A 144,179-nucleotide genomic window follows, 5' to 3' on the forward strand; every position below is an offset into this window, starting at 1 on the left:
ATGCATGTTTTCTTCCCGCCGTTAAAGCCTACACGCCGATCATTTTTCACAACGTGAAAAACGGCAACGTGAAAAACGACGCAAAAATTTAGAGCATGTTCTAAATTTTTTATGGACATTTTTCACGTCGAGAGAAATGCTCTGGAGCCCACGCACAATAGTTTTTAATGACATTTAAAAAAAAAAGCCATTTTTCACGTCATGAAAAACGGTCGTGTGTACGCGGCATCAGTCTGTTTAACATGTCAAATTCACATCACAAACCAGGGCTCCCAGAGATTACTCCCAGATGCAACCAAGGGCAGAGACAGAGTGAAAGGACAATCCCAGACGACCGAGGGGCACGAGGGGGCACCACAAGGTCCAAAGTTAGGCCCCACTGTACCTATACAATGACACATGGCAACGTAAAGATCTACAATATGAATTATTAAAACAAATATTTACACTCCCAAAGCTCCTAGCTTCCAAAGAATGGGTTTAATTAATGGTATCCATATACTTACTAAAAACAAAATTAATATTAACAATATCTATCTATCTATCTATCTATCTATCTATCTATCTATCTATCTATCTATCTATCTATCTATCTATCTATCTATCGATCTATCTATCTATCTATCTATCTATCTATCTCTGTACCTATCTTCTTTCCTTAATGTCTCCCACTAGATAACTATTCATACCTTCTGTACCTGTATGATTTACATGTACATTTTAGATAAAAGGGAATGATATACCTGGATACTTATTATTTGTATAAATAACTCTGTATAAAGCTGACAAGGACATTTTCTGACATTCTGGTTTCCTTTTTGTCTGTTCAGCTAGCGATCTTAGAAAATAAAATGATAAATTGATTTGGTATGTAGGACAAATAAAAACATTTATTTTTCATAGGCATTCCAAACAAAAAATGTGCATTTCTGAATGCTGTAGAAATTGGAGGAACCACAGGACCATAGCTTTAAACAAACTTTATTTGGGCGCTTGACTGACTGGCAATTGTGTGCAATCATTTTAGCTGTCACAGAGCCCAGAGAAATGTGTGCGAGCTCTACCATGAAATGTTTATATTTCATAAACAAAATGATGTGCTTAACAGTCAGAGCAATGGGAGGATTTCGGTTAATGCATTTTCCAATGTATGTGTCAGATTATTAATGCGCTCCAGTAGCTGTTAATTTCAGTTTGCGGGAATGATTTATGGGGAGGTAAAGGAGAGAGACATAATCTAATTGAGATCAGAATCACTGTTCTAGCAAAAGAGCACAACATGGGGCCCAGCCACAGATGAAAGATTAATTCCTAATAGGCAAATCATCTCTTAAATTATTATAAACATTGCAGCTGACGACACTTCTGCCGTGCCAATACAATAAAAAATGCAACAAAATGTAAAGATTTAAAAGAAAATCACGCTGACTTACGCCATGGCTAAGATGAAGAAGCTGGGTGACTAGACAGTGCATCCTGATCAGGTCCAGAGAAAGCACTTTGAAGCATTATGTAGTTCTATGAACAACAATTGAAAGATCAGGGCAAGATCAATCACAATAGAAATAAAAGACGAGCAGTGTCTGGCAGATATGCATCAGACCTCAAAGTGTGTCACCATCTCTCTAGCTGCCCCTGGTTCGACTTTCCCCTGATAATTACCATTCTCCATCAGACAGCTTCCTTGCCTGTCTGTCGCACACTCTCTTATTTCTTCTTTATTTGGGAAGTGTTTAACTTCTGTCTAATGTAGACATCTTGGAAAGCTTTAAAGCTGCTACTTTCAATTTTACAGTTGACATGCAGCAAGATCTTCTACATGATTGTCTTGATATCTTGAAATAGGCCTCTAGAACAGGTTGACACTAGGGACCATGCTCAATTTCAGTGTTCAGTGTGAAATTTTGCCTTGTGGGATGATGTACTTAGATGTGCATAAAGCTCATGCAAAATACTAGTATAGAATTGCAGCTCTTGCCAGCATAGAAGCATTCTTTTTTTCCACCTAAGACAATACCCTGCAACCCCTATTCCCCATCTTTGCCATAGCTGAATATAACCCGTACTCACCAAAAAAAAAACACAAATGAGCTCTAAAGTATTTCTATGTGGTCTTGTATCAAACCTTAAGGTGAACCTCAATACATAGCTGAAATACATATGTTTATAGTTTTTCCTAAAAAGAAAAAATGGTAAACAACCTCTCTTGGGAACCATACACAATTTCCAAAATGCACAGGCGTGAAAGATGACACACATAGTTCCTGATAAAGCAATTTATCATCATGAGTCAGCAAGTCAGCTTATTAAGTCACTTCTGCCTTCAATGGACAGTGAGAAGGGAGTTGACCTAGAAAGCCATAGAGCTTACCAAGAAAGTAGTAATGCTAAGCTACGTAACAGAGTGAGATCTTATTGACTAGCACTGCACCCCCACAACAGGCATGACCTTCCTTAAGGTATATTTAAGGGCAAAGCATTTTTCCTTGGTTTGGATGGAGTGGAGAAGGGATTAGAATGCTTGTCAGTTTTTATTGCAGTCTGTGTCCTGGTTAAGGATATCTCCCCCCTCTATTTGTCTTGTTTACCATTATCAATTAAAGCCAACACAAAAGAAAATCCTAAATTGTGGGTTGTCCCTAGAAAGTAATAGAAGAGAAAGCTTCCAATGAGGACACTAGTTCTGGTGATCTGGGATACCCAAGGAATTCCCTTAATGAGACAGAAACTGAAGAGAAATCTCTGCAATGGGACACAGATGGCAAAAAAAAACAATCTGACAACCCTCCCTTGCTCTATCCAAAATTAAAAAAAAAACGTTTTTCCACTTTAAACGTTGGCTTCGGTGGTGGTGTAGAAACGGCTAAGCAGCCAAGGAACACAACATTCTGCCTTGTTTCCACAGTGTCTGTACTAACAGCAGAAAGATGGGTAACATGAAACAAACCAATAAGTTTATATCATGCTACCCTATTGGTGGTGGCACCTGAAGCCTCGTACACACGACCGAGGAACTCTGACGGGCGGAACACATCGTTTTCCTCGTCGAGTTCCTTGTTAGGCTGTCGAGGAACTCGACAAGCCAATTTTCTCCATTCCCGTCAAGGAAATAGAGAACATGCTCTCTTTTTGGCTCGTCAAGTTTCTCGACAGTTTCCTCGACGAAAATGTACACACGACCGGTTTCCTCTGCAAAAAAATATCTCCCAGCAAGTTTCTTGCTGGTTTTTGCCGAGAAACTCGGTCGTGTGTACGAGGCCTGAGACAAAGAATGAAAACCTGAAAAGCTGATTATCTCAAATAATGCACGGCTAAATATTTATTTAGTTGACTGCAAAAATATAAATTTAGCCTTACATTTTTCAATTAATTATACAAGGAAAAATATGACAGTATATACGTAGTTCAATTATCTATAACTTTTTTTACATGTAAGTGAATCTGTACTTTGTTAATGCAGGCCAAACCAACAAATCCACTTCAAAGCTCAACTGTTCTGCCCAGGGGTCATACCTCCAGGTATGAAGTGCACGTGTATCACCTTTGGTGACTGGCCACTTTCAATATTGTCACATGGAGTGGTAAGAGAGTCTTTATCCCTTGTGTAGGCTTAGAGTCACGACTTGGAGCTCCAGTAGAGCATCCTCTATTCCAGGGATATGCAATTAGCGGACTTCCAGCTGTTGCAGAACTACAAGTCCCATGAGGGATAGCAAGACTCTAACAGCCACAAGCATGACACCCAGAGGCAGAGGCATGATGGGACATGCTGGAGGTCCACTAATTGCATATCCCTGCTCTATTCTATCCCCGTGGACTAATGGAGTGACATGGGAAGGAATAGTATGTATAACTGGTGAGGCTGCAAAACTGCTCCTTTACCTTGTTTGAGCAAAGTAGATGTTAATTTTAAGGTATATAAAGTAAGCATTTATTCAAATTGAATTAAAGTATATTTCATTTTATATATGGCGCACTTCTGTCTTTGTTATTATATTGGTAAATGGTTGCAGCCATATTTCTTCACCTTCTATTATAGTTAAATTAATATATATTAGCTACAGGCTGTACAGTACTTTCAGGTTAGTGGTAGGATACAAAGATTGTGGTTTACTGCATCACTTATCTCAGTCCGAATCTATGTTTATTACAGAGTTGACAGATTTTTCACTTAAAGCAATGCATGGGAAAGGCATTTTTCTATAGTTGACATTTTGTAGAACAGCCATTCAGCATGGATACCAATTGCATTGTCTAAATACTGCCAGAACGAGCACCCATTATTTGGGGTTTGATATTAAATAAATGTGAAAATAAATGATATGAGATACATTAATGAATTCAACAGATCTCTGAACTGGTTGGCTACTCAAGGGGCACCCAATCTTCCACATTTTCATTATGTAACGCTATATTTCAGCAAAAGCATTTCTTCAGCTTTCCATGAAGGATTGGCAGAGCTGGAAGGAGTTCTCGTTGCTTGAGTCCCCAAGAAATATGTGAAACCAGTGGGTCGTCCAACTCACCTGGGAGCGATTTAAGAATATAAAGGACTTCTTAGTCTGCAATGCCTGTGCTTGTATGCCCTGTACACACGATCAGAATTTCCGATGGGATAAAATCTGATGGAATTTTCCATTGGAATTCCGCTCAAGATGTCTTGCATACACACTGTCAGACCAAATTCCAACCGTCCAAAACGCGGTAACGTAAAACATTACGACGAGCCAAGAAAAATTAAGTTCAATGCTTCTGAGCATGTGTCAAATTGATTCTGAGCATGCATGTTTTTTTCTCCATTGGAGTTCCACACAGACAATCGAAAAAAAAGAAAAATTTTCTATTTTTAAACTCCAGGTAGGCATTTTAACATTTCTTAAAGGAAATCTATAATGGTTGTTGATCCTTTTATTTATTTTTAATGGATAGGATTATACATTATACATGGCAACATGATTCCTAATTTTTTTTTTAAATAAAATACCCTGCATACAGAAGGAAAGAAGAACAATCAGCTTAACAAAAAAATTGCACATAGTCATAAGGCTTGGAAACCACGAGAATATGCAGCACTTCTGTGCTAAGGAAAGCTCTGCACACGCTAAAGCCTACCTGACATTTCACCATTAGTGTTTTTACTTGATCTAAAGATAATGGAGCTTTAAAAATATGTACACATAGTAATACAAGATATTTAAAGATGGCTTGATGGTTTAAAGTTTGGATGTACTGTTTTTTTTTCCAAAGTAGGATATCATCTTTACTTTATGTTAGACAATAAAATCCTTACTTTCTTCATTTTGTTGTGCCAAATATATTTTACAATTAATTTGGCAAATAACATTGCATTGTGTATTTCTGCTCAGCAATGGATTTACAATGAGGCTGCACTGAGAATAAACGACAGTGTTTTTTGTTATGCCAACAGAAATTCCTGATGGCGATTCGTTGTCCGGCAGCTGTAAATTATTGCAAGCTACATGGTGTCTGCAGTGGTATAACTAAACTATTCATTGCTCATATTGATTTACAAGCAGTACTGTTAGGAACATACAATTAATAGTTGGCTTCATTGGCAGCCAGCTGTTATCACCATAATTTACAAGTCAAACAGTTTGTTTTAGGAGAAGAAAGAAAAAAGAATTATATTGGTTACTGTAGTTTTCAGTGACTTGAAAGGTCAAATTCATGTGCCATCAATCTCAACCAATATTATAATGTTGCTGAAGTGAGAAAGATATAATTTAGCTACATAATTTTCAATAGTTAATCAAACAATAGGGCTGATTTGTGATTTGAGTAATGCGTAAATTGAGGAAGTTATTCATAGTTTGTTTAAAAATCCTAATAAGTGAACTTTTCTTCATTATAAATTCAGAGACAATTTATGGTAGACCAAGAGACTGGGGATTGATATAGAAAAAGAGATATCATTCTTATAAGCCCTTCCTCATTGCTACATGGAAAAAGCTTACATACTTTATCCAAAGAGGCTTTTGTTAGACTGAAAGTTTTGGATGGCATAGAGAAGGATCAAAACCCCTGACATGTTGTTTTTTTTTGTTTGTTTTTTTGCCGATTGTGTATCATTGAGAACATTTCTCTTCACTTACAGTTCCCCTGGAGGATTTCCCCTCACCTCTTTTTCTGAGGACAACTTTAAAATTTTGGAATTCCCCCTCACTTTTCCAGTAACGATGGTCATCAGTACAGAAAAGGGTTAATCTCTCCGATGGAGACAATAGTAAAAACCTGACATGAGGTGTAACCCTCTCCCACACTGCAAGGCTAATGAAAAGTTTTGTCTAGAGATACATTTCTTAATAACCTTTTAATAACATATGGATACACTTTGAATAACACAATGACTTAAAGATGTCACTAGGTCCCCTCCTACGCATTTAATTGTCAGACTTCATCAGGCCCCTGGAGGAAACACTTTGAGGCTGATTAAAAAAAGGTTGAAATACCTCACTCAAAAACGATGTGAATATTCACTTTAATTATCCAATCATGTAAAATTCCTGTTCACTTTGAATATCTAATCATCTAGTTTTCATACAATTGGATAATTTAAGTGAATATCTACACATTCTTTTTAATGAAGATTCTAAACTTCTTTAGTAAATCAGCCTTCTTATGTCACTTTCCAGCTACCAGCTTGCTCCTGCCTTTCCTGTTGTTGTAGTTTTAGCCTCTTTTAGTTATTATATATTGAACAAAATGGTACAGTGGTTCAAATCATTGAAATTTCTATTGAAGATTATTTTGTTTTCTATGAAAATTAATCAGTGCTATACAGAAGAAAACAATCTCCTTTGCCCCCCCCGCCCCCCCCCCCCCATTAATGGTATAACAGTAAACTAGACTTTAGATATCTCACTCACTCTCCCTGGTGCCTGTACACTTCACTGTTTGCACAATGACATCACTGGCCCCGCCTGATACGTTGCGTCACACCCACGTGACTTCTTATTGGCATTGGAGTCTGAGTACACTAGCCGACATTTAATATTACTTTGTGTTTTACTGTTACCATAATAACACTAAATTGCAGAATGTTTGTTTTCCTCCATATCTTTCTAAAATATCTGTTTCTTAACTTAAAATTGTCTACATTACTATATCTATGGAATGGCAGGCCAAACCTCTGCTATAAATCAATGTGTGCTCTTATAAAAAGTGGTCATGCAATTCGGCTGAAGGTGTGCACCGCTTGATTTTTGTGCAGAACTGTTTTCACTGCCCACTGTGTCATTGGCACTATATGTCCAAATAGCTTTTTTTACAAATTAGAGTTGGCAAATTTGCAGGATCAGTGGGATTGGCCAGAGAGGGGTCACTATGACGCAGTTGGCCACTTTTAACATGTTTTTCTATATATAGTAGTAACTAAGCAACCTCATTTTATAAGCAATAGTTTGTTAGTGGAAAGAGTTAACAAGTGGCAACACCTCCATGTCTTGTATGTGTGAAGCTATTTGGACCTGAGCATTCATTACTCCATTTCTACTGCATGGTGCAGGCTGGTAACTATAAAGGGCAGGGATGCCTGAAGTTGCTATATTACCGGCTACAATTGTATGCTTACTGTGCTGTAACTCCTTTGTATGATATTTTATAAAGACACCAGCCTGGCTGAAACATCCTTATTGTAACTGCAAAGACCTAAATGTAAAGGGGTAATCAGATCTTATTCTTTATAATCCAATTGCATTTAGAGATTTGTAATCACAAGAAGCTGTATATGAGAGTTCAATCTATGTATTTGTTTAAAGGAGTTGTAAAGGTAGATTTTTTTTATATTAATGCATTCTATGCATTAAGAGAAAAAACCTTCTGTGTGTAGCAGCCGCCCCAGCACCCCCTAATACTTACTTGAGCCCCATCTCTGTCCAGCGATGTCCACAAATCCCTCGGTCATCCAGGACTCTCCCTTCTGATTGGCTGAGACACAGCAATGACGCCATTGGCTCCCGCAGCTATCAATCAAAGGTAGTTAGCCAATCAGGGAGAGAGGGGGCGGGGCCGAATGGCAGCTCCGTGTCTGAATGGACACACGGAGCTGCAGCTCGGCCCAGGTGCCCCCGTAGAAAGCTGCTTGCTGTGGGGGCATGCGACAGCAGGGAGGGGCCAGAAGCAGTAAAGAGTCACCTGAGAAGAGGAGGATCCGGGCTGCTCTTTGTAAAACCATCTGCATAGAGCAGGTTTTTGAGCACGACTTTACAATCACTTAAATTATTTCTTTAAAACAAAATCAATTACAAACAAGTATTTTTTTGTTTTTTTTGCAGATTTGATTTATTCTGAACTGGAAAATGTTTTCTCAGCATTCATTAAAACTCTGTTTTCTAAAAAATATAGAGACTTTCAATGAGATAAGTGATATTAGTGTGTATTGGTTAGGTCACAAAACACATAAACTGAACAAACATTTCAGCTACCATGTTCTAACTATATGGTAAATAATTATACAAATCTGCTATCACATTAAGAAGAATATAAATTGCGTAAGCTGTGCACAAAAAAAGGCAGGCAGAGGGAAAAGAACTAGTCACCAATATTCAGATACAGTTCCAAAGAGAAATAAGGTGCACCTGATCAAACAGCTCTCAGGCTAAGGCCTTGTACACACGACCGAACATGTCCGCTGAAACTGGTCAGTCGGACCAGTTTCCGCGGACATGTCCGACCGTGTGTAGGGCCTACCGGACAGTTTTCCGGGAGAGCGGATAGGTTTCCAGCGGACAAAAGTTTCTTAGCATGCTTAGAAACTTGTCCGCCGGAAGCCTGTTCGTCGGACATGTCCGATGGTTAGTACGACTCATCGGACATGTCCGCTGGGCCGAAATCCCTTGCATGCATCAAAGTTATTCGACGCATGCGTGGAAGCATTGAACTTCCTGGTTCGCGCACGTCATCGCGTCATCGTCGCCGCCACGTCGCCACCACGTCATCGCGTTTTCTGTCCGCGGGGAATTTGGTCTGATGGTGTGTACACACATCAGACCAAAATCTCCCAGCAGACATGTCCGATGAAAACGGTCCGTGTGTCGTGTGTACGAGGCCTTAGACTCAAAATATAAAAGCATCTTCTTTATTATTTGCAAGGAGAAAAATATTCCATAGAGCAACCAACGCTAATGCTTAATTTTGAGGCTTTCATCTGTAACCAAGGAATCAAAAGTCTTGGTGCAAATGTTCAAGTGACAATATTTTCATGTTTTAACCCCACAGGCATACAGTAAGAACCTCTACATGACAACCAAGTGGAAGATTTTTTTCTCGAGCTGAACAAGCTCGGGGAAAGGAGTGAACCTAGAGTAGACCCTCTCCAACTTGGAAATCTACAACCTTGTTCTAATATACTGTAATATGTATTTTTTTGTATACAAAATAGAAAGATTTATATTTATATAAATAATCAGTGCAGCGCTAAGATGTATCAAAATACAATGTCAATGATGACAAAAAATGTCACATAAATTACAATAATTGTGACTCAATAATTAAGTCCATGTGCAAGGACCAGATATCACAAATAATGTGATACTGGAAGAATAGGACACTATGTGTGAAGTAGTCCGTAAATAAACAAATATGTGACTCTCCAATCGCTGACATGGACTGATGAATGTCTAGTTGTCTGCAGGGATCACCAAAGCATCAAAATGTAAATGATAGGGTACTCTTACCATGTGTTGTGCACTCAAACTGCTTTACAACAGTGAGTCTAAAACGCTTAGTGGCCTCTTAAGGACCTGGGTCACTGCAACAAGGACTCCCCGGATGGTGGTGCGTTTCTCGATCACTCAGGTGAAATGAATACCAGGAACAGCAGGAACGACAGGAACCAAACCAATGGGCCTTCAGATGCAGGAAAAGAGGGAACAAATAGTTCCAGCAAACTCGGAGAAGCAAAAAGAAAAAGTGCTCCAAATGGTGCAGGTCAAAAATAAACCATGACAGGTTTTATTAAAAGGTCATACAAAATGACAAAAAAATATATGAATAAAAAAAGTGATCACATGAATAAAAGCAGTATGGGGTGCTGTAATGCGAAACCCAACGCGTTTCGGCTCAGAAAGCCCCGTTGACGGCTTTTTGAGCCGCAACGCGTCTGGTTTATGTCACATTTTATGTCACATTTTTTGTCATCATTGACATTGTATTTTGATACATCTTAGCGCTGCACTAATTATTTATATTTTCCATTTACTTTGTTTGTTTGGGTGCTGGCTGCTCTTCCTCTTTCTCTGTGGTTTAGCTCAGTTTTTTTTCCATTTTTTAGATTTATATTTATATTTATGATGTTTGCATATAATTATATTCTTTAGAAAAAGTTGTAACAAATGTAACCTTATTTACTTCATGATTCTTCTTCCTATTAAAGCGCATCCCACTCCTATACTGTGTGTTACACTCGCTTAAAGAGGAAGTAAACTCACTGGTAAACTCCCATACTGTGTGTTACACTCTCTTAAACTCCCTGGCGGTATGATTATTTCAGATTTTGGGTGCTGAAAGCGGTACCATTATTTTGCAAGGAAATTTGGTGTTTTACATTGTAGGCCTGTAATCCTTAGGAATAACTCACTTAAATCTGTCCAAACAAGAGTCTAGTAGGCATCCCAGATATGAAAAAGTTTGAAAAACAAAATCATAAATTATAATATAATAAATAATTATAAATAATTATAACAAATAATAATATAATTATAATAAAAATTACTCAATAATGTAATCAACTCAAAATCACTGAAATGTGCTCAGTTGCAGAATTGTCGCTGTAATTACTTTTATTTTTTTATGACGAATTTCCCAAAAAATTGCTATCGCTCAATTCTGCAAGTGATTATAATTTATTATCACTATTTTCTAGCTCCTCTAAAACCACTTTTGACATAAAGGGACACTTTTGGTTGCTATGGACAATATAGTTTCCAGGCAGAAAGAACAGTTTTTTTTATATAAAAGTACATGTAGGGCACTGGGCAGACCACTAGGGACAAAGGGGGTGTGTATTTTTTACATACAGTACTGTAATCTGTAAGATTACAGTATACTGTATGTAATGTGTTTATTTACTTTTTTTAATTTGGCGCCGTTCTCCGCCCCCGTGTGTCGTAACGTCGCAGGGAACGGAGATCGGCGGTACACAGGGACACTGTGTGAATCGAGCGAGGACCCGCTCACTCACACAGCGGGGAGGCATTGCAGGATCCAGGGACAAGGTAAGTAACTTTGTCTGTGGCTGCTGTGAGGCGAGCCCGAGTCTGGCTCGGGGATACCGCTTTTGGTACAGAAATCTTACCCCGAGCCAGACTCAGGAATACCGCCAGGGGGGTTAAAGAGGAATACTAGCTCATTATGTAATACTCACCTCGGTCCTCGTTTACCGCTCTAGCGGCCGACATCTCTCCCTGCTGTTACTTTCGGGTATCGTGGGTCTGGTGCTGTGATTGGCTGGAGCCGCGATGACGTTGCATGCGCGCGAGAGTTGCCAGTCACGGCACGATCGCCGTTGCTAAAGTGACGTAAAGTAAAGAGACATTGTCGCATGTGATTTTTGTAAATATCTCCTAAACCGTGAAGGTTTAGGAGATATTTCAAGCACCTACAGGTAAGCCTTAATCTAGGCTTACCTGTAGGTTAAAGTGGTTGCAAAGGGTTTACAACCACTTTAATAAATGGTTCCCGATCTCCTTCCTTAGCAAGTTTCTGCCTCGCTCAATACTCCAAAAAGAAAAACCCCTATCCAAAAGTAAAATTTTTCTAGTCTCATATTCTTTGTCAAAAATGTTCTCTGTTGAACAATTTCTTCTCAAATTATCTCTCCTGCTGGTATTTCTTTTATAGTGTGGGAAGGGTGACAACTGGTTGCAAATAAAGTATGGCATACTAGCTCATTATGTAATACTCACCTCAGATCAGAGCCCCCGCAGCCGTCCAAATTTACCGTTCTAGCGGCCGACATCTCTCCCTGCTGTTACTTTCGGGTATCGCGGGTCTGGTGCTGTGATTGGCTGGAGCCGCGATGACGTTGCATGCGCGCAGGAGCCGCCAGTCACGGCACGGCCTCCATTAGGAAAGGCACGATCGCCGTTGCTAAAGTGACGTAAAGTAAAGAGACATTGTCGCACGTGATTTTTGTAAATATCTCCTAAACCGTGGAGGTTTAGGAGATATTTCAAGCACCTACAGGTAAGCCTTAATCTAGGCTTACCTGTAGGTTAAAGTGGTTGTAAAGGGTTTACAACCACTTTAATAAATGGTTCCTGATCTCCTTCCTTAGCAATTTTCTGCCACGCTCAATACTCCAAAAAGAAAAACCCCTATCCAAAAGTAAAATTTTTCTAGTCTCACAATCTTTGTCAAAAATGTTCTCTGTTGAACAATTTCTTCTCAAATTATCTCTCCTGCTGGTATTCCTTTTATAGTGTGGGAAGGGTGACAACTGGTTGCAAATTAAGTAATATTTTTTGCACATGATTTCCGAAAAGTTGTCAAAGTGACCAGTCCCTCCTCAGGATTTCTCTGTAAAGTAGCATCAAGAAAATCAATAGAAGTGGCATGATGATTATATGTAAGTTGAAGATTATAGTTGTAAGACCCCTTTCACACTGGGGTGCTTTTTTAGGCGTTTTAGAGCTAAAAATAGCGACTGTAAAGCGCCTAAAAAGTGCCTCTCATGCCTCCCCAGTGTGAAAGTCTGAATGCTTTCACACTGAGGTTGTGAGCTTGCAGGGCAGCATCTTTGGGGCGGTGCGGGAACAGTGTATACATCACTCCCAAAACGCCCTGTCCATTGAAATGAATGGGTAGCGACTGCAAAGTGATTTGGCAGTGACGTAATCCTTTCCTTAAAAGCACCCCGCTAGCTTCCAAAAAGCAGCATTATAACTGCTAACGCCGGCACTGCCTCCAGGTCTTATTGTTTAACCACCTCAATACCAGGCACTTTCACCCCCTTCCCGCCCAGGCCATTTTTCAGCTTTCAGCGCTGTCACACTTGAAATGACAATTGTGCGGCCATGCAAAACTGTAACCATGTGATATTTTTATGATGTTTTTTCACACAAATAGAGCTTTCTTTTGGTGGTATTTAATCAATGATGTTTTTGTTTTTGTTTTTAGGGGGGAAAAAGACAGAAAACTTTGAGAAAAATCATTTTTCTACGTTTCTGTCAGTAAATTTTGTAAATAAGTAATTTTTCCCCTTCACTGATGTGCGCTGATGGGAATTGATAGGCTGCACTGATGGGCACTGATGAGGTGGCACTTATGATAATTGTTTGCTGTTTCATATTGAATTTTTTTTTTTTTTTTTGCACATTGCACGTCCTTTTGGAGCACCGCTAGCAGTGGACTTTTCACTATTGGAACACTTTGTGAATTGATTTTTTCTTTGCTGTTCCATATTGATAACTGTTTGCTGTTTCATATTGAAATTCCTAGTATTTTGCATATTGCACATCTAAGGCCCCGTACACACGACCAAACATGTGTGGTCCGCGGACCAGTTTCAGCATACATGTTTGGTCGTGTGTAGGCGCGAGCGGGCAGATTTCCAGCAAACATTTGCCCGCCGGGCCTTTTCCCAGCAGACAAATATTCCTGGACGTGTTTTAAAACCGTCCGCTGGAATCCTGCCCGCTCGGACATGTACGGTCGTCAGTACAGACCTACTGTACATGTCCGAGTGCCCGCCGTCCCTCGCATGCGTCGAATGAGTTTGACGCATGCGTGGAAGCATTTAAATGGCAGGCCCGCACACGTCGCCGTGTCATCGCCGCGTCATCGTCGCGGCGACGACGCGGCCACGCCCCGCGTATTGTTTACGCGCGGACTGCTGTACGATGGTTAGTACAGCCATCGTACAGAAGCCCTCGGGCAGACATGTACGGTGAAAACGGTCCGACGGACCGGTTTCATCGTACATGTTTGCTCGTTAGTACCCGGCCTAAGGTGTTTTGAAGGCATTTATATTCTAATGGTCTTTTGTATTTACACATAGGTTTTACACATATATATTTTTTCCTGATTGTTTATCCATTTAGCATATTTATTAACAACTTTGCACTTAATCTAGCACGTTATTTGCAGCATGTGCACATAATTTAGCACTTAGTCTAATAGTACCTCATGAATTGCATTTTTCTTAATTGCAAAAAATTTTGTCTTGGATCAGCGCAGTAACACATTTTTCGCATATATATATTTTTTACCTCCTTGTTTGGAGGCACATACAGTACCGCAGCAGATCACTCATATATATATATAAAACTCCTTTGCGCCGGTGACATTCACAATACTTTATACCTTTTTTTTATAAGCATATGTTTATGTAGCACTACCCCCAGAGGAGCTGCTGGTTGTTTTGGGTGGCACATTTACCTTGTGGCTCTTCTGAATTCCTAGGGGTGCATGATGCATTTAGTAGAAGTAAAGGAATGTCCGCAACAGGTGCTCTTTGCTGTGCTCTTTATTACCCAGTCGGGTAAAAACAATAAACTCGTGATGAGGAAAGTAAAGTTGAAGGAAGAAAGGAAAAAAGCAAATTCAGGCGTAATGATAGAGAAACAGTCCTGCTCCCAAGCGTAACACTTCTCTGCGCCACTCCTGCTTAAAGTGGAGGTTCACCCAAAAAACTTTTTTTTAACATTAGATTGAGGCTCGTTTTGTCAAGGGCAATCGGGTGTTTTTTTTACAATCGAAGCAGTACTTAACATTTTAGAGATGCATCTTCTCCGCCACTTCCGGGTATGGGCTGCGGGACTGGGCGTTCCTACTTGATTGACAGGCTTCCGACGGTCGCATACATTGCGTCACGATTTTCCGAAAGTAGCCGAACGTCGGTGCGCAGGCGCCATATAGAGCCTCATCGACGTTCGGCTTTTTTCGGCTACTCGTGACGCGATGTATGCGAACGTCGGAAGCCTGTCAATCAAATAGGAATGCCCAGTCCCGAAGACCATACCCGGAAGCGGCGGAGAAGATCGCTCTCTAAAACGGTAAGTACTGCTTCGATTTTAAAAAAAACTACCCGATTCCCCTTGACAAAATGAGCATCAATCTAATGTTAAAAAAAAAAATTCGGATGAACTCACGCTTTAAGTGGGATTAATGTACCCGGACAGGCCTCTCTCACTGACCTGGCAGCCGGAGTATCACTCGAACATTTGTAGGATAAAGTCCCTGCCACAGACCCTCCTTGGTGAACTTGAACTTGAAGAAAAGTCTCTGCCACAGACCCTCCTTGGTGAACATCAGGGAGACACCTCTGCCACAGGCTCTCTCTGATTTTTAGTTACGGAGGGAATCCTTCTTAGGTGAATTACGCCTGGGTCTCCTTCAACTTGTCGCCCAGGTACCGACTGACAGGTGATCAATCCTTCAGTGTCCGGCTACCTTGATCCCCGGTGATTTGTTGAGGCCCTTTTGGATCACCAGCCTCTCAATGGCGCTCCTCAGACGGACTCCCCACCGAACAGCAGTACAGCTTGGGATCCTCGGAATCCAGTCGCTCACTGGGTCCCCGTTGCTGCTCAAATGTTCCAGGCCAACGTGGCCCCCGGGAACCAGGAACACTGCTCGGCATGCACGCCCCGGCCAGGTAGGCTATAACGCCGGGGCGCCATGATGTGGCCACCCTAAAGGTGGGTGCCACACTGGACGAAGGAGAACCCAGAACCAATGGCATCTGCCCGATAAATACCCTCCCCCAGCATGCACAGCGAGGCCAAAAACACTCCTGATTGGCTGCTGGGGAAGAGCACCCAAACCTTGACCCCACTGCTGCCACCTACTGCACAGGGGTAGGAAGAACACCCCAGCACAACAGAATGAGCCCACAATACAGCCAAGCTGAGACAGAGACCCTGTTTTGCACATAACAATTTGGATCGGAGTTCAACCATACTCTGATCTCCATCTAAATTTTAATAGCACCGGTACCTAAAGTAACCAGGCGCTACATTTATAATAAATATATATATATATATATATATATAAATATATATATATATATATATATATATATATATATATATATATATATATCAGGTCTCATTAAGTTTAATCTTCTATATTGCTTTTCCTATAAGTAGATCAGCGGAATAAAGCTCTGTTAAGCCCTGTACACACGGCCGGGAATCCCATCAGGAAAAAAACATTGGTTTTCCTGACAGGATTCCTGGCAAGAACACGGTGACGTCATCGACTACGAGAAAAAACAGTCGTGTGTACGAGGCTTATAAGTTCATATTATTAAGCATTTTGAGAAGTTGCTCGCAAAAAAAATCCTAAATAAAACAGATTTAAGTAATGATTCCGTATATAAACACGGTTCAAAAAATGGATGCACACTTTATTAATAAATAAGCTGCATTATAATTAATAATATACTGAATTATGTTTTACACCATTTAAAATGAACAAAGGCATTCTCAGGCATACACATCATGATGTATTATTTCATGATCTGTTCTACTAATTTAAATACATTAGTAGATTGTTTGTTAAAAGGAATGGTTCCAGAAGGAGCTAGCCTTTAATTGACTTTTGTCCTTATTATATAAAGCTTTCTTACTTGCAGAGAAATACTGAGCTATTAATTGATTTGCCTTCCCTTATGGGAAATAAATATAAAGCAATATTAGACGTATGTCTTTTTAATAGTACAAAGCAGCGACTCAAATGCGCTCTTTAGAGGCTCAGAACACCTGCTCAATATGACACCCAGTAAATATTTTAGTGTATGTCCGTCTGTGGCTGTTAGAGGGAAGTTGAGTAAAGTCTATTGTTGTTTTATGCAGTGATCTAATTAACCTTTTCCCAGAATTAAAATGACCTTGAAATGGGCATTGTGACCTAAAACGCTTAACGCTGTTGACTTTTAACATGCTTTTTTTGGGATGACTAGGAGCAGCATCTGCTGAAACGGGCAAAAGGTTGAATCCATTAATTTAGATGAGTCCCAACATTGTCCTGGCCTCCTTTTCAGAATGGGAACGTGGATATAAGCACCAACAGAAAACACAGACATTGACAGATTTCAAATAGAGTCTGCTGAGCAGTGAATGGCTGGGATGGTAGCAACAGCCAAATGTTTGTGACTGTTAAATGAGGCAGGACTGTGCCAATCCCACTTTGTCTTTCTTCCTTCTGTTATCATTTTAGTGCTTGTAGTTTATGCCACACAAAATGTACTGTATGACTAATTTAATGATTCTGAGTGTTTATCCAGCAACTGAGAACGACTCAAAAACATATGTTTTGTTGGTAAATACATTTCGCCTAGGTGTTTTTTTTTTTTTAGATGCGCAATATTTTAGCGCTTTATTATGGAGGAAAATATGTCAGTGGTAAATGACCTGTAAAGTTTCGCATTTTTACATCACTTTTGCATCATTAATAATTGAAATATTTTAGCTTAGCAATATTAATATCTTGTCCACTGGTTATTTTCATGTATGAAAAGCAAAACTTAAGAATTCACATGGCTTTATTTGTTTAACCAGGTATAAAATTTCTTTTGTTAAGAAAAAAAATATATGTATCAGTCATTTTCAATGCTAATATGTTAATGCTGTGAGATCCTGGCACAGAAGATGTACCGTATTTATCAGCGTATACCGCACACTTTTTTGCCCTGAATATCAGGGCAAAATCATGGGTGCGCGAAATACGCTGATACCCGCTTCCCGCGTACAGGACGTGACCGCGAGAGGAGCCGAGCCTGCCCGACTATACCCGAGTGTTCTGCGCTCGGTATATGCCGGCGCAGTGGTTCAAACTCAGCGCGGGAAGCGGGGATCGAGCGGGGAGGACACCGCAGAAGGACGCCGGACCCGACGAAGAGGACACCACTGAAGCCGCAGACGGACGCCGGACCCGACGAGGCCGCCGATGGACGCCAGGCAAGACACCAAAACTGTAAGTACTAAAATCTTTTTTTTACAGAATGCGGGTCCACTTTAGGGGTGCGCGCTATACGCCGAAGCGCGCAATACCCCGATAAATACGGTACTTTTTAGCTCTGACAAACAAGGTAATGGTTATGGGAATGTTTTCATGTTAAGTGAGGGGTTCATTTTATAGCTCAGTTAAGGTGTTTCATGGGAAAAAATAGCAAATTAAAAAATAAAAAAATAGTAATATAATAATAATATTGCATATACAATTGCAACATAAGACATATTGTAATTGCATGTTATTAAAATTCTTTTTTTTTAATCTGCATCACTGTAATTTTCTGTAAAATGCAATGCAACATGGCAACCTAGAGGCGTTCTGTAAACAGATGGTATACACAATGCCCCCATATAATTTCCTTCTTGTGCGATTGGTCTACTGATTTTCTCAGCAAGCTGCACAAAGATACAAGCCAGATTTTGGGCATCCCCTGAAACGAAAAATGTCATTTTTGGAGAGATACTCCCAAAGGGAAATCACTTCTAATCACTCTCTTTTACATTAAAAGGATTGTAAAGGTTCATGTCTTTTCACCTTAATGCATTCAATGCATTAGGGTGAAAAAACATCTGACGATTACCGCCCCCCATTTTACTTACCTGAGCCCTGGAAAGTCCTGCATCGTGAAAGCGCTCGATCGTTGGAGCAGAAAGTGGGGACCAGTGACCAAAGAGGACATGAAGTTTCTGGGCCTAATAATTCTTCAGGGAGTGGTGGGGAAACCCCTGCAGAAGTGGTATTGGACAACCAACAAAATAACTAGCCACTCCTTTTTTTGGCACAGTCATGTCGGAATACAAATTTTCTCTGATAATGAAATATTTGCACTTTGCAAATAATGAAGAATTTGATGAGACTTCTCATCCAGCTCCAAAACTCAAAAAGATTTGGGAGTTTTATCAAATTATTCTGAAAAATTTCCAGCAGACCTATGTACCAGACAGAGACATAAGTATCGAAAAAAGTCTAATGGCCTACAAAGGAAGATTCAGCTGGATACAGTATATGGCGTCAAAAAGAGCACAATTTGGCAAAAAATAATTCATGCTATCTGAATCGAGCACCGGTTACATATGGGATTTAGTCCTATACACTGGGAAAGGAACCAAATTTAACAAACGATTCACAAATTATGGAATGGCAACCGCTTTGGTTCTTACTTTGATTGAGCCATTGCTGAATCAGGGCAACAGTGAAACCACAGACAAATTTTACACTTCTCCAGAACTCTAAGGCCCCGTACACACGAGAGGATCGATCCGCTGGAATTGATCCGTGGACCGGTTTCAGCGGATAGATCCCCTGGTGTGTACGATCCAGCGGATCTTTTTCCGCTGATTTTTGTCCCCGGGGATGGATTTCCAGCGGATCAAAATTTCTTGACATGCTAAGAAATCGATCCGCTGGAATCCAGTCCAACGGATTGATCCGCTGGTCTGTACAGACTCACCGGATCAATCCGTCCGAATCCATCCCCCGCATGCGTCGTAATGATTCGACGCATGCGTGGAAGTCCTTATATCACAGCGTCACGCACGTCGCCACGTCATCATCGCGGCGACGGCGCGACACGTCACCGCGGACGGAATTCCACGGGGATTTTGATCTCATGGTTAGTACAACCATGAGATCAAAATCCGCCAGAGGATTTATCCACGGAAATGGGCCTCCGGACCGTTTCCGCGGATAAATCCTCTTGTGTGTACTAGGCCTTAGAGTTCCTTCTACACAACAAGACGGATGCATGTGGGACCGTTAGGGCTAATCGGCATGACATGCCGCCAAACTTTGGCAATAAAAATCAGGAAAAATAGTTGCCTGGCAGAAAGGCCAAATTATGGCACTGAGATGGCGTGACAAAAAAGATGTGTGCCTAATGAGTACTATTCACAACATACTGTCATGGTACACACCAAAGGTGGAAAAGACGTAATGAAACCACAAGTCGTGATGGACTACAACAACACCATGGGAGGTGTTGACAGAGCTGACAAGGCCATGACATTTTATCCATCGATGAGGAAACAACAAAAAAAATTACAAATAAATCTTCAGGCATCTTCTTGAACAGTGTTTGTGGAATGCCTTCATTTTGCTAAAAAAAAGAATGACAAACCTGTTGTATTTTATCTGTCCCTGTCTCTGAGAAACATACAGTACTGTTTCACAGCACAACATACAGCTTAAAGGCATCTTTAAAGCTCGTAATTTGAAGAAATTGTGTTTTGTGTTGCCCTCAAAGTTTTATTTTTTATTTTTTTTATTTAAAAAATGTTGTTTATTGCTATATGTCCCCCAGTTCCCTATGCCCTTTGTTTTACAATTCCTTGCCTATTAGCCTTGAAAATTACCAAAATTGATTTTCCAGACCAACATACACTTCAATAGGGTTTAGATTTACGTTTGCAATTTAGAATGGATTTAAAGAATGGCATGTGTACCAAACCCAATCACATTGGCTCATATCAAATCCCAGGATAAATGTTGCCATGCTGTGGTGCAGCTCATATGCCTGGGGCACAGCAGTCACACTGGGCGAGAGCTGCTGGCAACTCTCCATGTGGAGGCTGAGAGGTGGCTGACTCCATGCCATCTTTAGCCAGGCAAGGTCATATGGGAACACAGCATTAACCTACTGGCTGCCCTTCACCATGGAAAATTTGCAAATGTACCTTGCCTGGCACATATCCTCAGCCTGGTGGTGCAGCAAATTATCATGAAGTACCCTAGCTTCCGGGAGGTCCTTTGTCAGGCCAAAAGAGTTTGCGGCCACTTTACATGGTCATAAACAGCCAGTGTTCACCTGGCAGAAAAGTGGCTCCAGCATAAGTTACCTGACAACCACCTCATCTGTGACACCACTAGGCCATTTGATTCAACGTTGGCCATGCTACAGAGGTTGCACCAACAGCAGCATGTCATCAATAAGTATCTGTGAAATTATCACAAGTTCTGGAGAGTTGGGGTTCTTTTCATCACATAAGTCGATCATCATTTAGGACCTTTTGGCACCTTTTGGCAGCAAGAGGCAAGGGAGATAGCAACAAGGAGGAAGAGGGTTGGAGTGCTGGTGGGGAGGAGGAGGAGGAGAAGGAGAAAATGAGACAGGCTTCAAGGGGGATGTTTTACTTCTCCCAAAGCTCAGAAGTTGAATGTGGTTGGGGTGAGATTGTTTGGAGAAAGTAATGTACTTTTTGCATTTTGGTAGTTTGTTTTTTTCTGGTATTTTTTAATCAGTGTTATTTATTATATGTAGTGTTTTAGTAAGATGGTATGGCTTGTTGCAGTATAGTATTTATTTTGTTTTAATTTGTTTTATTAATTAATAATAATTTGCTGTTAACCTCCTGAGCGGTGTTCCCGAGTCTGACTCGGGGTGAGATTTTTGGGCTAAAATCGGTAACCCCGAGTCAGACTCGGGCTTGCCTCGCTGGATCCACAGGCACTGTTTACTTACCTTGTCCCTGGATCAAGCGATGCCACCGCGCTGTGTGAGCGAGCGGGACCTCGCTCGATTCACACAGCGTCCTCCTGTGCCGCCGATCTCCGTTCCCTGCGGCGTTACGACGCACGGGGACGGAGAACGGCGCCAAATTCAAAAAAGTAAACAAACACATTACATACAGTATACTGTAATCTTATAGATTACAGTACTGTATGTAAAAAAAACACACCCCCCTTGTCCCTAGTGGTCTGCCCAGTGTCCTACATGTCATTTTATATAATAAAAACATTTTTTTCTCCCTGCAAACTGTAGATTGTCCATAGCAACCAAAAGTGTCCCTTTATGTCAAAAATAGTTTTAGATCAGCTAGAAAACAGCGATAATAAATTATAATCACTTGCAGAATTGTGCGATAGCGATTTGTGGGGAAATTCGTCATAAAAAAAAAAATAATGACAGCGACAATTCTGCAACTGAGCAAATTTCAGTGATTTTGATTTGATTACATTATTGAATAATTTTTATTATAATTATATTATTATTTGTTATAATTATTTATAGTTATTTATTATATTATAATTTATAATTTTGTTTTTAAAAAAATGTCATACCCGGGATGCCTATTAGAATCTTGTTTGGTCAGATTTAAGTGAGTTATTTCTAAAAATTACAGGCCTACAGTATAAAACGCCAAATTTCCTTGCAAATAATGGTACCGCTTTCAGCATGTTTTTTCTGAAAGAATCATACCGCCAGGGAGGTTAATGGTAATTTTATTGTTTGATATTGTGTCTTGTTTCTGTTCGTTATTATGATTTTGGGTGTTTGTTCGAATGTAACTGTATGTTAATAATTTCCCTTGGGATTAAAGTATATGTAAACCCTCACCTTGTAAAAAAGAAACATTCTGGTTAAAATAGAAATGAAAGACAAATTACTTGTATAAATAAAAATAAAAAACATTATAAATACAGTTTTTTTTAAGTGATCACATACCCTCTGTTCTCAGCTGCATAAGAGTTTGGGGAGGAGAAGCAGCAGCACACTGATCTTCCCAGTGAATAGCTGTGAGGCAGGGCATCTTAGCACAACTAGAGGACTTACTACGCTGTGCTCTCATGCCTAGAGTGTTTTTGGATAGGAAAGCAGAGGGACTAGCAGGAACACTAGGTATTTCATAAAAAGGAAGCAATTTAAAGAGAACATAATACCTATTCATACACGTACATGATACAGCAGGCACATATCAGGAATATGAAGTATTTGAGTAACATATTATTTAATAAAATATTCTGGATTTGAACTCTGAATCTAAATTAAGGTCAGTGTTGTCCTTTGCAATACTATGGACTTGAGGTCCTATGCTGCAGGCAATTTGTGGGGAATTTGTTCAAATACTTGTGTATTAAGATAGAAAAAACTATTGAGTGGATACCCTACTAGACCACCGATACAAGGATAAAATGGCTGATCTATGCTCAATCCCAGAGGAAGCCCCTAATGCTGAACTTTAATCACTTGTGAGAGAGAGAGAGAGAGAGAGAGAGAGAGAGAGAGAGAGAGACTTGTAAAGCGCAACACATGCGAACTGAATCGCCTCTGGGCGCTGTATCCATTTCATGGGTAAGGAACCCCTTGACCTCAGAAGAGATGTGTTTTAATCTTTCTCCTGAAGGCCAAGTGGTCCGACTCCAGTCGGATGGTGGTTGGTAGTGCATTCCACAGGCGAGGTCCACTTGTCTGGTTAAAGACCAAGCCACTTTTTGTGATTCGGCATTGCGTTGCTTTAACTGAACTGTCGTGCGACGTGACTCCCAAACAAAAATGGTGTCCTTTTTTTCCCACAAAGAGAGCTTTCTTTTGGTGGTATTTGATCACCTCTGCGGTTTTTATTTTTTGCGCTATAAACAAAAATAGAGCGTCAATTTTGAAAAAAAATCAATAAATATCCCCCAAAAATATTAAAAAAAAAAGTTTTTTTTCCTCAGTTTAGGCCGATACGTATTCTTCTAAATATTTTAGGTAAAAAAAAAATCGCAATAAGCGTTTATTGATTGGTTCCCTGCAAAAGTTATAGCGTCTACAAAATAGGGGATAGTTTTACGGCATTTTTTTTTATATATTTTTTTTTACTAGTAATGGCGGCGATTAGCGATTTGTATCGCGACTGTGACATTATGGCAGACACATCGGACACTTTTGACACATTTTTGGGGCCATTGGCATTTTTACAGCGATCAGTGCTTTAAAAATGCACGGATTACTGTGAAAATGACACTGGCAGTGAAGGGGTTAACCACTAGGTGGCGCTGTAGGGGTTAAGTGTGCCCTGGTGAGTGATTCTTACTGTAGGGGGGATGGGCTGTGTGTGACAAGGCAGTGATCACCGCTTCCGATTACATGAAGCGATGATCACTGTCATTGTCACTAGGCAGAGCAGGGGGATGCTTGTTTACATTAGCATCTCCCTGCTCTATCTCTCCGTGAGACGATCATGGGTATCCCCACAGCGATCGAGTCTGCGGGACCCACGGTCGGGTTCATGGAGCTTGCGGCGGCGTGCACGTGTGCACAATGGTGCTTCCTTAAAGGGGACGTATATATACGTCCTTCTGCCCAGGAGTGCCATTGTGTCAACGTATATGTGCGTGCGGTTGGTCAGGAGGTGGTTAAGGAGGTTCTGTTTAATCACTTGATTACTGGGCACATATACCGCCCTCCTGCCCAGGTGAATTTTCAGCTTTCAGCACTGCGTCGCTTTAACTGACAATTGCGTGGTTGTGCGACGTGGCCCCCAAACAAAATTGACGTCCTTTTTTCCCCACAAGTAGAGCTTTCTTTTGGTGGTATTTGATCACCTCTGCGGTTTTTATTTTTTGCGCTATAAACAAAAAAGAACGACAATTTTGAAAAAAAATACAATATTTTTTACTTATATCAAAAAAATCCTAAGGAAAAAACCAAAGGAAAACACTGCGCTAATACGTGATGAAAAATTGTGAAAATAATAAGTGACAAAAGCAGCTGGTACCTATTGCTCTAAATACCCAAAGCAAAAAAATTACAACCAAAAAGAAGGTACAGCGCTGATGTGAATGAAACAAGTTGTGAGTGAACAATACAGTTATGAAAAATAATCTGTGACTGAATAAATAAATTAGATGTTGATAGTTCATAAAAATATCCAAAAGTGAATGTACTGATCCTTCACCAATCAAGAATAAAGTGTGAGTGACAAAAATAGCAAATATAAATCAGTGAAAAAAAGTCCAATGGTAAAAAAGGCAAATTTCTTTTTTCTTAATTCTTAATCTTCCACCAAATATAACACCCGAGTGATGGTATTCCAATCTGCTTACCAGATTAACTGACCGTGATTGCGGTCAGATAAAGCCCAGAGATCTTTTAGAGTCCTCTCAAGTGGACTAAATGACAACTGGTTATACAGATCATCTACTGCTCCAAAGCTCCAGATGGAATAGGGATACGCTCATATATTCAAAAAGAAGAAGAAACGAGAAAAAGCTCCATGGTGAAGTACTGTATGTAAGGTTGGTTTATTGAGGGAATGGTAACACTTACAATTCAGATGATATAGACAGGCTTGTCACAAATCCCAGCGCGTGCAACGCGAACTGACAATCGAATCCTAGGTAGCTGTGTTCAGTGTGTATAGCTCTCTCCGTACAAGCGATGACAAGGTACGCTTTAGGCCACTCCTACGCACGTTTCGTCGTAAGACGTCGTCGGGGATGGACCAATAGCGCGCCGGCCAACGCTAGAGCACTATATAGTGTCCGGCCGCCATTTTGGTTGTGGGCGAACGCTAAGGGCAAGCGGAAATAGCTGTATACACACTAGAAAGGAACTGATGGAGAATCGAATCAAGATGCAGATGACTGCCATCTTGTGGAAAGATAGGAGAAGAGTCTTACCACACACTGAAACACAGCATATAGGAAACGAATGGGACATAGTGTGCAAAATGGACTGGACAAATAAAAGTCCATTAATAAAAAAAGCATAAAAGACCTGAATATCTTAATGTAACAATATAAAATCTATAATAATATCTTTAATTGAATAAAATTAATTGAATTAATTAATTAAAACATTATTATATATGTCTCAATTATTATAATATATAAAAATATTGAAAAATATTATAAAAATATTATAAAAATATTTTAAAAATACGGTAAAAAATGGAGAGGCTATGTATTACTGAGGAAACAATTTATATCCCACTCTACATTCAACCCAAAGGGGACAAAACTTTTCATATTAAAAATCCATTGAGTTTCACACTTGGATATAGACCGTACTTTATTTGTTCCTCTCCAGGGAGCATTAAGTTTTTCGATAGGAAGAAATAGAGATCCTGCAATCTGTTTATTGTGATATTTGGCATAATGTTTAGACAGATTGTGTTTAGAAAATCCTCGCCCTACATTTCCAACATGTTCTTCCAATCTGACATGTAATGCCCGTTTTGTACGTCCTATATATTGTTTAGAACAAGGGCATTGTATAAGATAGACTACATGATCACTAGTACAAGTGATAAATGAGTCTATACTATATGTCCTTTTGGTCTGAGTGGACTGAAAAGACAAGAGCTTACGTCCGCGGAAAGAATTTATTTTGCAAATATTGCACTTTCTGCAAGGGTAGAAGCCTTTCATGTCTTGGAAAAACCCTATTGTGTTTGGTGGGTCAATTACATTCGGGGCAACTTTTAAACGCAATGGGGGTGCTCCTCTAAAGATGACAACTGGTTGATCCGGAATAACTGCCCCCAAAATGCGATCATTTTTTAAAATCTTCCAATGTTTCTTTAAGATTTTTTTAACAGAAAAGTGCTGATTGGAGTAACCGGTGATCATGGCATAACTAAATTTTGGGTCTATATTTTTTCTCGAAGCATTTTTGGTGCAAAGTAATTGATTTCTATCAATTGTTCCCACTTGTTGAATAGTATCGTCAATAATAGATTGGTCATAGCCTTTTTCCAAAAACTTAATTTTTAAAATATCAGCCTGTTGAAAATAATCTTCTGATGATGTGCAATTTCGCCTAATCCTTTGAAGTTGGCCCTTAGGTATGGCTTTAAGCCATTGGGCATGATGGCAACTATTCAGAGGAATATAGGCATTGCGATCTGTCGGTTTGAAATGGTACCGCGAAGCTTAAGATGGGAAGTTAGCCCACAGAAGGGGGAAACTGACCTTGATGGTTGGCATGTATATTTCAATGATACAGGTGTCAGATTTTTAGAGTTTTTGATTGATAAGAAAAAGGGGAAACTTAGATCACTTAATGAAGAGGTGATTTCATTGAAGGAGAAGCTTATCCCTTTTAAAGAACTCGACAGTTATAAATATAAATCCGATACCTTGAAAACTTATTTAGAGAAAGAAGATCATGAACAGAAATTAAAAAAGAAGAAAAAATACAATCGAGATTTTCTCGATTACTCCAACGGTTTGGTTTTCAAATGGCAGGCCAAGTTAGTCGAGGAAATGGAGGCCTCCTCTGCCCCTATTTTACCTTTGTGGATTGGCACCCCGGTGGTATTACCTTCTGAACAGGGAGATCAACGTTCAACGGTCTGCCCTGCCATGGACATGGCAGGACCGGCTGTTTTTAACCCTCCAACTCAGATCCCACCGGGTTACACCACGGTGAGACCTAAAAACAATAAAGGGAAAAAAAAGAAACCTGGCCCCCAATATAACCACGTATACTATAGTGAGAGCCCTCGGGCCACTCACGTTCGAGGAGCACCGAACAGTGATAGAGGATATTATGCCGAAAGGGGCAATGGGCGCCGTGGTCCTTCTGACTATGATGATCATCAGCGTAATAGAGGACACACAGATCATCGTGACGACCATGGCTCCTTTTATGGCAGACAGCCGGAATACAATCATCCCAGAGATGATCATAGAGATCGCTCTGGGGATCGTAATTCCAGGTTTTATCCCAGTGATAATAGAATCACCACGCATAATAGATTCTCACCTCTCATGCACCATCAAAGAGTTGAATCGACAATAGATCCAACTATTTCTAGACACCCGGTTCAATACATCAACCACTCCACTAGATTCAGACGTGAACATGACTCACCGTCTATATTGAATAGAAATGAGTCCGTTCATTTTTTTCCCAGGGCCAACGCCACCCCCAAAAGGGCTCACGACGACAGAGGGGCCTCAGAGGGGGGAGGCGCATCAGGGCCAAAGAGAAGAAAACGGTGAATATCAGCGGGGTGTTTAATTTGAGTTCAGCCCAATTAACTACAGGGGAACAGTCAGTGTTAAGCCATGGCCTCAAGTTTGCACCCCCACGAGCATTGAATAAATTTGAGACCTTTATCGATGCACATAAACTGATACGCAAATTGAATATAAAACGATATTTTATGCTCAATCCACAAGGGAGCTCAGTTACAACTCAACCTGTCTCCCATAACACAGGACTTCAGCCTAGGACTTTCACTTTGAACGATAACATTGTTCCAATTAGGCATTCACGTTTATCTAACGCGTCTGTGTTTAACCCTCCAGGATTCATTGCCCCATCCATTCAAACTTTTAAAGAGCTAGTTATGAAGGATATAATTGACCTTAAAATCCCGCGGATTAAAAATAATACTGAATTTCACAGCAATTTAAAATCAATTTGTGCACGTAATGACATCGTCATACGTCCGGCGGACAAAGGTGGTGGAGTCGTGATATTAAATAAAGCCGACTATATTTCTGAGATGGAAAGGTTGTTGTCTGATACTGCTACTTATAGCAAGCTCGCCATCAACCCCACAGTTAAATTTAAAAAGGAACTTAAAACTTTGATTAATGAGGGTTATTCTCTTGGAGTATTAAATAAGAAAGAGACAGCTTTTCTGGTGCCTTCAGCACCACGAATTCCTATTATGTACTACCTGCCCAAGGTGCATAAAAACTCCATCCATCCGCCAGGGCGCCCAATTATCAGTGGTTTGGACTCAGTAACGGCACGTCTGGGAAAATATATTGACGAGTTTTTACAACCTCTGGTCATCACCACACCATCGTATTTGCGGGACACAACACAAGTGATCAATTTGCTCAATGAATGTGGTTGGAAGGATGGTTATATCCTCGCAACTGCGGATGTAAATTCCTTATATACGATCATTTCGCATGATGATGGACTAGAGGCTGTTCGTTTTTATATTCAACAAGATTCCACTCTTTCTATTATCCAAAGAGATTTCATTATTAATTTGTTGATTTTTGCAACCACTCATAATTATTTTTGGTTCGGAAAGAATTTTTATTTACAAACAAGAGGCGTGGCTATGGGGGCTAAATTTGCCCCGAGCCTAGCGAACCTTTTCTTAGCTTTTTGGGAGAGGGATCTAATAGACACCAACCCCCCCAACGAGCTGAGGTTGTGGAAAAGATACATCGATGATGTTTTGATAATTTGGGAGGGAGATCTCCCTTCTTTGGAAAGTTTTTTTGCCAGACTAAATGGGAATAACAAGGGCATAATTTTAACGTATGAGGCCAGCAATTCTGAGATTCATTTTTTAGATCTAAATATTTTGGTTCACGATGGAGTTGTTAAAACCACAACCCATTTCAAACCGACAGATCGCAATGCCTATATTCCTCTGAATAGTTGCCATCATGCCCAATGGCTTAAAGCCATACCTAAGGGCCAACTTCAAAGGATTAGGCGAAATTGCACATCATCAGAAGATTATTTTCAACAGGCTGATATTTTAAAAATTAAGTTTTTGGAAAAAGGCTATGACCAATCTATTATTGACGATACTATTCAACAAGTGGGAACAATTGATAGAAATCAATTACTTTGCACCAAAAATGCTTCGAGAAAAAATATAGACCCAAAATTTAGTTATGCCATGATCACCGGTTACTCCAATCAGCACTTTTCTGTTAAAAAAATCTTAAAGAAACATTGGAAGATTTTAAAAAATGATCGCATTTTGGGGGCAGTTATTCCGGATCAACCAGTTGTCATCTTTAGAGGAGCACCCCCATTGCGTTTAAAAGTTGCCCCGAATGTAATTGACCCACCAAACACAATAGGGTTTTTCCAAGACATGAAAGGCTTCTACCCTTGCAGAAAGTGCAATATTTGCAAAATAAATTCTTTCCGCGGACGTAAGCTCTTGTCTTTTCAGTCCACTCAGACCAAAAGGACATATAGTATAGACTCATTTATCACTTGTACTAGTGATCATGTAGTCTATCTTATACAATGCCCTTGTTCTAAACAATATATAGGACGTACAAAACGGGCATTACATGTCAGATTGGAAGAACATGTTGGAAATGTAGGGCGAGGATTTTCTAAACACAATCTGTCTAAACATTATGCCAAATATCACAATAAACAGATTGCAGGATCTCTATTTCTTCCTATCGAAAAACTTAATGCTCCCTGGAGAGGAACAAATAAAGTACGGTCTATATCCAAGTGTGAAACTCAATGGATTTTTAATATGAAAAGTTTTGTCCCCTTTGGGTTGAATGTAGAGTGGGATATAAATTGTTTCCTCAGTAATACATAGCCTCTCCATTTTTTACCGTATTTTTAAAATATTTTTATAATATTTTTATAATATTTTTCAATATTTTTATATATTATAATAATTGAGACATATATAATAATGTTTTAATTAATTAATTCAATTAATTTTATTCAATTAAAGATATTATTATAGATTTTATATTGTTACATTAAGATATTCAGGTCTTTTATGCTTTTTTTATTAATGGACTTTTATTTGTCCAGTCCATTTTGCACACTATGTCCCATTCGTTTCCTATATGCTGTGTTTCAGTGTGTGGTAAGACTCTTCTCCTATCTTTCCACAAGATGGCAGTCATCTGCATCTTGATTCGATTCTCCATCAGTTCCTTTCTAGTGTGTATACAGCTATTTCCGCTTGCCCTTAGCGTTCGCCCACAACCAAAATGGCGGCCGGACACTATATAGTGCTCTAGCGTTGGCCGGCGCGCTATTGGTCCATCCCCGACGACGTCTTACGACGAAACGTGCGTAGGAGTGGCCTAAAGCGTACCTTGTCATCGCTTGTACGGAGAGAGCTATACACACTGAACACAGCTACCTAGGATTCGATTGTCAGTTCGCGTTGCACGCGCTGGGATTTGTGACAAGCCTGTCTATATCATCTGAATTGTAAGTGTTACCATTCCCTCAATAAACCAACCTTACATACAGTACTTCACCATGGAGCTTTTTCTCGTTTCTTCTTCTTTTTGAATATATGAGCGTATCCCTATTCCATCTGGAGCTTTGGAGCAGTAGATGATCTGTATAACCAGTTGTCATTTAGTCCACTTGAGAGGACTCTAAAAGATCTCTGGGCTTTATCTGACCGCAATCACGGTCAGTTAATCTGGTAAGCAGATTGGAATACCATCACTCGGGTGTTATATTTGGTGGAAGATTAAGAATTAAGAAAAAAGAAATTTGCCTTTTTTACCATTGGACTTTTTTTCACTGATTTATATTTGCTATTTTTGTCACTCACACTTTATTCTTGATTGGTGAAGGATCAGTACATTCACTTTTGGATATTTTTATGAACTATCAACATCTAATTTATTTATTCAGTCACAGATTATTTTTCATAACTGTATTGTTCACTCACAACTTGTTTCATTCACATCAGCGCTGTACCTTCTTTTTGGTTAATATTTTTTACTTGTTGCTATAATAAATATGCCATTTTTTTTTTTTTTTTTAAAAGATTTTTTTCAGTCTAGGCCGATATGTATTCTTCTACATATTTTTGGTAAAAAAATAAATAAAACAAATCGCAATAATCGTCTGGTTTGCGAAAATATTATAGCGCCTACAAAATAGGGGACAGAATTATTATTTTTTATTTTTATTTTTTACTAGTAATGGCGGCGATCTGCGATTTTTATTGGGACTGCGACATTATGGCAGGACATCGGACACTTTTGACACATTTTTGTCACCATTCACATTTATACTGCGATCAGTGCTATAAATATGCACTTACTGTATAAATGTGACTGGCGTTGAAGGGGTTAACACTAGGGGGTGAGGAAGGGGTTAAATGTTTATCCTTGCATAGTGTTCTAACTGTGGGGGAAAGGGGGTGACTGGGGGAGGTGACCGATCTGTGTCCCTATGTACAAGAGACACAGAACGGTCTCCTCTCTCCCCTGACAGCACCGCTGTCTGTGAGAGCCGGCAATGAGAAATGATCTCATATGTAAACATATGAGATCATCTCTCATTGGCCGCACAGATCGCCTACCGAACGGCCACTCCGATTGGCCGTTCACGGCGATCTGTGATTGGCTGTGTCCAAGGGACACGGCCAGCACAGAGTTTCCCCACTGTGCACTCGGGAGAGCGCGCGGGGAACGAGGAAAGGGACGGACGTCAATTGACGTCCTGTTGGATTTTCAGGTCCGCGCTGTAGCCGTCATTCGGCTATAGCGCGGGCCTCAGGTGGTTAAGAATCTCTTTGCTTCACGTGGGCAGTATCCCCTCTAATGACCAATGTGCCATTGGTGGTGGATGGTTCAGTGACATGTTTAAGAGTTTTTTTTAAACCACAGTGGCCATGCCCAGCTACAGTGCTTTTGCCTCTCAAAAAATACACTCTAATGTTTAATTTTAAAAAACCTGACTCGTCTCTATTTCCCCTCTTCCACTGCAACTTTGCCAAGCTGCCTACTGTTTAGTCACTGTACAATATTTGTGGCTATTGTCCTAAATAATACACTCTAATGTTTATTTAAAGAAATAAACAGCCTCGTCTCTCCTTCATTTTGTGGCCTAACCAAGCTACTTACACACTGTCTGACCATTAAACAATAGTTGTGTACTCACAAAGAAGTATCCAAATCTCCCAGGACAAGGACAAGGAAAGTCAGCAATTATAGAAGGAAGATCCACCATTGGAGTATCAAAGATTTATAAGAATCCAGGAGCTCACTCCACCATAATCTTCATATATACATAAAATACCAGTATGTTAGTCCTAGGCTGGCCATGTACGATTCATTTTATTTTTCCATTCAGTCAGTGGGTTGTCCTGGGTATGAGTCTGCCCATACAGTCTGGGTATGGACTAAAGCCCTTTGGCTGTCAACTGAACATTTTTTTTTATGTTAATTACATTTATTTTAAAAATATGCTTTTGTGAGTAAAAATCTATCTAAATATAGTTTTCTATTTAAGATACATTAATAATTGAGTTTATTCAGCATGAAATGGAGCTTAGTTATGTAGCATGAGGCTGTATATTCTGCAATATTTACAATTTTGGTAAACTCATTCAAAGAACCCAAGCTCTGCAAGCTCACAGTATTTCACAGTAACCATGAGATAAAACAAAGTTCAGGGATACTCCTTTATCCCATTGTTTTGAAAATCTATGTACACTACAAACTGTATGATTGAAGCGATTCTGATATCTCTGTTTTTCTAGGATGACAGCTTATTATTCTAAATAGGAAACCTTCATTTTGTTTGCAAATATTAAAGATTCTAACTACCAGCAAGAAAAAGTCCTTATATTTCAGATCCATAACAGCAGTGCCTGTTAGCGGGCATTCACCTGCTGCAGCCACTTCCCTCACCTTGTTGTGTCATTGCCGCATCACCAGCCGTCCAATTAAAGTGAATGGGACTGTCTGCGAGTTAGCAGCGGGCCAGAGATGGAGCCGCTGCGGCACACAGATAACAGTAGCTTTTTAAAATTATGATTTAAATTGAGTTTAAATCAAGCCTTTTTACTAGTGATTTAAATTGTGATTAAAATCGACTTGATTTAAATCAAATCCACCATGGAACTAACTGTATACAATATTAACCTTCTCCTGCCCACAATATAGCCCAATGATGGCTAAAGCGTGGGCCTTAATTGCCAGGAGGCCATCATATGACGTCCTCCCATGCATGATCTGCCTGCAAGCCCCCTGAGGGGGGTGAGCGGCGCATTCTGTGATCACTGAATCTATGAGACTTGGCTGATCACAGATCGGAGTAAGTGGCTGATCCTGGCCCCTTACCACGTGATCAGCTGTCAGCAAATGAGAGGTGATCACATGATGTAAACAGAAGATCAGTAATCTTTTTTTTTTCCCTCACACTCTCAGAGTGAGAAAAAGGAAAAGCCGATCACAGGCTTCTGTCAGAGGGACATCGGTCCCTCACACAAAGAGCTGCGGCTGCCTCATCTGCGCCTGCCAGTGCCACCTTCCAGTGCCACCTATCAGTACCCACCAGTGCTTCCTACCAGTGCCCACAGTACCACCTACCTTTGCCCAACAGTGCCACCTATCAATGCCCACCAGTGCTGCCAATCAATGCCCATCAGTGCCTCATCATCAGTGCCACCGATCAATGCTGCATCAGTGTCACCTACCAGTGCTTACCAGTGCCCATCAGTGCCACCCATCAGGGATCATCAGTGACTATTAGTGCCACCCATCAGTGCTGCCTATCAGTGCCACCTATTAGTGCCGCCCATTAGTGCCAACCATTAGTGCCCATCAGTGCCACCTCTCAGTGCCCATCAGTGCCACCTTATCATTTCCCATTAGTACAGCCTATCAATGCCCATCGGTGCAGCCTCATGAGCGCACATCAATGAAGGAGAAAAATTACCTGTTTTAAAAAAAAACAAAATAAAACAGGCTTTTCTCTTTCTGTTTTTTCAAAAAATATAAGCAGTGATTAAATATAACCAAAAGAATGTAAAAAGGGGGCACAATATGGGCCCACTTTCTTGAGATTGTGGTGACCCCCTTCCCAATTTATTCAATAAATTAAAGAGTTCAGCATTTAGCTACCGGTATATAGGTATTTAAGGGCACTGTCCCCTTTAATATAGGTTGTGTTGTGGGGCCAATGAGAATCCAGAGAATTTTCGGGAAGCCTGGACAGGCTTTTTAAGGACAGAATTAAAAAAACTTAGTTTTTCTCGACAGGATTCTTGTCAAGCTTGACGGGATTCTTGTCTAGCTTTCCTTGCATACACACTGTCAAGCCAAAAATCTTGTTGTTCTAAAATGTGGTAACGTACAACACGTACGACGGCAGTATAAAGGGGAAGTTCGATTCCATTGGCGCCACCCTTTGGGCTTTTTTTGCTAATCTCGTGTTATTCTCGTGTTCTCGGGCATGGCACAGTGGTGACAATTGATGGCACAGTGGTGACAATTGATGGCACAGTGGCTGCGTTTGATGGCATGGCACAGTGGTGACAATTGATGGTACAGTGGCTGCGTTTGATGGCATGGCACAGTGGCTGCGTTTGATGGCATGGCACAGTGGTGACAATTGATGGCACAGTGGTGACAATTGATGGCACAGTGGCTGCGTTTGATGGCATGGCACAGTGGTGACAATTGATGGCACAGTGGCTGCGTTTGATGGCATGGCACAGTGGCTGCGTTTGATGGCATGGCACAGTGGTGACAATTGATGGCACAGTGGTGACAATTGATGGCACAGTGGCTGCGTTTGATGGCATGGCACAGTGATGACAATTGATGGCACAGTGGCTGCGTTTGATGGCATGGCACAGTGGTGACAATTGATGGCACAGTGGCTGTGTTTGATGGCATGGCACAGTGGCTGTGTTTGATGGCACAATGGCTGCGTTTGATTACATGGCACAGTGGTGACAATTGATGGAAACAGTGGCTGCATACGATGGGCACAGTGAGGCTGCAATCTTTTTTTTTTTTTTTTTCGTTTGCGCCCCCCCCCCCCCCAAAAAAAATTGAGCACCAGCCGCCGGCCACTGGACAAACTACTGTAATGGATAATAGTTTGCAGACAGACTGTGCACAGCACTGTGCACATGATGCATACACAGTACCATGAGCAGGAAGTAAGAGCAGCCCAGGCCTCAGCACATTGCCACAGCTACTGGACTGGGTTGTGTAACTGTAAGTTACCTTTTCTTTCAGAAAGGCAGAGTCTGAGAGGCTGGCTCACACTGTCAGTCAGTCCGGTCGGTGGTCGGCCACAGCACAGCGCCGCACAGACAGCTCTCTCTCCTCCTTGTCCTTAACCCACACACTTCTCTCACGCTGCCGCAGGACTCGAGATAGAGGATGGAAGAGGTGGGCAGACTGCGGAGCAATTTGGCGCGGAGGCTGAGCAGCGCGCTGTGAATGCTGGGGCGGCCGCGACCTCCTCCTCCTGATGTCATCACTCACTGGTCTGGTTGCTAGGCGCCGGTCGCCACGGTCGGCACCGCTCTGCTCTCCGCAGAGCTCGGACTGCAACTTTCTACCGGCCGGATTGCCGCCCCCTCCTAGATGCCGCCTGGAAGCATGGTCCCATTGGGTCCCATGGTAGGGCCGGCCCTGTGTACGAGGCTTTACCCCGAAGGGTGTGGCCTGCAATCTCAAGCTCTATTTGTTTGAAAAAAAATTATAAAAATTTTACTTGGGTACAGAGTTGCATGACCGCGCAACTGTCATTCAGTGTGACAGCGCTGAAAGCTGAAAATTGGTCTAGGCAGGAAGGGGGTTTAGGTGCCTAATAAGCAAGTGGTTAAAAGACGAGAGAGCAACTTTCTTTTTAAAAAGTTAAAAGCGACTTGTCAAGGTATTTTAACCTATGATTCATAAAGCATCTGCTCCAAACAGATAATGTTTCTCCTCTCTCAAGGTAATTTAGAAGCTATTTAGTGGATATTTGGCTTTTACATTTGTGCTTACATTACCCAAAGCCCATTTTGTTCCTGAAATCATCATTGCACTGATGGCAATCATTCTGCAGACTGCTCATGTTAGCTAACCATTTAAATGCCTACATTAAGTTCATCCAATTATCATTTGTATCAGTTATTTGTTCATATGGTAGATGAAAGTCTGGTCACGTTCTGAGATGCAGAGAATAACCGTGCTTCTTATTTATCAGAAACTTGTATGAGTAGAGCACAGAGGCCTTTGGAAAGTCAGATCATGATGCAGGAGCCATTTGTAGTACATTAACATAGTACATTAACATTTGCAAGGCACCAATTATTTTACATAATCAATACAATCAAGTGCCTTTTCCTTGAGACCTCGTGTTTATTTACATCAATTCCACACACGTCACCTTCCATCAAGAGCAAAACCGATTTTCTTGTCCTACATATGCTCTCAAGATAACCTTAATTCCCCATAAAATAAATCTATGTGTGTTTATTATACTGAGGCTGCTTGTGCTCCTGAGTGAGCAGAATTTAATCTGCGCTCTGGCTGGAAAACAAGTCTGCTGAGGAGGCTCAGGCTTTTATTATTGTTTTTTTATTATTATTATTTTGCTGGGATCTCCATTTATGATGTGATGCATTTGAGCCTAAGCACATTAGGTACATTATTCATTGGCTACATTTTTCAGAACATGTGTGTGTATAAGAAACTAATGATCCATATTAAATTAATGATGTCATAAAGAAGAAAAATGGCACATACACGCGGCTATGACAGAAACGGCAGACTTTGATAAACCTATGGAAAAGTCCTAATCAGATGAAGCATTAGCCTATTCTGTCTAAGAAAATTACATTTGTGGGGAAAAAAAAAAGACTTGTATACAATGTTGGTTTTATTAAAACAAATTAATTCAGTCATTAAGGAATCATAAGGCAAGTGTCTCATAAGTCAGGACCTCCAGTGTAACAAATTGATTAAATGACTGTGTAATAGTCTCTTTAAACAAATCTAGTGTAACAAGTTAATAGATCTGCTCAATTACCATGCTGGGGTGATGAGGATTTGGGCCACTCTTTCATTAAATCTGTGAGATTGTTCGTGCTTTTTTTAACCTCTTGAAATTGATTGCCGAGCTGGCAATTAAAATAAAGAAACACCAATCTGATGTTTTTAGGTGACAGTGATCTGAATTCCGTTCATTGACAAAAACGTATATCTTATATAAGGCAATTCTTCTAATATTTTTAATTATTTTACATGTGTTTGACTGTTATGCTGGTGTCATACATATTGATATGATTGTTTAATACAATGATGGATTTGATTTCTTTATTAATCCTATTGCCCTGTACACACAATAGGTTAGTCTGATGAAAACGGTCTGATGGATTTTTTTTATGAAGCTGACTGATGATCAGTCTTGCCTACACACCATCAGTTAAAAAAACTATCGTGTCAGAACGCGGTGACGTAAAACGCAACGACGTGCTGAAAAAAACGAAGTTCAATGCTTCCAAGCATGCGTCGACTTGATTTTAAGCATGCGTGGATTTTTAACCGATGGACGTACCCACAGACGATCGTTTTTTTTTCTATAGGTTTTTTATCCATCAGATAATTTTAAAACAAGTTCCTATTTTTTTAACCTATGGATAAATAACTGATGGGGCCCACACGATCGGTTTGGTCTGATGAAAACGGTCCATCAGACCGTTTTCATTAGACTAACCTATCGTGGGTACGCAGCATATGAAGCTAGGCTCATTCTGGCTTTAGAAGGGAAAGGTCCACTTTGAATGTTAGGCATCATTATATCCACTCATGATTAATTATTAAACTTCCACCCCCACCCTTATAACAGTATAAATTTAGAGCACCAATAAGGGGTCAGCACGTTGCTGTAGGGGCACATTGATGGGCTTCTTTCCTTAAAGGGTCACTAAAGGAATTATTTTTTTTTGCTGAAATTACTGTTTACAGGGTATAGAGACATAAAAGTTAACTGATTCCTTTTAAAAATGATTAAAAATAGATTAAATTCAATCATATAATGTGCCTACAGTTTCACTTTCGTTTTTAAACTGGTTTCATGTTTATGTGAAGTAAAGAGACCCACAGAACAAAAACAAACAAATCCAGGGCAGTGTTTTGTTTTTAAAATTATTCTGATTGGTTCTGTTAAGTTTTAGACACACAGTAATGACAGCTTAGACCATCGTGAAAAGCTCCCAGTTTGATGGTTATAAGGAAACAGGCAACCAGGAAGTGTGAAGATCAGAGCAGTTTTACAGCAACATCAAAGCAAAAACAAGCAATAAGGACATGAAACCAGCACTGCAGTAAGCTATTTAGCAAAAAAAAAAAATTCCTTTAGTGATCCTTTAAGGCCTCTTTCTCTATGTGATTCTTTATACATTCTTTATACAGTTTGAAAAGAGGGCAAGTGACCTGATGGAGACCAAATAAACCTTGACCATTCCTCCATCCCTGTTAAATAGAAAAATTGAAAGAAATGGGCCATGGGACTTTGAATGAGGCATGGAAGGGCATATGGAATGGTTTAGGATATCAAAGGTGGATTGACTAACAACGTCCCATCAGGGAAATCTCTGTGGTTTAATGAAATTGCTAAATAATCAATCCGAGAAAAGAAAATCAAGGAGTCCAGTATACAATTCATAGTGTAATATGTATCATAATATATAATACAGAGATCATGCTATCAAAGGCATAATACATGTAGTAATAATCACATTGGTATAATTGATATTCAGAAACCAGGACATGACTAATAAAAGCAATCATAGTACATTGATATAACAAAAGAAAATCCAGTAAACATGATTATCCAAAAAAATAATAATTTAAGAGATAACAGTTGGATGAGAATACATTATTGGGCAAGCTTATCTTGGCATCCCTGAGCATAGACTCGACACGTTTCTTGGCGTTTAAAGCCAGTCATCAGGAGTAGGGTGCGGGCAAATTAGCTAGAAAAGAAGAGAGGAATTAATGAATAGACAGGTGAGTCAATGCGGCCTCAATGATTGGGTCATAGTTGCAAAAAAAAAGCATCAGAGGTGTGATACATTACCTACAGCCAAGCCCAAAATAAAATAGCCCAGGCGTTCCAAACAATGGATTGGGATGGTGGTCCTGGATAAACCATCTCCCCCGGGGTTACTCCAAAGTTGAGGAGAGCCACGGATAGGATGGCATGGGACGACAACCAGGAATATGACGGACAGCTTCAACACAGAGCCAAGAGGTGAGGTAGGCACATATGGGACACACATGTGAGTACTGGTAAAGGAAAAAGAGTGAAATGATAAGTATCAATCACTGAGTAAAATCATGTAGTGTAGCTCCTAGAGTAGGAATCCTTAATTACCAGTTAGTGTGGACAAATACACATGGAGCCTCTCATCAGATGGGATTGTGCATAGTGAAACCGCCAAGATCAAACCAGCTGAAGTACCCACATCATGGGGCGTGTCCCTATAAGTGTCATGCATTTGCGCATTGGCCATGGGAGGGGATGGAACGAGCACCTGCCCGAGGTACAGAGGACCTCAGCGGGAGTTCATCCCATCCAATTGGCCGTGCGGGATGGAAAAAGCCCTGAAGCACACAGCGGCGGCCAAGGGACACCGTGCGTGCAACGTGCTAGCATGGCGCCGATGCGCGAAGGTCCAACCCTGCCCCCATCGCCGTGAGGGGATGAGCGGAGGAGGAGGAGCTGGGTGCATCGCAACCCCGGGGAAGAGAGACCACAGGACAGTCAAACCCCCAAAAATCGCATTGGGTATGGGCGGACAAAAAGTGTATATAAAAAATCTAGACAAAATCACTGCTGCAAGCATACAATCAAAAATTGGAGACACACATTGGCCTAGTCACCTGCTAACTAAAAGGGATCTAAAAAAAAGAAAAGGTCATAGGTAGTAGAAAAAAATGAGAAAGGATGCCAATATATGTATCATCCCCGCCTCACCCCCGGGGAGATGGTTTATCCAGGACCACCATCCCAATCCATTGTTTGGAACGACTGGGCTATTTTATTTTGGGCTTGGCTGTAAGTAATGTATCACACCTTCTGATGCGTTTTTTTTGCAACTATGACCCAATCATTGAGGCCGCATTGACTCACCTGTCTATTCATTCATTCCTCCCTTCTTTTCTAGCTAATTTGCCCGCACCCCACTCCTGATGACTGGCTTTAAACGCCAAGAAACGCGTTGAGTCTATGCTCAGGGGTGCCAAGATAAGCTTGCCCAATGATGTATTCTCATCCAACTGTTCTCTCTTAAATTATTATTTTTTTGGATAATCATGTTTACTGGATTTGCTATTGTTATATCAATGTACTATGATTGCTTTTATTAGTCATGTCCTGGTTTCTGAATATCAATTATACCAATGTGATTATTACTACATGTATTATGCCTTTGATAGCATGATCTCTGTATTATATATTATGATACATACTGTATTACACTATGAATTTTATACTGGACTCCTTGATTTTCTTTTCTCGGATTGATTATTTGGCAATTTCATTTAACCACAGAGATTTCCCTGATGGGACGTTGTTAGTCAATCCACCTTTGATATCCTAAACCATTCCATATGCCCTTCCATGCCTCATTCAAAGTCCCATGGCCCATTTCTTTCAATTATTCTTTATACAGGTGATATGCACTTCATGCTCTGCACTTCAGCGATTGCACGAAACAAACATACATTGCAAACTACGCTGGAAAGATGACCCTGTCTCTCTATTCATTCCTCTTTCCACTCTGTAATATTCACTCTTTACCATTCCTTCTGGCAGTTGTGTGCTCTATCCTCAAACTCTCTTACCCTTATCCCTCTTCTCCATCCCACAGCTTATATATATCACCCTGCCTTCTGTCCTCTCCCTATTACTTCTCCTACAAACTCTTGCTTATTCTACATCCATATACTGATGAAACCTCCAGGACTGTCCCTTCATATAAATCACACGTCCACATTACCTCCCTCACCCTCCTGCTTCTCCTAACCTCTGGTAACATATCCCCAAACCCTGGGCCTCCATCATCTGTCTTTGCACGATGCTCCCATCTCCCTACACCCTCTGGCAGCAGTCGCAACCCACAGAACTTAGTCTCTATTCCTCTTCTTCCCAAAACCAACCCCCTTCTCTTGTGCACTCTAGAATGCCCACTCTGTCTGTAACAAACTCACTGCCCTCCATGACCTCTTTATCAAAAATTCCATTAACCTACTAGCCATCACCAAAAACCTGGCTTTATGAATCTGACACTACTTCTCCTGCTTTCCTCTGCCATGGTGGCCTTCTCTGGACTCACTCCCCCAGACCAAGTGGACACAAGGGAGGTGTAGTGGGAATCGTTCTAGCCCCATTCAGCGCCTATCAGGTACTTCACCCACCTCCCTCTCTGACACTCTCCACTTTGGAGGCACATTGGCCCGGATTCACATACATCGGCGCATATTTATGCCGCCGTAGCTTATCTAATATACGCCATCGCAAAGCACTTGCTCCCACTCGCTCTTAAAGATACGCTGGGTTTCCTCGGCGTAAGCCAGCGTAGGTGGAAGTGGGCGTGAGCCATGCTAATGAGGCGTGACCCCATGCAAATGATGGGGCAAGCGCCATAGAAGTACTTAAAATGAACGGCGCATGTGCCGTCCCGTGGCCGCATCCCAGTGCGCATGTGCAGAATCACGTCGGAACTACTCCCTAAGATACGCCGGATCACTGCCTATGACGTGAACGTAACCTACGCCTAGTCATATTCACGTACAACGTAAAGGACAAAAGATACGACGGCTTGTCTTCCCTGGTCCATACCTTTGCATGGGTTGCGCCTCCTTTATAGGGAATAACTTTACGCCGGACGTACGACTTACGCAAACCGCGTATATTATGTGCCGGGCGCAAGTACGTTCGTGAATCGGCGTATGTCCCTCATTTGCATATGTGCATAGAAAATCAATGGGAGCTGCAAATGCGCCCAGCGTAAATTTGCGCCCACGATACGCCGGGCACGACGGCGCATACTTACACTTACACGGCGTATCTCGAGATACGTCAGCGTAAGTGCTTTGTGAATCCGGGCCATTGTATTTATCTATTTTCTCTTGTTTCTCTAAAGCCTCGTACACACGTATGGGTTTCCCGTTGGGAAAACTGCCATGAGAGCTTTTGGCCGGGAAAACTGGACGTGTGTATCCCGACAGGAAAACTGCCAGGGAAAAAAAGAGAACCAGCTCTCTCTTTTTATCCTGGCAGTTTTCCAATGAAAAACACTGCGATGTAGGGGGAAAAGGTTATCGAGCAGGTTCTCGGTTTTCCCCTCGGGTTTCCCAGCAGTAAAAAGTCCATCAGGAAACCATACGCGTGTACGAGGCTTAAGAATTGCTGTTATCTACCGGCCCCCTGGACCAGTATCAACCTTTTCTGCCTGGCTACCCTACTTTTCTCTCTTCTGAAATCCCCAATATCATTTTTGGCAACTTCATTATCCCTGTTAATGCTAATACTACTTCTACTTCTAAACTTCTAAACCACTCCAACAACAATACCCTTGTCTTCTTCTATCTCAGCACTAGGTGCAACCTCTCCAACAATCCTCTCCCACTCTCTGAGCACCACATTATTAGTTTCACTGTCTTCGGGTCTTTTACTTCCTCTCCCTCCAACTGCCTAACAGTTACCCGTAGAGACATTCGCCACCTCAACCCTTCTCTACTCTACTATGCGACTGACCACCTCTATGACAAAATCTCATCCCTGTCCTGCCCCAACCTAGTCACTTTAGTCTACAAAAGCTCACTGTCATCCTCCCTAGACAAGCTCGCCCCCTCGCTAAACGCAGAATCAGGCACCGAGCGCTACAACCCTGGCAAACAGATGATACCAGAACCAATATAAAATCTCATTCCTGCCTCCACACTGCCAAACAGACCTATTTTATCGCACTCATTAACACATTATCATCCAGTCCCCATCAATTCTTCTCTACCTTTAACACTCTACTCTGTCCTCCACTGCCTCCCCCTATAACTCACTCACTGCCCAGGAGATTGCCAATCATTTAAAAAAAAAATTGATACAATTCGTGAGGATATCTCCAAAGCACAGAAACCTCCCCTGCTCAACACCCCATGTCCACAGGTAAAATCATTGCTTCCTCATTCAACCCCGCTAGTATTAACGAGGCTGCTAAACTTTTTTCTAATGCCCACCTAATGACCTGCCCTCTGGATCCTGCTCCCCCGCAAATTCTGTGCTTACCAGCTGACTAGATTCTACACTCTCTAACTCACATTTTCAATCTCTCCCTCTGTTCTGGCATCTTCCCCAACTCTTTCTGAAAAAAACTCCATTGCTTTGGTCTCTGTGACTGTAGTCTTTGCTGGTTCTCATATTACCTATCCTACCACTCCTTTAGTGTCGCTTACAACTCTACTTCCTCTTCTCCTCTTACTTTCTCCGTGGGGGTCCCCCAAGGTTATGTTCTGGGACCTCTCCTTTTTTCAATCTACACCTCCACCCTGGGTCAGTTGTTGCCTCCCATGGCTTTCAATATCATCTCTACGCGGGCTACACCCAAATATACTTCTCCACCCCCCAACTCACTTCATCTGTCTCCTCACGCATCACCAACTTACTAACAGATATATCAGCCTGGATGTCACATCACTTCCTCAAACTCAACCTATCCAAAACTGAGCTCATGATATTTCCCACGTGCCACTTCCCCTGATTTATTTGTCAAAATCAACGGCTCAACTATCAACATATCCCCCGTGCCAAGATCCTAGGTGTAATCCTGGACTCTGAACTATCATTTCACCCCCATATCCAATTGCTGTCCAAAGTCTTCCGTCTTAACCTCCGCAACATCTCCAAGATATGCCCCTTCCTAACCAATGTCACAAAGCTTCTAAAAAACTCTCTGGTCATCTCTCGTCTAGACTATTGCAACTCCCTCAGCATTGGCTTACCTTTAAATAGGCTATCTATCCCATAAGTCCATAATGAAAGCTGCTGCCAGGCTCATCCACCTTACAAACCACTCTGCGTCTGCTACCCCTCTCTGCCAATCCCTCCATTGGCTGTCACTCAACTAAAGAATCAAATTCAACATACTAACAGTAACTTACAATGCCATCCACAACCTGGCCCTCAGCTACTTCTCTAACTTGGTCTCAAAATACCAACAAAATCGTCCTCTTCGCACCTCCCAAGACCTCCTGCTCTCTAGCCCATTTGTCACCTCATCCCATGCTCGCCTCCAGGACTTCTTTTGAGCCTCTCCCATTCTCTGGAATGCTCTACCCCAATCTGTGCTACTATCTCCTATTTTGTCTACTTTCAGACAATCCCTGAAAACTCAGAGAAGCATACCTGGCCCCCACCTAACAACTGTACATCTATTTTCTCTATCAGCTCATCCCCCACAGGTTTTACCTCTTGTATCTTTTGACCCTCCCTCTTAGATTCTAAGCTCTAATGAGCAGGGCCCTCTGATTCCTACTGTATTAAAGTGTATTGTATTAGTACTGTCTACCCTCAAGATGTAAAGCAATGTGTAAACTGTTGACGCTATATAAATCCTGTATAATAATACTATATATACAGTGTATAGCATATAAGAGTACACCCCCAAGCGATTTGTCAGAAAACCTTTACTTTCCTTTTAGAAACAACATTTTCTATGGGACACTACTTCAAAATACTTCCACAAATGCAGGCCATTGATTGCAACCAAGATTTGTTCATTTGCACAGACAAAAAAGTATTTTTCCTAACAAAGTCATTCAAGATCATGTTGCAAAAATGAATGCACCCCAATGAAAGTTTTAGGAACAAAGCTAAATTTTAGACAACAAAATCCTAATTAACAAGAGTTTACCTACAGGTGACTGAGTTTAATTATTCATTAAACATGTGTCCAGCAGACAGTTGATTATAAAAGGGCATTACTTAACAAAGAAAATCCCTTCCCATTTCATGCTATCAGCAAATGTACCACATGGAAAGGAAATGCCACAAGGCCTGAGAAAAAAATATTATTTACACAAGAAAGATGAATGCTACAAGAATATCAGCAAAGCTTTACTTATTAGTCAGAATACTGTAGCAAAGGTGATCCAAAAAATTAACAAAGATGGAACTGCAACCAGATGGACAGAGATATCCAGGCCATCCACGGAAGTAAAGTTGAGGAGTACAAAGAAAATTGCATGGTGCCTATAGTGAAACATGGTGGTGGCAGTGTCCTTCTGTGGGGCTGCATGAGTGCTGCTGGTGTCGGGGAGCTGCATTTCATTGATGGTATCATGAATTCACAGATGTACTGCTCTATATTGAAAGAGAAGGTGACACTGTGAAGTCATCACCTGGTATCTGCTGGGCGGCCTTGTGGTAGTTGTGGGGGAGTATAAATACTCCATCATCCATCCCCTGCCATATGTGGCAGATAGATGGACACGTAAGGTGGACCAATATATTGGGGTTAAGAATAGATCTACAGGGCCTGAGCAATACATCTGGGGGTCTTGCCTCTCTCTTATATACTATATTGTCAAAAGTATTTGGACCTGCCTTTACATGAACTTTAATGGCATCCCAGTCTTCGTCTGTAGGGTTCAATATTGAGTTGGCCCACCCTTATCAGCTATAACAGCTTCAACTCTTCTTGGAAGGCTGTCTACAAGGTTTAAGAGGTTGTCTGTGGGAATGTTTGACCATTCTTCCAGAAGCGCATTTGTGAGGTCAGGCACTAATGTTGGGCAAGAAAGCCTGGCTCGCAGTCTCGGCTCTAATTCATCCCAAAGGTGTTCTATCGGGTTGAGGTCAGGACTCTGTGCAGGCCAGTCAAGCTCCTCCACCCCAAACTCGCTCATCCATTTCTTTATGGACCTTGCTTTGTGCACTGGTGCGCATTCATGTTGGAACAGGAAGGGGCCATCCCCAAACTGTTCCTACAAAGTTGGGAGTATGAAATTGTCCAAAATGTCTTGGTATGTTGACACCTGAAAGAGGAAGTAGATACTGTTAATCTCTCCTAAATGTAGAGATATTTATGGTATATGCAGCCAATTACATCATCTGTGCATGCGCTCTGTGGGAATGGCCGCCCAAGACGTTTCCGTGACTGGCAGCTCCAGCGGGGTGACGTCAGGGGACTCTGGCCAGTCACTCAGCCGGAAAGGACGATGAGTGAATATTGATGTGGCCTCCAGTGGGGACAAGGGCTTTGTTTGCAGGTAAGTTTAACATAATGTGCTAGTATGCGATGCAGTCCAATTCACCAAGTCTCCTCCCCACCAGTTTCGTCACAGGTCACATGACTTTATTGATGCCCGTAAGCATACAGATGGGCATCTAAGACCCAAGGAGACCCTGGTGGCCATTTAGCATGCATTATATGACCTTACATTGTATGTGGGTCATATGATTAAGGTGAGATTAAATTTTTCATAAATCGTGACTGAGATAAACCTATAGACAACACACACGATTGACTGAGAACTTTATTTCAGCACACCATTTATCATATTGTGGCATTTTGTCTATTATTTTATTATTTCATGTTTTTGCTTCTTTCAGTATACTTGGATTTATGATAATATCTAATTTATTCACAATACTGTTGCTATATATGCATATGTGGAGGTAACAGCATGTAGTGTAGTGGTAATTTTCAATTGTTTGTAGTTTCTGTAGTCATTGTGGGAACACAATAGGTGTTAGCAGCTGCCACATTGTTTGTTATTTTGGTTGCTTTGCTGTAGCGCAGGAGTTAAGTCTTTATTACAAGTTTTGTAGGAGCCACTTCTAATTCTTTGCCAGTGGTTTTATTCCTCATGGTTTTGGTGAATCCTATTTGAAATTCCTAGAACCTGAACTTAGCATCAAATCCCACTGAAGCCAATAGGAAAAGTTATGTCAGTATATTTCAACAATGTTTGGTCTATTAGTGAAACTACTGTCGAAAAAAGGTATGAGAAGTTGGGCACCTCCAAGAAGGACATGTATCAACACAAAAAACATGCAGCAAGCTTTTAGGGCAACATTAGCAACAAAAAAGCATAAATCATTTAAATACCATGCTTGAGCGATGCCTACAATTTTCACAAACAGCGTGACAGTATTAGTAGTAATCAGAAATAATAAGCCTAACCAATGTATGCCTAACTTTTAATCCCACGTCCAATTGCTGTCCAAATGTTGCTGCCTCAACCTCTGTAGCATCTCCAGAATACACCTTCCTAACCAATGACACCACAAAGCTCCTAGTTCACTCCCTGATCATCTCCCACTTTAATTACTGCAACTCCCTCCTCATTAATTTACCTTTACATTGGCGAGCCCCCCTTCAGTCCATCATGAATGCTGCTGTCAGGCTCATCAACCTCACCGACCATTCAGTGTCTGCTCTCTGCCAATCCCTTCACTGGCTTCCACTCACCCAACTAATTAAATTCAAAATACTAACAACTTACAAAGCCATCCACAACTCTGCCCCAAGCTACACCACTAACCAAATCTCAAACTACCAACTTACTTGTTCTCTTCATTCCTCCCAAGACCTCCTGTTTGCTAGCTCCCCCATCACCTCCCACCATGCTCTCCAGGACTTTTCCTGATCCTCTCCTATCCTATGGCACTCCCTACCTCAATCTGACCGACTATCTTCTACTCTGTTTGCTTTTAGACAATCCCTGAAAACCCTCCTCTTCAGAGAAACTTATTCTGCCCCACCTAACAACTATACTTTTATTTTCTCCATCAGATCATCACCCACAGTTATTAACTTTTGTATCACTTGACCCTCCCTTCTAGATTGTAAGCTCTAATGAGCAGTCCCTCTGATTCCTCTTGTATTGAATTGAATTGTAACTGTACTGTCTTCCCTCATGTTGTAAAGCGCTGCTCAAACTGTTGGAGCTATATAAATCCTGTATTATAATAATAATTACACTGCCAACTCTCACTGCCTGCGATACTGTCAGATGTCTGTCTCACTATTCCCCCACACACTGATAATTTGCTGTTGTGACAGTAGACTTTTATGGTGTGGAGGCTGCAAATTTGTTAAAACCCATCACTGGCCAAAGTATTGCACCTGGACGGACTTGCACCTGACAGTTTCTTAAACATCTCTGGGGCTCTGTTGGTTATACCTGTGCTTGATTGCCTGGGCTTGCAAAACTCATGTAGCCATTAATAGGGGGATCATCCTTTATATGATGGATATTTTCTTTATTATTTTATTAATATAAATGCAACGGGAAGAACTAAAACACACAAAGGGGGGTGCCAGGGATAAGTAAATCTGCTAGTTCAGTTCAGTTCATGATCAGTTTTGGAAATCTTGCTTGACGTTCGAAGTTTACCGAAGTCTAAGGCCGCGTACACACGGTCGAACATGTCCGCTGAAACTGGTTCGCGGACCAGTTTCCGCGGACATGTCCGACCGTGTGTACGGCCTAGCGGACAGGTTTCCAGCGGACAAAAGTTTCTTAGCAAGCTAAGAAACTTGTCCGCTGAAAACATGTTCGTCGGACATGTCCAATGGTTAGTACACCTAATCGGACATGTCCGCTGGTTATGACGTGTAACCAGCGTCCCGAAATCCCGCGCATGCGTCGAATTGATTTGACGCATGCGTGGAAGCATTGCACTTCCGTGTTTGAGAACGTCAGTGTCTTCTACGTCACTGCGTTCTCTGTCCGCGGGGATTTTGGTCTGATGGTGTGTACACACATCAGACCAAAAGCTCCCAGGAGACATGTCCGATGAAAATGGTTCGCGGACCGTTTTCATCGGACATGTCTCCTCGTGTGTACGGGGCCGAAGAGGGCTCAACCTTGTTATTCAATTCTACACTAAAATAAATTTAAAAAACACTCTCTGAACACATTATTGTCAGCACTCCCTAACAGCCTCAACACAAACTAACAATATGGCTTCTCTGAGCTTACACTTTTATAGAAAGGAGACTGACTTATTCATTACTTTAAATTATAGGTCTTATGACTTAACTGCCCAGGGCAAACACTATGCAATACATTATAGGTTGTTTATAGGTTGGTTTTTGTTTCCGGCAACAAACCTGCAAAGTTTTTGACCACAGATTAGCCAAGAGGATGCAAACACCCAAAACTCCCAGGTCTAGAGAAACAGAGTAGTAAACTATGGCAGGGCACTGTAAGGCCTCATACACACGATAGGTTAACCAGAGGACAACGGTCTAATGGACCGTTTTCATGTAACATCTCAGATGTTCCTAACATCTCTGATGTTCCTTTTTTTTCTGCTGTCTGCAGAAAGAGCGCAGCTGTGCCTTGTTTAGGCAGCTGCGCTTCGTTCTGCAGGTCGTCCGCGTCACTACCGGTGCGCGGACGTTTGCGTTCCATGCTGGAACGCGGAAGTGCGACCCAGCGTCCCTCGTTTTCCCCGCGAATTCGGGGCTATTTAAATGACCCAGAGATGGCGGCAGGGTGTTCCGTTATTTTGTCGGATGCCTGCTGCCACCTGGGAACACCCTGCCTGCAGCCTCAACCCCAGGATCCTCCGGAGTCCTCTTCACCCCTGCCGGATCCAGCCCATGGACTGCCTGTACCCCTGATGCTACCAGGCTGATTACCACATGCCACTGCTTCCTCTTTCTGCCAGATACAGCTTCATACTGCATCCAGGAACCTAGGACTTCCCTACCTTCAAACCTGGAACCACTCTTTGTGCACTACAAATCCCAGCAGAACCGCAAGTATCTTTGCTATTGATATCATTACCTGTCTGCATACTAACTGTCAGGATTGAGGGCTGCAGTGAGCCATTCTACTTAGTGTTTAAAGATATTGTGTTTGGACTGTGCCTATTCCTAAATTAAGTCTTCTAATGTGAAGTAACATTATAGTTTCCATATACTGAGAAAACTATCATATCATACAAATCGTTTTCTGAACTCCGCCTAGCGTAGTACACAGGTACTACATATTATTTGAGAGACTTCTTATTAATTAAGCTCATTAGCTTATGAGACAATAAGCTAGCTTCATGTTGGTATCTGTTTGAGGATATGATGAGTTTACCCCAAACTTTCTGACTATATAGAGAGTGAGCTGGTGGTTAAACCTGACAAGCCTCTACAGCGGTGATCCAACACAATTATTTATATACACACAACAGTGTCGTTACATTTCATCGGTCCAAACCGATCGTGTGTGGGCCCCATAGGTTATTTAACCATAGGTTAAAAAAAAGCCAACTTTCTTTAAATTTAACCTATGGATTCCTAACCGATGGGAAAAGAACGATCGTTAGTAGGCACAACCATCGGTTGAAAATCCACGCATGCTCCGAATCAAGTCGACGCATGCTTGGAAGCATTGAACTTTTTTTTTTTTTCAGCACGTCGTTGTGTTTTACGTCACCACGTTCTGACACGATCGTTTTTTTTAACCGATGGTGTGTAGGCACGACGGATCATCAGTCAGCTTCATCGGTTAGCCTATGACAATGGTCCATCAGACCACTCTCATCGGATGGACTGATCGTGTGTACGGGGCTTTACTGTTCGATTATCCAAGATTTCTGATGCTGATGCCTGTCTGAGAATTGTCTGAATGCCTGATTTTCTGAGTATTTCACTGTATAATCAAGCAATGATAATACAATCTGTCTAAGGGAATTGTACTACTCATATGAAATTGTATTATATCTAGAAAATAAACTTCTTTCTGACATTAAACAATTTCCTCCAGCAGCAGTTAGCTTATGCACTTAATTGGTCTTATTATGCTGCAGTCAAGCAACAATGCCATCATAACGTTAATGACAGAGGACATCCAGCAGGGCCTGATAGTACAATTCATAGAACAATTTAAAGCCATCACTGGAAGAGATGGGAGAGATCTATTTTTACATTGCACTTTGTCATTGCACTGCATACTCTGCCAATAAACCTGCTTTGATTTCTGTGACACCCCATTGCCAAAGAAATGGTTAGAAAATCTATTACCCCATGACCATTTTGTTAAGTGTTTGCTCCCTGGTGTGACCCAACCACTTTGTCTGTTTTTTTTTTTAGTTTCTGGGTTCACGTTACCCATCTGTTACTCTAATAGTTGCAATAACTCCTGGGCAATAGGGCTTGTATTTTACTGCGCAGAAATAAAAAAATATAGATTTCACAAATAATAAAAACCACTACTTAATCCCTACTAATAAGATAAATAGCCTTCTCAAATTAACGTGAGAAATTATTCACTCAGTCTATTAAAATTTAGGCATAACTTATTTTCCTTACTCTTAACTCCATCCATGGATATCAATAAATATTTTATTATATAACAAACAGAATGCTGAAAATACTAAATGGTATAAAATACACAAGCAAACAATATTTGCAGTAGATGTTCTTAATTGAATGCCATTTGATTTGTTCAAGCAAATGGCAGGTTAATAATTGGCAGGTTCTCTTAAGAAAAAAAAATTCAAAACATGTCTCAGATAATTAATTTCACCATGTTTTATCCTTTAAACCACTTTCCGCCCTCACTATAGCCAAAAGACTACAGCACAGGCTTCAATAGACGTCCTCCCATAAACGTGGCGGCTGATCACAGAACAGGGCCAATCATAGCGGCCCTTTAACACGTGATCAGCTGTCAGTCAATGACAGCTGATCATGGAAGTAAACAGAAGCCGGTTACCTTCTTTTTTTCTCCTCACGATCAGCGGTAACCGTCTACTGTTACAGGGACATTGGTCCCAATCTGTGCCCAGCAGTGCTGGAAATCAGTGCCAACTATCAGTGCCATCTATCAGTGCCTACCAGTGCCACCTATCAGTGCCCACCAGTGCTGCCAATCAGTGCCCATAAGTGCTGCCAATCAGTGCCTATCAGTGCCTCATCATCAGTGTCACCTATCAGTGGTGCCTATCAGTGCCACCTACCAGTGCCTATCAGTGCCCAACAGTGACACCTCTCATTGCCCTTTAGTGCCTCCTATTAGAGCCCATCAGTGCCACCTATCAGTGCAGCCTCATCAGTGCCCACCAGTGCCGCCTAATCAACCAGTGCTGCCTTATCAGTGTACATCAGTGAAGCTTCATCAGTGTCCATCAGTGCTGCCTCATCAGTGCAGCCTCATCAGTGCCTATCAGTGCCCATCAGTGCAACCTCATCAGCGCAATTCAGTGAAAATAAAAATTACCTGTTTGCAAAATTCTAGAACAAACTATGAAAAATGTTTTGCTTTTCTTTCTAAATGTTCACCCTTTTTGTTTCTTTAGAAAAAAATAAAAACCCCAGTGGTGATTAAATACCACCAAAAGAAATCTCTATTTACAGTATGTGAAAACAATTATACAAATTTAGTTTGGGTACAGAGTTGCATGATCGTGCAATTGTGATTTAAAGTGTGACAGTGCCGAAAGCTGAATATTGGCAGGAGGGGGGTAAAAATGCCCAGTAAGCAAGTGGTTGAAGACCCTACAAGTACAGCAAAAAAACTGTTGATTTGCCATAAATGCACTCAGCTCTTTAATCCTGATATGGGCTGACAACACACTCACACGCTTTTTAGTGTAGTGTTGTCTGTGCTACCTAGTGTCTATTGCTAAACTACTCAGACCCATCTACTCTCCCATCTCCACAACATATAGGTTACTCATCCTGTAGTCCAAGATAAAAACTAGCAGGGCTCTTTGAGATAACACAAGAAATGTGGAGAGGACACATAACAGCTCATAAATTCTGACAAGCATCTCTGCTCTGCTGAACTTCTGCGGCCATGCATTTTATTGTAAGTTGTTCTTTAAATTTTGACCGTGAACCTGCTAAATTTAAAGCAAAATTTACAATTCATGGGCCTCGCCAATCACAGATATGAGCTTCAGATTCAGGGTCGCCATCAGGGGGTTACAGGCATTACACCTGTGAGGCCGTGTACAGACGACCAAACATGTACGATGAAACCGGTCCGCCGGACCGTTTTCACCGTACATGTCTGCCCGGGGATTTCTGTATGGTGGCTGTACTCACCATCATACAGAAATCCGTGCATAAACAATACGCGGGGCGTGGCCGTGCCGTGGCCGCGACGATGACGCGGCGACGTGGGCGGCCCTGCCAGTTCAATGCTTCCACGCATGCGTCAAAGTCATTCGACGCATGCGAGGGATGGCGGGCGCTCGGACATGTACGGTAGGTCTGTACAGACGACCGAACATGTCCGAGCGGACAGGATTCCAGCGGGCTGTTTTAAAACAAGTCCAGAAATATTTGCCCGCTGGAAAAAGGCCCGGCGGGCAAATGTATGCTGGAGTCCTGTCCGCTCGGGCCTACACACGACTGAACATGTCTGCTGAAACTGGTCCGCGGAAGGGGCCCATTTTTTTTTTCCGTCTGACTCGCGCCAGGAGAGAGAAGAGAAGACTTGAGTTGGCTTTGTTTTGTTCGTCAGCAACAACCCCGGTCCCCCCCCATCCCGCTTATCATCTCGTGGCAGGAGAGAGGAGGGCCCCCCTGGTTCTCTGCTCCAGGGGGTCCCTGCCTAAAGCTGTGTAAGGGGCCCCAAAATTTGTGATGGCTGCCCTGTTCAGATCCATGGTAGCTCAAAACCCGAACCTCATTCCTAGTGGGCTCGAGCACCCAAAACTTCCAAGCAACAGAGTAGGGAACTCTGTCAGTTCTCACTGTTTGAGTATCCAGGATATAGACTTATATATGACCACTGATACTTGCCAGAGCATTGTTGGATTTATGTTTCTATCTTTTTTTTTTCAGCAAAAATGATAAAACATTCTGTCTCAGAGAACTCTACTACTGCTATGAAATTGAATTGTACCTAGAGAAGAAAGTTATTTCTGACATACAACAATTTCCTCCAGCAACTGTTAGCTTATGCGCTTAATTGGTCTTATAATGCTTGCCGTCAAGCAACAATACTATCATAAATTTTATGACAGAGGACATACAGCAGGGCATGATGGTACAATTTATAGAACAATTTAAAGCCATCACTGGAGGAGATCTATTATTACATTGCATATCACTGCAGAAAAAAATACTGTCTCCCCTTATCCCTTACACAGGATTGTCAGCTATCCCTGACTATTCCAACACACACTGATAATATGGCTGCTGTGTGCCCACTCTTACATAGAAAGGGGGCTTGGTTATTCATTCCTTCGAAATTTTGGCCCTTGTAAATCAGTTGGTCTGGAGAAAGGCATATGCACTGCATTATTTTATGTTTTTATGTTTTATGTTTCTTTATGTTTTTTTCTGCAAACCTGGGAAGTTTTTGACCGAAAAGTTCAAGATTCATGAATCCCTGGGTTTTACCACAAACATGAACCTCATCCCTATGGACGACCATTCTTGAAGTAAATCCATGTAGAGTTAATGTATTGATGCAATTGTGATACAAACGATCTCCCAATATATAGACTATGACTACATAGGATAAATATGGGATACAATGCAACAGAAAGGGACGCACCTGCCGCTGTGTACTAAGAGAGAGCGTGCGTACGGTGCTTACATCACCTTTGAGAACGTCCAATGACGAAATGCGTCAGCACGCACGCTTGCAGCTCGCACGATCGCACGGCCACGTCCTAGCTGGCTTGGAGTCTGAGGAGGAGACTAACGGCGCTGTCAGCCACTAGCATTTCCAGCCCGCTTGGGACAGGCGATCAACCTTGCTATTTTTATTTTTATTTTTTTGTATTTATCATTTTTGATTGTTTACACCTGGCGGGATCCAGCGCATCTGGACCACCAGCTGCTGTTTTTTACATGCGATTTGCATTTTAAATAAATCATCCTTTGAAAGTATTTATACATACTGCACTTTGTGGGCATCATATTTTTTATTTGAGTGACATACTGCAATCTGACGCCAGAGACAGCTTACTGGTCTCTGAGAAGTCGTACGGAAGGCAGATACCAGCTGGAATCCAATAGAGGGCATTGCACACCGAGAAGAAGCAAGGTACCATCACCAACCGCCTTTACCCCAGCTGGGGCACCTACATCTGGTGAGTGGGGACCTATGAGGGGAGCACCAAAGTCACCTTACTATTGGATCGTTTGAAACCGACACATTGTCACTTCATTATCAACTGCTAAAGACGCATCACTGATTGCATTCGTGTGTTTTGATATTTTTACCCATTTATTTCTGTCAGTTTAGACATCAGGGCCCAGATTCACAAAGGACTTACGACCAGGGCTATCTTAATGAGAGGGCACACCTGGGTACTGCCCAGGGGCCCCAGCTGCATGAGGGGGCCCTGCATTTTCCCCAAAGCAGCAGCCCACGCTGCCCCGAAAATGGGTGCCCCATGATGGCACTGAGAGTGATGGATACACAGGGGAGGCAGTCTCCCTCCTACCTACTTGATGTCTGGTTACCTGCACTGTCATCATTGTAGGGGCCCCAGAGCATTACTTTGCCCAGGGGCCCATGATGCTATTAAGACGGCCCTGCTTACGACGGCGTATATCTCTGGTGGTCCAGATCTAGCCACAATCGTTCTGGCACACAGTTTTTTACACCATTATCAGCAATAGGGTTACCTTTCTGAATCCAAGTTTTTATGCAGTGGGTGTTCATAGGGAGTCCATTGGATCTAGCTTTAACACAGGTTACCCGACATAGACACCTTTGCCTTTGGGACCCGCATTTTCTGTATCTGGCCTTTTGATTGCCACCAGCAGCGCCATTTATCCCTTTCCTGTCCTATTAGTTTATCAGTCTCTTCATTGAGACTTTGCAGGGAGGCAGCAGCTGTTTTCTACACCATTAGCGCAGATTTATTTCTATTTTCTTTAATGCAACATAAAGGATAGTCTCATCAGACATAAAGTCTTCAGTCTAGAATTCTGAATTCTCTTGCTGGACATTTTCCTCCACTGTCAACTACAACTTACATTCTCAGAAAATTGTGTGTGCCAGGGCTTAAAAATATGTAATTGGTTGGCTCTTTTCTTTGAGATAGTCAAGTATCTAACATGGTGATTTTTTTGCTTTTTAATCAATATCAACCATTTGACAATCACTGCTTCTTAAAGTGTTTGTTAACCCTCCAAAAAAATGTAATATGCCCCTTTAAAGCATTTTATACAGCACAGCACTTGTGCTGTGTCATTTGCCCCCCTGTATCACCTGTAATACCTGTCTGATCCTGCCAGTTTCTGTCCTCCCCTATGTAAACTGACCACAGTTCATCATGGCTGCTGAGCCCTGACACCGTGGTCAGTTTACGTGCCTCCATCATCCGCAGCCCTCTTGTCCTCCCCCCACCCCTCCCTGCCTGTCTGCCCCTGTGCCAGTGTCTGTCCCCTCCACTCCTGCTGCTCTCATAGCTGTTAAAACTTTACATGGGCATCTCTGTGTCCTAAAAACAAGTGCTCCTGTCTGTGTGATTTATTTAAAAAAATCCTCCTTTACCGTATTTCAGAGCGGTTCCCTGCGATCATGTGACTGTCCGGCTCTCTCTCTCTCCTCTCCTCCTCTCATGCTGGCTGACGTCAGTGGTGGAATCTCAGCCCCACCCAATGCATCTGTCAGCCGGGCAAAGGAGAGAATCGGCTGGTGACGTGATTGCAAGGAACCCCTGTGAAATACGATAAAGGAGGCATTTATTTTATTTAATAAAGTACACAGACAGGAGCACTTGTTATCAAAACACAGAGAGGTTATAAAAAAAAGTTATATAAGTGGGTTAACAACCACTTTAAATTAAATACTTGACATCTTAAAGGGAAAGTATAGTGTATTTATGTTAAAGCGGAGTTCCACCCAAAAATGGAACTTCCGCTTTTCAAAATCCTCATCCTCTCCAGTGTCACATTTGGCACCTTTCAGAGGGCAGGGGGAGCAGATACCTGTCTAATACAGGTATTTGCTCTAACTTCTCGGCATAGATCGCCGCAGTATCCGCTGCGATCTACGCCATGTCCGGCCCCTCCCCCCCTTCTGTCTTCTGGGAGACATACAGGTCCCAGAAGACAGCAGGGACTACTCACAATGGGCAGTGTAACTCGCACATGCGTAGAAGGGAACCAGGAAGTGAAGAGGCAAGGCTTCACTTCCTGATTCCCTTACCGAAGATGGATGCGGCAGTACCCGAGAGGCGAGGGACAGATCGGCTTCCGGTGCTGACATCGTGGGCGCCCTGGACAGGTAAGTGTCCCAATATTAAAAGTCAGCAGCTGCAGTATTTGTAGCTGCTGACTTTTATTTATTTTTTTCCGCGGAGCTCCGCTTTAAGTGCGAAATTAATATAGGTATCTTAGTTTTCTGTGTTTCGAGGTATCACCTCTGGAGAGCTGACTTCTTATGTAATAAGGTTAGCCATAGCCAGGAGGTTGGTGTCCCATGGGAGTTTATATATTTTTTGGTAATCTGGCAATTTCAACCACTTTCAGACAGATATCCCTTGCAAAAAATTAATGGATGAATACAACATTACATATTTAATTATACATGCTGCTGATAGCGGTAACAGGTTGCAGGTCGATATTTTTTAATATAAAACTGTTAATTAGTGCAAGTTTTTTTTTTACATTATTTGCTGAAAATACCGTAGTTATTTATAATTGTCCTCATAATGACAAATCAAGATACATGGCAAATCTAAAGACGTACAGTAGGTGAACCAGATTTTGTGTCAATCTCGCTCTCTTTCTCAGCGAGATTGAGCACCTACGAGCCCCATCGCGGGAGCCAGCGCCGAGCTGGCTTGCCGCGATGGATACAGAGCCGTCATAGAAGCGACGGGAGATCCGACTTGGATTCCCGCCAATTCTACACGTGTGCGGCGTTTGTTATGAATCCTGAAGGGGAAGTCCCCGCCGGATTTTAAATAAAAATCCGGCATGGGTCCCCCCTCAGGAGCATACCGGGCCCTTAGGTCTGTTATGGGTTGTAAGGAGAGCCCCCCTACGCCGAAAAAAACGGCGTAGGGGGTCCCCCTACAATCCATACCAGACCCGTATCCAAAGCACGCTACCCGGCCAGCCAGGAAGGGAGTGGGGACGAGCGAGCGCCCCCCCCCCTCCTGAGCCGTACCAGGCTGCATGCCCTCAACATGGGGGGGTTGGGTGCTCTGGGGCAGGGGGGCGCACTGCGGCCCCCCCCACCTCAGAGCACCCTGTCCCCATGTTGATGAGGACAGGGCCCCTTCCCGACAACCCTGGCCGTTGGTTGTCGGGGTATGCGGGCGGGAGGCTTATCGGAATCTGGGAGCCCCCTTTAATAAGGGGGCCCCCAGATACCGGCCCCCCACCCTAAGTGAATGAGTATGGGGTACATCGTACCCCTACCCATTCACCTGCAAGAAAAGTGGTAAAAACACAAATAAACCACACAGTGTATTAAAATATTTTATTTTTCTGCTCCGGAGGCCGCCCCCTGTCTTCTTTATTAGCTCTTTTACCAGGGGGGGCTTCTTCTTTGACGTCTTCGGGTGGGTGGGGGCCGCCGTCTGGTTCTCTTCCACCGCCGGGGGGGGCTGGCTTTTAAAAAAGCCCCCACCCCCCCGGCGGGTTTCCTCCGGCGTCTTCGGCGGGGCTCTTCTTCTTCCGCTATCCCGACGGGTCTTCTCAACTCTCCGGGGTTCTCCTTCTGTCTTCGCCGCTCTCCGTTGTTGACTCGGCGCACCCCGGTTCTTCGTCTCGCTGTCCGGTGTCTTCTTCCGTGATGTACGTCTTCTCCTTCCGTGCTGTGATGAGTTCTTCTTCCGTGCTGTGACGTCATGTTCTTCACTTCTCTCCTTCTCCCGATGTTGCCACGCCGGTCCTCCTCGCTGAAATGACGGATGCGCGCCTTGCATCGGACCTATATAGGCCTCACAGTCCCATCATGCTCTGTACCTACCCATGTGATACCTACCACGTGGGTAGGTATCACATGGGTAGGTACAGAGCATGATGGGACTGTGAGGCCTATATAGGTCCGATGCAAGGCGCGCATCCGTCATTTCAGCGAGGAGGACCGGCGTGGCAACATCGGGAGAAGGAGAGAAGTGAAGAACATGACGTCACAGCACGGAAGAAGAACTCATCACAGCACGGAAGGAGAAGACGTACATCACGGAAGAAGACACCGGACAGCGAGACGAAGAACCGGGGTGCGCCGAGTCAACAACGGAGAGCGGCGAAGACAGAAGGAGAACCCCGGAGAGTTGAGAAGACCCGTCGGGATAGCGGAAGAAGAAGAGCCCCGCCGAAGACGCCGGAGGAAACCCGCCGGGGGGTGGGGGCTTTTTTAAAAGCCACCCCCCCCCGGCGGTGGAAGAGAACCAGACGGCGGCCCCCACCCACCCGAAGACGTCAAAGAAGAAGCCCCCCCTGGTAAAAGAGCTAATAAAGAAGACAGGGGGTGGCCTCCGGAGCAGAAAAATAAAATATTTTAATACACTGTGTGGTTTATTTGTGTTTTTACCACTTTTCTTGCAGGTGAATGGGTAGGGGTACGATGTACCCCATACTCATTCACTTAGGGTGGGGGGCCGGTATCTGGGGGCCCCCTTATTAAAGGGGGCTCCCAGATTCCGATAAGCCTCCCGCCCGCATACCCCGACAACCAACGGCCAGGGTTGTCGGGAAGGGGCCCTGTCCTCATCAACATGGGGACAGGGTGCTCTGAGGTGGGGGGGGCCGCAGTGCGCCCCCCTGCCCCAGAGCACCCAACCCCCCCATGTTGAGGGCATGCAGCCTGGTACGGCTCAGGAGGGGGGGGGCGCTCGCTCGTCCCCACTCCCTTCCTGGCTGGCCGGGTAGCGTGCTTTGGATACGGGTCTGGTATGGATTGTAGGGGGACCCCCTACGCCGTTTTTTTCGGCGTAGGGGGGCTCTCCTTACAACCCATAACAGACCCAAGGGCCCGGTATGCTCCTGAGGGGGGGACCCATGCCGGATTTTTATTTAAAATCCGGCGGGGACTTCCCCCTCAGGATTCATAACAAACGCCGCACACGTGTAGAATTGGCGGGAATCCAAGTCGGATCTCCCGTCACTTCTATGACGCGCTTGCTGGGATGTGCTGTCACTATTCCAGTGAGTGTGAGATGTCGGCGAGATCTCGGCACCCTGTCGCCGAGTATCAGCGCGACGCTGTCGTGCTAAAAGCACAATATCACAAACACCTACTGTAGGGTAAAAAAAAAATGTACCCTTTGCGGTGGAGAAGATCCCACACTGCAAGGGTTACATGCTCTGTCTATGGGGGACCTACAAAGCACCTTATCCCTTGCCCTGTCATCAGCCAAAGCCAGACTGTAAGGCCGTGTACACACGGTCTATCCATCCGATGAGAATGGTCCGACAGACCGTTTTCATCGGTTCACCGCTGAAGTAGACTGATGGTCTGATGTGCGTACACACCATCAGTTCAAAAACCGATCGGGTCAGAACGCGGTGACGTAAAACATACGACGTTCAATGCTTCCAAGCATGCGTCGACTTGATTCTGAGCAAGCGCGGGTTTTGAACCAATGCTTTTGTGTACTAACCATCGGTTTTGACCGATGGTCAGCCGTCCATCGGTTCGATTTTAAAGCAAGTTCTAAAACTTTGGTCTGAAGGACCAAAGTCCGATGGGCCGTACACACGGTCGGTTTGGACCGATGAAACTGGACTTCGGTCCGTTTCCATCGGTTTGGACCGGTCGTTTGTACGTGGCCTAATGCCGCGTACACACGGTCGTTTTTTGTGATGAAATAAAACAACGTTTTTAAAAACGTCATTTAAAATGATCGTGTGTGGGCTTCACATCGTTTTTTGTCTTCTAAAAAACGACCAAAAAAAATTTCGAACATGCTTCAATTTTTTATGTCGTTTTTCAAAATGTCGTTTTTCAAAATGTCGTTTTTCAAAATGTCGTTTTTTGTGTCATCAAAAATGATCGTGTGTGGGCTAAAACGACATTTTAAAAGACGTTTTAAACCCGCGCATGCTCAGAAGCAAGTTATTAGACGGGAGCTTGAATGGAACAGAGTGCCGTCGTACGTGTTGTACGTAACCGCGCTTTGCTAGAGCATTTTCAGAAAACGATGGTGTGTGGGCAACATCGTTTTTTATGATGAAGTTAGAAAAACGTTTTTTTTTCATGATGAAAAACATTGTTTTATTTCATCACAAAAAACGACCGTGTGTACGCGACATAAGGGTCTTTTTTACTGTAGTTCAGCTTTAACTTTGGCTTAAATTTACAAATAAAATTATAATATATCATAGTGCCGTACTATATTATGAAAGCTGGGTTGTAATTTCCTGAACAGGAAGCTGATTAATGGATGTTGGTAAAATGACTGTATAATAGTGGACACACAGCAGTTATGATGAGAAGCATTGTCTCTTGGTACTCTGATTGTGCTGTGCCCCTGTATCAGCCATGTAGCCTGAATAGAATCTTAAATCTAGGTAAGGAACAGATGTTTCCGCCCTTCCTGGAGAATTGTAACCTATGTTCTGAACAGCTGGCCAACGTTTCCATTCATAAATACTGTATACCAGCACAAAAGCTGCTTATAGATAGATAGATTTTAATACCATCTTATGAGTGATAGCATAACCTATATACTGTCTAATCACTAGGACATCTTTTTTTAAAAAGAACATTTTCAGGATAATTCTAAATTTAAATCTTTTATATAATAATGCTAATAAATGTAATCAGGGATGGACTGGCCATTGGGACTACAGGGAGTTTCCCGGTGGGCCGATGGCTCAGTGGGCCGGCTTCAGTGACAGGGGACTGCCGCCCCCTCCACTCCTCTGTCTCTCCCTTCCCGCAGCGCTCACCTCCTCTCCCTCCCCGCAGCGCTCACCTGGGGGGAACAGAGAAGCAGGGGGAGGACCAGAGGAGCAGGGGGGACGTCAGAAGTGCATGGGGGAGGGGACAGACAGCTGACTCAACAGCTATGGCCTGGGAGATTCTCACTTTTGCCCAATCTGATTTTTTGCCCCGGGTGAAATCATGTCTAGCTTCCCCACTGGTACTGCCTATAAGAGTACCAGTACCAGCCGTTCTACTCTAATAAAGTAGAACGGCTAGTGGCTAGTGAAGAGGGAGAGGCGGCTTTGGTGGGGGGGCGGGGCGGGAGTTGTCCGGCTGCCATGGGAGAGACCTGTTAAAGTGGGCCAGTCTGGATGAAGTCCAGGGCCAAATTTTTGTCCCAGTCCAGCCCTGAATGTAATAAGTTTTCCGCTTGTCATTTTGCTATACACCTATTATTGAGAGCAATACCAATATTGACCAGTGACTGTTAACTTATTCCAACTGGACATCTATTTTTTGAACGGTCTAGTCTGTCAGATCCCTTTCTCCCTTTCAGACTGAGGCAGTTTTCAGGCATTTTAGCGCTTTAATAATAGCCTCTAAACAGTGCCTGAAAACTTTCTGTACAATAAGTGCTTTCGTACTCAGGCGGTGCGCTTGCGGGACGTTAGGAAAAGTCCTGCAAGCAGCATCTTTAAGACGACTTGGGAGCGATGTATTTAGCGCTCCCAAAACGCCCCTGCCCATTGCACTTTCAAAGTGTCTTAAAAGCAATTTGAAAGCGCCAAAAACTGGACTTTTTACCTTATTTTTAAGGTTAAACCGGCCCCGCTAGAGGCCGAAAAGTGGCGCAAAAAATGTTGGCGCTTTAGCGCTAACGGCATGACGCCGCAGTGTAAAAGCCCTCTTATGCCCTGTACACATGATTGGTTCGTCTGATGAAAACGGACCGATGGATTTTTTCATCAGATATCCGATGAAGCTGACTTTCATCAGTCTTGCCTACACACCATCAGTTAAAAACCTGATCATGTCCAACGTGGTGATGTAAAGCACAACGACGTGCTGAGAAAAAGGAAGTTCATTGCTTCCGAGCATGCGTCGACTTGATTCTGAGCATGCGTGTATTTTTGACCGATGGATTTCCCCACAGACGATCGTTATTTTCTATCGGTTTTTTAACCATAAGATAAATTTAAAACAGGTTATATTTTTTTTCACCGATGGGAAAAATAACAATGGGGCCCACACATGATCGGTTTGTCCGATGAAAACGGTCCATCGATCCGTTTTCATCAGACGAACCGATCGTGTGTAAAGGGCATAAGTGTACAAACTGTATCCAGTGCTCTATAGCTATATAGACTGTTCAATAAAAAGTCTTCCTGAAGACGAAACATTGGGAGGCGACGTGCTGACGTCACCACGTATTGAGGACGCACCTCGTTCTGTGTGCCGGCCAGCTGTTTCGTTTGTTCCATGCTGTTCTTATACTATCTAAGTCTTTTACTCGTTACTTTTTATTAAACCTGATGGTATTTCACTATGTGAGCCCCCTCTCTTCTTTATGGTTAACTTGCCATCTGATCCCTGAACTGGAGAACATATTTTATGACGCCACATCACTACAAGCTGCAATACTGTTTACATGCTTAACTGATCCCTTGAGGATCACAGGGCTCTGGTAAGGGTCAGTGTGTCTCTGTGGTGGTGGTCCCTCACCTTACTTCACGCTGTCTGTCAAGTGTTCACTGGGAGCAAGTCTGAGTGTTTTATATTTTGTCATATGGTTTTGCACTATTTTGGTCTTTCTCTCTTCCTTGGTTGCTGCGCTGCGGTTGGTGACTTCGGAGCATCCTGGCAGAAGGTCTTTTCGTTTGGTGCATTGATTGGATACACACTTCTTATTGCCCAACTTGATCCGTTAGGATCTTTATTTCCGGTAAGGGTCAGCCTGAACTTTGGATATTCATCTATCCCAGCTTACACCTTAGCATCATAAATCACGGAATTTGGACTATTTCTTCTTTCACTTATTGGACATTTATTGTTTTTACACCATATTTACACGGGTCTATACACTCATGTGACTTTATTTAGTAATTTACTTATAGATATCACTATCTATAAGGTGTTTATAGCGCAACTCCTTCTTTTTATTGATTCCTGTATATGTTGTATAACATTTTTGAGTTTGCTGCTGGTTTATCATATTTTTACTATTTTCCATATAGACTGTTCAGTTTGGATTATTTTACTCTAAGCAAAGATGCTAAACTGTGCAGAAAAGAACATTTAAAAAAAAAGTCCATGCATGCCTACCCCCATTCTAGACAAGGTATTGGGGTCAGGGCCGTCTTAATAGCATCATGGGCCCCTGGGCAAAGTAATGCTCTGGGGCCCCTACAATGGAGACAGTGCAGGTAAACAGACATCAAGTAGGTAGGGGGCAGACAAGCGGAGTGTCCCCTTTTGAGTGGAGCTCCGCATTAACTCCATGAACAATCATTCTGTACAGAAAAGAAATAGTGGGAAAATAATACATACATAAAAGTAACAAAGCTGTCCTGTGCATATAATATATCTGCTAGATTGGCACTCTACGCCCCAGATATCCCCCCAGCACTCTGACCCCTCTACATCCCAGATATCCCCCCAGCACTCTGATCCCTCTACACCCCAGATATCCTGCCAGCACTCTGACCCCTCTACATCTCAGATATCCCCCCAGCACTCTGATCCCTCTACACCCCAGATATCCCCCCAGCACTCTGACCCCTCTACACCCCAGATATCCCCCAGCACTCTGACCCCTCTACATCCCAGATATCCCCCCAGCACTCTGATCCCTCTACACCCCAGATATCCCCCTATCACTCTGACCCCACTACACCCCAAATATCCCCCCAGCACTCTGACCCCTCTACACCCTAGATATTCCCCCCAGCACTGTAACCATATACCATAACATACCCCTTGTATTGTGACCCCACTACATCTCTGATACCCCCTACACTGGCCTCTCTACATACCTTCCCTCGAGTCCTGAGCATTCAAGTTGCATGGGGCGGGGTCAGAGCATCACTGGCACTCCGACCCTGCTCCTCCCTGCTGGCTGTGAAATAATAGGTATCATTCTACACAGCACGGCGCACCGCTGCCAGCCAGCGTCCCCTGTCCATCATTTTCAGTGCCATCATGGGGCCCCCAATTTCGGGGAAGCATGGGCTCAAGGACCAGCTGCTTTCGCGAAAGTGCAGGGGCCTCCCATGCAGCTGGGGCCCCTGGGCAGTGCTGGGTGTCTATAGTAGTGGTACGTGTTTAGAACTGTCCCTGCACAAAATAAGATTACTATAAGAAAAAAGTCAAAATAAAGCTTGCGGCTTTAATGTAATGTTTGGTCCCTGCAATATGGATGAAAATCACTGAGAAAAATAGCATGAGTTTCCCCGCCCCTCCCCCCAGGTCATTACAAGCCCCTTTGGCCCTATATACTTTGAACAGCAGTATACAGGCGGTGCAAACAAGACAGGGACTGTAGGTTTGTTGTTCAGTAGAATCTGTTTGTAATTTTCAACTGGTACTTCTTTAAAGTGTAGCTTCAGGTATAAAATCTATTTTTAAGCTTTTCTGAAAACATAGAGAAGGGTTATCACCCCTGTAACATTTGCTTTGCTGTCCGTGTGCATCTGTTCAGAAGATTGCACCTCAATTTCTGTCCCAAAGACAAATGATTTTTTGAAAAAAAAAAATGTGAAACAAGGATTGTGATTTGTGATAAAGCATCAGTGGACAGGAGACACCTTTTACAGAAGAGAATTTCCCTTCCTTGGGGTAGATTTCCTCTCACTTCCTGTTGTCTCCTTCCATTTGCAAGTAGGAGTCGTTTGGATATTTTTAGATTATGCTGCCAACACCATTTGTATCACCCCTCCCCTGAAGAAGAGGCCATACAAAATAAAGAAGCCTTGAAACATTGGAATATCTGTCTCCACTGTATAGACAGTTTCTCGGGTTTTGCAATCTAAATTTTTGTTGTTTATGTCTTGTTATGATTTCTGATTGAATAATTTTGCCGCCGACTAGTTTATTTCCCATGTTTATTCCCCTTGGTCACCTGGATGCTGTCTTTCATGTCAAGTCCTGGCCATCATTTAGTTTAATCAATAAATGTATACTATTTTGATACCTCTTTTGACCTATTTGTTGTCACTAAACAAACCCAGTCTTCCAATTCAAAGTCCTGTTGAGGAAAACACACCACTTGTGGTGTACCCAGACTGTTTGTAATTTTGAACTGGTAAATTTTTTAAGTGTAGTTCGAGGCCAAAAAATCTATTTTTAAGCTTTTTGGAAAACACAGGGAAGGGTTATCACCCCTGTAACATTTGTTTTGCTGTCTGTGCACCTGTTCAGAAGATTTCACCTCACTTTCTGTCCCAATGATAAATGTTTTTTTGAAAATGTGGATTTTTTCGTGAAACAAGGATTGGTGATAAAGCACCGGTGGAGAGGAGACACCTCTTATAGGAGAGAATTTCCCTTCCTAGGGGTAGATTTCCTCTCACTTTCTGTTGTCTCTTTCTGTTTGCAAGTAGGAGTCCTTTGTAAGTTGGATGTTTGAAAGTAGGGGCCTGACGTATATACTCTGCAGAAATTTGGGCCCTAGGTGTTGGTGTTGCCACAACACTGTAAGCCCTCACAGTTAGTCTTGGTGGGCGCTGGAACGCCCTGCTGTGAAATATTAGATCAAGAATTGCAATTACACGCCCCTGTTGAACAGGGGTACAAAAATTGGGCCTTAGGCACTGGTGCTGGTGCCACAACACTGCTACCCCTCACAGATACTCTAGTTGGAGCACAGTAATGAGCCCGCTGCAAAGCATAGCATCAAAAATTGTAATTACACGTCCCAGTTAAACAGAGGCAGAACAATTGGGCCTTAGCCACTGGTGCTGGTGCCACAACACTTCAACCCCTCACAGATACTGTAATTGGAGCGCAGCAAAGAGCCACATGCAAAGTATTGCTTCAAAAATTGTTATTACACGCCCCTGTTAAACTGGGGCAGAAAAATTGGGCCTTAGGCACTGGTGGCGGTGCCCAGAACCGACAATGTTCTTACTAGCTATCAGCAAGATCATTGAGGAGGAAAAGGATATTCAGTCAGCATAACAGGATAGTCACTCAGCATTAGCATAGGCAGTCTCCAAGGGATCTGACACTTCCAAAAAATTATTCAGTTACATCAGCATCAGGTGATTGGTAGCTGGTGTTGATCCAAGCCTGATTCATTTTTATGAAGGTCAGTCGATTGACGGAGTCGGTGGAGAGGGGCACCCTGTGATCGGTCACAAAGCCTCCAGCAGCACTGAATGTGTGTTCTGAAAGAATGCTGGATGCAGGACAAGCCTGTAGCTCAATTGCGTACTGTGCAAGCTCTGGCCAGTGATCCATCCTCAAGACCCAGTAAGCCAGAGGATTTTCGGTGGGGAAGGTGTCCAAGTCTGATCTTGCCCCTAGGTATTCCAGCACCATGTAAACCAGACGCTGGCGATGGTTGCTGGAACCGGTCATACCTTGGGGCTGCGGACTAAAATATTGTCTGAATGCATCGGTCAGACGGCCACCTTCTCCACCGCTCCTTCTGTGACTCACCAAAGCCTCAGCAACACGTTGTCCAGGACCAGGATTTGGTAATCCCCCAGGTTCTGGGAACGCGTTGCACAGACCCTTCTGCAAGGCCTCCAGCAGAAGTTTCATCTTCTGCTCCCTCTGCGATGGCAACATAAGGTCGGCAACCTTACTCTTGTAACGTGGATCAAGGAGAGTTGCCAGCCAGTAATTATCCCACTCCTTGATACCACGAATACGAGGGTCTTTACGCAGGCTTTGCAGGATTAGGGAGGCCATGCAGCATAGGTTTTCTGAGGCATTCGGGGCACAGTCCTCTGGGTCACTGAGGACGACAGGATCCGCAGCCACCTCATCCCAGCCACGTAAAAGTCCATGGGTTCCTTGGGACTGTAAATGATCCCTTGTAGACTGCTGCTGCTGATGCTGAGGCTCCACCTCCATGCTGATGATACAATCATCCTCCTCCTCCTCCTCCTCCTCCTCCTCTTCCTGTGTGCTAGGCGGGCAAGCAGGACCACTGTCTGGATAAAGGGGGCCTTGAGAGGTAAGGAAGTCCTCCTCTTCCTCCCTCTGTTCTGCCTCAAGGGCCCTGTCCATTATTCCACGTAGCATGTGCTCCAACATGTGAATAAGAGGGACAGTCTCACTGATGCATGCACTGTCACTGCTCACCATCCTTGTGGCCTCCTCAAATGGTGACAGGACAGTGCATGCATCCCTGATCAAGGCCCACTGACATGGGGAAAAAAACAAGCTCCCCTGACCCAGTTTTGCTGCCATATTGGCACAGGTACTCATTGATGGCCCTCTGCTGCGTGTGCATCCGCTGCAGCATGGCCAATGTAGAGTTCCATCTGGTGGGCATGTCACAGATTAGGCGGTTCTTGGGCAGGTTGTATTCCCTTTGGAGGTCTGTCAGCCAAGCAGTGGCATTATATGACCTTTCGGAAATGCACACAGACTTTCCTGGCCTGCTTCAGGACATCCTGTAAGCCCGGGTACCTGCCCAAGAACCGCTGCACCACCAAATTTAGAACATGGGAAAAACAGGGCACATGGGTCAGTTGTCCCTGTCGCAGGGCAGAGAGGCGGTTGGTGCCATTGTCGCTAACCACCATTCCTGGCTTAAGCTGGCTTGGTGTCAACCACCTCTAAACCTGCCCCTGCAGAGCTGACAGAACCTCTGCCCCAGTGTGGCTCCTGTCTCCCAAGCACACCAGCTCTAGCACCGCATGTCATCTCTTTGCCTGCATTCCTGTGTAGCCCCTCGTATGCCTACAGAGCATGGCTAGTTCCGAGGACACATCCGCACAGGAAGAGGCCACAGAGGAAGAAGAAGAGGACAGGGTGGAGGAGAGAGGTGTGTCACAACCAGTAGTAGTGTTTTGGAGGCGTGGTGGCGGAACAACCTCCAACACTACTGTACCTTGCCCTGCGTCCTTCCCAGCTGCCAGAAGAATCACCCAATGCACCGTGAAAGAGAGGTATCGTCCCTGTCCATGCCTGCTGGACCATGAGTCAGCGGTAATATGCACCTTACCACTGACCGCCCTGTCCAGCGAGGCATGAACATTGCCTTCCACATGGCGGTAGAGAGCCGGAATCGCCTTCCGTGAGAAAAAGTGGCGTTTGGGAACTTGCCACTGAGGTACCGCACATTCCACAAACTCACTGAAGGGGGCAGAATCTACCAACTGAAAAGGCAGCAGTTGAAGTGCTAGCAATTTCGCTAAGCTAGCATTCAACCGCTGGGCATGTGGATGTCAAAATTAAGCAAAAAAAGCTAATGTCAGTCAAGCCTTAGCTTCCTCCCCATATCTAACCCACAAACTCATCCACTGATCATAAAGTCCAAAATCAAGTTTCGTATCGTCGTACTGCACGATCGTTTTTCCGACGTTTTCTACTGACTGTGAACGACGTTCTCACTCACTCCAATGAACAGCACGGTTGCAGTAACAGCAACTGCGTTTATGTGCAATTAAATAGCACACATCCACTAACACTGAGTACTATGTTTAGGTGTAAACTAAACAGCATACAGGCAATACAACATGTTAGAGCACTGCAGCTAGCACAATCTACTGCCTGACAAATAGGAATAGCTGATCTAGCTAAGCTATACAGTGTATAAATATATGTACAACGCCTAGGATGTATATATATCCTCTACACACTGTAAATTTAACTAAACTGTCTAGCCTGCATGCTCTATCTATCTATCTATCTATCTGGTAGAAAAGACACTGGCTCGGATTCAGATAGAGATACGACGGCGTATCTCCTGATACGCCGTCGTATCTCTGAGTTCCGTCCGTCGTATCTATGCGCCTGATTCATAGAATCAGGTTCCGCATAGATCTCCCTAAGATCCGACAGGTGTAAGTGACTTACACCGTCGGATCTTAGGCTGCAATTCCAGGCCGGCCGCTAGGTGGCGTTTTTTTTTTTGTACGCAAGGAATATGCAAATGAGGAGAACTGACTGACTGTCTGATGTGGTCTGTATTGTAACAACGCCGCAACACACTACACGCGGCCGCCTTGCAGGCGGCCTTATATAGTGTGGGGCGTGTACTAAACCCCCTGAGCCATAATTGGATTTGGCCAATTATGGTTCTTCATTTTTTGTGCGCTGTGATTGGCCAAGCATGCAGGGTCATGGTGCATGCTTGACCAATCATCAGCGCACAATGCCGCAGTGAATTATGGGCCGTTGCGCGTCACTCGAATTTGGCGCGAACGACCCATTTTGTTCGAAATTCGACGAACGTACGAACAGACAATATTCGAGGCGAACATACGTTCGCATCGAACACAAAGCTCATCGCTACCAATGATGTCTTTGTACATTGCTTCATTCATCTTTACCTTGATCCTGACTAGTCTCCCAGTTCCTGGTGCTGGAAAACTTTTTCACTGCATGATGCTGCCACCACCATGCTTCACTGTAGGAATGGTATTAGCCAGGAGATGAGGGGTGCCTGGTTTCCTCCAGACATGATGCTTATAGTTATATACAGCTAAAGGGGAGTACCAGAATCATACACGTTAGCCAGGCCAGGGTCATACACAACAGATCAGCAGATGGACAAAGGGATGTTCCAGAAACATAAACGTTAGCCAGGCCAAAGTCATACACATGGAGTCGGCAGATGAGCACAGGGAACAAACAAGACAGGGAGAGGATGGATGGATCAGACTGCAGGACAGGGATACAAGATAACAGGTAGGACTGGATGGGGATCAGGACAGGGAGACAGGATCAGGTACACAGGTAACAGGTTCAAGTTCAGAGTACAGGATCAGGATCAGATAGCAGGTCAGGGCGCAACAATACCAAGGCGATGAGAGTAATCATCAGCCAGGTATTTATGTGAATGCCTGTAACTGGCCTCAAGTAACACCTGAGCGCAGGAGGTGCTGTCTGCTCCACACTGCCGTGATACACACGCTGGTAGACACCGGTACTATGGCCCAAGGATCCAACAGTGCCACCATCAGGAGAGTCTTCTCACTACAGGTCCTGACTCCTGAGTGTTGGACGACACCCGCTGGTGGACACTGGTACTGCGATCCAAGAGACCGACAGCGCCACCAAAGGGTGAAACCTTTTCTGATACCTACTCCAACTCTCTTTGAGAATGACAGCAAAGCTTCAATGATTGCCAGGACCTCAGGGGATGCCAACATCCTAGCAACCACAATCCTGATGTGAATGATAGCACAGATTCAGGTATTGTCACTATCCCAATTTCTGCTGAATTGTCAAATTGCTAACAACAACATTTTGGGCATCCCAAAATGGCACGAGTGGCTGCTGGCACCCTAGTAAGTAATGATTTGGTGCAACCCAGCCATATTTGGTCAATTCCATCAGCCAGCATCCCCAGGTCCTTTGGTTTACATTCATTTTCCGGCCAGTGAATTTGGGGATGCATCATTGTTGGCTAGAACACCAGTGGCCACTGGCATCTTAGCAACTATGTACCCTGAGTGGGAGGCTGTCATTCATTTAGTGACAGTAGCAATACCACCACTAATGAATGACTTCCTGCACAGCCAAAGGTTCACTATGGAAGGTGAACAAACAGGGCATTTAGTTTGCCTATTCACCAAAGTGCAAACAGTTATGCCGCGTACACATGACCGTTATTCATGTCATGGAAAGAAACAACGTTTTTCTCGACGTGATTCCTTGCATACACACGATCTTGAAAAAAATGCTCGAGCAAAGCGCGGTGATGTACAACACGTACAACGGCACTATAAAGGGGAAGTTCTATTCAAATGGCGCCACCCTCTGGGCTGCTTATACTTATTTCCCCGTCTCATAACTTGCTTCTGAGCATGCACGTTTTTTTTTCCCCTCGTCAAAGCGTACACACGACCGTTTTTCACAACCAATTACAAAAAATGCATTTTTCTCATCATGAAAAATGGTCGTGTGTATGCGGCATTAGAGTTTGAGACAAACCCTTCATTGCCCTAAACTCAAACCTTATCCCTAGTCCCAAGAAAATCAAGCTTGTCAGCTTATAGCAATAAACAGAAAAAATATTGCGCATTCCAAAGTGAGTGTGTAGCAGCTGCGTCTCAAATGTTATATAACATCAAACCAATAAATACAGAAAAAGGAGTCGCGCTAAATGATTGAAAATTGCATATAAAAAATACCCAGTGAGTGGTTATGTGCAAAATCTAAAAAACATGAACCAAAATAATCATAACAGATAAAGTCTATAGATGTGGTCCACACAGTAATTAGTGAAAAAGAGGGAAATGTACTCAAACAAAATGCTGAATGAGTATAAAAACACAGTCCCAAATATGATAGTAGAGAAAAGTCCCAAAGTGTTGAATATATCCACAGCGTCGTGATAACTGACAGACAGGAGACCTCCACCAGCGGGTAACACTGAGGCCTCGTACTCACGACCAAACATGTCTGCTGAAACTGGTCCGCGGACCAGTTTCAGCGGACATGTTCGTTCGTGTGTAGGCAGTAACGTACAGAATTCCAGCAAACAATCGTCGGCCAGACCGTTTTCCAACGAACAACTGTTTCCTGGTCTTGCTTTAAAACAGTCTGCTGGAATCGTGTCCGTCAGACATGTTCGGTCGTCTGTACACAAAAGCAGCGTACAAAAACCCCGCGCATGCTCAGTCCAAATGAGGAGACGGGAGCGCTCGTTCAGGTAAAACTCGCGTTTCTTTGGGATATGGCACATTCGTCATTAGAAACCTTTTATTCTAGCAAGAGAACAATGTCTTAAAAAGGCGCACTAAACCACATTTTAAAGCCTCGTTTTATTAATTCTTCTCTTGCTAGAATAACCCCGTTCTCTTGCTGATGCAATTTCAATAGAGTTGTCCCATACTGAAATGTCACATTTCTTGCTTGTGATGTAATCCTTTAATAATGTTTTCTATGCCAGACGTGTGTTTTGGTTGGTGGTCCTCCATAATTTAGAGTAGTCATTTTTGTAAAGGAATGTGCATTTTTTTAATTTCTTTTTTTGTTTCTAGTTATGTCACCATTTAAACTTTTTTTTTTTTACATGTTTTTTTAAATTTTTTTTTTTTTTGTTGGTGTTTCATTAGAGAATATTAAACCATGTTGGCACACCAAATGTCCCCCCCCCCCCCCAAGGAGTGTGTCCTTTGTAAATTACCCATTGTATATTTATTAAAGGTTTGCTGCCTAATAATCCCCACAGTATATCAAACAATAGACATGTTTTCAAATGAAAGCAAAAGGCCTTTTATTCAGGCAAATGTCATCACAAAAAATAAAAAGAACAGCAGCACTAGAATAGATAGCAAACTATATGCAAACTTGCATTTCCAACATGGTGAAGGATAAACTTCCAAGCCTCAGGAGCCAAACACAAAAATATGAAGCAGCAGCACACAAACAAAGGAACCCAAACTGTGGTAGTACAAACAAGATGTCCTTTATGTGGAAGGAAATGGAAGGCAGAAAATCAACGTTTCCTCCTCTTTCCAGCCTTCCCTCCAGGCAGCCTTCCAGCGGATCGAACACGGGGTCTTGCAGGTGGGGTTGATGTGGCAGCAGGAGGATGGTGTTCCGCAAGCCGGGCCGGGTCACATAGCCCAGTGTCTGGGGTCAGCAGGCCCCTCTGCATCCACCAAAGGACCTGGTTCATCAGGGCCTTTGCCAGTCTTCTCTGGTCCTCCTCCCCTTCATTTAAATCATGGGCCAATGAGGCACTGAAGGCCTCTGTGGGGTTGAGGGGGGCCCTCATGATGGCGCTTGCCTCCTGGATCATGCGGAGGCTTGCCTCCTCCACAGGCCTCAACTGCCTCCTTCGGCCTGATGGCCTCACCTGGGGGGGAGAAGACTGGCTGGTGGTGGTTCTCCTGGCCGGGTGGACCTGCTGCAGGCCACTGGGCCCAGCCTCCTCCTGGCTGCCACTGACCCCGGCCTCCTCCTGGCTGCCACTGACCCCGGCCTCCTCCTGGCTGCCACTGACCCCGGCCTCCTCCTGGCTGCCACTGACCCCGGCCTCCTCCTGGCTGCCACTGACCCCGGCCTCCTCCTGGCTGACAGACACCTGAGGATCTGCCACCTCCTGGCTGATCTCTTCTTCCTGTGTGGAAAAAAAAAGAATTTTTTTACAATTTCGCTAAATAAAACCACACTCATTTTCATGTTTTTCGTTCAGTATTTTCTGTTCATTATTACTTGAATACACTCTACTTCTGACCCCTGCAGTTGTCATCCCTGACACCTATTTGTCTGTACACCTTTTTGTTTGCTTTTTTCCAGCTTGGTTTTTTTTTTACAATATCTAATCATTAATCCACCAAGAATTATTTACGCCATAAATATAGAGGAAACTACTATACCTCCTCATCGAAGGGTGGCAGATCTGCATCTCTGTCAGCCAGGCCCTCTTCCTCCGACTCTGCAGGGCTGTGGTCATCTGGGGAATGTCCGCTGGAAGGTAGCATGGAGGAAAGGTTGGAAGAAAGACTGGACATCGTTTTCCTGCCTTCCATTTCGTCCCGCAAAAAAGCCATCTGTTTATAATACCACAGTTTGGGTTCCTTTGCTTGTCTTGCTGCTGCTCCCGATTTTTTGATTTTATTAGCTTTGTATGCTCTCCTGTATGTGCTTCTGAGGTTGGCAAGTTTATCCTTCACCATGTTGGCAGTGCATCCTGGCACCCAAGTTTGCATATAATTTGCTAGCTCTTCTAGTGCTGCCGCTCGTACCTCTTTATTGCAATATAACGAGTGTTTTGAATTCCACAGGATGGGCGTGTCCTGGTATTTTTGAAGTAAGGCCTCTATAGATTCCTTGCTTTGTAGGAGGTCCATTGCAATTTTTGCAAAATTATATTTCTTTTTGAGTCTAGATTACAAAAACATAAACCACAGAAAAATAAATATTCCAAAGGATCAGCGTTGACCTTGATCTAATATGTGTCTTCAAATTTATTACCTATATCTAATTCCAAACACAGTCTCTCTTGTTTAAACAATGATTGGCAGCTCGGCCGCATTGCTTGTACCAAACATTGATTTGCTAGATGCAGAGCCATTGTTCACATTGCAGTAAATATTTTAAATATATTAAATTAAACAATGCTTACAAATGACAGTTTTCATCTAGGCACTCTTTCATGTGTAAATCTCATACCCCTGACAATGGATGACATAAAAGACACTTCCTAATGACCTCTGTACAACCAACACTTGAACAATACTTTGCCTGATCTGAATACACCATTCAAAAACTTGTCAATGAGGTACAGCATTGTTCACATCTCTATTTTGTGAGGTGTCCAAAAGCATTTGGATACCAAAATAACATTGTGGTACCCCATAGACAGAATAGCTTAAAAAGGGTGCAACCAACAGCCCAAACCCCCATCCCATGTGTCTACATTTTCAAGGCCTCTGCTGATCACATTTTTAATTTCCTTACCTTCCTGTCTCTCGCTCCTCGTTTCTCACGCTCGCCTAATTACCGCGTAAGATGCGTAATCACGGCGTAAACCTTTTAAACACTCCGCGTATTTATGAAACCCCGCCCTCGTCACCTTTGCGAGGCCCCTAATCAATGAGTTTAGGAAATATGGCGTTAACTGTGTATGTTCTGGATGCGCTCGAAGATTCTCCGCGTAACGGACGTAAACACGTTGTTTGCATTCTCTACACTCCGCGTATGTATTAAACGCCGCCCTCTTCTCCGCCCATGGCGTAAGAATTCATCTTTTCCACGCCCATAATCTCTGTGGGAAAGGAAAGATGGCGATGTCACACGAGCGGGCACGATGCTCTCATGCCACAAGTGAAGGGACAGAGGCAGGGACGTCCCGATCAAGGAAAAGAAGATATAAAGCCACTAATATGCGGTTCCAGGAAATGGTGGAGTTAGTTTACATCATGCGAAAAAAGGACTATGATGGTGAATTAGGGCCATACAAGACCCCTAACCGCCGAAAGGCACATATTATGGACAAGGTGGCGAGGAGAATGCAGAGGATGTTTGGGATCACCAGGTCCAAGGAACAGCTGAGGAAACGCTGGTCAGACTTAAAATTGAGGGAGCCACATCAGATGAAGAAAATACTTAAAATTCTGCGTAAAAGTAAGTAAATATATATTGGGGTTGGGGGGGGGGGGGGTGGTGATTGTCTGCAATAATGTGTTGCCATGTATATTTCACCATCTGCCTCCTTGGCCTGCTTGTAATTTTAAAGACATGTTGTTATTTATTTTTTAGAACATAAATAACTACATATTTACAAACAGTGTTCTTAGTAAACAACGTAACATCACATAGTTTATCAGAAAGGCTCGGTTATTCCAGGAACAACACACCTGGACATGGCTCACTGGCCAAAAACTTTGTTTGTAAACATTGTGTAAAAGCTAGTTCTAGAAATAATATGGTAATAAAGCAGATGTTTTCACATCTGCAATGCAGAGCACCTGTGTCTCCCCAAATCAAAAATGGGTTTTGGTAGGGTCTCCCAGAAATACAGTTTAGGGGGGACATCCATGTGTGTCACTTTGCTAAAAAGGGGCAGGATCAGAGCTTGCCATATAGAAGTAATTGCAAAATGTAGGTTTGGTGAAAGATAAAAGTAACTAAATGAAAGCATCTTCTAAGCAATGTGTGCGATTTATGCTCTCCAATATCTGTGTGCTGATGAGTCTACATTTTTTTTGGTTTATTTCAGGGGAAAGAAGTCGCCAGCATTTGGAGGAGGCAGAGAGGGCCAGACAAGGCCAAAATCTGCCATCTCAACATGTGGAGGAGGAGGAGGATGTGGAAGGAGAAGAGGATGTGGAAGGAGAGGAGGATGTGGAAGGAGAGGAGGATGTGGAAGGAGAGGAGGATGTGGAAGGAGAGGAGAATGTGGAAGGAGAAGAGGATGTGGAAGGAGAGGAGGATGTGGAAGGAGAGGAGGATGTGGAAGGAGAGGAGGAAGGAAGAAAGGAGGAAGGAAGAGAGGAGGAAGAAGTAATTTTGGACTTAGAAGTCATAGCAGATGAAGGGCAAGTGGCGGAAGAACAATTTGGCGAATTGAAAGAAGGTGGATTGATGGATGAAGGAGGAGTCCAAGATGATGGGGAAGTGGTGGAAGAAGGAGGAGTGATTGAAGATGATGGGGAGGTGGTGGAAGAAGGAGGAGTGATAGAAGATGTCGAAGAGGTGGAAAGGAGAAGCCCATCAGGTCAGTGTCACCCTAGCTTGATTCAAAAAAACATATGTAGATAGGCCTCATTGAAAAATAATATTGTAAATGCCATTTTTTTTTTTTGTTTTAGGGGAGGAGGATGGTGTGCCAATATTTTCACGTGCAAGTGCTGCTATAATTATTCAGCAGGTAATGGAGTGCAGCACTGAAATGCACAATATGCGTGAAAGGATGTTTCTCATGGAACAGAATGTAACAAATGTCCTTTTGGAATGCAGCACGGAAATGGACAATATGCGGCAAAGAATGATGGTCATCGAATCTAATTTTAAGAACATTATTGACATGATGGGCCGTGTCAAAGACTGAAACACCCCCCGCCCATCCCCCGCCCCCACAAACATTTTTACAGTTTGAATAATGAATACGCCAAAATTTGAAGATACACACACAGTGTGCCAACATGTGCTATCTGCCATCACAGAATATCTAATGTCTGTGCTTTGTGGGTCCAACCCCCTCCTCCATCCTCAAGTAGTTGAGAGGAAGGGTTTGCTCCCACAAAACACAGACATTGATCACCCATGATGTCAGATAGCACATGTGGCCATTTGTCTGTTGAACCAATGACATTTGGCGAGTTTGCACTGAATGTGTGTATCTTCCAATTTTGGCGTGTTCCAGTGTGAAAGCACACCATGACTGACTGCTGTTGTGAGTTTTTATATTTTTGGAATTGGATTTTGTTACTTTTTGACCATGTTGAACATTTTGGGATACTATAAAGTTTAGACCATAAAGAATAAACAACGCCAAAAATTTTAAAAAATATATATATAGAATTATAAATCTCTCTAATCACTGAATTTAGTGAAGTAGAGATTTGACTCCAAATTCTCACCTAAAAATTTTCTTTTAGAAAAACACACCAAAAACAAAAAAAATGGTTAAAAAATTATTGTTTTTTGTGCCTAAAAAATATGGCCAAAAAAAAATTTAAGGCGGTAAACACCCCACCAAATATAATCTATATATATATATATATGTAAACAATAAATCTAACTATATTTGAGTAAAAAAAAAGTGAACTTGTTAATAAATGTATAATCTGCATAATATTTTTGGTTGAATTACCTGAAAAAAAAAAAAAAGTTTAAAAAATTTTTGAAGACTCCTAAGTACAAAAGCAGGGAGTAATGAAAAAAATATAAAATTATTTTTGGGGTCATGAACAAGCAAAAATTAAAAAAACTTGACCTCAACATTTACAAATGGAGTTGCTTCTTATTTCTAGACTCAATACCCTGTTTGTAGATGAGTGAATACTGTGCAAAATGTGGTTAGTTACTAAAAGTGGAGAAATCAATTATGCATTACAATTGAAGAAGTTAGTTAGAGAACCAGGAAGACAGAAAAAGAGAAAAAGCATTAATGACAAACAACTGTATAAAGTCCAATGGTCTAATTATTTATTATTTTTTAGAATATTCCTTTCTTTGGGGGCCGAATTAGAAAGAAATATGATCTGGCATAGCAATGGCCCCCCGACCCATGAAGTACTCAACATATTTGTCGCGTACCTCACGAGCTGATTGGGGGGCCAAGCCAGCGCGACCAGTGTCCAGCCCGGGAAGGGGATCTGAGGGTAGTCTTGCCTCAGAACCGATGTCGGGTAGGTACGTCTGGGAGTGCCTGCGTAAAAAGTTGTGCAAAATGCAGCAGGCAAATACAACGGTGTCCAATTTATATTCCGCCAGATGTATCGATGTCCTGAACAGGCGGAACCGGTTGGTGAGTATCCCAAAGGCATTCTCGACTACCCTCCGAGCCCTGGCCAACCGAAAATTAAACACACTCCTCTCTGAGGTGAGGGTCCTCTGGGGAAAAGGCCGCATGAGGTGAGGACCAAGCCCGAAAGCCTCGTCCGCTAGGAACACAAACGGAAGTCCTTCCACATTATCTTCATCTGGTGGCAATGCCAGACCACCAGCTTGGAGACGATCATAGAAATCAGTCCGTGCGAACACTCCCCCATCAGACATCCGGCCGTTCTTCCCCACGTCCACATATAGAAACTCATACTGTGCCGACACCACCGCCATCAACACAATACTATGATAACCCTTGTAATTATAATAGTAGGACCCCGAGCGGGGTGGGGGCACAATGCGGACGTGTTTCCCATCTATTGCTCCACCGCAGTTTGGAAAATCACACCGCTGGGCAAATTGGGAAGCCACAGACTGCCATTCCTGTGGTGTGGAGGGTAGCTGTGGGGACAAACAAAATTAGAGATTTAGTACTTTGTAACAAATACATCCTACAAGCATCCTTGTGACAGTTCACAGTATTAAAATTGCATTAGAAAAATGTGCATGGAGAATTTGGGAAATGAAATATATAGGGCCACTTCATTAAGAGACTCCACAGCCCTCTGATGGGGACAATAAAAGTTTGAAGGGGGGGACACAAAAACCAAAAAGTCCTGTTTGAAAAAATGGCAAGGTGGGTTTGTCCCTAGGATAGCATGCTGGACAGGTTAATATTGGGTAAGGGACAAATATGCAGGTAGGCCAAGAATAAAACATGTAAAGCTGATATCAACATGCATAGGGAGAAAAGGTAACGTTAGTTAAACACACAGCATATCTGGGAAAATAAAAATAAAGTTAGTTGGCCACATTATTAGAGCCAGGAAACTTACCTTAATATACTCCTCATGCATAACTTTGATGATGGCAGCACACGTGTCCGGTATGATGACCCCAAGCGCCTGCGGAGAGATGCCTGTCGAGAACTTGAGGTCCTGCAGGCTCCTCCCAGTCGCCAGGTACCGCAACGTGGCAATAAGCCTCTGCTCGGCCGTGATGGCTTGGCGCATCACAGTGTCCTGCCTCGTGATATAGGGGGACAGAAGATCCAGCAGACGGTTGAATACGGGGTCCGTCATGCGGAGAAAATTCCTAAAGTCATTAGGATTATTCTCCTGGAGTTCCCTAAGCAGAGGCATATGTGAGAACTGGTCACGCTGGCGCAACCAATTCTTGGTCCAGAAACGCCTCCGCCCCCTGTTTCTGGCCAAAGTACTGGACAAATGAACATATCCAGCAGCCATCCCATAAACAGCACCAACTCGCGAAAATTGACGCTGCTGCTCCATCATGGCTTCAAACCGGCCGGCTGGTCAGTCAAGAACACACTGAAACAGAAAGCACTCGCAAATCCAGCACTACCTGCGACAAACGCGTGACAAACAGATACGAGCGCACAGGATGCAACTGCTAAAGCAGAAACAACCTGCTTGCCTATAGCCGAATGACAACTACGTTACCGCAAGCACACGCACTGAACCCGTGAATACACGCTGTCAAAGCCTGGAGACCGAGAAGCGCGAATCAGCTCTAACCAAACCTTCACTAACACGAGCAAACACGTAACTAGCAAAAGAGGAACAGAGGGCGGCGCCATTAACTTTGGTCTTCCCCTTTATAGTGACGTCGTACGTAGTTTACGTGCACGCGTTCCGGTACGACGGGAATTTGGTCCGCTGGTGTGTACACGCCAGCGGAACAAAACACAAATCAGCCTTGTACGCCGGAAACTGTCGGGCAGACAGTTTCCAGCGCACAGATCCGGTCGTGAGTACAAGGCCTGACTCTTACCACAGAGCAAATAAAAAACATCAATAACGATATCCACTCTCCACTGGGAAAACAGACTCACTCATCCATCCACTTATGGTTCTCTCAATGGGCAGCCCAAATAGTTACTCCAACGTATGTAAAGAGAGATCAAAGGGGTCTCATAGCGTAATACTGCATCACAATTTTATTTAAAAAACGATATATTGCACTTACATTAGTCCAATGGCAATAAGCATATAAAAACACAGTCTGTGTATGAAGCGTGTGCCCAGGATATCCGGGGTCCTCACGTGTGCAACGCGGTGACGTCAAAGCGCCGCCTCCCAACGTTTCGTCTAAACACAGACGTGGTCACAAGCTTATAGCAATGCCTCTTGATGAATAAACACAAGCAATCATAATAAGGTTATATGATATCATTTATTTCCAGGGAAACCTAAATTATATTTTTACAAACAAGATTCTAATTATAAAATGTTTTTAGCAATTTTCATTTAAAGGCACAATCAATGCAAATCTTACGGTATATTTCAGATACAGTTGGGTTGAGTATCACACAACTCATTATTTTGTGGGAGCTTTCAGTTGCAAAATCTCACCAAAATACTTTCTAAATATATTCACGTCACCTTGAATTCTTTGTTTGCAAGGGTATTCCCATTTTCACCTATTGTATTCTTCATAATGCAAAATAAAATCCAGAATCTAAAGTTGAACTAAAGTGCCTGAAACTGAGGCACTAGGGGCCTAATCCACAAAAACCCGGCGCAACGTAATTTTTCCCATTTAAGTTACACCGCCGCAAAATCTCTACCTAAGTGCCCGATCCACAAAGCACTTACCTAGAAATTTTGAGCGGTGTAACTTAAATCCGTCCGGCGCAAGGCGTTCCTAATCTAATGGGGCGAGTCCCATTTAAATTAGGCACGCTCCCGCGCCGGACGTACTGCGCATGCTCCCGACGCGATTTTCCCGACGTGCTTTGCGCGGTTTTACGTTACGCCGAGTTTTGTGAATCGCGCCAGGTAAAAAAAGTTGCGTCGGGAAAAAAAAAGATGCAGCGGGGAAAAAAAAAATTAAAAAGAAATTTGACAGCGTCGCGGGAAAGAAGGGTCTACTTTTACATGGTGTACTAACTTTACACTTTGTAAAAGCAGCCCTAATTTTGCGATGGCAAACTAATACTTACGGAGAAAAAACGAAGCGTAAAAGCTTCGTGGATCTCCGTAAGTGCTCATTTGCATACCCGAAGCAGCATTTCGACGAGAAATGCCCCCAGCGGCGGCTGCGGTACTGCATCCTAAGATCCGACAGTGTAAGTCCCTTACACATGTCGGATCTTCTGCCTATCTATGTGAAACTGATTCTGTGGATCAGTTCCATAGATAGAAACAGGGATACGACGGTGTATCAGTAGATACGCCGGCGTATCCCTTTTGTGGATTAGGCCCTAGGTGTGCAGACATCTTACTAATCCGGCATGAGGAAGATATAAAAAGCTTTGCTGTCATTTAATTCTGCAGCACTGATTACAAACTGAAATATTGCTTTTGGGTGTACTGACCCTTTAAATGTGTTTTTTTTTTTTTTCATAGAAGGAAAAGACAGGTGCTTTAGAATGCAGTTGTAATATTATGCATTTGTTCCTCAGTAACACCTAAATTCTATCCCTTAGAAGTCACTTTGCTGCACTGATATTTTATGGTTGTCTAATTATCCTTGCACTGTGTTTTCAAATTGACCATCAATTACAGCAGCTAATGCACTGCTACTGTGGCCCCATACATTCTTCCTTGCTGCAGATGAGATAATAGGCCAATAAAAGTCAGGCCATGAAATAAGATGTTTGGGTTGCTTGTAGGTGCTTGTCCTGTGGCTTGCAGGTCTTGTTTCCCTAGCTGATGCACATCTTAATTATTTTATATAAGCAGCAACCTTTTTTTTTTAGTTTAGCCTTCATTTATTAGTGGTTTAAGGATCACATTAATAGTTTCCATAGCGCACACACCACTCTTTATTAAAAAACAAAAAACAAAGAAGAGGAAAACAGTTATATTCTATTACATTACAGTTGAGGATGGATAAACATTTACTATAGGAAACTAAAAGCAAAGCTGATAAATATTTTTTTTAAATCCTGCCTAAGAGCAGAAATGCTATGGTGTCCGCTCTGATTTTTGTTAGTTAGAAAATGTTCATATTTGTGCATCTCTTTTTTCTTTGAATTCTTGAGGCCCGATTTGTTTTCAATTTCAGGTGCACAACCATGGCCAAAAGTTTTGAGAATGACCCAAATATAGATTTTCACAAAGTCTGCTGCCTCAATTTGTATGATGGCAATTAGCATATACTCCAGAATGTTATGAAGAGTGATCATATGATTTGCAATTAATTGCAAAGTCCCTCTTTGCCATGAAAATGAACTTAATCCCATAAAAAACAATTCTACTGCATTTCAGGCTTGGCACAAAAGGACCAGCTGACATCATATCAGTGATTCTCTAATTAACACAGGTGTCAGTGTTGATGAGGACAAGGCTGGAAATTACGCTGTAATGCTGACTGAGTTGGAATAACAAACCGGAAGCTTTAAAAGGTGGGTGGTGCTTGAAATCATTGTTTTTCCTCAGTTAACCATGGTTACCCGCAAGGAAACGTGACGTGCAGTCATCATTGCTTTGCACAAAAAGGGATTTACAGGCAAGGATATCGCTGCTACTAAGATTGCACCTAAATCAACCATTTATCAGATCATCAAGAACTTCAAGGAGAGAGGTTCAATTGTTGTGAAGAAGGCTTCAGTGTGCCCAAGAAAGTCCAGCAAATGCCAGAACCATCTCCTACAGTTGATTCCGCTGCAGGATCGGGGCACCACCAATGTAGAGCTTGCTCAGGAATGGGGGGATAAAAAAGCTTTTTACACTTGTAGCACTACCCCCCAAAGGAGCTGCTGGTTTCATTTTGGGCCTGCCGTTACCTTACTGTTCACCACGCTCGATCTAGGGATCTCTGCTGAAGAGTTGTTCAAAATAATGTCCGCACCAACACTTTGGTTTCATTTTTCCTCAAGAGTTTTAATAAACAGGTTCTCAACAAAGGGGTAGAGGGATAGGTAGAGGGATAGGGAAGATTCAGGTACCTTGCTTTGCGGATCACGGATACAGTCTTAGATCCAGAGGACAAATCAGTTCCACGCTGGATTTAGCAGCCCACTCTCACTGTCCTAGCACCCGGCACGAAGCTTGTTCAAAGTCTCTGCCACAGACTTGATGAGTGTCGTTGGGTCGTTAAACAGCCCTCTGCCACAGGATCGTGTAACCATGCACACACTTAGAGAAATTCCAAAGAAAGTACACAGCTCATGGTACCAGGATCTTTCAGCTAGGCCGGCAGCACAGTGAGACAAGTTGATCCAGGTGTGTCCTTTAACCCCGCCAGAAAGGTGTCTGCCCCTTAAGTACCCTCTCCCAGAATTCACAGAGGGTTGACCACGCCCACTGGGCTGCTTCTGGGAAGAAAGCATTCCCAACCTTCACTCCCGGTGACAGCGACACCTGCAGGCAAGGGGAACATGTGCAACACAGCTGAACTGGAACAGAAACCCACAATTTGGTACAAAAGCTAAACTACAGCTCAGGTAACTAAATTTACAAAATAGTGCCTTCTCAACAGGAGCAGGGTGCTACACACTGAGGGGTAGAAAAATAGTACATAAGCAGTACTATATTTAGACATCTTGCTACCCTAGACACACTAAATAATGACATTTGTTTTGTAGAAGCTCCACCCTTGTTTAATGTGAATATGTCATTATAAAATAATGCTAGAATGAAATATCAAAGGCAAAATGCTGTCTGCTTTATATTCACGGTTGCTTTTCTACTACACAGGCCACAAAAAGACAAAACAAAAGTAAAAAGATGGTTTCTTGTTCTCTGAGCTAAAAAATACTACAAGTGCCATTGTGGTAAATAAAGCCCCAGCTTCCAGAAACTGAAAATAAAAGCGACTCACTGGATTATTATGGCAATCACTGGGTGCTGTGTGAAAACCTATAATTAGGCTTTTAGACAATGAGCTAGGAAATATGTATAATGTATTATTTATATATATTGGACTTCCTGCAATATACTTTAAAATTATCTCCTTTAATAAATATTAGAAATGCCACTGAAGGAACACTATTCCTCTGTTCCTAGAGGCTACTCTGCTCATTCAGAAAAAAAATTACTTTTGCTGTTTGATTTCTAGCTAGTTACCCAGATAAAACAACAGGAGGTAAGCAAACCTCCACGGATGTGTGAACTGCGTGTGTATTTGCTGCAAAGTTGTACTGGTTTACTTGTGGCCACACCACTGTTCCCTAGTATCAAGTATGGGATAAATCATACTGAAAGGTAAAACAGTTAAATTGATTACAATTAAACATTAGGGAATCATGATGTACTAGGTAACCCTGCACTACTTATTACTCAATACCTAGTTTATCTTACATTGATACCGCACTATACATATTTATATTCCACAGGCCACCCAGTGCACAGCAAAATTAAACAGGCACTGTATCAGATGCTAACAGTAGCGTGTTCTTCTTGTACTCTTAAACGCGGTACCCCAATAAACTGATTGGAATGTCTCATCTTGGATTTAGACCCACAGTTCATGCACCTCCTATCTGATCATTTCATGCAATATACACAGCATGACAATCATATATCTAGCAATAATTTGGTAATGTATGGTCAGCAGTTTGTATAAAATCACTTTGGTAGGACCATGACATCACCTGATTGAACAACAGCAGGTCTACCATAAAATGCTGAGTGTTCTTACCATGTAGCAGCTACAAATTAATAAGGTTTGCAGAAGTGGGGGATCTTTGATAAATGATAATGGAATTTCACCAGTTCATAAAATGCATGCATGCATAAATAAAGGGTTAGTGAGGTCAGCACTCAGAGAGACAGATAGATCTGTCCTACGTTATAGGTGTTAATTTGTTTTTGCTTTTTAATATCAGTGAACTTTACATGTGCATTAAACATCCCAGTACTAAAGGTTATTTGAATCTTTACAATGGAAAAGGGTAAGTTAAATGCCTTAGTTCTAAAAAAAAAATATATATATAAAAAAAATTAAAGGAACAATAATTGTATCATTAAGCCTTTTCTGCAGGCCTAAATGCATGCAATTTTAGTTGTCTAATTCTAGTCAAAACTTTTCGTTTTAATATTCTTCTACCTAGAAGAAGATGCTGTATCTTAATGGAAATGTTTCTGATGCAGCAGGTATAGAATGGTCAAAAGTTTGAAGGAGATTTTTAAAAAGATTAATAGAGGATAAAAAGTTGGCAAGATTGTGACATCTGTGCAGGACTTTTAGTAAATATACAGCAAGGAGAAGGGATATCAGCAAAATCTAGGTAGTGATTAAAACTATGAAAAAAAAAGATTAGAAAACATATAAAATTGAAAATAAATTATAACCAGATGAATAAAAATATGTGTGAAGTCTGAGAGCACAGATTTGTATGTCACAGTACACAGTAAATCAAATGACGAACAAATGGGGCAAAAATTGTAAACTTAGAAAAGAGAGGTTTAACACTTCAGAAAAGTACTAGTCTTATTGCCTGAAAGTATGTCTCAGTCAGTCTTTTATAGAGAGTTAAACAAGTCCTGTGGGTGAATATAGGGGCAGGGCTATATCATATGTATGCTGCCATGTCTTGGCATCAGGAAAGGAAAATTACGGTAAGTATTTGATACAATTTTCCATTTTTAAACACTTTAATAGATGCATACCCTATAGAAATAAAAGTCCTAGGGAAAAAGTAAACTGATATGGTTGAAGATTTTTTTTTTTACATGAAATAGCATATAAACAGGGTAGCCTACTAATCAGCTGTTAATGTTTGACAGAACAATTGAAAAACAGGAATCCAATCTGAAAGCCATAGTTGAAATTCAAATACATACCTACTATGAGCAAGTAAAGTTAGGTATTTTGTCCATACTGTGTCATCAGAAAGGTCATACAGTGCCAAATTTATAAGGGGGCAAAATGGGCAATTGAACCAACAGAGGGGGGCCCAAACTTCCATTATTATTATTTTTTTTATAATTATAAAAAAAAAAATGTAATTAACAAAGTCTGTGTGGGTGTCAGGATACAGAACAGTTAAAGGGGTTGTAAAGGTTATTTTTTTATTTTCTAAATAGGTTCCTTTAAGCTAGTGCATTGTTGGTTCACTTACATTTTCCTTTGATTTCCCTTATAAATGTTTTTTTTTCTTTGTCTGTATTTCTCACTTCCTGTTTCTCCTCAGTAAGCTTGCCCCCATCATCCGAGCTGTTCTGGCTGGGGGTTAGTCAGCCAAAACAGCTTACTGAGGAGGAACAGGAAGTGAGAAATTCAGACAAAGAAAAAAAAACATTTAGAAGGGAAATCGAAGGAAAAGGTTAGTGAACCAACAATGCACTAGCTTAAAGGAACCTATTTAGAAAATTAAAAAACAAACCTTTACAACCCCTTTAAGCCTGACTTCAGAGGCAAAGAAAGGGGTGAGGGCTTCTGGCAGATGTTTTACTTTTCAACTTCTCATATTATTTTACTATTCAAGAAGATGTTTGTTTTAAGACGGCTGTTATGTACTGGAACGTACCTTGTAGCCAGAGCCTAGTGTGCAGGAGGAGGCCTCTCTTACAGCCCCGGCTCTGGAGCTGCTGGAGTTGGGACAGCAAGCTCGGGAGCGCGGCGAGGTAGGAGTGCCTGGTGATGATAGCAGCCCGGCACCAGTGGTGGTCCTTTGGGACGGTGGTTGTAGGAGACAGCGTCTCTGGAGCTGGCACAGGCACTGGATAGCAGGAGCTGGTGAAGCAAACCGGGTTAGCAGATAATCAGGTGGGTTAGGCAAGCGTAGTCAGATTCAGGCACAGGGTCTGGTAACGATGGGCAGGAGAGCAGAGCGGAGTCAGAGCAAGCCAGGGGTCGGAGTGGAGAGGGTCGGATGGTCAGAGGGAGCCGGGTCGGTTTGAGGTAACAGGTCACAACAGGTCACAAGTTTCACAGATACAATGCTGCAGATCAGACAGCAAAGTGTCACTGCAGCTGCTTGCTTTTAAAAGGCTGAGTGGCGCCAATCGCGCATTAACGTGCACGCGCGCGTTTCCGCCATCGTGCACGTGCGCGTGTAGTAGGCGCATGCGCGCGCATACGAGCGCGCACATTTGGCGCACAGATGCGCGCATTTGGCTCATATCCGTGTGCATGTGGGACGCGCCTGCGCACATGAATAGGCGATTGGTGCTGATTCTGACCATCAGTAAGTGTGCGCATGCGTGCACGCCGGAGCCTATTGGCAGGTCCCTGACAACGGCTAAGTTGCAGAATTTATTGCCTCATTTACAAGAGACAAGTAAGTGGGGCCACGGAAAAGTTTGAAAGATGTTGGAAAGTGCCAGGCAACAGCCCGACCCCATCGTGAAGGAGTGAAGTTAATGACGAGCATTGATCTATCAAAGTCAGAAACACGAGAGAGAAGTTCACTCCCCACTTGAGCCTTATTGGGTCAAGAAGGGACTTTGTTAGCAAGTTAGCATGGCTCCAGAATGACCTAGCAGAGTATCAGATGAAATCGGCAATGTAGAGGACCTTACTTTATTACATGTCTTGCACCGAGTGTAGTAGTAAAGTCAAATTTTAAACACCTTTTTTCTCGTATCCCCAATCTTTCGACCAGGCTTCTCACAAGTGATTTTTCATTTGCCTTTTTTTTCAGCCTGTGGATCCCCACACGCCACTTCCTGTGTGCCTGTCAACCCCATCCACTCAGCAAAAAGAGAGGGGACTTTACAGAGAAAAAGGTACCATATATTGTTAACTCTCTCTCTCTGTGGACATTAAAATGCTTTGCGCAAACTCTAATCCTTAGGTTAGAATAAATGTATATTATTTTCTTAGTCCTTCAGAGGGAAGGTCTTTGGTTTGCTAACCCCCCAAAAAAACAGATCATCTTCCCTTAAAGCATATTATACAGCACACTGCTTGGGCTGTGTCATTTAGCCCCTTGTAATGAATGAATGAATGAAAAACGTATATAGCGCTACTACACAAGCGAACTGAATCGCCTCAAGGCGCTTGGTATCCATTTCCTTCTAATTTTGCCTTTAGAATAGGTGGGTCTTGAGTTTTTTCCTGAAGGCTTGGTGATTCATTTCCGTTCCGATATTCGTTGGTAATGCGTTCCATAGTCGGGGTCCTTGGACTGCAAATCTTCGCTCTCCTTTTGTCTTGTAACGGGCCTTCGGGATTTTAAGTAGATTTTGGTTAGTTGACCTGAGAACGCGGTTGGGGTTGTGGTATTTTATTTTCTCACATAAATATTGGGGAGCGGTTCCTTGTACACAACTGTGCATCAGGAAGAGGGCCATAAAAGCGATCCGGTCCTTCACGGGCAGCCAGTGAAGGGACCTGAGGGAGGGGGTAATTGATTCCCAGGTTTTTTTTCCTGTTACAAGTCGTGCCGCCGAATTCTGGATGACTTGTAGATGTGCAACCTGGTATTTTAGAAGACCCAGGTAAAGGGCGTTTGCATAGTCGAGCCTGGAATTGATTATTGTTCCCACGACTACTGCTGTGTCTTCTTTTGGGATGAAGGGGAGGAGTCTACGTAGGTGGAGGATCCTGCCTAGCTATACTCTCCCCCCTGTACGCTGACTTCGATATATCAGTGCTGCTGAGCCCCGACACTATGGTTAGCGTATGTGCCTCTGTCAGCCGCAGCCTGCTATCTGCCTCCTGTGTCCTCTCCTCCATCCTCTCCCCCCTCCCCTCTTTGACTGCCGGCTTGTGTCAGCGACCACCCACCCCCCCACCCCCCTCCACTCCTGCTGCTGTCATATTTAATATTAAAAGCTCACATCTCCCCTGTATTATAACAATAAGTTCCCCTGTGTCCGTGTTATATAATAAATATGCTTATCTGTACTGATAACACAATGTATTCCTGTGATAATGTGACTCCTGGGCTCTGTCTCTCCTCCCTGGCTGACATCAGCGGCAGTGATCGGCTCCTCCCACTGGAACTGTCAGCCGGGCAGAGGAGAGAGAATGCACCTGAGCTCAGGAAGACAGTGTGTTATCGGTACAGATAAGCATATTTATGATATAATAGAGACACAGGGGAATTTATTGTTCTAATACAGAGGGGATAGGAGCATTTTAAGGAAGTGGCTTTACAACCACTTTAATTACACCTGGTGTTGGATCTTGATGCTTGAAAATACTTCAAAATTCACAGGATTTTTCCGAAAGGTTTTCCTGTAGACCTTCAGGTACCGATTTGGTATTTGCGCATTTCAGTTCACTTTTTTATTTGTCATATCATTTCATTTCTATATTGAGGACCCCTGAACTTGAAATGGCCTGGGCCTCTCAAGACCTAAAACTGGTGCTGGGTTTATCTGGACATCTCTGGGCAAAGCCATTTGGCAGTGTTTTATAATACTATAAGAATCTCATTTATATTCACCTACAGTGACTGCACAATTGGTGTCCTTCACCAATACCATTTCCAGGAGTAACAACAGGTGGATCCAGCTCTACATTAGACCAGTCACCTCATCCTTAGGTCAACACACTGCTACAGTCTTCTGTAAGCTGAGAAGACCCAGCTGCTGCATAGCTAATAGAAAGTGTCCACATAAACCAGGCATTGGGATAGACACCCAATGAAGGACTTCTGTGCAGGGACTAAGAGAGAAGAAATAGAAACCTAAAGCATCATGGAACTTTGAATTAGGGTGAGTATTTTGAGCATTTAGAAAATCAGTTTTTAAAATTACTCAGCCATAACTTTGGCGTGGTAGGAAAATCTCTCATTTAAAACCACCTGTAAACTTGTTAGAGCTGGGGTAAGTTCATGGCCTGTAAATTCACTCCCTATTTTGCTGATATTGTGTCACCTTTGAGAGATCATTTAAAAGGAAACTCTGATTATCACTGGAAATCTCAACGGAATAATGCTTTTCACAAAATGAAGCAATATATCGCTAATCCTGGAACAATAGCATACTATAACACATCAAAGGATAGACTAATGTGTCCTAAATAAGGACTTTGTGCTGTGTTTTTGCAAGAAGGGAAACATCTCTATTAGTATACATATGAGCAGCCAGTGACTTAAAAAATCAGACTGCAGTGGAAATTATTATAAAGAGGAAATCTGCATTTTCCCCACACCAATTACAAAGGGTAATGCTATTCTTACAGAAATATGATGTTGTAAATTCCAGTTCCAAACAATTCAAATCTCAGCCAGTGCAGCAGGGACCAGCTGAGATTCGAACCATCTATGAGCAGGCTGATTGTACCTAAGTTGTTCCATGAATCGAACAACTTAGCTCCCTGCAATCCCCCCCCTCCCTGGAGAACACAAAAGCTCTGCTGGAGGAATCCCCCCCCCCCCCCATCAACACTGGCAGTGTTGTTGGGCGAATCGGGCAATTCAGGAAAGAAAATTGCACCATCTTTCGTGGGAGTGAAGGGTTAAGCTCCCTAGCTGCATGCAATCAGCATCAGTGGTTTGGAGTTGAGAGCGCCCTGCATTCTATAATATACTATATATATATATATATATATATATATATATATATATATATATATATAACTGTACGTACAGTATATTATACACAATAAAAATCATAACTATGTATAATATAAATAATATAGTAAATATATATCAAAAGTCATATAATTTAAATAATATATATAGATGTAATACACACACATACATATAGAATACCAACTATTACTGTATGTGTTGTATGTGATATGTGAAGAGAAGGCTACTTTACAATAAGTTATTATTTTTTGTCCTTATTAGTATTAACACATGCATTTTATTATACATAAGAATTGGATTGCAACTTGCAAAATTTAGCAGAGAGTGTACACGCTTCAGTTTTGGGTGTCAGAGGTAAAACATGCTTTTGAGTGAGTTATAAGTTTGTTGCGGTGCCAAATGAAATTATTGGCTTATTTCATTTTTTGGCTATTTGTTTCCTAGGTGAAGCTTCCATTTAAGAAAGGAAACTGTAATAAAAGAAATGATTCATGTCACTGCGAAATGAAAGATAAACTGAATAGTAATGCATTTTTTCTACCTATAGGTCACAGATCATTGATTGGGCTGATAACACAGTTCCATCAGGCTACAGCTCAGTAATGCCTGACCAAAACCTTTTAGAAAGTACAAAGCTGGTGAAGATATGCTCACAATAAAAAGGGCATGCTACTGAATCCATGGATGACTACTATATCTTTATTGGAACATGTACCTTAAATGCTTATGTGCTTTACCGCTGATCTACGTATAGCAAAAGATGTAATAAGAATTCAGTCATTCCTAAGGTTACCAAGTAAAATATGCTGAAGTAAAATACTGCTGAACTGTTCACTAACCACGCTAGATATCATTGCACAATCTTGCAAAATTCACCACTCATACCGGGTAAAACATAATTATCTACTGATCTACTAGGATTTTTACACACAACCATCTCTAGGGTTTACAGAGAATTGTCAGAAAAAGAGAAAATATCCAGTGAGCGGAAATTGTGTGGACAAAAATGCCTTTTTGATGTCAGAGGAGAATGGGAAGACTGGTTCAAGATGATAGAAAGGCAACAGTAACTCAAATAATCACTTGTATATACCAAGGTATGCAGAATACCATCTCTGAATGCACGGCACATGCAAAGAAGATGAGTAAATGTGCCCATGCATATAAGATAAAAAAGGAAAAAAAATACTGCGCTTATCTAAACAAAGTGAGCTGCTACACAGCAATGTGACAAAATTGAATGAAGTGGTAAGTGTAAATGTAGCGCTAGTGGTAGTGTAAAAAACTCAAAATCAACTGAGCAACTGAAACAAAATGAACAAATTGAACAAAAAGTCCATGGAAGTGAATAAATAATGTGAAACAGTATCCACCTTCGTTCCTTACTTTGTGGGCATTGTTTTTTTTTATTTTTAACACCTGCCGGAAGGAAAAGAGCTATCACGGTTCTCCTGGTCCATTCCTGTCATTTGGATTGCCATCTACCCAGTGAGAGTTTTCCAGCAAATGACCGTCGAGTTCCAGGGTGGTCAAGCTTGTGGCCCTTCAGAATCAGCAGACCAGTCAACCTTTTCGTTTGGGAGCTTTCATGCCTGTACGATCTACTGTCGTTGACGATTAGATCCACCAGTTCCGGTAAGGGTATTCCATTCATTACATCTACCTTTTAGAGCGTGAAGGAATTTTGGTTCCATGATGATCCATACAGCATCTATCTCCAGTATATATTGATGGGCACTGTTTCACATTATTTATTCACTTCCATGGACTTTTTGTTCAATTTGTTCATTTTGTTTCAGTTACTCAGTTGATTTTGAGTTTTTTACACTACCACTAGCGCTACATTTACACTTACCATGCATATAATATACCCAGTGTTGGTCATTTTGGCTGGAATACATAATGACCGTATGTGACCTATAAAATCTGGTAGCACTTAAAGAACTATTAATGCCAAGTCTTTGTTGTAAATTATTGGCTACATCATACATGGTACATGTGAACTTATCAAAACTGGAGCAGACAGAATTTGGAGCAGATGTGCATGGCAACCTATAGACTTCTATCTTTCATTTTCAAGGCTTAACTGAATAAGGGTAAGATGGTAGCTGATATAATTTCCCCATATAGTCCCTTTTTCAAAAAAGATTGCTGTTCTTAAAGTGTACCATATTTTCCAGCGTATAAGACGACCTTTTGTACTTAGAAATATGCCTCAAAACTCGGGGGTCGTCTTATACGCCGGTACCTGTATGCAGATTCTCAGTCAGATTGCTGGCATCATTGTTCAAAAGCCGCGCCTCCTCCTCGTGCTGTTCCGTGATAGGCGGAACACTCAGTTTCCCAGCAGAGCTTCCGTTCAGTGTTCCGCCTATCAGGGATGTCTTCATGCATGCGATGGTACAGTGAGGCATGCAATGGCACAGTGAGGTATGCAATGGCACAGTGAGGCATGCAATGTCACAGTGAGGCATGCAATGGCACAGTGAGATTTGAAAAAAGCTGAATAAAGCCTGTTAGCCTGTTCCTGTCAGCGGTTGTTCCTGTCAGAGGTTTTTCCGGCTACCCTTCAGCCTCAGACAGACTAGTAGGAAGGGGGTCGTTTTATAGGACGAGTATATCCCAAAACCAACCAGCTGGAAAATTAGGGGGTCATCTTATACGCCCAGCCGCTTTATATGCCGGCAAATACAGTAACTAAAAGTAAACTTTTTTTTCATTAGAACAAGGGATGGTGATAACTTAACCCTCATCAGGTTGTTTGCCATCTGTGTCCATAAGAGAGATTTCCCTTTGCTTCACTCCAAAGTGAGGGAAGACTTCCCCGATTTTACTGTACTGATAGCGGTAAATTGGACAATTAGAGAGGGTGAATCTCCCTAATGGGACCACAGACAGCAGTAAAAAGTGGCAAGTGTTCCAATCCCTCTCCAATCTATCCAAAACAAAAAAAAAGTTTGGCCTTTAGTTATACCTTACAAGCTTATTTTTAAAGCGGAACTAATCCTCCCTATCCTTTACAGCCAAGGAAGCAGGCATCTTTCTCTCTGTTTGACTTGCAGTTGCCATGGTGTGATCTACTATGACACCAGTCATTTGATGGTTTGACAGTTTGGTTGAGCGATAACATAAGCACACTTATAACTGCAACATTTATCATTCAAGGTGTGCCTTTATTGTAACTGTTTTGGGAAAATAATTAACTTACAGCTAAATCTCCCTATCCTTTACAGCAGGCGTCTCAAACTGGCGGCCCTCCAGCTGTTGCAAAACTACAAGTCCAATGAGGCATTGCAAGAATGACAGTTACCAGCATGACTCCCACAGGCAGAGGCATGATGGGACTTGTAGTTTTACAACAGCTGGAGGGCCACCAGTTTGAGACCCTTGCTTTACAGCCAAGAATTCTACCATCTTAAACTCTGTTTGATCTGCAGTTGTCACGGTACGGTACATTTGATCACTTGTGACTAGGGATGAGCTTTGAGTTCGAGTCGAACCCATGTTTGACTCGAACATCATATGTTCGACCGTTCGTGGAATTGCGAATGTTATGGGCCGTTCTCGACAAATTCGAGTGGCACGTCACATCGGCATCGCAGTGCATTGCTGGCTGATGATTGGCCAAGCATGCACTATGACCTGCATGCTTGGCCAATCACAGTGCCGTAAGCAAAGAGAGACATAATTGGCCAAAGCCAGGGTGGCTTTGGCCAATTATGCCTCAGGGGATTTAGTACATGCCCCACACTATATAAGGCCACCTGGAAGTTGGCCTTGTGTAAGTGTGTTCCAGTGTGCTGAGAGTAAGAGATAGAGAGAGAGAGACACAGTGTCATTTAATTTAAGTTAGATAGAGCAGGCAGGCGAGTCAGTTAGCTGCAGTTACAGTGTGTAGAGGATATATATGCATCCCAGGTGTTGTGTATATATTTATACACTGTATTCAGTTTAGCTAGATCCGTTTCTGTTATTCTCTTCATAATATGCTGACAGGCAGGCAGGTGATTGTGCTAGCTGCAGTATTTTCACTTAGTGTACTGTGTCATTTGCACAGTGTGCACCTAAAGCTTACCTGAATACAATTGCTGGTGTTCTCATACAAATACAGGCAGGGACCTCCAGTATTCAGTTTTAGTGCCCTTTGCACAGTGTGCACCTTAAAGCGGAGTTCCCGCCACAATTTCACTTTTTAAATACAAATACCCCTGTAATACACAAGCTTAATGTATTCTAGTAAAGTTAGTCTGTAAACTAAGGTCCGTTTTGTTAGGTTGTTACAGCATTTAGACACTTTATAAAATAGAAATTGACTGGGGCCATCTTAAATGTGGGCATCATGAAGCCAGACTGTATGACTTCCTGGATTTTAGCCTTGCAGATCTCGCACATGCTCAGTGCTGCACAAGCAGTGTAATAGGTTTCAGATCAGGTTTCAGCACCTGTACTGTCCAAGTCATATGATTCTTTGAGACTGGGGAGTGCACAGACTCCTGGAAAGTTACACCCACTACATTCCCAGGAGTCTGTGCTGTGTAGGTTAGGAAGCTTAAGCACCTAGGTGCAGGAAGAGGGAAGATTAACTATTCTGCCTAGCAACAACACTTTGAAGGCATCTAAAAACAAAAACAAAAAAATTCTTAAAGGACTAATGACATTTTTTTAAAACTACTGATGTAATGTTATATTTATGGGTGGAACTCCACTTTAAGCTTACCTGAATACAATTTCTGGTGTTCTCATACAAATACAGGCAGGGACCAGCAGTATTTTGTTTTAGTGTCCTTTGCACAGTGTGCACCTAAAGCTTACCTTAATACAATAGCTGGTGTTCTCATACTAATACAGGCAGGGACCTCCAGTATTCAGTTTTAGTGTCCTTTGCACAGTGTGCACCTAAAACTTACCTGAATACATTTGCTGGTGTTCCTATACAAATACCACAGGCAGGGATCTTCAAGTATTTTCACTTGGTGTACTGTGTCCTCTGCATAGTGTGCACCTAAAGCTACTTGACTACAATTGCTAGTGTTCTCATACTAATCTGCAAGTATTGTCAGTTAGTGTACTGTGTCTTTGCACAGTGTGCACCTAAAGCTACCTGAATACAATTGCTGGCATTCTCATACTAACACAACAGGCAGTGAACTGCAAGTATTGTCAGTTAGTGTACTGTGTCCTCTGCACAGTGTGCACCTAAAGCTACTTGACTACAATTGCTGGTGTTCTCATACTAATGCCACAGGCAGGGATCTGCAAGTATTGTCAGTTAGTGTACTATGTCCTTTGCACAGTGTGCCCCCAAAGCTACCTGAATACAATTGCTGGCATTCTCATACTAACACAACAGGCAGTGAACTGCAAGTATTGTCAGTTAGTGTACTGTGTCTTTGCACAGTGTGCACCTAAAGCTACCTGAATACAATTGCTGGTGTTCTTATACAAATACCACAGGCAGGGATCTGCAAGTATTTTCACTTGGTGTACTGTGTCCTCTGCATAGTGTGCGCCTAAAGCTACTTGACTACAATTGCTGGTGTTCTCATACTAATACCACAGGCAGGGATCTGCAAGTATTGTCAGTTAGTGTACTATGTAATTTGCACAGTGTGCACCCAAAGCTACCTGAATACAATTGCTGGTGTGCTCATACTAATACCACAGGCAGGGATCTGCAAGTATTGTCAGTTAGTGCACTGTGTCTTTGCACAGTGTGCACCTAAAGCTACCTGAATACAATTGCTGGTGCTCTTATACAAATACCACAGGCATGGATCTGCAAGTATTTTCACTTGGTGTACTGTGTCCTCTGCACAGTGTACACCTAAAGTTACTTGACTACAATTGCTGGTGTTCTCATACTAATACCACAGGCAGGGATCTGCAAGTATTGTCAGTTAGTGTACTGTGTCTTTGCACAGTGTGCACCTAAAGCTACCTGAATACAATTGCTGGTGTTCTCATACTAATACCACAGGCAGGAATATGCAAGTATTTTTACTTAGTGTACTGTGTCCTCTGCACAGTGTGCACCTAAAGCTACCTGACTACAATTGCTGGTGTTCTCATACTAATACCACAGGCAGGGATCTGCAAGTATTGTCAGTTAGTGTACTGTGTCTTTGCACAGTGTGCACCTAAAGCTACCTGAATACAATTGCTGGTGTACTCATACTAATACCACAGGTAGGAATCTGCAAGTATTTTCACTTGGTGTACTGTGTCCTCTGCACAATGTGCAACTAAAGCTAACTGAAGACAATTGCTGGTGTTCTCATACTAATAATACTAAAGGCGGGCAGCTGATTCTGCTAGCTGCAGTATAATCAGTATATATATACATCCCAGCTTTGTGCAGCTACATCTCCCTGCAGGCCATTAGTATGTCTGGAAGGACAACAAGGAGAGGCAGACAGTCATGAGCCGATAAAAGAGGGCAAGCAGGCTCTGCATCTAGAGGCAACAGTGCTGGTCGTGGACACGGTGCATTCTCATCAGCAAGTGGCCGAAGGGACATGCTTGTCCTTTTTTTCGGCAGCTGGACATGTTGAGCTGCAACATGCCGAAGACTTGTTAGAGTGGATGACCAAGCCATCCTCATTCTCCTCATCCTCTCTCACCCAGGCTCAGGGTACTTTGTCTGGCAAAGCAGCTGCCAACGCTGCCTCTTCCCTCTGCTCAATGGCATTATTCACTCCTTCCCTAGCCCTACCATGTCCTCCTGAGGAGTCCCCCGAACTGTTTGACCACAGTGTTGGGTACATGCTGTAGGAGGATGCTCAGCATTTTGAAGGCTCCGATGATGGATCCCAGCTAGAGAAAGGCAGTAACTTTAGCCCAGAGAGAGCGGGTGTCCAAGAAGGACAGCAATCTGGCAGTCATGTTCCCCCAGCTGCAGCATACTGCCAGGTTTGCTCCAGTGATGTGGAGGGAGGGGATGATGAGGTCAATGACTCCACATGGGTGCCTGATTTGAGAGAGGATGAGGAGGTATATTTCCAATGAGGCAGCTCCTCCAGGGGCCAGCTTAAGGGCAGCACACCGACTGCATCACACCACAGAGCTCTGCATGTGCAGGGCGCTGCTGTCTCTCTGCGTTATTCCAAAAGTTCTTTGGTGTGGGCCTTTTTTGAGACAAGTGCATCAGATCGCACCGCTGCTATTTGCAAAATATGTCGCAAGCGTATCTTGCGTGGCCAAAACATCACCACTTGGGCACCACATGCTTGACCAGACATATGTCGACCTGCCATGCAGTTCGTTGGCAAGCGTACCTAAAAGACCCACACCAAAGAACAAAGCGGACCTCTCCTTGCTCCTCATCAGCTGGGATCTTCAACCCCACTATACCATCAGTCCTCTCTGAAGCCTGCACTGAGAGGAATGAAGGTGTAAAATTAGGTGTGTTACAGCCAAGTACTTGCGAGCAATCTGCTATCGGTACACTGATGTCAGATTGTACCGGGCAAATTTCCCTGCCCCAGCTGCTGCAGCACTAAAAGAAGTTCGCTCCCAGCCATCCACATGCCCAGCGGTTGAATGCTAGCTTGGCTAAAACTGCTGCCTTTTCAGTTGGTTAGACTCTGCCCCCTACCGTGAGTTTGTGGAATGTGCGGTACCTCAGTGGCCGGTTCCCAAACGCCACTTTTTCTCACGGAAGGCGATTCCGGCTATCTACCGGCATGTGGAAGGCAATGTCCATGCCTCGCTGGACAGGGCGGTCAGTGGTAAGGTGCATATTACCGCTGACTCATGGTTCAGCAGGCACGGACAGGGATGTTACCTATCTTTCACGGCGCATTGGGTGACTCTGCTGACAGCTGGGAAGGATGCAGGACAAGGTACAGTAGTGTTGGTGGTTGTTCCGCCACCGCGCCTCCAAAATGCTACTACTGGTGATTCTGACACACCTCTCTCCTCCACCCCCTCCTCTTATTCTTCCTCAATCCTGTGCTGATTTGTCCTCCGAACCAGCGGTGCTTCGTAGGCATTCAAGGGGCTAGGCAGGTACTTGGTGGTGTAACAGTTCTTGGGCAGGTACTCGGGCTTACAGGATGTCCTGAAGCAGGCCAAGAAACTCTGTGTGCATTTCTGATGGTCATATAATGCCAGTGCTCGGCTGGCTGACCTCCAAAAGGAATACAACCTGCCCAAGAACCACCTAATCTGTCACATGCCCACCAAGTGGAACTCTACGTTGGCCATGCTGCAGTGGCTGCACACGCAGCAGAGGGCCATCAATGAGTATCTGTGCCAATATGGCACCAGGACAGGGTCAGGGGAGCTTGTTTTTTTTCCCACGCCAGTGGGCCATGATCAGGGATGCATTCACTGTCCTGTCACCATTTCAGGAGGCCACGAGGATGGTGAGCAGTGACAGTGCATGCATCAGTGACACTGTCCCTCTTATCCACCTGTTGAAGCACACGCTGCGTGGAATAATGAACAGGGCACTTGAGGAAGAGGAGGACTTCCTTACCTCTCAAGGCCCCCTTTATCCAGACAGTGTTCCTGCTTGCCCACATATCCTACAGGAAGAGGACGAGGAGGAGGAGGATTGTGTCAGCATGGAGGTGGAGCCTAGCACTCAGCATCAGCAGCAGTCTTTAAGGGATCAATTACAGTCCCAAGAAACACATGGACTTGTACGTGGCTGGGGGGAGGTGGCTGTGGATCATGTCGTCCTGAGTGACCCAGAGGACTCCGGACCGAATGCCTCAGCAAACCTACGCTGCATGGCCTCCCTAATCCTGCAAAGCCTGCGGCAGGATCCTCGTATTCGTGCTATCAAGGAGAGGGAACATTACTGGCTGGCAACCCTTCTTGATCCGCGTTACAAGGGTAAGGTTGCGACACAGAGGGAGCAGAGGATGAAACATCTTTGGGAGGCCTTGCAGAAAGGTCTGTGCAACGCGTTCCCAGAGACTGGAGGGTTACAAAATCCTGGTCCTGGACAATGTGTTGCTGAGGCTTCGGTCAGTCAAAAAAAGAGCGGTGGAGAAGGTGGCCGCCTGACCGATGCGTTCAGACAATTTTTTAGTCCATAGCCCCAAGGTATGACCGGTTCCAGCAACCATCACCAGCGTCTGTTTTACATGGTGCGGGAATACCTAAGGGCAAGATCAGACTTGGACACCTTTCCCACCGAAAATCCTCTGGGTTTCTGGGTCTTGAGGATGGATCACTGGCCAGAGCTTGCACAGTATGCAATTGAGCTACTGGCCTGTCCTGCATTCTTTCGGAACGCACATTCAGTGCTGCTGGAGGCTTTGTAACTGATCACAGGGTGCGCCTGTCCACCAACTCGGTCGATCGACTGACCTTCATAAAAATGAATCAGTCTTGGATCATTACCAGCTACCAAGCACCTGATGCTGATGTAACCGAAGATTTTTTTTGAAATGTCAGATTCTTTCAAGACTGCCTATGCTGATGCTGAGTGACTATCCTGTTATGCTGAGTGACTATCCTGTTATGCTGAGTGACTATCCTCTTCCTCCTCAATGATCATGCTGATAGCTTGTAAGAAATTTTTTGGTTCTGGGCACCGCCACCAGTGGTTAAGGTCCAATTTTTCTGCCCCTGTTTAACAGGGGCGTGTAATTACAATTTTTGATGCAATACTTTGCAGCAGGGCTCATGCCTGCACTCCAAATAGAGTATATGTGAGGGGTTGCTGTGTTGTGGCACCAGCACCAGTGCCTAAGGCCCAATTTTTCTGCCCCTGTTTAACAGGGGCGTGTAATTACATTTTTTGATGCAATACTTTGCAGCAGGGCTCATTCCTGTGTTCCAACTAGAGTAACTGTGAGGGGCTGCTGTGTTGTGGAACCAGTGCCTGATGCCCATTTTTTTCTGACCCTGATCAACAGGGGCATGTAATTACAATTCTTGATCTAATATTTCACAGCAGGGCCCATTCCTGCGCCCACCAAGAGTAACTGTGAGGGCTTACAGTGTTGTGGCAAGACCACCACCACCAACAAAGGCCCAATTTTTCTGCCCCTGTTCAACAGGGGCATGTAATTACAATTCTTGATCTAATATTTCACAGCAGGGCCCATTCCTGCGCCCACGAAGAGTAACTGTAAGGACTTACAGTGTTGTGGCACCAGCACCACCACCACCACCAGAGGCCCAATTTTTCTACCACTGTTCAACAATAGCATGTAATTACAATTCTTAATATAATAGTTCACAACAGGGCATTCCAGCCAAGCCAAGACTAACTGTGAGGGCTTACAGTGTTGTGGCAACACCAACACCTAAGGCCCAAATTTCTGCAGAGTATATACCGCAGGCCCCTACTTTCAAACATCCAACTTACAAAAGACTCCTACTTGCAAACGGAAAGAGACAACAGAAAGTGAGAGGAAATCTACCCCTAGGAAGGGAAATTCTCTCCTATAAGAGGTGTCTCCTCTCCACTGATGCTTTATGACCAATCCTTGTTTCACGAAAAAACCCAAATTTAAAAAAAAAAACATTTATCATTGGGACATAAAGTGAGGTGATATCTTCTGAACAGGTGCACAGACAGCAAAACAAATGTTACAGGGGGGATAACTCTTCCCCGTGTTTTCCAAAAAGCTTAAAAATAGATTTTTTTGGCTGGAACTACACTTAAAAAATGTACCAGTTCAAAATTACAAACAGATTCTACTTAACAACAAACCGACAGTCCCTGTCTTGTTTGCACCGCCTGTATACTGCTGTTCAGAGTATATAGGGTCTGGGGGACCCACACCTTTCCTTTTTTTTTCACAAGAAAACGCCTTTCCTTTTTCAAAGTTGGGGTTCCCCTTAATATCCATACAAGACCCAAAGGACTGGTAATGCCATTTTTCTCAATCATTTTCATCCATGTTGTTGGGACCAGACATTACATTAAAGCCGCAAGCGTTTTTAAATGACTTTTTTCTATAGAAGTTTCATTTTGTGCAGGGACAGTTCTAAACACGGAAAACACGTGCCACTTCACAGGCATACTATAGACATTCAGCAGGTATGATATTGGAAAGAATATTTCACTTTTTTTTCACTTTAAGCATCATTAAAACACTGCTCTCCAGAAAAATGCAGTTTTTAAAACCTTTTTTGCATTAATACATGTTCCCTGGGCAGGACCCGGGTCCCCAAACCCTTTTTAGGACAATAACCTGCATATTAGCCTTTAAAATTAGCACTTTTGATTTTGAACGCTCGAGTCCCATAGACTTTAATGGGGTTCTATAGTTTGAGCGAGCGTTCGGTCCGTTCGAAGGTTCTGATGCAAACCGAACCGGGGGCTGTTCGGCTCATCCCTACTTGTGACACCTACTTGTGACACCAGCCATTTGTCACACGCCATCTCTGTTAAAGACAAAGATGGCCACAGAAAGGACCCCAAAGAGAAAAATAAATCTAATTGAAACATGGGAGGGAATACTATAAGAACCTTTATTATGGGAGCTGGTTTTTACAGCGAAAGGTGATCAAGTGTGTCCTAGTAGTCACCCATTTTGAGATTTTGGGAAAGGGATCTCTATGGATGATGTCCTGGGACCTAGCTTTGCCCTATGCAGATGCAATTAACACTATAAAGTTTAAGGCTACTATAGGGGCTCCCTAAGCAACTTGTAAAGCTAATGGCCTTGTACAAGGAATAGAATGTTAGCACTGAACACAATACAACAGTGGCAGCCCATCCATTAGGGGACACCCCTCTAATCCATGCGCCCAGCCCCTAATCTATATGCAGTTGTGTGACATTAGCGAATTAATATTTGCTAATGTCTATCTGTTTCTCTTCCTGGCCAATCAGGAAGCGGGTCCTGAGACCCGATTGCCCAGGAGTGCTAAGACTCCATTGGCAGGAAGTCCAAAGACTGATTGGCCGGGAGGAGAAGCAGCGACCGCCGGGACATGGAGGAGATGGATAGGGAAGCTGCAGCCTTAACCTGGATGGGGTAAGTGCTGATTGATCGGCGAGCGAGTGAGCCGGCAACCGGGAGGGGTGTGGGGTGGTGGGCTGGAGCGACCTGGGGGGTTGATGTCGCAGATTTGTTTAATTTGCCACCCCCCCAGACCATTGGAGCACCAGCCACCACTGCAATACAATATGAATTATGGTTAGTTGCTATGGGTTACGCCACTTAAAATTATACTTGGACATACTGAAGAGACAAAATCTGCAGCACATATTAAAGTGCATATAGCTACATTGCACTGGACAGTGAAACATGGGTAAATAGAGCCTGAGCTTACCCACTGGCTGGCTGTTTGTTGGCCTGAGACACTGAAGAAGAGACACAGGCCCCAGTTACCGGGTCCAGCAATACCCAGGGAAAAAGCATTTTAACGTGTACTTTTTATTGAATAAAGATAATGAGTTATTCATTTTTTTTCTTGTGGGTAATCTTGGAACTATGACCAGCTTAACTGTACAGTTTCTTCATAGCTAATTTTTAATTAATCAAGCACTAACAGTAAGAAAAGTTAAGCAGTATTTGAAATGGTAGTGAATCAAATCCAGTGCATCTAATGGATCATTTGGCACATAACAGATAGACAATTGCTTTGTATTCTCTATAGAAAGACAGCTAGGCAAGTCAACCTTTATAATATCTTGGGGCATATGAGGGGATGTCAGAGAAGACTAGAAGGTTAGGAAGTTCACAGTATCAATGTTTCTAAAATAAAGAAAGCTCAGCAGAGGACAAGCCTATGACTGCTGTCAATGTATATATGTAATATAGAGAAAATAATGAAAGCAAGAAACAAAGAGATGAGACTTAAAAAACAACAGGTGCCAGAAATACGTGACCTGTGCTGAGCCTTTGTCTTGCCTGTTTATGTTAGAAAATAAAACAGTTTCTGATTAAAAGGAAGGATATTGGATTGAAGGCACTTTACACATTGCAAATGAAGTAAAATTAACTCAAAACACATAGACACAGTACACAAGATCACTGCAGGAGATCCACCACTCTATTGTTTAACAATTAACGGAAATATGGTTTGTGAGCAATAGTATGTAACTCATATATATGGTGACATCAAACTCTGTCTAATAGGTGGTTAACAAAAAAATACACTCTTCTTGAGATATAGGAATAGAGGAATAGTGTTTGTTGTGTACAAGTTAATGACCAACTGGATTATTTTAAAATCTTGTACTTAGAACCTTGTCCACAAGGTCACCAATATAGCTAGTAGGGCATGCATGCAACATTCAGGAACATTCAGGAACAGGACAAAGTAAGGCTTCAATGGCCAGGAACAAGGGTCCCATTCATACAACTAGAAGGGAAATTGAGAATGGGGAGACTCTTATCACATTGGACAACGCTAGTGATAAGGATAGGTCTTTGCAATGTTACAAATCTATTGTCCATTCAGAAAGAGGCCATATACTGTACATAAAATTAATTACCCACTTCAAGTCCAGATTGTTTTATATATAAAAGAAAAAAGATTGACAATTTTGAAAAAACTTTCTGCTATAAAACATATCCCATTAAGTAAATCAAATCTCTTATTAAATTTTGTCCAAAATGTATTATGCTACATGTCTTTGGTATTTAACCACTAGTCGACCAGAAGATTCGACCGTGCAGCTAAACTGTATGACGCTGCAATCATACATTTCCGGTCAAATGCTCAGCCCATAGGCTATAGAAAAATTCTAATGTTGGTTGACTAGTAATAATAATAATTGATGAATATAATTATTACTAGTCATACAACATTGGAATTCTACTATAGCTTGTAGGCGGAACATTCGACCGGAAAAGTATGATTGCAGCGTCGTACAGTTTCGCTGCTCCATCAAATCTTCTTTGAACATTCGACAGACAGTCAGACACCATAAGCCTTCAAGGACAGATTCAACCTTAATTTGTTCGGATTTTCGGACAAATGCAATTTCCAACGAAAAAATAAATAAATAAAAACGAATTTCGGGAGTAACTAAATAAATTTAAAATGGCAGGATTATCGTTTTATCTCTGGAGTAAATTCCCTTTTTAAGACATGCTAATAGTCTACTTGCTTTGCTTGCTGCAGCTTGACCTTGCATTCTATTGTTCAGTATGTCTTCTACTAGAACCCCCAGATCTTTGTGTTGTGCTGAATTTAATTTTAAACAGGCTCTTTAACGGATAGCAATGAATTGTGAATGAGTCCTATACCTTATATACCTTTCAACACGTTGCTGCTTTCAATACCATGTACAGGCATACCCCACTTTTAAGTACACAATGGGGTTTATTTACTAAAGCTGGAAAGCGCAAAATCAGGCTCACTTCTGCATAAAAACCAATGAGCTTCCAGGTTTTATTAACCCCCCTGACGGTATTCCCGAGTCTGGCTCGGGGTGGTATTTCATTACCAAAAGCGGTAACCCCGAGAGGTAACAGACTCGGGATCGCCTCGCAACAGCCACAGGCATGGTTTACTTACCTTGTCCCTGGATCCTGCGATGCATCCCCGCTGTGTGATCGAGCAGTGTCTCCTCGCTCGATTCCCTGTGCCCCGGTGTGCCCCAGTGTCCCTATGCCCCGTTCCCTGCGACGTTACGACGCACGGGGGCGGAGAACGGCGCCACATTCAAAAAAGTAAATAAACACAATACATACAATATACTGTAATCTTACAGATTACAGTACTGATTGTAAAAAAATACACACCCCCTTTGTCCCTAGTGGATTGCCCAGTGTCCTGTATGTACTTGTATATAATAAAAACTGTTCTTTCTGCCTGCAAACTGTAGATTGTCCATAGCAACCAAAAAGTGTCCCTTTATGTCAAAAGTGGTTTTAGACCAGCTAGAAAACAGCGATAATAAATTATAATCACTTGCAGAATTGAGCGATAGCGGATTGTGGGGAAATTCGTCATAAAGAAATAAAAGAAATGACAGCGACAATTCTGCAACTGAGCAAATTTCAGTGATTTTGATTTGATTACATTATTGAATCATTTTTATTATAATTATATTATTATTTTGTTATAATTATTTATAACTGTTTATTATATTATAATTTATGATTTTGTTTTTCAAACTTTTTCATACCCGCGTTGTCTACTAGACTCTTGTTCGGACGGATTTAAGTGAGTTATTCCTAAAAATTACAGGCCTACAATGTAAAACGCCAAATTTCCTTGTAAAATAATACACATGTGCACACTGAAATATTTTGTTTCGGAATTTCGTTTTCGTCCGAAAAATAAATGTATTTAGTTACTCCCGAAATTAGTTTTTATTTATTTTGTTTTTCGTTAAAAAATGCATTCGTCCGAAAATCCAAATGAATTAAGGTCGAATCTGTCCTTAAAAGGCTTATGGTGTCTGTCGAATGTTCTAAGAAGATTCAACAGAATCTTTAAAAAAAAAAGAAGATTCAACGGAATCTTTAAAAAAAAAAAAAAAGATTCGACGGAGCAGCAAAACTGTACGTACATTTCCGGTCTAATGTTCCGCCTACAAGCTATAGAAGAATTCTAATGTTGTATGACTAATAATAATTATATTTATTAATTATTATTACTAGTCAACCAACATTAGAATTCTTCTATAGCCTATGGGCAGAGCATTTGACCATAAATGTCCGCTCGTGGCGATCGTATGTTTTTAGCTACTTCGTCGAATCTTCATGTCGCTATAATGTCGAATCTTTTCTCTCTATGTCGAATCTTTTCTCTTTATGTAGAATAATATTGGACTAATAGAGTTAAGGTTAGGCACATTCGACCGCAACGAAAACGAAAATAAAGCATTTGTTTATGTCGGATCTTTCGTTTTTCGTTTTCTGCGCTTTCGTTATGAAATTCGGATGAAAATGCATTAGAATGAAAACGAATGCACATGTCTACAAAATAATGGTACCGCTTTTAGCACCTAAAATCTGAAATAATCATACCGCCAGGGAGGTTAACAAAGCTTAAATGAACAAGTTGGGGTTGGAAGCTCATTGGTTTCTATACAGAAGTGAGTCTGATTTTGCGTTTTCCAGCTTTGGTAAATAAAACCCATTGTGTACTTAAAAGTGGGGTATGCCTGTAATAATGAGACTCAGTGTTAACACAAACCACTTGAGATAGATCAGAAATATTTTATAAACTTTAATATTACTTGCTTATATTAGGAATATATTTATCTACGTCAACCAGGACAAACTATTTGAGGTGTTATATTAGCAAATGCCATTGTTCGCTTAATATTATTTTTCAGCATTGTTGGTATCTATCAAAGCATGGCTTTTGTTTGCAGAGGTGTAACTACAGATCATGGCACCCCATAGAAAAGTTTTAAAGCCCTAGGAAACCTGAAAATTCTCACATAGCAAGGGTTAACTGCTCATTTAGTCTAGGGCCTGCTAAAACCTCTTTATACACTGAGGAAACTAATATATTTAATACAGTTGCCTTCTTCTTGTCACTTGTAACCAACTTCACTTGATCATCCTTTATAGGTCTAATGCTGCGTACACACGATCATTTTTCGGGTTGTAAAAAAAGTTTTTTAAAAATGTAATTTAAAACTATCGTTTGTGGTCTTCAGAGCATTTTTCGGGTTCTGAAAAATGGACCAATTTTTTTTCGAACATGCTCTATTTTTTCACAACGTTTTAAACGTTGTCGTTTTTCGGGTTGTAAAAAATGGTCGTGTGTGGGCTTTAACGACGTGAAAAACCCACGCATGCTCAAAAGCAAGTTATGAGATGGGAGCGCTCGTTCTGGTAAAACTAGCGTTCATAATCGAGTAAGCACATTCATCACGCAGTAACAGACAGAAAAGCGCAAATCGTCTTTTACTAACACTAAATCAGCTAAAGCAGCCCCAAGGGTGGCATCATCAGCATGGAACTATCTTTGCTAGAGCATTTTTTTTCACGATCGTGTGTAGGCAAGACCGTTTTAATGATGAAGTTGAAAAAAACTTTGTTTTGTCTAGAGCCTGAAAAACTTTGTTTTTTACAACCCGAAAAATTATCGTGTGTACGCGGCATCATATGCTCCGACTTTGCTTTTTTTTGTGCCCAGCACTACAAAGAATGCAATAAGAATATTTCTTATTGCATTCTTTGTAGTGCTGGAATGTTGACGTTGCCCCCTTGGCCTTTTTTTTTTTAAAGGATTTTTTCTCTTTAATGTGCCTTTTTTACACTTGGATTTAGCCCCACAGGATTAGCCTTCATTTTTTTATATTCAGTGTATCGGAATACACTGGCTAATGCCATTAACTAAAATATTCTTAAAGCACTCCTACTATTCCTCCATGTTTTTTCTTTCTAGAATATCTTCCCATTTAATGTCATCAAGTATGGAGTTCAGTTGGGAAAACTTGCTCTCTTGACATTTAATGCACTTGTCCTACCCTTATGTCTGCTTTTGCTGTGCTTTACAATGAATGTCATTTCCCTGTGATCACTGTTTCCTAAGTTATTCCTTACTTCCACATCCGCAATCAGCTCTGGGTTGTTTGCGATTAGTAGGTCTAGCAGAGCCTTGTTTCTAGTTGGGAAATCCACCAGTACAGAAGATGAAGTGTAAAAAGACAATGACTTTTTTAACTAATGCCCTGTACACACAATCGGTTCATCCGATGAAAACGGTCTGATGGATTTTTTCATCAGATATCAGATGAAGCTGACTTTCATCAGACTTGCCTACACACCATCAGTTAAAAAAACGATCTTGTCAGAATGCGGTGACGTAAAACACAACGATGTGCTGAGAAAAATTAAGTTCAATGCTTCCGAGCATGCGTCGACTTGATTCTGAGCATGCGTTGATTTTTAACCGAGGGATTTCCCCACAGACGATTATTTTTTTCTATCGGTTTTTTAACTATCCGATAATTTTAAAACAGGTTCTAAGTTTTTTCACTGATGGGAAAAAAACTGATGGGGCCCACACACGATCGGTTCGTCTGATGAAAACGGTCCATCAGACCGATTTCATCAGACGAACCGATCGTGTGTACGCAGCATAACACTGACTGAGGAATATGGAAAAATTGGGGAGGGTCAAGCTAGGACTAATCTAACTAGCATGAAACAGAAGGGGAGGATATGGGAAGGTACTGAAATCATTTTAGTAAACAAGTTGACCCCAAACCACCACTAGATGTAAGTATACTACAAAACAATGTAGTTCATTAAAACACAGAAAAATTACATAAAAGTGGGGCTGAACAAGAGTCCCCACTGCAAGGGAGTATTTTTACTTTTCCTGGGGTTTTAAGTTGGGCTTTAAATGTAAACTATGTAGGCAAAGGACACACCCCACCACACTCCCAGTTACATGAGACACAAAGAACATAAACATTTGTGGTTAAACCAACAAGTGCTTTTTCCACTACAGTTTTTTTTTTAACTGGCTTATCAAAATAACACATGCAATTATTTAGAAGCTAGATAAAAGGTTTAGTGTAGTATAGCACTCTGGGGCATGTTTATGAAAAAAAGGCATAGCAATTAGCCCAGTGAAAGTGCATGTACATTCATTCTGTGTAAATGTGGCAAAAAATGTTATGTTATTAGACTAATCCCTATGCTGGTCTGAAATCTTGTGGTCAAATGTGATATTTTTCATGAAAATCTTTTGACCAGCACATTAAATAGCCCAATAACATTTTATTTTTATTTATTTTTTATTCATACAAATGTACATGCACTTTCAACTGGAGAATTGCTATGTAATTTGATAATAAATATACCCCAATTAGTAATGAAATTATACATGTAGCACCCCTCTGGCAAGGCAGGAGATGTACAGAGTCCATGTTTAAAATAGGGGGGCCGAGAAAGGATATATGGGGTGCCAGTCGCTTTTGTCTTTTTAAAGTTTTACTGCAGAACAGATAAGGAGGTGAGGGTTAGAGGTCCCAGGTACCAAAGCCGATACCTACAAACCCTCTAGATCCAGATCAATGTCCAACTTCACAGTGTCTGAACCTTTAAGCCAAACCCAGCAACTCTGTAAGCACATTCCCAAATTTGAGGGTGTCCTCCAAGTGAGTTACCAGGCCTTTCTGAAAGACCAGCCATCTTCCTGGCTCTATCCAGCAAGGGGCCTCCCCTGGGTCTCCTCCTTGGAACAGCTTCCTCCAGACCAGGCAGGAAACCTTCAAGATCACTTAAGCACACAATAGGCACCAAAACAGGCTACTGGGCCTAACAGCAGAGCTCCATCCAACAACACTTAACTAGGCCTCAGCCAAGGAAAAAGAGTGAGCACAAGACCTGTCCAAACTATTTATATCCCCAGCATGCACCAGCAGCAAAACCTCCTACTGGATTATTGGCTAAAAGAAATATAAATATTCAAAACTTAATTTTTGTTAAATCTTAAGCCGCGTACACACGATCGTTATTCATGTCATGGGAAAAAAACAACGTTTTTCTCAATGTGATTCCTCTCAAGCCTGACTTGCATACACACGATCGTGAAAAAACGTGCAGTGACGTACAACACGTACAACGGCACTATAAAGGGGAAGTTCAATTCGAATGGCACCACCCTTTGGGCTGCTTATGCTAATTTCCCGTCTTATAACTTGCTTCTGAGCATGCGTGTTTTTTTCCCTCTCGTTAAAGCGTACACACGACCGTTTTTCACGATAAGAAAAATGACGAAGTGAAAAACGACAAGAAAAAATAAAGCAGGTTCTAAATTTTTAACGGCCATTTTTCTCTTCGAGAAAAATGCTCTGGAGCTTACACACAACCGTTTTTAAAAAATTGCAAAATTTGCAAATTTCTCGTCATGAAAAACGGACGTGTGTATACGCGGCATAATACTATGACCAGTAATACCAATGATATCTACTGACAGTGAGAAATCACAAGCTTTAGCTTAGGGAAAAACCAGGTGAAAAAATTATACAATCAGTCTGGGCTAACTACAGTCCAGCCAAAATCTAAACTGACATAGTAGCACCGGTTTAGGACATGGGGGCTACATATGGTACATATTATATAAGTCATCAGTCCTCAAAGAGGGACAACTTAGAGGAAAAGAGGAACAGAAGGATTTGGCTCCAAATGAGGAACACCCCCTCCAAACAAGGAACAGTTGGGAGCAATGCATACAGTATTTATCGGCGTATACCGCGCACTTTTTTGCCCTGAAAATCAGGGCAAAATCGTGGGTGCGCGATATACGCCGATACCCGCATTCCCGCGACGAGTTTGAACACTGCGACCGGCATATACCGAGCGCAGTACACTCGTGTATAGTCGGGCAGGCTCGGCTCCTCTCGCGCTCACGTCCTGGACGTACAGGACGTGAGCGCGAGAGCTTAATCATAGCTATGATTAAGCATTGACACTCAATGCGAAACGCGTCAGCTGTTTATCCCACTGTGTGCTGATACCTGTAGTGCATTTTTTCCTGTACCCAATAAAGGGCACGTCTTTTTTCAAGTTACTGGAGTGCGGCTGTCCATATCCTTATTGTTTTTGCACAAGATTGTAATGGAGGTTGAAGGAGAAGAGTATATACAGGCTGTATATAGTTGTATCCCTAAAGAGTTCTGCTATTTGATCAAGTGGGCATCTCATAATACCCTCAGCCTTATAAAGGCTCAATCCCCCGAATAAAAACAAAATAACAAAGCTGCAAGGTCTGATCCTTGTCTCTAGCATGTGGTGGAAAATTCTGTGTGCCTGGCAGTGCAGGATGTGAGATAGCTTCATTCACCAATGGCTCTTGCGGGGGTCACGATACGCTTATATGGCCATTGTAGATGCAAATAGTGCTTGCTAGCACTAACTTATTATTTTAAGCAAAGCATGCATGGAATGTCTGGTTTGAGGACTTTATAGATGTCTCAGAATGATGTAGTTCTAAAACTATGGTTTTAGTTTAAAGCGACCGCCAGTCAGCACAATTAGGATGCAGTCACACTCTTAAGTACGCAGTGTCTGTAGGTCAAAAGTTGAGCTCACTGTTCTGCATCTCCTGTCACTATAGGAAATGGTGACAGAAACATGCAAAGTCTATTGTAACATATGCAAGGAGCTGCTGGAATGTTACACAAGCAAAATGAGAGGCCTGCGTTCTCCATATCAAAGACGTGTTAAAATGCAAATGATGTCTGCAAAAATGAAATTCAGTTTTGGGTTTGCAGGTCTTCTAATGGGGTCAGAAGATTCTCTATAAATTCACAGAGTAGCAGCAACCTTTAATATTTTGCTGACTTAGCAATGTAGTGATTATTTATTGTGCTACACCTCTAATAAAAATGGATATGTGTTGCATTATGAGAAGGATAATTATGTCAGAGGAATTACATGAAGTAAATAGATTTATGACCTAAAGGAGACGGTTATATCTGAGAGCTGTGCACCTTTGTGAATTTGGCTGGCCACATAAAGAAAAGGTGGATTCATTGAGAAGCTAAAGCTAAGATAAAATATACTCCTATAAAAGCAAATGATTTGCTTAAATGGTTACTCAAAAATCTGCATAGCACTACCCAAATGCTATTTCAGAGGATGTGTTGGCTTTGTTGGGAAAACATTAATGGTAACCAAACGTGTGTATCTGCCAGGTACAAAGGTGTGTTGATCTGTTGCTTTCTTCTTCTTCTTCTTCTGTTCAGCTTCTGTGAATCAGGAAAATATAACTGGGGTTGATTTACTGAAACTGGAGAGTGCAAAATCTGGTACAGTTGTGCATCGAAATCAATAAGATTTCTCATTGTATTGTCAAAGCTTAATTGAACAAGCTGAAGTTAGAAGCTGATCAGAGACGGCTGGTGCTCAAATTTTTTTGGGGGGGGCGCAAACAAACTGAAAAATCGGAACAAAAAACATAAATTGCAGCCTCACTGTGTCCATTAAACGCAACCACTGTGCCCATCAAATGCAGCCACTGTGCCCATCAATTGCAGCCACTGTGCCCATCAATTGCAGTCACTGTGCCCATCAATTGCAGCCACTGTGCACATGAATCGCAGCCATTGTTCCATTGAAACGCAGCCACTGTGCCCATCAATTGCAGCCACTGTGCCATCAAATGCAGTAACTGTGCCCATCAAACGCAGCCACTGTGCCCATCAAATGCAGCCACTATGCCATCAAACGCTGCCACTGTGCCATCAAACGCTGCCACTGTGCCCCATCAAATGCTGCCACTGTGCCCCATCAAATGCTGCCACTGTGCCCATCAAATGCTGCCACTGTGACCCCCCCCGCCCACTCGCCATCTGCCCGGCACTTACCCTGTCTTGGTGGCGGGTCAGGCATGTGGGTGACGGCGGCAAGCGGTGGGACCTTGCAACAGGTCAGACAGTGGCTCCTGTGTCCTCCATGTGTCCCCTTCCCTCTTCCTGATAGGCGTCCAATCGCAGTATCTGTCCTTTTAGCCAATCAGGTGATGGGTAACAGACCCAAAAGAGGCGGTTCAGTGTTAGGAAAGCGAATATTAATTTGCTGTTCTAATACACCTTTTTTGAAGCTCTAATCAGGTGCTTCAAGAACACACCCCCTCCCGCAGCATTAATTCAGGTGCCCGGTGTCCGAAAAGGGGCCGGACGCCTGAATAGGGGGTGGCGGTGGCAGCCATGTATAGATTCATGCAATGCATGAATCTATCCATTAGAGGAGGTGGATGGAGAGAGGGGGCGGCCTTAATGGACACACCGCAAGATGTTGCATTCTCCAGGTTTTCGCAAATCAACCCTGACTCCTATGAGATGTTTTCCTGTACTGCTCCTATATAACCAATACTGCCAATCACAATTAAACTTGGTCACATAGGAGGGTAATGAAAATGTGATAAACTAATCATGAACAGGTGCATTATTGGTCAGTGAAAGAAAAAAGTCCCGGGATCATTGTTCAGTGGAAATAAAAATGGCAGGTGCCAATGGCAGTAGCGGCCGGTGGAATTTTTTTGGGGGCGGTGGCAATTAGTTGGCCATCCCCCCGGTCGGTAGCACTTACCCAATCACCGGCGGCTTCCCCTGCTCGGCAGCCTCCTATTCTCCTGCTCTCCATGGGTGATCACGGCGGCGGGCTCACGTTCTTCTGCTGTCCCCGGGGAATCACAGTGGCGGCCTCCTGTTCTCCTGCTCTCCACAGGTCATCACGGCGACGGTGGCTTTCTTTTTCTCCCTCCTCCTCGGCCAATCGGGAGTCTTCTCTTTTTGGCCAATCTGTAAAATGGGCTCACACCCACTTCTGATTTGCTGGATTGAGGGTCAGTGTTTCAAAAGCAAATATTAATTCGCTGTGGTAACACACCTGTGTGGGATCAGAGAGCATTCTCTGCGACCCAAGCCCACCCTATTTTTAAGCCTATTAGAGCCTCTGGCTCTTTTTAGATGCTAAAAAAAAAAACACGGCAGCTGTAATTCATGCACCCAGTGTCCTGAAAGGGGTCGGACGTATAAAGAGTGGGTGGCTAGATTCGCATTAATCTATCCATTGCATATAGTGGGTGGCGTGGAGAGAGGGGGCAGAGCCCAGGCGCCCCTAATGGACAGGCCACCACTAGCCAATGGTCAAAGGGAGGAAAATGCATCAGTGTCAGTGGTTGTAAAACAAAAATGTCCCAGCATTAGTTGTAGGAACAATTATGCTGGCTTTAGTAGTTGAAATCATGGCATGGTATCGGTGATCAGTGGTTGTAAAACATACTCTGGAGTCAGTCCATAGTTATTGTTATTGGCTTTTTTGTGAGAAAGAAAAGATCCAACATTAGTGGGAGAAACAAATGCTACCACTTTGGTGTCAGTGGAAGAAAACATATTTTGTCATTGGCAGTGTGTGTGTGTGTCTAATAACAAACCTCAAATCAGCCCCCTACCCACCTCAGATTAGTGCCCTTCTTCCTTAAAAGGGCTGAACTTACAGTTCGGTTCAAACACAACTGTCAGCGATCTCGAACAGCAAATGCTCACTCCTGTGCAGCAGGTGCTCATTCTCATGCGTATGTGTAGGATGTGGGAGGAAGTAATGTATCAGCAGTGCAGCTGGGGCTGCAGAGAAAGCGACTGTGGAATGTGTTTCTTCAGTCGCTTTCACTGTCTCAAACTTGACACTTTATTGTAAAAAAAAAAAAAGCAATAAATATTTAAAAAAGTTATTTAATAAATTGTAGAAAAATTTTTCAAAAAATTAAGGGCTCATTCACATTGGTTCTCTGGCCCATAAGGTGTGAATGAGTGGTTTGTTTGTGCAGCTAGAGCCACCTGTAACTCTAGGGGAAACACAGTGGCTGTACAAACATAGCCACAGGTTCTAATTTGACAGGTGTGCAAGTGTGGGTGAGTGAGCCCTGAGGCTGGGTTCACACTGGTATGACACGACAGTCGTACCACTTTGGATCCGTCTTTGCCCTGCGATTTGAAGTCTGACATCTGTCCGACTTCAATGAACAGGGATGCGACTTTGATCCCCGACAATACCAGGCACTGTGTCTGGTATGAATCTTTAAGGGGAACGCTACATCAAATAAAAAATAAAAAATGGCATGGGTTCCCTTCCAAGAGCATACCAGGCACTTCGGTCTGGTACGGATTTTAAGGGGAACTCTCCATCCCAAAGCACGTTGCCCCCATGTTGATGAGGACAAGGGCCTCTTCCCGACAACCCTGGCCGTTGGTTGTAATGGTCTGCGGTCAGGGACCCCTACTCCGTTTTCTGGCAAAGGGCCTGGTATGCTCTTGGAGGGGAACCCGTGCAGTTTTTTTTTTATTTGGCGTGGAGTTCCCCTTTAAGATCCTCAGAGCACAAGTCACATGCCAAAGTCGAATCAGTGAAGACGGCGATTGAACTTTGATCTGACTTCAGTGATATTCAATGGGCTGAAGTAGGATCAAAGTCGGACCAAAGTAGTGCAGAGAGCATTTTCAAAGTCGGACTGACTTGTGTCGGACCAGTTAAAGTGGTTGTATAGTCCCCAAAAGTTTTTTTTTTTTTTAATCACCTGTAAGGCAAAAGGCATAATGAGCTAGTATGCACCTCAATGTCAGAGCATGTGCAAGTGTGAACAGGCCCTGACTCCCTCATTACTTACTGCTGTTTGGTGGCAGTTCAGCAGAGTTACAATTTTCAATGCTGTGTGACGTTGTTCATACTGCGCACCATCACATTACAGGAGCAATGTAAAGGAGGTACCAGCACAGCTGTACTGTAGACAGTGAGGGGATGTGGGGAGTGAATAAACACCAGGGGTGGGGGGTTTGCAGCAAAATGCGCCTTCACCTATGTAGACAAAAATCCTTGCACCGCCCTGGTCAGTGATCAATGGGGCAAAATATGCCCAGCACTAATGGTCAGTGGGAGAAAAAAATGCCTGGCGACTGTGGTCAGCGGGAAGAAGAAATGACTGGTTTCGGTGGTCAGTGGAAGGAAGAGATGCCTGGCATCGATGGTCAGTGGAAGGAAGAAATGCCCGGGATCGATGGTCAGTGGGAGGAAGAAATGACAGGCGTCAGTGGTCAATGGAAGTAATAAAATCCTAACATCAAAAATCAGTGTCTGCTGTCGGAGATCAGAGGTAGTAAAATGCTGTTCTGCCTCTCCAATCTAAGCACTGCAACTGTTATCTCTACAACTGATGTGGCAAGGTAGCTATAACTTACATTCTCAGTAGAATTGTCAGACAGTGACTTGATCCAAATGACATTTTGCAGATCGTAGAAAGCTTTAATCAAAAACTTGTGCAGATCTTCACAGATGAACATCAGATAGGTCAAAAAATGCATAGTGTGTCTAGCTCGAGCAGTAACGTGCTCAGAAAAGAAACTAAAGACACACTGACAAGAGGGTGGGATTAGGTATAAAGAGCACTGCTGGAGACCCAGGCTGCTCTATTGTGTATTGGGGCAGGGATTGACTCTACAGTTTGCTGCTGGCAGAGGACACTTTAACCATTGCTGCAGCACAAGATGAAAAGAAAAAAAACACAGAATTAATTCATTACTCAGACCAACTCAACAAAGGGATGTGCACTCACAGCTGTGCATAATCACCAGAAATTGCATGAGAGGAATAAGCCAATCAAAGGAAGGAAGACACGCTTAACTAACAGTAAGGGAAGTATTTAAAGTGACAGTAGACCCTTCGTTTTCTTACTGAGTATGCAGCTTCTTTATCTTTTAATCCCTAAATATTTTAACATTTAAGCTGGTGCTTTGACTGCTGCCCCACCTTTTCAGGGTGGCCCCTTTTCTTGTAGCATCCTATGAAGTTACCCTTGCATGCATGGACTAAAGTTGTATCTCCCTGCACTGTGTGCATCAATAGAAATATACAGCCCCGTAGCCTAGGAAAGAGTTGCACTCCCCTGCTTCTCCCTCACCCTCCCTTCTACAAGCTAACAGACTGACTGAAGACTGCACTGTCCACTGTTAACTTTCCTGTAAAGACTGGAAGTTTCATGGATGTAACACTGAGAGAACAGGAGCCAGAAGCATTGAACGTTGTAAACTGGAATTGTCGGTGTAAGAATTCTAACAAACAGTTTAAGCAGGTGGGACTTACACCACAGTTCCTTTTGGATTTTTAGCAAGCACTCTTGAGTCCTGATGAAGGGAATGCTTTGGCCCCTGAAATGCGTTGAATATTTATTTTATACTGGTTGTGACTTTGCCATCAAGAATAAAGGACATAAGGACTTCCGATTGATAATTTGGTGTTTGATTTCTTCCATTCTACTAATCTCCTTAAGGTGGGTCCTACGTATGTGGGTCTGTCCTTGCACTTTGTGTCTCCCAGGTGGTCAAGATCCATTTGGCAAGAATTTATATCAGCTTGCATTTAACCAGTTACTGCCTGGCCTATAGCAGATTGAAGGCCGGGCAGGACTCTCCTCCTTCTGGGTGAACATCTTATGATGTCCTCCAGGTCACGCCACTGATGCGCACCCCGGGGGAGTGCAGTGTGGCAATCGATGGTGAGGCGAGTCCCTTGACACAACGCATCACTGATCAGGGTGTCCAATCACAGCTGATCTCGTGTAAACAAATATCGGTTATCGGCGTTCCTTTCCACAGCACTGTCACTGTGTGAGGAAAGGAAAGCTAATAACTGGCTTTCCTGTGACAGCAGACATTTATACTGATAATCAGGGCACTGATTATCAATGCACTGATTATCAGTGCAGCCCCATCAGTGCCAATCAGTGTCCATCAGTGCAGCATATCAGTGCCCACCAGTGCAGCATATCAGTGCCTATCAGTGTGCCACTTGCCAGTGTTCATCAGTGCCGCCTTATCAGTGCAGTTTCATTAGTGCCTCTTCATCAGTGCAGCTTATCAGTCTCCATCAGTGCTGCATCATCAGTTATCATCAGTACCCATCAGTGCAGTCTCATCAGCACCCATTAGTGCAGCCTCATCAGTGTCCAACTGCGCAGCATAATTAGTGCCCATCAGTGCAGCCTCATCAGTGCCCATCAATGCAGTCTCATCAGTGCCCATCAATGCAACCTATCAGTGCAGCCAATCATTTAAAGTTATCAGCTTTCCAAGCTATCTTCCGAGAAATACAGAACACTTCCTCATGTAATAAGGATGAGAAGAGGAGCAGGTGTTTGTAGTCCAAATAAAGAAATCACCCTATGGTAATGATGCTGTTTCTCCATAGATACATTGTAGTGAGTGAGCATTGTGACTTTAAAACAATGTTATTGGCAGAAACGAGTGCACTCAACTGAGCTAAATACTGGAACGCTGCAATATCTAAAATGTTTGGTTTTGGGCTTAGATACACTTAAAGTTAATACATTTTGCTGAAAGTGACTACATGCCACCCTTGCATTAATATTAATTTTACATATACCAATGGCTCTGTGTCTGCTACTCCTCTCTGTCAATCCCTCCACTGGCTTCTGATCACCCAACAAATTAAATTCAAAATACTAACAACAACTTACAAAGCCATCCACAATTTAGCCCCCAGCTACATCACTAGCCAAGTCTCAAAATACCAACCTAATCGTTCTCTTCGTTCCTCTCAAGACCTCCTGCTCTCTAGCTCCCTCTTCACCTCCTCCCATGCTCGCCTCCAGGACTTTTCCAGAGCCTCTTCAATCCTATGGAATTCCTTACCCCAACCTGTCCAATTATCTCCTACTCTATTCGCTTTTAGACGATCCCTGAAAACCCTCCTCTTTAGAGAAGCCTATCTTACCCACACCTAACACTTTCACCATAAGTTCATCCCCCACAGTTATTACCTTTTGTTTCACTTGACCCTCCCTCTAGGCCTTTTGATTCATTTTGTATTGAATTGTTTTGTAACTGTATTATCTGCCCTCATGTTGTAAACCGCTGTGCAAACTGTTGGTACTATATAAATCCCATACAATAATAATAATAATAATAATATACAAGGATATTAATGTCAGTGAAGAGATGCTCACTGCCCTGGAACAGGGATTGAAAACTGCTGCTAACAGCAGAGAATGCTATCATAGGTTACCCTAGGGCAGTGCTTCTCAAATAGTGGGGCGGGCCGCGAGGCTCCGTAAAGGGGGGCTCGTTTGACCTCGCCAAATACTGCATACTGCAGAGAGAGGGAGCAGCGCGGCGCGATCACTTGAGATTGTCCCAGCGCAGCCCCAGTAGCAGCCCGACGCGGAGGACCACGTGACCCTTTCGAGGAGAACAGACCCGATTGGATAGACATAATGCTCTATCCTGATTGGTCTAAACCCGCCCGTGTGACTCTTTGTAGACACGAAGTGTAGCAGACCCTCAAGTGACATCATGGAAATTTTTTTAACAGGGATGAGAAGACAGGCGGAGAGAGAGAAGGAGATAACAGAAAGTCTCCCAAAGGCTAAGACGAGGAAATATATATGACGAGGCGTATTCTTTGTTGTAAATTGATCCACATTTCTTTCTTTTTTTATTCTCTTATACGTTAATAAGGATACGGTGTTATGCAGAGGTGTACTTATAACAATTTTATAGACAAATGATACTATATACAGTCGCGCGAGGGGGGGCGCGAAATGTTTTCTTCTTCCTAGGGGGGGCATGACAGAAAATAATTGAGAAGCACTGCCCTAGGGTAAGCCATTTTTAATGTCGCTTTTTTTATGCATGCACATTAATGTAATGCGTTTTTATAATTTAAGGTTCAACTGAATTTTATAAAACTTCAGCTTTCATTCTTTATCAGTATTTTATTATACGTACCCATAAAAAAAAAAAAAAAGAGTATTTTATTTTTTGGCCAACAAATAGCCTTTACAATTTAGCAGGATTGTACTCCTTTTCATTCTGTTTACTACTGTTGTCAATGCCAAATTGATTGGCCAGAGCAATAAACGTTTCACGTGTCAAGGGGAGCTGCTGGTTTTAGCAAATTGGTCATTTGTTAAGCTAATGGCATTTAAGGGATTCTCCCCTATAATATCAGCAGGAGGTAAACTGGGTAATTGTCCTCGGTGACCTCAGTTAGCATATAAGAATGTATTCGGGAGAAGTGGGGTTGAGAATAACACCCTTGCAATCAATATCCAACTGTTTTCACTTATGAGCATAATAGCTTTCCCTTTCTGTCTCCATCAATAATAATCAGCCTCTTCTATTGCTATTATTGTTAATCTACCTGAGACCCAAAATTTATTGTACAAGGTGATATTCTGCTCACTGATTTATTGTATTGTTTGTTGCTATATGTTTGTTGTAAGCATCATTAGCATTATTATTATTATTACTATTAATGGAAATTAAAGTTAATGCATAATCGTTAATTTTAATTTAGATGTGTAATTAAAATAATCAAGGCATATTAAAATAACTGTATATTTAACTAAAAAGCAAACTATGGTATATATTTCATTTTTTTTTTATATTTTTAATATTTCTAATTCTTGTAAATCTAAAGTCATGCAATAGGAAAACAGTCAGGCTATAAGGTAGGACATTTAGATATCATTCAGCTAAACTCAATTAAAGTGATAGTGTTAACTTGCCTGCAGCGATAAAGTCAATTTCTCAATATCTGCCCAATTTCACATATGCACTTTAAATGCATTTAATATTTCAGCTACAGCACATGGAGAGTTTGTCACTCTTGTTTCCAACAGTATACTTTTCACCTATTAGTGTTGGTTTACTATGGGAGTAGAAGCTATTCACTTAGCAAACTGTATGTTGGTAAATAAGGTAAACTTGTGTTACTCTGAATATTCAATTATTTACTAGAAAATATCAAACTTTCTTTATTTCCCTTGTATGTAAACGGGCATTCAAATTGAACCCAGCTTTACCTTATTTACAAACCTAAACTTTGTAAAGTCAACCTACACTTTGCATAGTGAACTTTTACTTAGATACGTTTACAGCCTTTTGCGCCTTTAGTAAATCAACTTCAAATGTGTTTTTGTATTGTGTATTTTAAAAAGAAAAAACAAAGTATGGTATACTTGCTGCTATTTATTAGCATTTCAAAGAAAGTGTGTTTTCCGTACAAAAAAAAGCATCTACGGCAAGCAAAACACATATATGACTTTTTTTTTAGTATGTATAGTCGCACAAAGAAATTCTCTTCCCATGTAAATCTTTTACAGTAAGTACATGTTAAAAGACACTACCAAACACATATAAAACGTGCTTACAAATGTACTTTAAAACACATGATTTTAACTGCAGGAGTGTTTAGCATTTATAAATATATAATATATTCTAATATAAAGTGAAAATAAACAATGATCAATCATACTAGTTTCAGATATTCGTAATCTGGATAGATAATGAAGGCACAGAAAGTGTACAAGCCATTTAAAAACTTTTATCTACTAGTATGACCAAACATTGTAGTATAACCAAGAGTGTGAGGCCCCGTACACACGACCAGTTTCCTCGGCAGAATTCAGCTTCCGACCGAGTTTCTGGCTGAATTCTGCCGAGGAAACTGGCCGTGTGTACACTTTCGGCCGAGGAAGCCGACGAGGAGCTCGGCGAGGAAATAGAGAACATGTTCTCTATTTCCTCGTTGTTCTATGGGAGCTCTTGTCCCGCCGAGCTCCTCGGCGGCTTCAGGGCTGAACTGGCCGAGGAACTCGATGTGTTTGGCACGTCGAGTTTCTCGGCCGTGTGTACGAGGCTTAAGAGTAGCCTGGTTGCGAAAGTATTGCTAATATCTGAAGATCTCCTAAGATGGTTTTCCTTACTAATAGGAATCTTCTATTATTTAAAAAGAACCTGAGTTATTGACACACAGTGAGGCCTTGTACACATGAGTTTCTCGGGAAAAAACAGCAAGAAACTTCCTGGGAGATATTTTTTTGCCGAGGAAACCGGTCGTGTGTACATTTTCGTTGAGGAAACTGTTGAGAAACTCGACAAACCAAAAAGAGAGCATGTTCTCTATTTCCTTGACGGGAATGAAGAAAATTGGCTTGTCGAGGTCCTTGACAGCCTAACAAGGAACTCGACGAGGAAAACTATGTGTTTCGCCCGTCGAGTTTCTCGGTCGTGTGTACGAGGCTTGATAGTGATTTCTCATCCTATATAGCTGATTTTGACATTCAGTGTGTATAGTGCAGTTCTTGTTTGCTGTGCATGTTAAATATCAAAATAATATTGCTGTTATAACTTCTGCAAATTAAAATGAAAAAAAAAAAAACTAAGTGTTCACTTAGCAAAGTCTCACAAAGCACTGAAAATCACTTGTGTCCCTGGAATTTCTTTATCCAAGCACTTGAATTTATTTAAACGCTAGTTTCTGAACATCTAGCTACAGTATGTGTGCAATAATACATATATGTAGAACACCATTCCATGTATGAGAAGATTTTTCACAAGTTACCATCTTTAACTATAGACCTGCTCACTTCATAAGGTTTTATTGTTACATGCAATTTCCAGATAATAATAATTCAAGCTATTAGAGAAAATCACATTTTTAAAGTAGGAACTTATTTGGCGTTCATAGAAAGTAAATTTTCAATAATTTTTTATAAATATTATCAACATTTTTTACAAGCATTTGTTTGGTCTGATAATTAGACAAAGCACAGTTGTCATTAACATTTAAAAATATCAACATTAAAAGAAAGGCACAATATGGATATGGCATGTTAAACCTAAATGTAGGGGGGCAAGCAGCTCCATCTGCAGAGTGAGTACCAGAGGTAAAATAATAGGTATTTTCCAATGGCAACACCTTGGGTCCAAAAACCCTGCCCCAAAAAGTTTACTTTATGGTGCCATGGTGGTGAAATTGAGTAAACCATAACAATAGAGTGGAGTAAATGTTTCCAATAGAAAATAATACTGGTAGAAAAGATACAGGAAAGAAGGCGAAAAAGAAAAAGAGTGCTCCTTCCGACTAAGACCTCAGCTCATCTTCAACTTATCCTTTTTCTTGATCCTAGATAGGAGATTGTATGTATGGTATCTATGGATTCCAGATCTTTCTGAATCAGTTATGTTTGTCCTGCAAGATGCTTACTGTTTTTTTAATGGGGCCTGACCCAAGTATTCTTATTTTAGTGGCTGGAATTTTAACTATTGACAATTTCTATGCTTTAGCTATGGATATTTTTGCTTCTTATGTGTAAAGAATTTAAATTAGACCCACAAATAGGGCCCAGAATCCCCAAAGACAGACAGTGAAACAGGGTTAAACATCTTTGCCTAGAACTTTGTAATCAAATAGTGACAGTGTTTGAATCGTTTATGTGGAAAAGAAAGTGCAGCGCTCAAATACAATAAAATGCAAAATATGTGACAATAAAGTAAAAATCGCATAAACAGTGTTAGAAATATATGTTGCACATAAAGTGAAAGCCCATACAATAAACAGTAAATAAATATATATTAGAGTCCAGAATGTGCAACATGATAGGTGAATACCACAAAGTTCAAAATGGAAAAAATAAATGAAGAAAAATTTGTTGACTTCCAGTGACAGAATGTGTGATTTGGATTTTCCAAATGTAGAAAGATATCCCACCACCAGTGTAGATGCAGGCTTACCAGAGAGTATGGACTCTGTGAAAATTAAATTTCCAGAGTCAATCAGGCTTGGTATATGCTTGGACCGTTGGTGTGGAATCTCTTCGAAGAAGGGGTCTGCAGATAGCTATAAGGCAAAATTCGGTAACCCGGAGACAGGCTGGAGAATCTGCTCACCCAGGAAGTACAGGAGATGGTCATCCGTATTAAAGGTTACATGTAAATGTAAAAAAGAGAAGAGGGGACGCCATAGTGTAACACGTAAAAATCAATGTAAAATTTAATTAAAGGTTGCACTTACATATTAGATGAAAAATACAGCGCATATTGGTAAAATGATGGCAACGATAGAGTCTTCACTGACGCGTTTCGTGTAAACACACGTTATCAAAAGGGTATCGTTTATGCAGGTGATGGTGAGAATACTTGGGATGTGTAGAAATGGACAATAATAAATGTTATTATAATCCTGTAGTTGTAAGCAGGGGTTAGTATGCCTTTTAGTGAAACCCCTCCCCCAGGTGGGTACTGTGGTTGGAGCTAACCTGTCCCTTTATAATCTGGAACCAGAATAACTTCAGAGCTGAGGTTGATGAGAAGGTTAAGGCTGCAGAGTACTGCTATGTGAGGTTACAGAATGCCCTTTGGAATAGACCCAGCATAGGCCATATCAAGGAGCCCATCCAAGGGAACCTACAGTGAGAGAACTGAAAGTGCTGGTCAGCATACTTGTGTTAAAATTGGGTCCGGACTATGTAATGTTGCAGATGTAGGGTGCACGTAAGAAGAGGCATAATGGTGTACTGAATTCACGTTGACAGCAAACAAATACAATTTTTGATTGTGGACAATCATTCTTTTTTTGAGGTGGGCTTCCGTCTGGGAGCCCGTGAGTGACCAGGATGGCAGAGACCCTCCACTTTGTGCTTATTACCCTATTTCATTCCTATTCGAGGAAGACAGTGGGAGCAGTAGGGTATTTAGTTTTTTTGCTGCCCTAGGCCTGACTAAACTCATGCACCCCCTAATTTAAATATGACCCACCCCTTCCTGTCAAGGCCACACCCCTTTCTGTTTAAGACCCTAAAAAATTGAGTGGGGACACTAGTTCTGAGGGCCTGGGGGGGATTCCCTTAATTTGTATAGATTTCCTCTCACTTCCTGTTTGGCTATAAGGCAGGAAGTGAAATCTCTGCAATAGGACCGGGATAGTAAAAAATAACCCTCCCTTACTCTATCCAAAATGAAAAAAAAGTGTTGCCTATAGTTCTACTTTAAAGCGGTTGTATACCCGCAACTATTTTTTTTTTTTTACACCAGAAAGGCAAAAGGCATAATGAGCTAGTATGCACTGCATAGTAGCTCATTATGAAATACTTACCTTGGAACAAGGTGTGTAGAACTTACCTGGTCCACGCCGAGAGAGATGTCATCTTGCCTCGGCTTGTTTTCCGGGCATCGCCGCTCCAGCGCTGTGATTGGCTGGAGCGGCGATGTCGTCACTCCCGCGCATGCGTGCAGGAGACTTCATTCCGGCAAGGTCCGGTGGCTGCCGGGCCTCTACCTGAGGATCCCCGCTACACATGCGCCGCTGCAGTCAGCGGCGCATTGCGAGGGAAATATCTCCTAAGGATATATTCTTTATACCTACAGGTAAAACCTTATTATAGGCTTACCTGTAGGTAAAAGTGGTAGTAAAGACTTTACTACCACTTTAAGCACAGATTTCTGATAATGTTATGGAGAGGACTAAGAAGGTATAACCATATATAGTACAGTGATGAAGGTTTGTAGTACAGGATGATAGGACAGTCAAAATTAGAAGCAGCACCCCCCCCCCCCCGACAGTTGCCGGCCGTCCGCATACCAGAAGTAGTGTGGCCACTTTATGGGGGCGCTAGACTAATTTGCCTCTCAGCCCAGTCCGCCCCAAAAGACTGGTGCTACATTAACAGAGTGCTGCCCTAGGCCTGGACCTTGTTGGCCTAGGATAGGATTCATCGTTGAGTGGGAGGGGGCATTTGGCCAACATGACCATTGCTGGAGGTGAACCGAGGCCCTGCTAACATATTGGCCATGGTATTTCAAATTACATAAATGTCCAGGTATTCTAGATATCATGCACACTTATATTATGATCCTAGTCACCTAGAACGTAATTGAATGTATCTTAATGGTATCACATTCTGCAATATAAGGAGATCAGCTGTCTTAGCCCATGATATGGGAAATTCTGGTAACCATCAACATGGTACCATCCACACCAGATGACAGAGGACATTTACATAGTCAACGGCTTATTATGTCTACCTTCTGTCTATTCACTTTAATTTTATGTAGGGCTTTTTAATCAGTCAGTTACAGTGTGACTTCTAATTCAACAAATGCACCAGTTAACACTGCATTATTCTACCCACTATAGACTAACAGGAAAGAAATCGCATCCATCTGTTGCTGACATTCCTGTCTCCCTTAAACAAGTGCAATATAATAAACATGATGGGGAACAAAAGTACTTTGTCTGGTGCCTGGATCGTCATTGGAATGCTCTCATCCTGAAAGAAACATTCGGACACATGGAAAGTGACATTCAAACGTTCACCATATGTCCAGCCTGGCACAGAGTGGGAAATCTTTACTTCTTGTATATAAGAAGACAACACTTCTGTTAATTACCTGTATTACTCTACGCAAAACACACTAATGGACCATGAATAATACAATTATTACCCATCTTAGGTGATTAATTCATCACAAATAAAAGTGGAAACTGTTACTGACGCTCTCAAGAATAAGAAACCTGTTGTTCTGTATTCATTACAATCATCAACATCCCCAAAGGTAATAATCAACATGATTCTAGATAAATGCTACTGAAAGTGGAGGCTCAGGCAAAACATTTTGGTTTGGAGAGTGTGAAAAGAGTAAAAAGGTTTAGGTTTTAATTCCTATATGGGTGTCCCAATTGGAAAGGTTTACCCTTTCTTACCGAGTAGTCAGCAAGACAGGAACTAATGGCGTTTCTTCAATGGGAATTAGTTGGTTGATTTACTGCGGTTGTAGATGTTTTTTTTATTTTGCAGTGAATGATAGTAAATAAGGTGAATCAGTGCTCACTACATAATTATGTGTGATGAAAAATAAAAATCTGGATTTTTGCTAGCATTGGTTGACTGAAATTGACTCAACTTTAACTAAGATTAGAAAACATTCACTTTACAATAGACATGTGCACAGAAAAAAAATTATTTTTTTTTGTTCTGTTTCGTATCGTTCCGTAGGTTCGTTCCCGTTCGTTTTTCGTAAGACGCCCGTTTTCCTGTTCGTTCCCGTTCGTTTTTCATACGACGCAATTTTTTCGTATTCGGATTGTTTCGTATTTTGGTTACCGTTTTATTTTCGTACATGCGGGATGGATCGTTATTCTGTTTAATTCATGTTCGTTACTTGTTAGACAATAATTTTCGTGAATTTTGTCATTTTTTACTTTCGTAAATATATTGCGGGATTCGCGGCACTTTCAACACGCGGCTCATCCATATTAACTATTGTTAAGCCCCATACACTTGGTCAGACTTTTTTAACAACAAACATAAAAACATTCGTTCGTTTTTAAACTCCATCAGAAAACCATTTTTGGGTTCAAAAGTCTGGCCAACTGATCTCCCTTCAGACGAAAATCCACAGAAAAGTTTATTTGGCTCTACTGTACTATTGTACTCAGCACAAAAGAGAAGCTGCTTCACTAACTAACTACACTCACTGCCCATTCAAAAAAACGAAAATTACATCTTATAACAAAAGATCTGCATTCTGTATTTTGAAACCAAATTACGAACAGAAAAAAAGGAATTCAGAATACAGAATACAAATCTTTTGTTATAAGATGTCATATGAACATACAAACAGAAAAAGGATTTAAACAAAATACAGAACGAAAATCTTTTGTTAGATGTCATATGAACATACGACTGAAAATCAAAATACGAACAGAACAAGGATTTAAACAAAATACAGAATGCAAGTCTTTTTGTCATTTTCGTTCTTTTGCCGTTTTCGTTTTGTCGTATTTTCGTCAGATCGTTCGTTCGTATTTGCGGTTGTTCGTTATGCGGCTCATTCGTAATCCTGTCGTTTTCGTATTTTGGTGCTTTAATTTTTTCGTATGTACACATTATTCTGTGGGTACGAAAATGAACATTTTCGTACAAAAATAACATTCGTACGAACAGGAATGCACATATCTACTTTACAATGTGAGCAGTCTTTATTCCTTTGGTAGACTTCCTAAGTGTCTCTTTAAGCCTCATTCACAGGGATGTGCCTATCCATACACCCGTGGGATGGCCCGTCTTTGCCAGCATGGTATGCACAGGTGTTCCATGCATCCGCATGCAGCCAGTCCTATTCATGTCTATTGGTCCCAATTTGACAGCTGTCTTTAATTTATTCCCTTCACCAAGTGAACGTTCTTTACTACTTTAGTAAATAAATCTCTATGTATGAGAAATTAAAACTATAATAATACTATAAGAAATGTATATATAATTCTAGTGACTTAGGACTAGATTCAGGTAGGGCGACGTAAAATTGTGCGGGCGTAGTGTATGTTATTTACGCCGCCGCAATTTAGAGAGGCAAGTGCAGTATTCACAAAGCACTTGCCTTGTAAGTTGCGGCGGCGTAGCGTAAATCTGCCGGCGTAAGCGCGCCAAATTCAAATTGTCAAGAGGTGGCCGTGTTTTATGTAAATAAAACATGACCCCACGTCAATGACGTTTCTCACGAACGGTGCATGCGCCGTGAATGTATCCCAGTGCGCATGCTCCTAATCACGTCGCAAATAGTCAATGCTTTTGACGTGAACGTAATTTACTTAAAGCCCTATTCGCGAACGACTTACGCAAACGACGCAAAATTCGACGCTGTCCCGACGTCCATACTTAACATTGGCTATGCCTTATATAGCAGGAGTAACGTTACGCCGGAAAAAGCCTTACGCAAACGACGTAAAAAAAATCCGCCGGACGCACGTACGTTTCTGAATCGGCGTATCCAGCTCATTTGCATATTCTACGCTGAAATCGATGGAAGCGCCACCTAGCGGCCAGCGTAAATATGCACCCTAAGATACGACGGCGTAGGAGACTTATGCCGCTCGTATCTTAGCCTAATTTAAGCGTATCTGGTTTCCAGAATACGCTTAAATTTACGACGGCGTAGATTCAGAGTTACGACGGCGTAACTGTCTCTGAATCTAGCCCATACTCGGCTAATAGGCAGTATGGCAGTGCAATGGTTCACATTACTGTGCTGTGTCCGACATACCCAGAACTTTGTTTTCTGCTGTAAATTGTAAATTGTTAGGTGCTCAGATCTTTGTTTTTGCCTTAAGCCTAGTACGCACAAGCCGAATGTGAGGCAGCATTGGCCGCTTCAAATGACATTCGGCCGTGTGTATGGCAACCGGTCCGACAGAAGCCGGCTTTTCGAAAGCCTCATTGAAGCCCCATGAAGCCTCATGGAAGCCCCACCAAAAGGCTCATCAAAGCCACATCGAAGCTTCACCAAAGTCTCTTAGAAGCTCCACCAAAGCCTTATCGAAGTCTCATGGAAGCACCAAGCAAAGGTGGGTGTAAACAGCACTGTAAGCTAACCATTTAATTCAGTGAGAGGAGCTTTGACTGACGTTCAGAGCTTTAACAAAGCATGTCCGAAGCCATGTTTTGAAGCAGATGTAAACTAGCCCTTACTAACATCGGATTGTTAGTATAGCGTCCCTGAGTTGTTAGGTTTTTTTTTATTCAACCCGCTGGGTTGAATGAATAAATACTAGTAGTGTGTCCCCTTTCACAGATATTGAGCCTTCCCATGATATCTTTATATAGCTTCACTGTAATTAAATAGTCAAATCTTCACATAATTTTGAAAATACCAAAAACAATGTGCTATTTATACAGTAGGTCTCATTGTGTGTGATTCAACCAGAAAAATGTAATCTGAACATGTATATATAAAATAAAAGATTCAGGTCTGTGTTTAACAAAATATACGAGGGGTGTTCAAGTCAAACCAGGACTTTTGAGTTTATATGATAAAAGAACACATTTCAAGGAGTGGAAACTGCATTTTTTTTTTACATACTCCCCTGCTTCATCTATACACCTGTCCCAGCGTTTAACTAATGCATGGAAAGCTTCCAGATAGAAAGATTTGTCTGTACGCCTGAACCATCCTAGGACAACCTGCTTTACTTTGTCATGAGAAAGATTCAGAAAGATTCATCTCTTGTGAAATTTCACAACAGGTTATGCATCGATTATCCAGGATCAGGCGTTCCAGGTGCTGAATGTTCACAAGAATGACTGCTGTGGGCTGGGAACCACCACATCAGGGATCGTCACCGACGGACGTACGGCCATCTTTGATCTGTTTACACCATTCAAATGTCTTACTGCGGCTGAGTGTCTGTGCCGTACTGTGTTTGAAGTCTTCTGTAGATATCCGCGGGTTTTAAAGCGGGCGTTGACCCTAAAAAAAAAATGTAAGATTAGATTGATGCTCATTTTGTCTAGGGGAATCGGCTAGTTTTTTTAAAAACAAAGCAGTACTTACCGTTTTAGAGAGTGATCTTCTCCGCCGCTTCCGGGTATGGCCTTCTTGATTGACAGTCTTCCGACAGGCTTCCGACGGTCGCATCTATCGCGTCACGAGTAGCCGAAAGAAGCCGAACGTCGGTGCGGCTCTATACAGCGCCTGCGCACCGACGTTCGGCTACTTTCGGAAAATCGTGACGCGATAGATGCGACCGTCGGAAGACTGTCAATCAAGAAGGAACGCCCAGGCCCGCAGCCCATACCCGGAAGCGGCGGAGAAGATGTATCTCTAAAACGGTAAGTACGGCTTTGATCTAAAAAAAAACTACCCGATTCCCCTTGACAAAATGAGCATCAATTTAAGGTTAAAAATGGTCATTTCCGGGTGAACCTCCACTTTAAGCTTTCGTTCACAAGAAACGTCATCACCACAAGCTGTTCCATGCACGCTCTAACACTGTTGTCTGCCATCTTGATTTTTGGTCTCTGTACTGACCCGCAACATGTGCGCCACCTATCAGTAATAGGACACACTTGCCACATACTACTGTGTGTAGTACCGTCATGCTAGCATCCCTTTTAATACCTGTAAAAGTCCCAGTTTATATATATATATATATATATATATATATACACTCACCAGCCACCTTATTAGGTATACCTGTTCAATTGTTTGGTAACACAAATTGCTAATCAGCCAATCACATGGGAGCAACTCAATGCATTTAGGCATCTAGACATGGTGAAGATGACTTGCTAAAGTTCAAACCGAGCATCAGAATGGGGAAGAAAGGGGATTTACATGACTTTGAACGTGGCATGGCTATTGTTGCCAGACGGGCTGGTCTGAGTATTTTCAAAAACTGCTGATCTCCTGGGATTTTCACGCACAATCATCTCTAGGGTTTACAGAGAATGGTCCGAAAAAGAGAAAATGTCCAGTGAGCGGCGATTGTGTGGACAAAAGTGCATTGTTGATGTCAGAGGTCAGAGGAGAATGAGCAGACTGGTTTGAGATGATAGAAAAGCAACAGGAGGCCCCGTACACACGACCGAGTTTCTCGGCAGAATTCAGCCAGAAACTCGGTTCAGAGCTGAATTCTGCCGAGAAACCCGGCCGTGTGTACACTTTCGGCCGAGGAAGCCGATGAGGACCTCGGCGAGGAAATAGAGAACATGTTCTCTATTTCCTCGTTGTTCAATGGCAAAAGTCGGCCCGCCGAGTTCCTCAACGGCTTCCACACTGAACTCGACGAGGAACTCGATGTGTTTGGCACGTCGAGTTCCTCGGTCGTGTGTACGGGGCCTAACGCTAAGGACCACTCGTTAAAACCAAGGTATGCAGAATACCATCTCTGACTGCACAGCACATTGAACCCTGAAGCGGATGGGTTACAGCAGCAGAAGACCACACCAGGTGCCACTCCTGTCAGCTAAGAACAGGAAACTAAGGTTACAATTCGCACAGGCTCACCAAAATTGGACACTAGAAGATTGGAAATAACGTTGCCTGGTCTGATGAGTCTCCCCACCAGGAATGCTAATCATGGATTCCCACAAACTGCCACCAGGGATGCCACCCAGGACCACCAGGTATGCCCACCCATGACACTAGGGTTGCCAAATCAGTGCCCATTGTAGATACCAATCAGTGTCCAGCAATAAAGCCTGCCAGTGCCTCCTCATCAGTGCTGCCTAACAGAGCCATCTATCAGTGCCCATCAGTGCCACCCATCAATTCCACCTATCAGTGCCAATCAGTGCCCATCGGTGCCCATTAGTGCCGCCTGTCTGGGCTCATTAGTGCTGTCTATTCGTGCCCATCAGTGTTGCCTATCAGTGCCCATCAGTACAACCTATCAATGCCCATTAGTGCTGCATATCAGTGCCACCTAACAGTTCCCATCAGTGCCACATATCAGTTCCCATTAGTGCCTCATCATCATTGCCCATCAGTGCCACCTCACCAGTGCCACCTCATCAGTGCCACCTCACCAATGCCCGTCAGTGCAGCCTCATCAACACCCATCAGTGAAGGAGAAAAATGTATTTTTTACAAAAAAAATTAACAAAGACAAAGAAAAATCTCTAAACTTTGATTGTTGAATCAATGCCACAAAGAATTAAGGCAGTTCTGAAGGAAAAATGGGGTCCAACCTGGTATTAACAAGGTGTACCCTATAAAGTGGCCGGTGAGTGTATATATATATATATATATATATATATATATATATATATATATATATATATTAGGGTTGTCCCGATACCACTTTTTTAGGACCGAGTACAAGTACCGATACTTTTTTTCAAGTAGTCGCCGATACCGAATACCGATACTTTTTTTAAATGTGTCCCCAAATGCAGCCATGTCCCCCCCATATGCAGCCATGTCCCCCACATATGCAGCCATGTCCCTCTAGCCATGTCCCTCACATATGCAGCCATGTCCCTCTAGCCATGTCCCTCACATATGCAGCCATGTCCCTCTAGCCATGTCCCTCACATATGCAGCAATGTCCCTCTAGCCATGTCCCTCACATATGCAGAAATGTCCCTCTAGCCATGTCCCTCACATATGCAGCAATGTCCCTCTAGCCATGTCCCTCACATATGCAGCAATGTCCCTCTAGCCATGTCCCTCACATATGCAGCCATGTCCCTCTAGCCATGTCCCTCACATATGCAGCCATGTCCCTCTAGCCATGTCCCTCACATATGCAGCCATGTCCCTCACATATGCAGCAATGTCCCTCTAGCCATGTCCCTTGATGTGGCGGTGCGATGCGGCGGGGGGGGAAAGGGGGGGGAAAGTATTGTATTTAGGTATCGGGGGTATTTGCGCGAGTACGAGTACTCCCTCAAATACTCGGTATCGGTCCCGATACCGATACTGGTATCGGTATCTGGACAACCATAATATATATATATATATATATATATATATATATATATATATATATATATATATTATTTATTTATTTTTAAATACAAGTAGTACGAGTACTTGAATTGCGTCTTGTAATCAACCGAAACACTCAGACTGGGAGAGGAAGGAGCAGTACAAGGTGACAGTTAGGCCTCGTACACACGACCGAGTTTCTCCGCAAAAACCAGCAAGAAACTTGCTGGGAGATATTTTTTGGTCGAGGAAACCGGTTGTGTGTACATTTTCGTTGAGGAAACTGTCGAGAAACTCGACGAGCCAAAAAGAGAGCATGTTCTCTATTTCCTTGACGGGAATGGAGAAAATTGGCCTGTCGAGTTTCTCGACGGCTTCACAAGGAACTCGACGAGTTTCTCGATCGTGTGTACGAGGCCTCAGTGTTTGCAATGCATGTGAACTGACAGTGAACATACTGAAGGAGGAGAGTGTAGAGTGAGCAGGGGGCTGAGCTCATCAGTGTGCTGCTATGCACTCAGTGTCCTTCTCACAGACAGAGGGCAGGGTGGTGGACAAGCTCTACTGCTTAATTGAGTAAAGTCAGGTTATCAACAACCAAGTGAGGAGAATTCTCCACTTTGACAGTTGTCACTAAAGCATGTGTTCATATTGGAAGATTTACCCTCAACCCTTGTTCTGGTGACAGCTGTAAACTTTTGATTTCCCAATATATTTTTTCAAGTACAAATGTCACTCCGAAAAAATAGGAAGAATCTACCTAATTTAGGGTTGCCACCTGTTTGGGATTCACCCGGACAGTTCAGGTTTGGAATCATGCGTCCGGGTTTCAGACTGTCTGAAACCCGGACAGATTATTCAGACTGGACTATGACTTCCCAGCAGGGTTGCTGGCTGCAGTTGTCTAATCTGAGAGTGTCTGTAACACTCTTTTTCATGCTGCCCAAAGCCAGCACTAACACCCCCCCCCCCCCAACACACACACTGATGGGAGAGGAGAGAGGGCTCGATCTGCACTTCTTTGTCCTGCCCCTATCCCTCTGTCTGCTCACACTCCAATCCCCAGGGCTGTGCTTTAGAAAAGGAAAGTGGGGGCCAGCAGCCTCAGATACATCTGGATGAGAGGTGCTGACTGCCAAGGGGTGAGTGAGCTCACTATCCATCCCTGTCTGTGATGAAGTCTCCCCCCTTCTCTTCTGCCTTTAAATGAGTACACTAATGTAAATCAGGGTTCTCAGAGCACCCCTTACATCAGAGTTCCCCCTTTACACCAGAGGCCACAGTGTTCCCCCTTACATCAGAGTCCTCTCCATACCTCAGAGTTCCCAGTGTTCCCCCTTAAATGAGGGTTCCCAGGACATCCCTTATGTTAGAGGCCTTAGAGTTCTCCCTTACATTAGAATCTGCAGCGTCCCCCCCTTACAGTGTAAAAGGGGAACACTGTGGATTCAGATGTAAAAGCGGAACTCTGTGGACTCTGATGTAACAGGGGACTCTTGCTATAAACTTCATATGATTAGAAATTGTATTTATTAGCAAAATATATGCATAAAAAAAATTGCTAAAGTGTTCGGGTTTGACTTGAAGAAAAAGTGGCAACCCTAACCAAGTTGGGACAAAAACAATAATAAAGACTTTATAGCAGTCCTAACCCTTTTTACTATTTAAAAAAAAAAAACAACGTTTTTTCTATACATTCATTCATACACTTTGAGTATAAGGATCAACCACTTCCCACCTAGGCCAGTTCTGACATTTCTCTCCCACATGTAGAAATCATAATTTTTTGCTAGAATATTACTTAGAACCCCCAAACATGAAATATATGTTTTTAGTAGAGGCCCATAGAGCAGGGGTCCCAAACTGGCAGCTCTCCAACTGTTGTGGAACTACAAGTCCCATCATGCCTATGGAAGTCATGCTTGTAACTGTCAGCCTTGCAATGCCTCATGGTACTTGTAGTTCTGCAACTGCTGGAGGGCCGCCAGGTTGAGACCCCTGCCCTAGAGATTTTTTTTCACACAAATAGAGCTTTCTTTTGATGGTATTTTATCACCACTGCGTTTATAATTTTTGCTAAAGAACCAAAAAAAGACCGTAAATTTTGAAAAAATTGTTGGTTAAAAATTTTTGAAAACAAGTGATTTTTCTTCTTCACTGATGTGGAGGTCCCCAGGGGCCTGGATGGCAACCCCCTTTTTTTTATTTATTTTTTATTAAAGGGCCCAGAGGTCCCATGGGCCCCGGATGGCAACCCCCCCCCTTTAAAAAAATATAAAAAAATGTGTATATTTTTTTTATTTTAATTTTTTTATTTTGTATTTCTTTTTTTATTTATATATTTTTTTTATTAAAGGGCCCAGAGGTCTCCAGGGGCCCGAAGGTCCCCAGGGCCCCAGATGGCAACCCCCGTTTTTTTTATAAAACAAAAAATTTACAATTTTTTTATATATTTTATATATTTATTTTTTTTACTTTTTATTTCTTTTTTTTTTCTTTTTTTATATATTAATATTTTTTAATTATTAAAGGGCCCAGAGGTTCTCAGTGCCCTGGATGGCAACCCACGTTTTTTTTTATAAAACAAAAAATTTACAATTTTTTTATATATTTTTTATATTTATTTTTTTTACTTTTTATTTCTTTTTTTTTTTCTTTTTTTATATATTAATATTTTTTAATTATTAAAGGGCCCAGAGGTTCTCAGTGCCCTGGATGGCAACCTACCTGTTTTTTTTTGTTTTTTTTAAAGGGGCCAGAGGTCCCCAGGGCGCCGGATGGCAACCCCGCCCCAACCCCCCCTTTTTTTTTTGTTTGTTATATATTTTTTATTTTATTAAAGGGCCCAGAGGTCCCCAGGGCAACCCCCACTTCTCAATTTGCAGCAGCCCCACGCTTCTAAATTTGAGGCGGCAGCACCCCCCCCCCCCCCCCGCTCCAGGGGGCCCATGCCTGAAGCTGTGTAAGGGGCCACATAATTCCTGATGGCGGCCCTGCTGGTGGGCTCTGATAGGTGGCACTGATGAGCACTGATAAGGCTGCACTGATAGGTGGCACTAATGGGCACTGATAGGTGGCACTGAAGGGCACTGAGAGGTGGCACTGGTAGGTGGCACTGATATGTGGCAGTGATAGGCACTGGTAGGTGGCACTGATAGGCATCTCTGATAAGTGACACTGATGATGAGGCACTGATGGGCACAGATAGGTGGCACTGGTGGACACTGATTAACAGTACTGATGGGTACTGGTAGGTGGCACTGGTGGGCACTGATTAGCAGCATTGGTGGGCACTGATTTGCAGCATTAGTCAGCAATGTTGGGACCGATGTCCCTTTAACAGAAGCCGGTTGTGGGCTTTCCTCTTTTAAAAAAGCAGATACGTGGCTTCTGTTTACATCGTGTGATCAGCTGTCATTGGCTTGATCTGTTTGATCAGATGCTTTTACAAGCCAGTAATGGCTTGTTTACATCCTGGACAAAACAGAAGTGACAAAATACATATCGCTTCAAGTTTCTTAGACCCTTAGAGATGATCAGGGACATTCTGGTCCTCGGCCATCTCTATGGTAAGCCTGTGAGACCGCCAGCTTTAGTCCCCTGCTGGGACGGGAGAGCCTGCAAAGGTGGTGGCATAAAAAAAGCAATCCAGGATTCTTTTTACATTAAACAGCATTGCAGAAAAAAAGATATTGTAGCCACAGGCATCATCATGGTATCACTACTTGAAGTTTCAGGACGTCATATGACATCCTCCAGGCGAGAGGTGGCTAAAGCGGAGCTCCACTCTCCCCAAATACTGTAGCTGCTGACTTTTAATATATGAACACTTATATTATATTATATTATATTATATTATATTATATTACTACACAAGTAGTATAGGTTAAGTTGAGTAATTTATGCTAAGTTTAAGGGTTAAATTTAGAAGTTATGGTTAACTGCAAGGGTTAATTTTAAGGGCCTATTCATGAAACTGCTTTTCAAGCAGAAATGCTATTCTTTCCTATGGGGCATGGTTCACATCTATTTGATGGGAAAGGGATAGGGAAACTACAGTATATGGGCCCATCCAAATATTACAACATACACTGCAATATGATCCTGCATCTCCGGTTCCCCTGTGTCAGGGAGTGACAATGCTTGGGAATTCTGAGCACAGTGACATCACCCATAGGCTCCCATATCCTAGCCATTGTTGGCGCTCCATCTTCTCCCCTGCAGCCAGCCACTCACATGGGGTCATGTGATCGGACAGGAGCGGGCTGAAAATGGGTATGTTTTTCAAACTTTTTTTCTTTGGGTAGACAGCAAAGGTAAGCAGGAGGGAGAAGGGGACATTTTAAAGAATAGTTATGGTTCGGCAGGAATTCCACTTTAAGTACCTGGTCATAAATAGTTCAGTGACTGGCATTTTTTCTGCACTGGAAGAACACCAATCACTGCTAGGGCCCATAGAACGCAATTGTTTTCCATGTGCCCCATTCACACTGTTGATGTGCAGTGAGCTGCGATAAAATACAGACATTCTGCATTTTATTGCAGCGCATAAGAAGACATTGCATGTCACCACAGAGCAGCATTGTGCACAGTGTTGCTGTGTGGTGACATGAATGAAGTGTCACTTTTTGTACTTTAAACAAAATTTCCAAAATAAAAATTAGAACGGGAAGGGAACAGTGTATTTTTTTATGCAAACACTCTAAAACAGGGGTCTGCAAACTGTGGCCCTGGGGCCGAATGCAGCCCTTTGCTTGCCTTTATCCGGCCCTTGGGGAAATTTTCCTTCCACTGATACAAGACAATATTCCTACCTCTGATACCAAGGATGGAGCATTAATTCTCCCATTGAATCCAGCGATGGGGTACTATTAATCCCATTAACCCCAACAATAAGGGACTATTCTTCCCATTGACACCAATGATGGGGCTCTATTCCTTCCTCTGACACCAATGATGGGGCTCTATTCCTTCCTCTGACACCAATGATGGTGCACTATTAATCCCACTGACACCAGTGATGGGGCACTATTAATCCCACTGACACCAGTGATGGGGCACTATTCCTTCCACTGACACCAACGATGGGGCACTATTCAGCCCACTGACACAGCCTAATACCAAATATGCATTGTTTACTCCCACTGATGCCAGGATACTTTTTACTCCTGATGACCACAGTTCGGATTCATAATTATTTATCATTTTCTTTAGTAGGCAAATTCTTTTAGCAGCTTTAATTTTCATAAAAGGGTCACCTTAAAATCTCTGCATTATAAGGGACAGTGGACGTGATCAGTCAAAACTGATTGGGTGTAGAAGTATTTGTACTGCCCATGGCAACCAGTCAGATTCCAGCTCTCATAATATAATCAGTTCCAGGTAGCAACTTCACCTTTTACAAAAGTGGTATTAAACCCAAAAGCAAAAGTGTAATATATTGCAGCTTACTACTAGATTTGGTTGCTGCATTTGTTTTTATCTTTTTTGGAATTGTTTTGCATTTTGTTTTGGTTTGTTTATTCCTTTATTTCACCTGGGGATCCAACCAGTAACACACTTCTGGTCTTAAGCTAAATAGAATTTACAATGAAAATTCTTACAAAAAGTGTTATGAAATTTGTCTGAAAATGCTCAGAACATTCTCGAAACATTTGAATGATTTTGTTTGCTTTTAAAGTGTTTTTTTTTTTTTTTTATAACAAACATGTCATACTTACCTGCTCTGTGCAGTGGCTTTGCACACAACAGCTCCGATTTTTTTCTTCTCTGGTCCCCTGCCAGCACTCCTGGCTCTTCTCCCTTCACTAGTGCCCCCAATAGCAAGCCGCTTGCTATGGGGGCACTCATGCATGCTTTCTTCTGAGCCCAGCTCTATGTGTCCATAAAACACATAGAGCCGCATCTTGGCCCTGCCCCAGCTCTCTTCTCATTGGCTCACTGGCTGTGATTGACAGCAATGGGAGCCAATGGCTCCTCTGCTGTGTCTCAGCCAATGAGGGGAGAGAGAGAGACCCAGGACAGCCAAGGCTCCTGTGCACATCACTGGATCCAAAGGGGGCTCAGGTGAGTATTGGGAGGGATTTGAGGGTACAGCACACAGGTAGTTTTTTAACTTCATGCATGTAATGCATGAAGGTAAATATCCTTCAGCCTTTACAAACATTTTGAAACGAATTGACTTTATCAAATGAAAACCACATTTGCTATCAGAAATTTGTTAGTCTGAGAAAAAATTTGCATCCTGATCCTTAGAATGTTCTTGTCAAAATGAATGTCAATTTCACCCACTGATAATGAGAAAAATCAACAAACTTTCTTAGAACATTCTTTCCCATAGAGTTTTTGTTAGAAATTCTTTCCATCTATGGCAAGCTTTAGCATGTCTGCATTCTAGATGAGGTAGTAAAGCAGACATCTTTGGACAGCAACATTGTCAGTCTGGAGGGAAAATAGTGTAATGCACACATGGGCCGAAAATCTCCCGAAAATGGCTGGTTTAGCAGGAACCAATCGACTTTCGGCACGTGCGTACAACTCTCTGTATGTCGAATGGGAATGTTGCAAAACCAGCATCCAATTGGAAGCCGACCAGTGTTGGCAGCCAATAGTTACAAGCACTGGCCCATGTGTGGTGGTGGGGGTAGTACAGTGATCTGTCAGTTATTTTTCCTTAGGTTTAAAGAGATAAAAAATGTATAGTGTGTACCAGGCTTTAGGCTAGCAAATAAAATGGACTTGACTGACAAATTTTAATTAAACATTTTTAAAGCACTTATAGCAAACAGCTTTTTTTTTCCTTTTGATATAAAAGTTATGTATAAATAAATAAAAGCTGACCATTGTAAGCACCCCTGTCAGTGGTAAATGGTTTGTCCCATTCCACTTTTGCTCGACAACTTGGTCTATTAATGTAAGTTGAGAGTGAAAATAAAGAAGAAAATGCCTAAAAAAGAATGCTAATGCAGCCACCACATCTAAGAATTGGTGAACTGCAGTTTAACCCCCCTGGAGGTGTTCCCGAGCCTGGCTCGGGGTGGAATTTCAGAACCAAAATCGGTACCCCAAGCCAGACTCGGGATCGCCTCGCAGTGTCCACAGGCAGGGAATTACTTACCTTATTCCTGGATCCTGCGATGCCTCTCCGCTGTGTGAGTGAGCTGTCTCCTCGCTAAATTCACACAGTGCCCGAGTGCCGCCGAGCTCCGTTCCCTGCGACGTTAAGACGCACGGGGGCGGAGATCGGCGCCAAATTCAAAAAAGTAAATACACACAATACATACAGTATACTGTAATCTTATAGATTACAGTACTGTATGAAATAATTACACATCCCCTTTGTCCCTAGTGGTCTGCCCAGTGTCCTACATGTACTTTTATATAATAAAAACTTTCTGCCTGCAAACTGTAGATTGTCCATAGCAACCAAAAGTGTCCCTTTATGTCAAAAATGGTTTTAGACCAGCTAGAAAACAGCGATAATAAATTATAATCACTTGCAGAATTGAGCGATAGCGATTTGTGGGGAAATTCATCATCAAACAATAAAAATAATGACAGCGACAATTCTGCAACTGAGCACATTTCAGTGTTTTTGATTTGATTACATTATTGAATATTTTTTATTATAATTACATTATTATTTGTTATAATTATTTATAGTTATTTATTATATTGTAATTTATGATTTTGCTTTTCAAAACTTTATCATACCCGGGATGTCTACTAGACTCTTGTTTGGACAGATTTAAGTGAGTTATTCCTAAGAATTACAGGCCTACAATACAAAATGCCAAATTTCTATGCAAAATTATTGTACCGCTTTCAGCACCTAAAATCTGAAATAATCATACCACCAGGGAGGTTAATTCACTTTTGTTTTTTGGTTTAATACTATAATATTTGTGTGCTGCCTTTCAAGCCAGTATGGGCTCATTCACACCACAATGCATTCTTTGTAACGTGTCGTAATGCACTGGCATGTATTTTACGTATGTTTTGTTTGGGTTTTTTCCTTGTTTGACTTGCAGTGCATTGGGGTTGATTTACTAAAGACAAAAAGACTGTGCACTTTGCAAAGTGTAGTTTCCCTCTGCAAGTGCAGTTGCTCCAGAGCTTAGTAAATGAGATAAGGCTTCTATTTGCAAAGAGTACCCAATCACGTGCAAGGAAAATTAAAAAAAAACAGCATTTTTCTTGCCCATGATTGGATGATGGAAATCAGCAGAGCTTCTGCTCATTTCCTAAGCTCTGGGGCAACTCTTGCAGAGTGCAACCGCACTTTGCAAAGTGCACAGTCTATTTGTCTTTAGTAAATCAACCATATTGTGTTTATACGCGCTTGTGCGCATTTGCACACTTGAATGTGTTGCATTGTGCTGAAGAAAAAGTCGTTTATGCAGTGCTTTTTTTCAACACTAGCAAATGCACTGGTGTGAAGTGCATTCATAGGGCACCATTATTTTTTGGTTGCTATGAGTTGGGATTGTGTTCACAAATGCACCCCAGTGCATCTGGTGTGAATGAACCCAATGTAAACTAGTCAACATGCCTATGAAATGTGTCCACTAGAGGCGCTGTTATACTGAAATCTATGGCTGCTGATAAGTGACTATATGCACACTGGTCTTATAAAAAATGGCAGTTACCTTGGCAGAAAAAACGCTCATAAATAGCATTTTTGTACAGAGTTTAGGTGAGTTTAGGAGAGTTTAGCATTTTTTTTCTGCCAGAAAGCTCCAATCAGAAACACAACCCAGAAGAGGTTTTTTTTCCCCTGCCTTGACTCCATGCAGACTTGGCTTTTAAAAAAACGGCAGTTACCGCGCCAGAAAAAAAAAGCTCATATAGAGTGTTTTTGTACAGAATATTGCGAGTTTAGCGTTTATTTTCTGCCAGAAGGCTCCAATCAAAAATGCAAATTAGAAGCGTCTTTTTCCTGCTTCTCAGGCCTCGTACACACGACCGAGTTTCTTGGCAAAAACCAGCAAGAAACTTGCTGGGTCTTTTTTTTTGAGAATGAGAATCTATAAAATCAATGAACTGAAGTTCAAAAGATAAACAGCGCTAATAGAGTAGGTAAAATGACCAGCTCTAAGAACATGTAATATCCCGGTGAGCTCAGGTGTTGTGCAGGGATTTCAAAAACTAGAGTGTATGTGCACCTAACATCTCCAGAGTGATAAACCCTGTATGTGGGAAGAAGAACACTCCTTAAAAGGGGGAAAGCTTGCCACTGTGAAGCAAAACAAATAGTAATGCAAACACTCACGCCAACTGGTTCTCCAGGTATTTGTAAAGGCAGAGCACTTCTTAGCCAGTTGTCATGAAAGATAAAACCAAAAACAAGCAGATAATAGTGTAATGTGTCTAAAATGACTCAAACTGGCAAAGTAAGTAGGTGACCATTAGTGAATGCCCGTACAAAAAATGACTGTAAAATGAACATAAGTAAAGCAAAGGTTTCACCGCTTCTCCAATCCTCCAGGGGCCGCGCGTGTGCTGTATGGTGTCAGCTGTAGCGAGATCCGTATGGTGGTTTAATGGAGCGCAGGTCTGTATCCGGGTGTTGCGTCGCTGTAGCCACGCCCTGACGCGTTTCGTCACTTCCGACTTCGACAGAGGGCGTGGCTACACAGCGCAGTCACTCTCCCTTTGTACTCCGTCAGCAGAGGCTATTGGATGAGCTCTGACCATCCTCCGGTGCTGATTGGTGCCAAAACTGACCGGATGGACAGCGCGACTTCAGCCTCGCTGAGTGGAGTTTAATAGGGGGAAGGTGAAGCACCAGGAAATAAGCCACTGCTGTATTTTAATATGGTCATAGACCGGGGGCTATGCATCAAACGCCTGGCCACAGTGGACAAAAGCGATCGTTTGTAAACGATCACTACAAGCGATAGTGAATGCAATTATCATATAATAAAGATGATGGTAAAATCTTTATAGTAAAACGAGGATTAAAAAGGATTGTTCTATGTATGGGTACTATATCAACCAATCACACGTATTGTGGGCGTTTCTTAGTGACGCATCGGACCATACAGTGTTATGTGACGGCTAAAGCAGATGCTTTTAATGATCTACTTATGAGAGATATACATTTGTAAAAAACTATCATAGGGGTGTTCACATTACGGTGTGCTATTAAACAAACTACAGGAGATATCAAAAAAA

The sequence above is a fragment of the Rana temporaria genome, chromosome 1, assembly GCF_905171775.1.
Source record: "Rana temporaria chromosome 1, aRanTem1.1, whole genome shotgun sequence".
Lineage (NCBI taxonomy): Eukaryota > Metazoa > Chordata > Amphibia > Anura > Ranidae > Rana > Rana temporaria.